The 130485-nt window shown below is 43.0% G+C and overlaps 2 protein-coding genes across 10 annotated transcripts; one reads left to right on the top strand and one right to left on the bottom strand.

Annotated features, from left to right (window-relative positions):
• The first annotated feature begins 51985 nt into the window (after positions 1-51985).
• ECHDC1 (ethylmalonyl-CoA decarboxylase 1) lies at positions 51986-98696 on the top strand. Of its 5 annotated transcripts, XR_012672989.1 has the most exons (8): positions 51986-52126; positions 59663-59884; positions 64944-65086; positions 70839-70891; positions 73359-73439; positions 93699-93978; positions 97070-97194; positions 98371-98696. XR_012672989.1 is itself a non-coding variant. In XM_075145805.1 (7 exons), exons 1-7 carry the CDS (start codon positions 52114-52116, stop codon positions 97109-97111), a joined length of 834 nt encoding a protein of 277 aa, XP_075001906.1. In that variant the 5' UTR covers positions 51986-52113; the 3' UTR covers positions 97112-98696. The 5 variants fall into 5 exon arrangements, 4 of the variants coding, with proteins under 4 accessions (XP_075001906.1, XP_075001902.1, XP_075001905.1 ...); XM_075145805.1 differs by having other exon boundaries at positions 97070-98696; XM_075145803.1 differs by lacking the exons at positions 97070-97194; positions 98371-98696 and adding an exon at positions 54393-54637 and having other exon boundaries at positions 52003-52126; positions 93699-94371.
• Positions 98697-98723: 27 nt separating this feature from the next.
• RNF146 (ring finger protein 146) lies at positions 98724-109539 on the bottom strand. Of its 5 annotated transcripts, XM_075145800.1 has the most exons (3): positions 100937-101025; positions 100316-100454; positions 98724-100228 (listed from the first exon to the last, which is right to left on the bottom strand). In XM_075145800.1, exons 2-3 carry the CDS (start codon positions 100451-100453, stop codon positions 99395-99397), a joined length of 972 nt encoding a protein of 323 aa, XP_075001901.1. In that variant the 5' UTR covers position 100454; positions 100937-101025; the 3' UTR covers positions 98724-99394. The 5 variants fall into 5 exon arrangements, with proteins under 5 accessions (XP_075001901.1, XP_075001900.1, XP_075001898.1 ...); XM_075145799.1 differs by lacking the exon at positions 100937-101025 and adding an exon at positions 109431-109539 and having other exon boundaries at positions 98724-100454; XM_075145797.1 differs by lacking the exon at positions 100937-101025 and adding an exon at positions 104129-104287 and having other exon boundaries at positions 98724-100454.
• Positions 109540-130485: the final 20946 nt, after the last annotated feature.

Below are 130485 nucleotides of genomic sequence, written 5' to 3'. Positions count from 1 at the left end.
GTATCCAAATGTCTTCAACAGCATTTTAGCAAAGATCTACAGCAACCCAGCAGGCAGGCCATTTCCCTTAGAGTTTTGTTGTTTCTGGACCAAGACTAAATTTCCTAGCATGCAAGAACTTATGCAATTCTCACAGTGCTGCTATGCAAAGAACTTCTTTGGCTTTGAGACCTGTACTATACAACTCTAGCCATTATACTGCTGATATTCTCTACTGGACTAATCTGTAACGGTGTCTTTGGTTGTGTACATGCTCTTTAAACTGGAAGGCAGAAAGCATTTGCTCTAAATGCACTAAATCAAAGCCCCTTGTTGCCTCTGGCCTTTCCACCCCTCCTTGATTCCCAGTGGATGTATATTTTTATGTGGTTTATTGCCATTGGTCTATATGTATATGCCATACCATAGGACTTTCTATCTGTACCATAGTCAAAATATTTTTTGGACAGCCTATTCTAAAAAGTGCTGATATTACTATTACCATTCACAAATATATTAGATCTTGATCTATTGTTTTGCATCCCTGAAAATGCACTTTCTTCATCAACTGCTAGTGGCATACATTATATAAAACTTGTGCTCTTGTTTTTTGAAATTATGATTAATCTGCTTTTGAGGTTTGCTTCTACCTCTCTCCCTTGCCCTTGTCTGTTTACAAAGTACTTGCATTAGCAGAGGCGTGTTTCTGATGTGTACGGTTGATCCAGTTGCTGTGTGGCTATGGGAGCTCATACCTAAGGGTGCCTTGCTAACTATGTTACTCTAAAAAGAATTGTATCAGAAATTCCATGGGGTAAGAGAGATAGAACTCTCAATATGATCAAAGTGAAAGTGTGCAAATAAAAATCAGAAAGAAAACAGAAGAATCAAAGAGGAGGGTGCAACACTTGTAGTAAATGTTGTGGCTAGTTCTTTGCTTCTAATGGAAGATCCCTCTGTGCTGCCTACTTCACACCACCTGAAACTTCCAGTAATGTACTGTCTTTTTTCAATCAGCATCTTTGTATGTACGCTTTTCCTGCTCTGTGAGCCCATAATAGCAAGAGGTACTGAAAGGCTGATGTTAGTAATGTCAGATTAACACCACTCCTTCCTCTTCCCATATTTGATGGTATGGTGGTTACTGAAGAATGCTTAAGTTTCAGTTGTTAATCCTTTCTGTGGCAGCAGTCGGTTTTACCAGGAGGTGCATGATGGTGTTCACTGAACATTATGGAATGCACAATATATTTTGTCTTCCACTCACGCTGTATTCCCAGCACTGCACAAGGGCACACTCTGTCACACTGCTGAAATGGGGAGATTCCTGGAAGATAAATGTGAACCAACCTTGTGCTTGAGTACAAGAGCCAGACTGTACCTCAGTTCCCCTGGTCGTGCCAAGCAGCGTGACTAGAGTACAAGCAACTTCAGTCCTCAGTACAAGATGTTTTTTACCACACTGAGACAAAAATACAATCTTATGGTATTTTCGGGAGGGATGGATGTTTTTTACTGCACTGTGACAAAATTACAGTCTTATGCTCTTTTGCAGAGGGATCCCCTTCTATAGGGACAGCTGGGGAACAAAGGAGAATAGAACCTGTCCTAGGATGGGATATCTCCTGAATTTGGATCAGATCCATCTCATGTAGTGTTAAAACCCTTACTACTTTTGAGGGAAAAGAAAAATGAAGAAAAAAAAATAGTGAGTGCAATGTATCGATTAATGTTTATTCTTATAGTTTTCCTAGTACCTATCCAGGGGCTGCTAGTTTATGCCTTTTCTCTAGTAACCACAGTCAACAATGTTTCTGTTTAAGAGTCCAGAGTTTGATTCCTCCTCATGGTGCATGTTTGTGTGTTTATGGCCAAGATTCACTGAAAAATGACACTGCAGGTGAGAGTCCATACATCTTACACTTTTAAATCAGATTATCTAATGTGTGAGCCCAAAATATCATAGAATCATAGAATAGTTTGAAAATATACTGCTCTATTGCATGAGATAATGTTTTGCTTTACTACGGGGTAGTTGTGATTCCAATATGAGTTGGGGCGAAGAGAGCAGGCACTGCTCTCTTATACAGATATGTCTAAGGCATGTAATACAGGTAAGCAAGCTGTACTGGCTGATATTAATAGGTGAGCTAAAATGCCTTGACTAGTCACCCCAGTAAAGCCAGAGGTTCTTTAGTATTTGGTCTCAGTGGATGCATAGACTTCTACTAACTTGCTAACGTGTCACAGGGATCTTAATGCTAAGGAGTCTGGTTTTGATTGTCCTTCCAACTGAAGGTATGCAACTAACTGCCTGTGGCAGATGTGCCTGCATAGTCTTTTGCCAGTGCCCCTCAAATTTCCCTAAAGTAGTTTACTGCAGCTAGAATTTCTGGCATCACCAAATCATATTCACAGTAGAAAAGGACTTTCATTAAAGAAAATTGCACTCATATGTGAACTCTGCAAACATGACACTGCCAGCTGGCATGGTGACACAGAAAATCATACTGAGTTTTGCTTCTACATCACGAGATATCTGCAGCAGGTCAGCTATTCTGGTACAATATGATGTAGAGCTGCTTAAGATATTACTGATGGAAGTGCACCACAGACAGATATATGTGTACATATGGTCTACTTGTTTCTTCACAGGATCTTCCTAGTTTCCACAAAGATATTCTGATTGTTTTGGGAGTTTGGGATTTTTTTTTCCAAATTCACCTGAAGGCAGTTGGGCTACCTAAGCTATTGCTGGTAAGAAGTTACACAGGGAGTTCTTCTGAAACCAAAATGTCTACTCAGAGAAGTAGCTGGCAACCAAAGGAGGTAAGATGTTCACTAGCTGGCTCGTACACTGTCACACCTCCTCTGTGTGTATGTATATATATGACACATCTTAGGAACTTTTCCTCCAGGAAGTCCCACAGTGTCCAATGCAGCTGTTTTTGCTGTAAGACACCATTTACTGCGTATGAGTACCACAGACAGATACATAGTACATACAGAAAAATGATGTCTAATATTGTATGTAAACAGACTCCTCCCAAAGAAAGGTACCGAAACGCTTTACATTAAAAACAGCATGCGACTTAATGGGATCCAGCAGTTTCTGAAAGCCCATTTTCATAGAAGTAAATGCAGTCAAATCTTTTAATGAAAAAAATGCGGTATGCATGTCACCTTTTCCTTCCAAATATTGTAAGCCTACTTTACAGCTCTGATCCTGATTTTGCCTCTTATACCGCAAGAAGAAAAAAAAAGAAAGTGGAAATAGAGATAGTCAGAAAAATCCTCTAGCTTAGGCACTGCAAAATGACTGGTATTGGTCTCCCTGTACATGGATATGAGACTTTGACAGTTTAAGATTAAACAGTACTGTCCATGCAGAGAAACTGACCTTCCATTTCTCCTCTCTGTTCCCTCTCCCTCTATCGGGAGGTGAAGATTCAACCACACAAGGAGAAGAGAAATAGGCCTGGTAAAAATAGCTGCCCGGAAGCTTCTCTTCACTTTCCAGCTTCTCTTCTGCAGGCCTCCAGACCTGCAAAACACATGGCGTTTCCACGGACCAGCTCTGAGAAGCCAGAGAAAGACGCCTTTTGTGGTCTTTCTGCAACAAGCACTAAAGCAGCCAGTTTGGGGCTGAATAGTTTATGGGTTTTTTTGCTATTGTAGTGTGGAGAAAGCTTTTGCCTCTTCTGTGCAGGAGTCTGTCTCCCTCTCACTCACCTCTTGGATAGGTTTCTGCAATTCTAATTCATTTTACAGCAAAATTTCACAGCAGTTTGGACAGAAAGTGAAGAATTCCTCATTCTCCATTGGAAGTTAGCCACGAGCTGAACTAGATGTACAAAGGGCCAAGAAGAATTTAAAACCGTTTAAAAATCTCCAGCCAAAGTGATCTGCAGTCAGCCCACCAAGGTTTTTAGAAGTGATCTGTCTCTTCAAGCTTGGCTCTGGGAAATAAACCAACTTGTTTCTGTTGTAGTGAGTGGAAAGTGGATGATGAAAGTAATTTGCAACATTCAGAAATTAAGATAACAGAGGTCTGGTGATTTAAGTAGCACTATGCTGCTTGTTCAGCCTCCTATGAGTAGTTTTGTGTTAGATATTCTGTTTTTCCTAGGATGCCATTCAGTGCCAGCCCATACGTCTTTTGGTCTAGACTGTTATGTTTCATAGGAGGTATACATTTAATATGTCTGGGAGAACCAGGCTGATGTAACGCTGGAGACACCATCTCTGTGATCTGCAATATTTGAGAAAATCAAAGCTCACTAATTCAGAGTGCCTGCTTTCCTTTTATGTCTATACACATACAAATATGTCCACATCACATGTATATATACACTGATCAATTTTTTTACTGCTTCCTTGCTTTTGCGTTGTCACTCCGCTGTATGGAAACAGTAACAGTGCACAGTTACAATCAGTCTTAGCTAAACTGGAACAAACAGTGGTGTTACACTGGACTTGGGATCCCAACCAAAATTCCAGTGAAAGGAAAATTTTAGGGTCATTTCAGCTAAAGCAGTCCTAATCCTTTCTCATGCTATTCTGTTCAAACATTATAGGTTTGCAGCTGTCTTTACAGGGCCAGTTTGAGTATATTCATATTTTTTCCCTACCTACATTTTCCTGTGATTTGAAGAAAGACAGGCTGTGGAAAAAGGACTTTGAATAAGATTGAAGATTTCCCAAATTCAGTATGATTGGATTCAGTTCATTCACTTGGCACACAGGGGTCAAATGTAAACTGTGTCTGACCGGAATTTATTGAAAGTTGGAGAGGAAATGAGTCTTCAAATTCAGACCTTTGGTTTACTCTAATTGCTGCTTGAACCTCCCTAATATCCAAAAGCAAATCTCAGATTAATCTGCCAGTCCTGGTACCTCCCACAGAGTTTGAATTTTGAATGACTGCAGAGAGAAACTTCAAACATGCATGTAGAAGTATTATCAGCGTGCAGATGCTATAATGAATCTCAAAGCACTTCATGCAGCTCAAAATTTCCTGCTAATATTTCACACTGGTGATCTCCACTCTAGCCTGTAAGACCAACAGTGTAAAAGCCATGAACCCCAACACCCACCGAAGAAAGAACAACAACAACAAAAACACCAAAAAAACCCACAGAAAAAAGTCCAAGCTCCAGCCGCACCTGGGACATCTCTACTAAAACAAGGAATCAGATACCAGCTTTGCTGCACAAGCTTCAGCATTGATGACTTATTGCCACAGATGGATGTGGAAAAGGAGTACAGAGGAGCATTAGAGGGACTTCTCTGTGTTCATAGCTGGATTCCCAGGTTTGCACTGGCTTTCCTGATGGAGAAACAACTGGCAGAGCTGAATTGAAATCAGCTCTTGTGGTATGAGTGGATACTGATGTCATTAGTCATCATCTTTGTTCCAGAACTCCTTGCTGTTACTACTGACCAAGAAAGGCAGAAGGAAAGAAGGGTCTTCTTGCCACCCATAGCAAGTTTAGGATTGCCGAAGGGTAAATCTTATAGCATTTCTTTTCCTAAACACAGTAAAATCCCAACAGCCTCACTTCTACTCTTTCTGAAATGCTATGTGCACACACCTAGTCACTGTTGACTAAAACTGTTTTTCATGACAATGATATTACCCACTGTTTACTGAGTATTACAGAAAAGGCCAGCTGCAGCAGATTGGGAATAAGGAAATGCCATTCTTGAATTTCTTATTTCTTTGGCAGAGACACAGAGAATTTGGTTTTCATTACACACACAGCTTTTAGCTTTCAGTTGGATCAAGAGGAGAGGGCATTCGTCCATCTCCATCGTTTCAGACAGGTCTTGATCTGCAAAATTATTTAATGCTATCACACAAGAAGAACTTTTGATCACTGGACTTTGTTTGGAGGTAGAATAAATCACTGCTAAGTCATAAATTTGGGGTTTGGGAAGACCACTCTTGTCGCCACAGGCAGCTTACAGTATGAAAGCATGCTAGATATGAGATGTTAAATATTAAAGCACTGCACTGTTTATCTTCATGTTTATCTTCTAGCTGTGTTTTCTGCAGCCCTGTGGAGCAAGCATTAACATTCCCATTTCTGAAGTGAAGGAAAATGAAGCAGAAAAAGAAATAGCAGGAAACTCTTGACTTTCTGGGTGGATGTGGGAGGAAGGAAGTGAAGCAGAAGATCAGAGTAGAAATGGCTGTAGCAATGTAAGACGTGCCATGCTCTTTTTTACTGCCCTTTCAAGAGGGAAAGAGTGAAACTGCCACCACCTTACAAGCCAAATGCTCAGATTGATGTCAGCTCACCTAATGCTGGGGAAGGGAAAACCTAGCTGATCTTGCATTGAAGTGGGTGAGGGACTTAGAATAATAGACTCATAGAACAGTTTGGATTGGAAGGGACCTTTAAAGGTCATCTAGTCCAAGCCCCGTGCCATGGGCAGGGACACCTTCAACTAGATCAGGTTGCTCAGAGACCCGTCCAACCTGACCTTGAATGTTTCCAGGGATGGGGCATCTATCACCTCTCTGGGCAACCTGTGCCAGTGTTTCACCACCCTCATTGTAAAACATTTCTTCCTTATATCTAGTCTAAATCTACCCTCTTTTAGTTTAAAACCATTCCCCCTTGTCCTGTCGCAACAGGCCCTGCTAAAAAGTTTGTCCCCATCTTTCTTATAAGCTCCCTGTAAGTACTGAAAGGCTGCAATAAGGCCTCCCCAAAGTCTTCTCTTCTCCAGGCTGAATAACCCCAACTCTCTCAGCCTTTCTTCACAGGAGAAGCATTCCATCCCCCTGAGCATTTCTGTGGCCCTCCTCTGGACCTGCTCCAACAGGTCCATGTCTTTCCTGTGCTGAGGGCTCCAGAGCTGGACGCAGTACTGCAGGTGGAGCAGAGCAGAGGGGCAGAATCACCTCCCTCGTCCTGCTGGCCACGCTTCTTTTGATGCAGCCCAGGATACGGTTGGCCTTCTGGGCTGCCAGCACACATTGTCGGCTCATGTCCAGCTTTTCATCCACCAGTACCCACAACTCCTTCTCGGCAGGGCTGCTCTCAAGCCCTTCATCCCCCAGCCTGTATTGATACTGGGGGTTGCCCCGACCCAGGTGCAGGACCTTGCACTTGGCCTTGTTGAACCTCATGAGGTTCACATGGGCCCACTTCTCGAGCTTGTCCAGGTCCCTCTGGATGGCATCCCGTCCCTCAGGCGTATCAACCGCAATCCTCAGCTTGGTGTCATCTGCAAACTTGCTAAGGGTGCACTAGATCCCACTGCCTGTGTCATTGATGAAGATATTAAACAGTACTGGTCCCAATACGGACCCCTGCGGGACACCACTTGTCACCGATCTCCATCTGGACATTGAGCCATTGACTACTACCCTCTGGATGCGACCATCCAACCTATTCCTCATCCACCGGACAGTCCACCCATCAAATCCATATCTCTCCAGTGTAGAGAGAAGGATGTTGTGGGGGACCGTGTCAAAGGCCTTACAGGGGTCCAGATAGATGACATCTGTAGCTCTTCCCATGTCCACTGATGTAGTCAGTCCATCATAGAAGGCCACTGGGTTGGTCAGGCAGGACTTGCTCTTGCTGAAGCCATGCTGGCTGTCTCAAATCACCTCCCTGTCCTCCATGTGCCTTAGCATAGCTTCCAGGAGGACCTGTTCCATGATCTTCCCAGGCACGGATGTGAGACTGGCCTGTAGTTCCCTGGGTCGTCCTTTTTTCCCTTTTTAAAAATGGGGGTTATGTTTCCCCTCACTGCAGCCTAAGCAGACTTTCCCTGCCCAGAACGGTGCTCCAGTCCAAAGATGTTATTGTGCCATTAACATGCCCTGGTTGCAGTACAGAAGACTTTCTGTCACCACTGCCCTAGCAGAGTTGGTCAAATGTGATAATGCATTAGCCTGGCCTGAAAGAGCATATGAGGTGTTCCTGTACACACCCTGCGATAGGTCTGGCAACATGTTGATGTGTTATAGCCAAAGGCAGAACAGCCAAGTCGAGGTAGAAATCAGTCTCTAATGATCTGTACCAGTCTACCCAAGGGTAAGAGGCAGGTCTCTGCTAGAGTGCTGAAAAGATGGGAAGGCAGACCTATTCTCTGAGCTTTGCATCTTGCTTCTCCACGTGGGACCTCAAACTCTTAGACCTCTCTCTCCCCCCCTGCCCCCAACATGAAATATCAACCTATTAAGTAGTTCAGAGCTATGTTATATTAATGCTAGATCTCATTGAAGGCTGAGGAGGTACCATTTGTTCTGCTTAGACTCAGTTCACAGTGAGTAACTTACTGGTTGGGTAAAGTCTTTAGTTACTTTCATAGATTAGCAAGAAAAGAATTTTTTAGAGATTTGGTCACTATCTCAAGTAATTTGATAACTCTGTCAAGCCTATTCTAGCCAGCAAACTGTGTAGCAATTGGGTAAGTAACTGTGTAAATCTGTATTCACAATCTTAAGAGTCTTCTTTCAAAATGGATGTATGTTCTACAGAGGTTCATCCTTGTATGTACATTTCTGATCTAACAACTGCATGTTTACTATTAGTTTTCTGTTCTTGTTCATCTGTAGGGGCTTAATCAAAAAACCAAGATGAACAAGCAGCAAGATGAATCACGCGACTAGGACTTTGGAGATCTGTGCTCAGTTTTTTTGATCTACCAAGACACGCCTTAGCTGATCTTGCTCAAACCACTGGGTGGGATTCTCGGATAGGGACATAGGGCTTGCTTATTTCTACAGGAGTGAGTGAGGCACTTGCATAGTTCTGCAGGCCTCAGCTTTCGTTCCCCTTGTGCAAAATAATGGTTATAATAATACTTTCTTTGGCTGATGGGTCTGTTTAGATTATGTTAGTCACTCTGCAGACATAGCAAAGAGACAACAGGAACTCCTTTTCTGTGCAGAAGGAATAGTAACAAATCCAAAATCCACTGAAATCATTAGAAGTCTTTTCTATCTTGGATCATGCCCGGTGTGTTTAAGATCAATTTTCAGCTAACATTTCCTATGATTGAATTTGTGAGAATACTAAGAAAAGGAGCCATGAAAGAAGGACCTGAACAGATGCGAAGAGAATTCTTTTCTTCCATTAACAAATATCTCCCAATTACACTTTAGCAAGATTTGCTGAGTGTTAGTCCTAGTTCTGGGAAAATGTGGGTATCTCAAAGGCCAGGTGACACTCTTGCAGACTGTCATCAAAAGAACTTCTTATTATCAAGGCAGTGGAAAAAGTTATTAAAATATTGCTGAATTTACCATATAAGGCATATTGGATTCAAAACCGAACTGGTCTGTGACTGTCAGTATGATTTAACAGATTCCATGCAGCAGGTTCCAAATCCGCAACACTTTATTCTCCTGCCCCCGATTAAGGTCTTGGATCCATACAGCTCTCACATTTAATTGCACTCTTCTCAGTTAAAAACACGTCTTTAATCAAGTGCTGGGCAGCTACAGTTAGCACAATCAGATGTTCTAATGAAAGAAAGAAGTTGTAGGTATTGCCAGCAGAGCTCACAGAAAGCACGCTGAAAAGGCAGGCAAGCTGATGGCTGGAAAAGTTTCTGTCTCTTCTCTTCTCTTTAATCACCCCTCCCTTCTCCTGCTGACATTTTCTAACTCAGTAGAAGCTGCCAAATCACAGATGGTTGTGGGGCCTGCATGAATCAGAATAAAACAAGGAAGCTAGTATTTGTAGGAGAGATTGGAACAGTAACAAATAAGACTGACCTGATTATTCAAGCATGGTCGGACATAATGCCAAACTGCATCTTCTGATATTTGCTGTGTGAATTATATACCAGTATATACTGCAGAATGCAGTCAAAAAGTGCTGCATCCCCTTTTTTCTCCCCTGGTGAGAATCTAGTAGCTTTTTGGTGCGCTGAACCTGCTGACTTCTGAATTTTGCTATACCAAATGCCTCAAACACAGTTTACAGGGTGCAGCAATACCAAACCAGATAATGTTTGCTCACATAGTCATAAGTATAGATATTTTGTTGCCAAGATTTTTAATTGCTAGGCAACCAATAGTCCATTTTGATGAAGATGTGATATTGCATGCTGGGACTTGTCGTTTCAGCACTGTATCAGTGTATAGAAGTAAAGGATCAACACATTGTTGACAACAGTTGGTTCCTAGATTCACTCGGAGGTCACTTTTGCTACCCTTTCTGATGCTTTGTTATTGAAGGTCCACGCTGGAGAAAAAGTATGGGTATAGGTTCAGACGCTGAAGTTTAAAGAACATGGGAAGAGAAGAGGAATGCTGAGTCGCAGGCAAGACTCACCAAGCACTGCTTCTGCCCTCCTGACTCTCTGGCATTAGAATAACGTCCTCCAGGAGTAGGACTGCTGCTGCAGTACAAACCCAGCTAGACCTTGGTAGCAGTCAGCAGCATCGTGTACTTTGGGGGAAGGAGAGAAAAAACCAAAACAACCAAACAAGAAAAAACTTCAGAAGTAGGAACATGAGTTAATTTGTTGTGAAGATAATGTTTCTCCTATTCTTGGTTACAGGAATATGTATCTGTGCACATTGATTGATTGGCCCTTTCATATTTTTTGGATGGAGTGCAATGCCATTGTTCCCACTTTGTAGCTGGAGAGCAGAGGCACAGAGACACACATGTTTTAAAGGCATGGAACTGTGTAATTCCAGAGACTTCTCATGGGAGTTGGGTTTCCAAACCAAGTTTCAGCATCTGGCCAGCTATTGTCTTTCCTCCCTCCCTGGCCAAACTGAGATTACAGGGTAGAGAAGGAAACTGAACCCACACCTCTGACATCCACCATTATAGCTACATCCCCACCAACTAAGATTGGGATTTAGGCCCTGCTTACTTGTACTCTTACAACTCTGGAAACTGCTTTAAGCTGTAAGCATACATAACTTGCATTTCTGCCTTAAGAGGTGCCTGCTTTAACGGCAACATAGGTTAGCTGTGCATATGGTGAAATGTACATTTTTTAACCTGCTTTTCTTTCATTCCTTCCCCTGCTCTTATGAGAGAGAGAATGAATGCAACTTCCTGATTCACACTGTCTGGGTCATGTTATGTGCTTTTAGTCTTGTTTCGTTTTATTCAAACTTTTTAATTCCGTCTAAGAAAATGGTCCCAAACTTTTCAAGCATCCTTTAAGGGGAATTTTGCCTTGATTCTAACTGTGCTTTGGAATTGCCTCCAATGCCATTCTGTCCTCTCAAAATAGGCAGGAGTAAACAAAGTGTTTTGGATAAGAAACTCTCCCTGGATTATCAAATGACACAGAGCATATTTCATACTGTTCTCCACCCCCTTCTTTTTGTATTCTGACATACATCAGCTTTTTTCACCACTGCTGCAAATAGGTTTTTTTTCTGGTTCTCTATGCCAACGCCAAGTTAATTCCTAATGCGGATTACAGGTGCCCTAGGGCACACCCACACAATGAAGCGGAGCTGGGGCACACGCTGACCTGAGAAATGCTAAGTCACCGAATGTCACTTTGTGGTTGTCTCTGAGTCACTTCAACACAGTTTAGTCATGGAATTAGCACCTGGGTCCCAGTTAGTGAGCCCTGCAGGTCCACGTGGTGCCTCTGAAAGAGGATTTTCAAGAAGCTCCAGATGTTCACTTGCAGGCAGTGAAATTACCATGTCTATTTGTTACTCATGTGGTTAGAAAACACATTTACAAAAGAATAATCTTCCCTTTTAGAAACTTGTCATTTTGTTTCATATAGCAGTGGGCAGCAAATGCTAATGAGAGACCAAAAACCATCACACAGACTAAATGACATGTCTCTTTCTGCAGCCAAATTTAACTTGCATTGAAGCCCATGGGAGTTTTGCCAATGACTAGTAGAAATACTAGAAGTTCCTCAGGGTCAGACAAACAGTAAAACTATATAGGGAAAAATCTAGCTGAAAGCTGCACTTGAAATAGATATGTAAAAATTAGTCCTGCTCATAAGAAGTTCACTGGCTGGGCTTGCACAGCTGCTCAGGAGCAGCCCCCGGACTAACCATGTCACCCTGCCGACACCACTTGCCAGTGGGAGCTCCTCCAGACGTGGCTCCAGGGAGAGCCAGATGATGCTCCCCGATGTAAGCCCTGCACTATGGCAGCTTCCCTGGCACACCTACCTGCTGAGCAAAGCATCCCACGGCCCCGTTGCCTCTAGTAGTGGCAGACCACAGGTGGAAAGGAGTCGATCCTGGATCATGGATTCTGCCTAGGAGTAATCTCCTTAGCTCTTCCTAGAAGAGCCACCTGACATGGGGCAAGTGGTGGTTGAAAGGAGCCCGAGTTCAAGCCAAAAGCAGGGATGCAAGTTCAGCCTGCACAGGTGCAAAGTGAGTTAGCCCCTGCTCTGAAACAGGCTGTTACGAAATTTTTGTGGTACAGCCTCATTAAAGTTGCTAGTTTTCTTGTTTGGTAAAATAAGCTCTCTCCCTTTGAAGAAGATGATAATTAAAGCACGCAAATGCAGTATACAGAATCCTTGTGTTGCTTAGACCTTGATCCTGTTTAGTGCTTCTGATCCCTGGCTTCATTGAAGAAGTGTTTAAGTGGACAATTTTGTTTCAGTAAGTGAACCATTCTCTTAGATTACCAAAGTATTTAATGTTCTGCCAAGATAGGGTTCAGAAAAAGATGCCCTTTAAAATAGGATAGACAAAATAAAGTTAGGAGAGTAATCATACGCTGGGTAATTGTTTAAAAACATCAGAATACTAAGAGACATGCATTTTAATGTGAGAAACACAAGTCTAGTTGAGTACTTTTTGGAGGCACCAGGGAAGATTTGGACTGCATTATGCCAGACACATACAAACACGCATTGATCAGAACTTGTGGGCATGAACAGTATACAGCATTAAATGGATGAGATGGAGAGACAAAAAAAATTGTTTATCCTTGTGCTGAAAGTTCCTACTGTAGGCAGAATCAGATAGAAACTACCACTGGAAATGTTATAACCAAAGCAAGTGTAACTACTGCATCTCCAAATACTCTAGTGTAATTTATCACACCAAGAGGCATCCTACGTCCTGCATTTCTTATGACTGTGCAGATAAATATTAAAAGACATTTTACTGCAAAATGAGATAAATCATCTTCCACATGAACTCATAGACTCACCAAGTTCAAGAGATCAGCAATGACTCATTTCTGAATGACTAGGTCATAGCAGAGGTGCTAACTATTGTCTGCTATTGAAAGTATCAGGTGTGACCACCTCCAAACATTGTGTGTTTACATATTTACCCTGGTGATGCTACTTACACAGCTGTGGTTGTTCTGTCCCTGTGGGCCTCAGTACTGCCTGTGAAGCTGGATAGCGTTGCCAGCAATGGAGGAGGAGGAGGATGTCACCAACTGACCATGATAGTTTAGCACACATGATGCTTATGTGGCACATTAGATCCCCAAAGCACTGGGCAAGCAGTGATTTGGTAATGTGAATTCACATTTTATGTCAGAATAACCACTGGACATCCCTAGTAAAAGTGTAACTTGGTACCTGTCCTTGCTTTGGGTACTCGAGTACTACCAAGACTTTACAAAGGGGGGAAAAAAACAACTTTTGGCAAAATGTATATCCCAATAATGCACAGTTTCTCTGGAAATCAGGCTCCAGACATTAGCAACACTCCAGAACACAGTCACAGTCCATAAGCTCAACAGTCAAGCGGTACAGACTAAGAGCAAGCCAACCTCATCTTTCTCAAAGGCAAAGCTATTTTGGGATCCAGCCTGCCAATAACGTACTAATGGATATTTTCAGGTCCTGGCTTCTGACGTCTGTAACTCACTGACAGCAGTGAGTTTCCTCTCACCAAAGGGTAACTGTGTCCAAGAGACAAATGAATCTGTTTGGTTTATCTCTGAGGCTACCTTATATTTTGGTCTTGACTGCTACCTATTTCTCTTGCCGCCTCTCAATCTCTCTGTCCATGTTTCTCTCCTTGCCTAAGAAAGCGCAAGCAGTGTCTTAAAATTTGCCACTTTAGGGAGACAAAAGGGACTTTATACAATTAGTTGCTGTAGGCAACCTCCACATAGATGTGAATGCTCTCCTGGAACACCAAATGCATTCTGCCTCCCTGCTTTCCACCTCCCAACAAGTCATCCTCATCAGCTGTCAGAAAGCGTTAAGTGCTCTGGAGAAACCAGAGATGTAAATGCTGCTATGGAAAATAGAAATATGAAATGATAATAATTACCATTGTACTTACCATATTGCCGTATATAATTGAAGGGGTTTTTTTAAAAGCATTAACCAAGCTTTGAAATCTGTTAGGAAAGAAAGATAAAACATGCACTTTTCTCAGTATTTCGTATCATTTCTGAAGAAGGAGGATGGCTGAAAGTTGAAACTATGTGCTTCTCCCAGGTTCAGTTCTCATTAAGTGTTTGTACACAGTATTTGAATTTTATTTACTCGTGTTCTGAATATTTGAAGTCTGCAGGTTGATCATGTTCTGTGAAGGTTTTCCTCAACTCATAGGGACATATAAGGTCTTTGCCACATGACTAAATTGTTGGTTAGTTGCCACGTGCCACCTAAGACCTGGGTATCACTACTAATCCTCTGTGTACCAGCTGCTAGTCTGCCATAGATACAAGGTAATGCAACATAGCTCAAACCGTTGTGAAAATAAAACATGGTACCCAAGGACTGCAGTCAGACCTAACAACGCAGGGGTCAGTTTTTTTCCTCTCCCTGCCACTCATCTGCTGTGCAACTTTGGGCAAATCACTTTGACCTGTCCTCTTCCTCTCTTCCCTTTTACTTTTCTTCTCTCGTTTACTTAGGTTAAAAGAACTTGAAGGATCATATGCATTTGGGATCTCTAGACTTCCCCATACAAAGAATTCTTATGTTCGTCGGGGTTTTCATCCAGCTAGGATATGAACCTTTTGGTTCATATGACCTTAGAGAGCACTCTTGTGAAGACAGCCATATATGTAAGTAGTGCGAGTTCAGTGCGGGGATTACATATTAACTGCAGCAAGAGCAGTGAATGGTACAGTGCCTGAGTGCAGAAAACAATAGCCATTAGTCTGAAATATTCCTAATTGAATCTGACTCCTAACTAAACCACTGCTGTGAGTCACAGCAGTTCTGCAATGTAAATACTTTTCTCAGAGACAATAAAATATAATTGGAGTCAGCTTGTTCTTATTGATTAGAGCATAATGCATTAGAGAGCATCCTATTCCATACACTCTATTTATAGTGTCTGCATCATGGAACAGTCGTTACAGCTTTTCCATCCTCATTGCACATCATGAACATAGCATTAAACACGCATTCCTGTTAGCACACTAACTCAGGCCTGTCAAAAATGACAGGGACTAAAGTCAGTCAGAGAATTTAGCATTTAGCATTTCTGTAAGAATCTATCCAAGTAGAGTGAAATCCAGGGAAAATGGAGTGTGATTTAGCAAGGGATGTTAGCTTTCTCTATATGGGGCGTGCTACACGTTGAAGGCATGGTATGTATGTTTACACTGCCAAAAACATTTACAGGGCAGATGGCACTACGTGAATCTTTCCTCCCTGCAAAAGTGGCTCTGTGCCCAGCTCCGCAGCTTTCCCTCCACTCCCTCCGTGAACCTGCAGTCCCAGGAGAGCCCTTCTGAAAGAGGCTTGCAGTGGAAAGCAAGGCTTGTGTTCTGGCAGGCCCAATTCACTTTAAACTGTAGTCAGCTGAATGAGGTACGTATTAACAACAGGCACATAAGCAGGAAAGTACCTTTAGGATAATGCAGTGCAACTGCATGCACAACTAGAGATGTGCTAATGCGCTGACAAAATACTCTTCCTACCCCTTGCTTTGAACGCCATGGAGGGTTCGACGTTGAGACTGCTGTATTCAAAGCTGTTGCTGCAGGGTGGTAATAGTGCAGTATCACACGAAGCCTCTGATTCAGGGTCTGCTTCCTGCAGAGGACACAGAAAGTTGCCATCTCAAGAATGAGGCGTACACAGGCCGAGACCGACACTATGACAGCATGATGCGTTCCCAGGGGAAATAGCAATTGTAATGCTCTTGAACAAGTCCATTTGGTCTAATGTTTGGAGTAACCTCACAGAGCCCCAAAGGTGAGGTCAGCAGATGCTTACTGTCATACAGAGCCCTCCTTTGTGATACGAAGCAGGTATTAATAATCAGGCTCCCAACTGCCCAAAGCACATAAGCACATGATTAACTGCTTGAAGTTAAACACGTGCCCAAGTAGTTCACTGAACTGGAGCCAAAGGATGGAAAAGGCGATAGCAAAGAGAACATTCAACTGAAAAAGAAGAAAAGCAGCATGTTACTGGAAATGCTCGTGACAATTCTTTCAAGTTCCTATACTCCAATGTAGTCTTTATTTTGTCCCTGCTTGCACCCTAGTACAACTATGCGGAGCTGAGCTGGAGTGATTCACCCTGGAGGGGCCTCTATTTCAGTGGAAATTACTTTAGGAGTGTAATTTATTCTGATTGTTAGTAGTAATTGTGTACTTTTCTGGCAGGGAAAGTGTAGTATTTAAAAGTGAGTAGCAAACAGCAGTGGAAGAAGACCTACAATAAACTCTGTTGTTTACTAGCCATGAGCAAATACAGCTTGCTCCAGATTGTGCACCCTTCTGCTACCGCAGACCCCAGACCTCAGAGCACCACAGAGCAATGTGCACCTGTTATAAATAGGCACCGAGGGCTGTTTGGGAGTCTTCTGAAGGTACTAAATATTTTTGCAGGACTGGATCTTTCATTTGTCCTTCATGGTATGACACAACACGAAATTCTATTGCTATGATATATTAACATGGATATTTTGGGCCTGGCTGTCATTTAGAGCAGAACAGGCACTAAAAGCACCAACCAAGTTGATACAGAATTTACGTCTATTTCAAGGTCTTTCACAATTTCTTGCATCTTGTAAAATGTGCCAAAGGCAGCTATGTTCCTCAGTGACGTGCTTGTCACACTCTAAGTTCCCCGCAGCCTCAGAGGTGCCTGTGAGCAGGACCATGGAGCAGTGCTCCTGCCTCCTCCCTGAAGAATCTTTCATCCCATGCCTTCAGTGACCATGGTCCATCATGAGCTTCTAGCTGTTAAGGTGTCTCCAGGGTGAAAGCAAAAAATATATCCGGAGGAAAGAATGCATGTCACTCCCAATGGACAGGGCAAAGTGAGGAGGACGTGCAGGAGTGGGTAAAGCCTCCTGGATTATCTCACGTCAGATTCCTGTGAGTCCCAGGAGAACATGTGGGTCCCACTCCTCACTACATGGGGTCCATGAAGTTATGTTGAGCAGTCTGCAGACCCATGTGAAAGATTAGCATCTGTTGCATCTGCAGGGAATGGTTTTATGCTAGCAGTGTCTTGTGGTTTGTGAAAAGGTAGGCACTATCCTTTAGTCCACGTGGTGTGGGATGCGAGTTTGATCTTAAGCACTATATTGTGTCAAGAAGTGGCCTATAGCAGCGTAAGAGTGTGCTAGAGAGCACATCCAAATTGCTGTACAGCAAGGGCAGGATCTGTACAAACACACAAACTTTCACAGGGCCACTAGCCAAAGGGCATATATCATCTCCAAGGGATGACAAGAGCTCTCATTGTTTTCTATGGGCCAGAGCTGGGTTGACTATGGCTGTTAACTCAGACAAGCCAAAGCTGTCAAACCCAGAAGCTCCTGCTGGCCCACTGCTTGACACAGAAGACATTGTCCAACAAAAGCTGAATTGTTCATAAGCTGCTCCTCGTGAACCTCCTCATAGTGCCTGAACTCATGTGGAAAGGGCAAATACATCCTTGGAGGATTTCTGTCCTGCTGCTGCTTCTCTGGCACCTGACAGACTGACAGGCATCAGAGCATGCAGTGGTTGAATGAAAGAGAAGGTCACCACGAAAGGAAGCCAAAAGATCAGGCGCTGTTCCAGGCATGGCTGCTGATATATAAAATATAATCCAATTGGCATGCAAACCCTTGTAGCTGCCAAACATGTCCCATGAAGAGCTCAGGGTGGTCTCCAGGGCTGGACCACTGAAAGGAAAAAATGCACTAATGGCAGTAAGAGGGGGAAGCCTTGCCAAGTCAGGACAAAAATCATGTGCGTACCAGTTTCCATGCCTATGAAGACAGCTCTGTCATGTCTATGAGAAAGGACGTGGTCATGGTCATGGTCACGCATACGTATGCACACGCATGGACATGGTCACGCATACGTATGCACACGCTCAGGTCAGGGACACACGGCCCAAAAGACGGCTCGCGCTAGCGTCGCCCTGCAATGCCATCGGCATCAGGTGGTGCGGCTTACTGGGACTGCGGTGTGCGCTGCTGCCGAAGGGGAGTTCACTCCCAGCCGCACGTTCCCAGCGCTAATGCTTGTGCCCCGGCCTGGCAGGCAGGATCCAGGGAGAGGTCCAGCTGAAAACCAGCCCAGAGGAAAAATAAAGACTCATGTTCAGTCTGAGACGCTCCCTGACTCAGTTTGCCATGGGTCCCCACTTCTGCTGTGACAGTGCAAGGGAGGCTTTGGACATGTGCAGCAGGGCCAGCCTTGTCCCTTTTGATGACAGTGTGAAATCAGATCTGTGTAACTGCACATGAAACCCCAGGCTGGCTCATGCAGGTCAGACCTGGAGGAGCATTCAAGGGTTTGTTTCAAGGAGACTGTTTGTTTATCTGGACTGTCCTTGTAGACTAAAATAGAAATAAGCATTAACCATGAAGAATTTTATCCCCCTAGGTATTTAGATGGATTTAGGCCACTTGAAAGCCCAGTTGCTGGCTGACCTGGCTTCTCTCCCTTTTTCCCTTCACCCGCCCCTTCCCAGCTGTGTTCTGCCCCTTGCTGTAATGGCTCTGGGGTCTGTGGAACCCCATGCTGAGCGGTTCGGCGTGTTAAATTCTCAGCAGATTAACCCATCAAAAGAAAATGAATTCTTCCCTAGCAGGCCAGGGTACTGACAGGCCTTTTGCACAGCCTCTGACAACCACCAGAAAGGGGTGGAAACACGGGGTAAGAGCAGCGACGGTGGCAGTCTGCAGGTAAACCGGTGAAGGCTCCCCCTTTGGGACAACAGCCCCAGAAGACAACAGTCGCCTTTTAGGTCTGAAACAGTGCATTTTCTGACCTGTTTTGTGAATGGCAAAAATAGTGAAAGGCAAGTTAAAGTCTAGCCTTTGATCTTACTAGTGCTTTGCTGTTAGTTTTGAGTGAAACAATCGCAATTTAAAAATGCAGTGGATTTGCTTTCTTGACTTTCTTTCTCTCAGTGGCCAGCAGACAGGAGGTGTTGAAATAAGAGATGTCTTATTTCAAGCTGGAGCAGTCGATTGATATTCAGGATCATTTCCATCGGGTGGAATAATCAATTACATGAATCACGTGTCCTTCAGTGTGAACATATTTAACCTACAAAGCACGAAGCCTTGACCTCCTGAGCACAGTTGGAAGGAGCGGGCATTTCCCATACTCCCTAACCTGCCACGCCAGCGAGCTCTGTGCCCCTGAAGCCCAGTTTCTGCTGCCTCCCGGGAAGACCCATGATGCTTTCTCTTTGGTTTTTGCTGTCAACACACCTTTGTTTTTACCTCATATGCTCATCCCAGGCTTGTGACTCGGCAAACTTCAACACTGCAAGACGCTGTGCAGCCTTCACTGGTTGCTCCTCTTGTTTTCATGAGGTTTTGCTAATGGCAGCTGGTGGCTGCTCCCATTGAGTCAGGAGAAGCGCACCCCACATCTCTGGTTTGCAGTCATGTCTCTCGTGTAGTCTTGTTTTAGGACAGGCAAAACTGTCAGGACTTGTGCACTCTTGAAGACAGATCTTCAAGAGGTTGATTTCCTGATGCTTTTTCTCTGCATAAGTACCCTATAGTGGGAGGGGGAACAGCCCTGTACAGCCCTCTCTCTCTCTCATATATAAGGCAGCAATTCACTCTAATGCAGCAAACTTGCAGGCTTCGTCCTGCAAGTATCTCATGTCTGCACTGGGCAACACTGAGGTTAGTACTTGTATTTGTATTTGTGTATTTTTTTCTGCTCTTCTGCTTTTATGTTCTGGTTCTCTCTCATTTGTTCATGCCTGGTCCAATTATTTTCTCTTTACACTACACTTTGTTTCTTTGCGCTATGTTTTTGTTTACCAGGAAAGTGTCATTTCCAGTTGCTCCTCTCCCTAATTCCATGTGCAGCTCTGTATACCCCTCTCCCCGTACACCCATTCATTTGCTACTGGCTTGACCCAGACTGGTCACCCAGTTTCTGGGAGCTATTTGGAACTGCAGCGAAACACTCTGTACAGACTTGAAATGTCAGTACGTGCACAGACTTGAGACTGCCAGTAATGGGCATTCAGAGGCCACAGAACTTCCCTGAAACTCAAACCAACTTTGAGCCAATAGATTTTGATAATCAATTACATCAAGAAATAAAATAATATTGGAAATTTAGAAGCACGTACATTTACTTTTCCAATATTTTCCATTTACTCTCACTTTTTCCTGCTCTCTTCTAGAAAGACATAAACCTATGAATTAATGACCAGTTCTGGCCCTGCAAAGACTGGGAATTGACATTATGGGGTGTGCTGAGTGCATTATCTAGGAGGAGTACTCTGACTGTGTGTGCACACGTGTCTACACACGTGACAGGCATGTGACAGTGTGGTTTCACCAAAGGTGGCAGATGCAAGCCTTGCATTGTAACAGAGCAGATTTTCTGTAAAGAAAGGTTTGGTTTTTGAACATAGAAATATCCTAAATACAGGCATTTGCATTTTCAGGTTTTCTCAGTGTTCATGCTTCCAAAAAAAACAAAAAAAGGAATCCCCAAATCTCTAAACCAGAAATACTGTTATAAAAAATACGTTTTGATTTTCTGAGTGCTCCAGTGACTGCCCAGTGTCCCACTGTCCTGGATTACCAAGCCTCACACCAACCTGCTAGACTATCTTTCTTGTACCAAAAGGATGTGAGAATGAAGGTGGTGAGCGGCACTGGAAATACATACTATGCCTGATCTGAATCCTTGTGTGTGAGAGAATAATGAAAATATTTATCTGCCCCCAGTGTTCTGATAATTCATTAATTAGCATTTGTATTGCACTCCGAAGTTCTCTGGTGGGAGGCAGGACTCTGTGGCTACCCTTAGCAGTAGTAGCAGGAGTGGTTTTAGCCATGCAAGCAGGACTGGTTCGGTGGCTGAATGCAACACTGTGCCCGCTGCCGTCGTGCCAAAACCTCAAAAGTTCAAAGGTATCTCGTGGGCCGTGTTACTTTGGCCACTTCTCCCCATCTAATATTGAAATCTGATGTGTTTTTTGGAAGAGGCAGCTTCCCCTAATCCAGCAGGACTGTTTTCATTATAAACAAACCTCTTGCAGTAGGGCTGGACCCTGCATTGCTTTGTGCCCGTTGGCTCCGACAGCGGTTCCCCGGAGCGGCATGGAGGTGGAAAGCGAGTGCCAACGCCTCCAGCCAGCGGCGCTTGGTCCGGCACGGCGGCAGCCCCCCGGCAAGCCGTCCAGACCCCACGGCCCCATGCAAATCCCATGCCGCATCCGTGCCAGCCCCACCGGAGCTTGAGCTAATGCAGGGGGAGAGTGATGGAGCACTGCTGGATGGGGCCCCAGCTCTGGCGGCAACCAAAGGAGGCACAAGAGGGGGCTGGGGGTGGTGGATGGAGGCAATGGGAGTGGGAGGGGGAGCCCTGCGAGGAAAGACCCATGGAAGATAAATGGGGATAAAGAGGGATGCCGGAGGGTGGCTGAGCAGAGGGTCACGGGGAGTGGGGGGACTGCGGAAGGACAGGGGGCTAGGAAGGGGAAAAGATGGTGACATGGGAAACCATGGAAAGGAGGACAGAAGAGGGAAAATAAGGAGAGAGGATGATTTCAGACTCCCAGGAGGGAAATCAGATGCTGGGAAATGGAAGGAACTGTATGGGGGGACAGAGGGACACAGGGAGCAGACCAGCATCGGGCACAGCATGAGGACTGATGGGAAAGCTGTGGGCAAAAGAGAGATGGGACAGAGAAAAGGTAATGGGGAGAAAGCGAAGGGAGGCTGGACTTGGGTAAGAAGAATCAGGAGAAGAAAGAGGGGAAGAAAACATGCAAGAGGTTAATGTAATGGAGAGAAATAAAGAATGAAAGTGAAGAAGCAAGGAAGTGCCCAGGACTTTTAGAACTTCAGTTCATTCAGACTTGTTCCAGCCCAGTTTTTGGGGGTGACTCTCGGGATGGGCTCAGGAGCCTGTGTTAAACAAACTCTGCTTTTTGGAAATTTCCTTCCAATAGCAATGAAGCAGGATGCTTGAAAACTGGCGTGTTTCCTATAACGCAGATGAGATGGAAGGAAAGAAAAATAATAGACTTGTCCATAAAGACAGTAATTACAACCACATGCTCTTATAGTAGAACTATTTTTAAAGGATCATTCTAGTATTTTTGTTTATTAACTGTCACTGGGGAGGAAAAGGACTGTAGTGTAGCAAGGAATTAACCAACCTGTGTTTGCAGCACTGCCTGCTGCTGGATGGGCTAGTGCTTGGATGCTGCAGGGCACATGCCTATGCCGTACACCAAGGGGCAGCAGGTGGGGAGCCGAGGTGCAGTTTCCCCAGTGGTTTTAGCCAGCCTGGTATTGCAGTGCTGCTGGATGGGCTGCTCCCGGAGCGGGAGCCGGGGGGGAGGAGGAGACCCTCTCCTGGCAGGGGAGCGATGCCTCCCCCCTCTGCCTGGGGGCACGGCCGGCTGGGAGGGGGCTGGTGTCCAGCCAGTTCCCGCTGGCTTGGCTCCTTCTGCCTCAAAGGCTGAACAAAAGCAAGGGAATTCAGCCCCGAAAAGCAGCCAACTCTCCGTGTCCTCCGATACTGCCAAATTCTCGGAGCAGAGACTTTAATTGCATGCAAGCAGTGCCATGAGAGCAAGGCTGAGACCGGAGGGCAGTCGTTCCATCAGATGTCTTGCTGTCATGAGCTTCACAAGGTGCCTACCTGATAGCGTCATGCTGCTTTTAATCTTTCGTATGCTTCTCAACCCCGAGCATTTGAATTTCGGCTATTCCTTTCACAGCCTATCCTGTTCCTGGCACAGGGCAGGAAAGGCCGCAGACAAAAAAAGAGATGCACGTGGCATTGCCTGTGGATTTCTGGCTCATTTCTGCAGCCGCTGTCCCTGGAGGCTGTCGGCTGAAGCCTGGAGGGCAGAGGGCCGGCGGCAGGAGGGCGCAGCCACGCCGGGCGTGCAGAGGCAGGTTAGCCAGTGCCACGCATGTGCTCCCACCCCGTACCCTGCCACCCGTCCTCTCCGTGCCCCCACCCCATCATCGGGAGTATGTCTACCCTGATAGGTGTACCAAGGACAGAGGGCGAGTATGGCTGATCACAGGGTGGAAAAGCCCTTCCCCATCTATGGAAAGCCACCCTCCCAGCTGCGCCCGTGCCTTTCTCCTAGCGCCCATGGAGATGCACACCCCTAACAAAAGCCGCTGTGTTTTAGCACCCCAGAGCAGAAGCTGCTGATGAACGAGTTCAGCAGATGGCACAGGCTGACACCACGCACTGGAGCTCTCCTCCTAAGGAATTTCTCTGCGCTAAAGTATGTTGAAAGCTTTAAAAAGCATTAGCAAATACAGCAGTTAAGTACTCTCCTGCCTTTTAAAGATCTTGTTTACTGCATGTGACATTAGAGAGCCACATTTTAATGTCACGTTCAAAGAGGTATATATGTCAGCGTGCACCGAGGGAACTGCGGTGCGGTAGCCCTGCAAGCACACTAGAGGGGTGGTGAGAAGCCTGCCTGCGACGCTGCGTGGGGAGGCATTTGCCGATGGCAGTGACTCCATTAAAGACAGCAGTAAAGTAAAATTCTGTAAAAATCAGATGTGCCTGAGCAGCAAGCTCTTTTGAAAATCCAGCTGGAAGGAATGGCATTTGTTCCACGAAAATGTAATGAGAATCACTTAACAACATAAAAACAGAGCATGCATTTGATGAACTCTATTGAAGAAAAAATAGTACGAATACCTGGCACTAAGAGTAAAAATTCTCAGCATATTTGACTCTTCAAAATCTCTGCTTACAGATGTGAAAACAGCTTTGTTTACTTCATAACTGTCAAGGTTATAATGCCTTAAAACAAGCCTCCTGAGATCTTAATCTGGTTTTATAGGTCTTTCCTTACTGATGTTAAGTGTTCTCGGGAAATGGTCTGGGCTCTGGCATCTCCTTAGAAATAGAACTGTATTGACTGAAACAGACTGTAAATAAACCTGTGTACGAGCAGGCTGTTTCTTGCCATGGTCCACATCCTGATATCATGGATACACTTGTTAGGGCGTTGTTTTTCTGAGGTGCTGACATGCAATTCCTGCTCATGTCAGGAATGTTTCTGGATGCAGCAACCTTTTAAAAATTAAAAATCAGGTCAAATGTAGTTTTCTGTTTTGCTGGTTCCACTTCAGCATCTCAAGAACACCGCGTTGTTATGGTGTGGACAACGTGAACCTGCTAGCTGCTTCCCTGCTCTGTGCTCTGCGGTAACAAGTTGCTACTATCATTATATTGATTTTTTTTAATAGGGTAGTGAATTGCCATGGAAACTGCCAGTCCATTTCTTTTCCTTCTGCATCCTGGCATTTCCAATTAGTTCAGAAATGTAGTCTGAACTAGCTGTCTCCCGTAGCAGTATCTGTGGTCAACTGTGTGCGTGGACTGATTCTTGGGTTCATAGAAGGAAAAGCAAGCTAAGGAAAGTGAAAAAAAAAGGTCTCCTCCTCCTCTGGGAAATGCCTGGTGCTCTGAAAACAAAGGACATTGGAAAGCACTGGCTAGCTTAGCTTGTCTTCAGCAAGGGCTGCCTGTGAGTTTACATGCTTGTGGCTTTGCCAGTGTGCCATAGAGCTGCCATTGTTCCTCTTCTTTTTTTTTGCTATGTTAGGTATATGGTCATATATAGGTGACATAGACATTAGCTATATTTTCTGTGGACTTTTGCTTATTGGCTGATGCAGGACTACCTGCTAAGGCAGGAATTCCCAGGGAATTACAGGCATTTTGGCACATAAGCAAATGACACTACAACTATTAGCACATGGAATAGCCTGGGAAACTCCCAGATGCCCTGAGGTTTAATAAAAGAAAAAATGTATTTGTATGATGCCAGGCCTGAAACAGAGGACAACTTCACTGGTCAGGCTAGTTTAATCCCAGGAAAAGGTATTTGCTTTCTGGAATAGCTCATTAAATGATAGGAAATAGGGATGGAAGTAGCTTCAGGGAGAGTCTCAAATATCAAGGCAAGATCAGCCAGACTTGACCTGCCTCAGAGAGCTCCCTTCCCATGCCTTGCTATCCCTGATCTTGCGACAGCTTTCTCCAAAGGCTAAGCAGGACATCTGACATTGCACTTCATTTAAAACCCTTCCTTCTTGTCTTACCCGCTATTGCCATGGAGAATTGGTTTTCCCTTTCTCCTCACAGCATTTGCTTTCATATCCACCCGGCCTTTGCATCTAAGATCCTACTCCAGGGCAGTCCTGTCCATGTTGGTTTGCCCTCTGCAGAAAATGGTTGCCGGAAAGGTCCCTGCTGTAGAAAGCCTGAACATGGTCCTGCACAAGCTGTAGACAAGACCCTTCTTCAGACTTGTTTACTGCATTTAAGCCACCAGTGCTGTCAGAGCACAAGCAGAGCCAGAGGGACACAAAAAAACGCTCAGGATAGTCTGTGTGCAAGCACACCCCACCCACACACACTGCAGTTCCTCTACCAAGGGAACCCACATTTTTGCTGGCTTTTGGCTTCTTTGCATAAAAATTGTAAAGTGACTTTCACAGGTCAGGGAAATGGGGAGAGAGTGCATAGAACCGGGTAAAGTGGTGGCTTATGCTCTCGGGTTATCATGAAATGGTGCTCTTCAGCATTTTCACTGTGATAAACGGATCAGGATATCTGAAACAGATGGGAACAACTTAAAATTTAACTCAGCTCCTGCCAGACCAGCTTGCAACACACATATTGTTTCCTATTGTCAAAATGTGATTGGATGCCTTATTTTATTTGTGGGAAAGGGCTGAGTGTGCATCTTGAATGGATTAATTTCACTTCTTACATAAACCTATAAAACTGCCCACAGAGCTAATCTATAAGAAAATTGTTCTCTTGGTAACAACTCTTTCCCCTAAATTCTATCATTTTTTAATTCTAAAAATCCATCTTTACAATAAATCTGGGCTGTGTGGTGGTGTAATTTTGCTTTTCCTTTTAACTACAAATAGGTTTTCAGAACTTATAAAATGGCAGTGTGTATGAACTCTCCTTTTGCAACATTTGATTAACAATATTAGTCCAAGAGCTATGCTGCCATCAGAGAAGACGAAATGCTTTTTATGTGTGGGAATAATAGGCTTCCCAATGACAGACTTTCCAAAGGGGCAATGGGGGGGAGTTTCTTCACACAGCCCTCGAGGTAGATGTAAGGGCCACGCACGGTGGCCAACGAGGCACGGCAGCTTGGCACAGCACCCGCGGCTCCGGGTGCCTGCCCTCACCGCGAGGACAGTTACACACAGCCCTGCAGCGTAAGAGCAGCCCTCGCACGCACGCAGTGACCTGAGAGCTAACTAGCGAGCGCAGTGCCCCAGGGTGGGCAAGGACTTTCATGCACGCGCTCTCCTCCACGAACCAGTACAGCGCTTGCTTTGACCAGTGATATTGGATTCAATGCACCGATCCTTTTTATTTATTTCTTATTTATAGAGGGAGCCACTGCTAAGTAAAAGTTCAGACGTTACACCATCGGTGAAAGCCTTTTCATTGCCCTCTGCCCTGGGTTGCTTTTCTTCGCCCCCCATTCTCATCCCCGCACCAGCAAAGCCAGGCAGGGATGTGGGAAAGGGCACGGCCCACCAGTGGTGAGGGGCAAGGAGAGGAGATGGAGGAGCTGGTGTGTTTACACGCATAAGGCTGCAGTTTGGTAATACAAGACCTTTAAGACTGAGAAAGTTAGGGTTCCTAGGACTGGATCAAAACCTCTCCAGCCCCCTGAAACCAATCTGACACCAATAAACTCTGCCAGCTCCTACTTGTACAAAGAACATTGGTGGGTTCAGCTTTTATCAGCTGGCTTTATATCACTGTTTTAACTTCACGCCACATCAGGTACTGCCTGCTCTCCCGCAGTTCATGTGAAAACTGCAGGCTGCCAGAAATCGCTGCTATGGGCTTGGGTTAATTTGGCAGGAACATGATTGATTGATCTCATTTGTCCTGTTAGGACAGGTAGCGCTCAGGTCTGGTACTAATTATCATGAAACCTCAGCCTTAAGAGAAGGCACAGGCAGTGATCGGAGAGTAAGAGAACAAGACAATTAAACAACAGAATGAGGGAATAAAATGGGGGAAATGTGAATCTCTAGGGAATAAATAAAAGCAGAGCAATAATAAACTCCAGATAAAATTCTTTGGGGATAAGTAGCCAAAATAGGCATGGTGAGGGGAAAGGATAAGGCCTGATAATTTGATGAACCCTTCATCCAAAGCACTTCCTAGTCATCGCTGACCTAAAAAGAGGCAGCGTATGAGATGGGTAAACACTCCTCCCCCCATTTTACAGGTGGGTAGGTGAAGACGGGCGTATGTAGGTGGTGTGTTTGTCCGGCATCTCACAGGAAACCTTGGCAAACCCCAGGCAGCTCTCTCAAGCCCTAGCAGCAGACGGTCCTCCCTCTCCAGCCGGGCGCTGAGGAGCCGTGGCGAGCGGTCTCCGCTTCCCGCAGGAAGGCGTCCGGCTTGCTGGGGTGGCCGGAGGGGGTACGGCTGAGGGCGAAGAGTTGGAGAAACCAAAGAATCAGCGTTTCCCTCTCCCTCATGAGCACATGACTTCTGGCAAGTCTTCCCAGCAAGCTTTCAGTATCTGCTACAAAGACAATCTCTGTGTCAAAGGGAAAACAGCCTCATGGGTAAACGAGCAGTGTATTTTTCTAGCCATGATAACCTCATCCAAAATGCCGTCTGGCGGTGGGCTTTTGTCTTTCCTCACGTGTTTCTGCTCCTGAGGACCTCCTATGGCAGAATCAGAAACAGCAGTGAAAACAAGCTCTTCAATCCCCGATTTAAGTACACCACGGTGTTCTCTTAAAGGACTTGGCCCCACAGTAAGAGTAGGCTTAAGTGCACATGAAACTACTTTTCATTTTAATGCTTCTCTGTCTCAGTGCTTTCTGTCTGTGAATTTTGTAGGCAGGGCTCGGAAGCTGAGATCCCAGCACGGCGCGGGCCAAGGGGAAAAAGAACAGCTGAGCACACCAATAAAATAAAAATAGAAATGGTAGCCATGCCGAGAGGGGCAAGGCTCTGCAACCACGCAGTCCGGTTCAGCATTGCCCTCGGATCGGAAAACCGGGAGTGGGAGGGAAGGACTCACTCTTCCTATATGGCTTCACCCACATCCTGCTGGGGACAGATCCCATTTCTTTAACAACGTGGATCTGGCTAAGGAGGAGCCAGAACAGTAAATATTGATGTGGGCAGAGTTCATAAAGCCCTGCTCATTTTTGTTTTCTTGAAGTATTATGTAGCAGCAATAGCAAGTGCGTCTCTCTTCTCTTTTAGATGCCTTCAGGGAAATGTGAAGGCTTTCCGATTTTTTTAAATTGCGTGAAGCCAAAAACTGGAAGGTGGATTTAATAATCTGGAACCCAACATGCTTGAAACTATTCCAGAGTATTTCTGGGCTGGGATGTTCTTGGGAGAGCACCACTGGATACCACGAAGTTGTTCATGGCGTTAATCTGGGATTTGCCTTTCCTTCTTTAATCTTGTCCTTGTTGGGGAGATTTTCGCAGAAATGCATCATCAATTCTGATAGAAGTAAAGTCATTTCTTTCTGCTTATTTATGTAACAGGCAGGACATTTAGCCATTTGATTGCTATTGATTTCCTTGGGAATTAGGCACCTAAGTATTTTTGGGATTTGAGCCAAACCTCTGTGAAAAGATCTCCTTTTTGCACTTACAACATTTCTGGTCATATCCACAGCTGAGTGCCATAATCTGCCTTGAATCTTACCGTTCTCAGCCACACGTCCCGTATTCCTTTGCCGAGTTTGCAAGGACAAAATCTACCCTCGGTGTCAGAGCTGTAAGCTGTACAGCTTGGTGAGAAATGGTGCATGGGTAGAAGGGCCTTCCTCTGCTCCCACCCAGGTCGTGGGGCGGAGAGCTGCTCTGTGTACTGGCAGCTGAGGGTGGATGAAATGGGGATATGTGGGGATATTCATCAGAGGATGAAATTTGCTCAGATGTAAGTTAGGTCAAACAGAAGGCTAAAAAAAGTAATCCCCAAAGCAAACAAAATGCAGCTGCATGCAATTACTAGCATGAGCTCTGTCCATTCTCTGGCCACTTTGGGTTCTTACACCACAAGTAGTCACTAATGGAGCTTTCTGGCAACAGAAAAAAACCGGCACTTTAGTGCTACCTTGGCTGACTTTAAAGCATGTTCTCTCTTGCACTGTTTCTGCAGAGTGGATTTTGGAAGACGGTTCAGCTTTGACAGTGTGTCCTTTTTGAAGGGCTCTGCTGACCTTTCCTGAGAGCTAACAAGACAGAAGTGAACTGCCTGCATCTTTTCCCCCTCATTCCTTGACAGCTCCATATAAATAATAATACTTACCATTGGCAGCTGACATTTACATTGTCTAAAGAAAATGACCTCAAAGGAGGGAGGCCCCCTGATGTGTGAAGTCTGTAAAATGATAATGAATTTGTGTGCTCTGCAAAGTAAAATATAAAAATAGGTGGGACCCGGTGAAGGTGGAATAGCCCAAGTGAGGTTTGACAGTTTTACTACGTATCTGTGCTTCATCACAACCCAAATTGCTCCTTTCTGCCTTTAACGGCTACATTAGTTTCCTTGCTAGCATTTCTATTGCAGCCAGCAGCCAGGAAAACCAAGGCATGCAGAAGCAGGCTCTGAATTTGCTCTGTCTCCTGGCTGCTGGGTTTTACTCTCTGCCTCTGAAATCCAACTTCAACCCTGGGCTTTCCCACTCATTCATTTCCCAACCTGCTAAAGTCTCCTTTAAAATGCTGATATCATACCCTGGGTACTCCCATCAAACCAGACCCCTCTAGCATTGCCAAATCTAAAGCAGTGCTAAGGCAGCATTTGAAGAGACTAGCAGGTACCAGAGTACATGATGGCCTGGATTTCTAGATGATGCCAGCTGATGCACTTGCAATCGCGTTGCCTACATGGGGAAAGACTCTGGTCTCTTTCTGCACCTGGGATTTTCCTAGCTCTTACATCTCAGCTTTCTTGGGGCCATCATCTCTGTGTGCCCCACTGAGGGCCTGATCACCTGTCAGCAGCTGTCCTAGCCTTCTACACAAATTGCTGCAAATAGGTATCACCAAGTATTTACCACTTGCAGCTGGGTATGGTGGTTGGAGAAGAGCTCTCCTGAATGCCGGGGAGCTCCCCGATTCCAAAAGGCACAAGCATTTCTGGGTGCTCCTACTCTGCTGTGCCTGGCATTATATATTGTGAAGACAAAAGTCACCAAGCCCTAACCACTCAAGGTGCTCACACTGTCTTAAGCAGTGTGTTTTTACCTAAGGTTTGTAGACTACTTCTAAAAGGTCTGTGAGAAGGAACTAAGGCAGGCAAGCGTATCGTCACTAGGTTTAAATTCAGTGGCAGGCTAGATGCTTAAAAAAAATTATATTAAGAGGCAGCAAGTCAAAAAAGGTTTCAACACCCTGTCCTAGGATATATTATTTTGCATCTGAAACGTGCAAGTTAAAAATCAGTACCATATAAGGTCCATTGTCAGCCCTTAAGTAGGTGTAATAAAGATTTCTATTCTTAAGGGTTACTGTTGCTATTGCAAGTCATGAAGGTAATAGGCATGAAAGACCCCAACAGAAATTTTTAGTACCATACTGAGGATGACATAGTTTATAATCTATCACCTCCTTTGATTTTTGTCTTTTGTCTTGCTCCACATATCTCTGCTCTTTGACCATCTAAATGGGAAACCTGTTTAGATTCTACAAAATGCATTGGGGATCTGCTTTTCACATGTAACTTTCTTTTATTAGATCAACGTGTATGACTAAAATCTATAAGAAACAAATTGTTGTAAAAAACTGAGTGCAGCCTCCTGCCGTGCAGCGGGCAGCCCCTTGGCCCCCTCAGCCCGCACTGCCTCCCCAAGCCACTTCACAAGCCACCGTAAGAACGACACACCGCCAAAAAAAGAGATGGCAGATCCCTGAGTTAATCCCTCGCTGGGCACAGAGGAACCAAATGTCTCTGAACACGTGGCCACAATAGCCCATATCATGGTGTTTCCAGAGCATAATTTTAGGGCATCAATGCAATACGCGTGAAACACGAGCATTTGTGCTGACTGAATATTTTACTTGGGACTGGCTTTTTGAATAAATGTTGCTAATACTCTTGCTAATGGTGCTAGTTTGTGCTTCAGTGATTTAAAGGAATTGTTAGATCAGCAAATCTGGCTTCCTGTAAAACAACAGGCCATTACACTTCATCCAGCTATTCCTGTACTGGGTGGAATAATCCATTTCTGACCCCAAAGTGATGTGTTTAGCTAAGGCTTCTGGAAAGAAGCTAAAGACAACAGCGATGGAGAATCTGTTATAACATTCAGTATGTTCTAGGGTTTATATATGTATACACGCATACACACATACATGCACATACACAAAGGCAGGTTATAGGTATTTCTCACATTAATTAGTTTGGCTTCATTTTCCAGGCAATGTTCTTATAACACCATGTCTATACAGTTAGAGATATTTTAAACCCTACGTATTTCCTCATGAAATGTCACCATGTAACCATGTCATCTCTTCTTTCATGATTGAACTCTTTAGGTAATTTTGTTTGTTTGTTTGTTTGTTTGTTTGTTTCCTAGGATAGTGCCTTTCAGTCTGCTAGCCTGGCTTGCATCTCTTCTTCCTTGACATGAAACTTTGCAGGTTTGTGTTGAAGCCACTTTCACTGAAAAGTTCCAGTTTACCAAGTGATCAAGATCATTATGGTTGACAGTCTTAGCCTGATCTTATCTACTTCTTTCATCTTGTCTCAGCCACCAGTTTTAGCACCAATAATTTCATATTTACTTCTTGGTCCACATGAAAATGGTGACTATTGCTAGACTCTAGCTGAGGTCTGCAGAAGCTCCCTGGATACGTCTTCTTTCAATGATGATTCCTCACTAACAACCAGGTTTGAGATATGGGGTTACATATCTCTTTGTACTGGAGTGCTGGAGAGTACTCATTTTTAAAACAAGAATGTTGTGCGTTTCAAAGCTGATTGCATTACACAATTGGACAAAGTTTTAGGTTAAGGTCACATGTCTTACTAGAATATCCAAAATAATGAAAAGTTACATACGTGCAAACTACTTTTATCAATTAAACTCTTCAATGAGTGAAATCAGGGTTGTCTTACACTAAACATTTTCCATAAACTATGTGTCTTGACACTGTCCACACATACTACATTGAATGTGATATCAGGGTAGATGACCTGTAATTATTTGAGTCTTCTTTTGTCTTCTGTTTGAATACTTCCAGATTTGGGATTTTCTCAAGTATACTAAGATTTATCATTAATAATGACAGAAGGCCATTGATCTTTTTAGCTTGTTTTTCTATGACTCCTTGATGAAAGCCACCAAAACTCAGGCTGTATCGCATATTCAGATTTCAAAAAATCCTATTTAAATCTTTTTAAGAAAAATACATTATTTTCTGGAATATTTTGTGCATATGTTGATTGCAAAATTGTGTGGGCTTTTTTAAGGAGAGCTGATTTAGTTTAAAAAATGTCCTTTTGATCAGCTTGGGTAAATTGAATTCACTTAAAACAACATATTCCAAAGTAGGATTGCTGAATCCAAATCCATGACATCAGAGAAATGTATTTGTGGACAAGTACTGCTTATGACTGCAGCTGGTGGCAAGGATTAGCTTTACAAGAAAGGTGCGGCCTGAGAAAAAAAAAATGCTCCTATTTTTTCATAGCTTTACCATGCAAATCAATGCACTTAACTTACACTTACCATTTAATACAGATAGTGCAGTACCTAAATTCAGCACTGCAGGTGAGACCATGTAATCTTTTGGTTGCACCACCATTAGAAGGTGATAAACTTGTGAAACATTGCATTTTCATTAGTGATGAGCCTGGTGCTCCTGGCAAGTCACGGCTCCAACTTGTAGTTGGGGATCCTTTAAATAAATGCTGGATAGAAGGAAACACCAGCAATATTTCAGGAAATTTCAGGAATATTCCCATTTTCCCTAAGACATTATTCTGTTTTTACATTTCTTAAAAGAATAATGTGAAACCAAGATTTAACTGTAACTTCCCTTGTCTCTTTCCTGTTGACACAGTTATTTACTCAATATGTGTGAATAACTGCTGGCGACCGAACTGCTCTGGGAATTTGAACTTTATTTGCCTGCAGTACAGGTGGGTTTCTTCCACTGAGTTTCTTGGCTAAATTCACCCATGTGCTGGCCTTATTAAAGCTTGCGAACTGGACACAGAAGCCGTTCCCCCTGACACTTCTTCTTGCTGTGCTTGCTCTCAGGAGCGACATGATCGCTTCTGGTGGCTGGCTGGCTGGCTCTAACTCCAGCTTAAAAACCCCACTAGAATTTTGATATTTTTTTTTTCCTGGGAGAGACACTGACATAAACAGGAATGAGGAACTCCAGAAACTATGAAATCATTTCTTTTCCACCCAAACAGGCTGTATGTGGGACATTTTTCCAACAGGAAAGAGGATTCTGTCAGATTTATTGCCAGGGTGCACAGTTTGCATTTAATTTTCCCTCCTCACCATCATGCAGGTTTATTGCCATGTTCATATGGAATAATCAGCAGAACTGGAGATCCAGATCCCTAACATGCCTCCTACCACTGAGGCAACTCCTCCTGTTCAAAGGGGACTTAAAGCATCTTTAATCCCTGCGCAGAGGCAACACACTTAACCAGAAGACTTTCTTGAATGATAAAGAGGAAGCAGATCCGGACTGGAAGATGGAGAAGCCAAAATCCCATATGATCCATCTGTTCTGGTTAGTGAGATACTTCCTTGGTTAGATAAGTCAATGTTTTTCTAGATAGACACCCTAAGGCTAGTCTGGTTTGTGCCAGAAGTTGGTTTCCCTCCTGGATACTACGGCGTAATGGATTGGTAATAGAAAGTGCTCCTTGGCAAGCCAGGAGGCGACTTTCAAAATAGAGGCTGAACCTCTGTTCAGAAGAAGAGGCAAGACTCATTCTGTTGATCTTCTTGTTGTAGAAATTGGGCTAAAATCCTCATCTGGCATGTTAATTTTTTTATTTTAAGAGCACATCAGAGAGCCTCTCTACTGGCTTGGAAAGCTATGTCCCATCCAACTTGACTTTCCACATTGTAACTGAGAGCGAAGTCTGTTTTCTGGAATGCTCCTGTAAGAAGAAATATTTCTTCGTTGAAAATGAACCTTGCAGGACCACAGGAACAGCTGGAGTTCATTGATTTTTAACTTAATGACAAACACCCCTCGTTATGTTTTGCAGTATGAACTCAGCTTTCGTTACTTCCTGAGGAGAGAAAACGTTACGCCTGCCTTCCTGATCGGGCTGCAACAGTTTATTCATTTCCCAGGAATGCTAATTCAGTGCCTCTCTTCTTTCTCTTCTTACAGTCAAACCGCTCAGGCAAAAGTTTGGGAACATCCAAGACTATTTTAAAGCAATTTGCACTCCGTATTTCATTACGCCGTCTCACTGAACTGCTCAGCTATCTAAGAGCATCCAAATGACGATGTCATGCAAGCATGTCTTCATTATGTCAGTCCATGAGCATAACGATGCTTGCATATGTACACATACATTTCTAGCAGTTACGGCTCATAAACTGTAAAGCCGATGCGCTAATCTGAAGCAGCAGGTTGTTTTGGCCTCCGCTTCTTTTCTGTAAAAACCCAGCACCACGTTGTCATACGGATGTGCTCTGGAGCACAGTGTTAGCACAACGTACAGCTCTGCTTGCTAAGCAAGCGCCGCTGCCTTGAAACGAACCTGAAGGGTGTGGCTGGGATTGCCATTTCCACCAAGGTGCTCAGGCGCTGCTGGAGTGATGCGAAAAAAAACTTTTTAAAAGGAGCCTACAGGCACTTTGACTAGCCGTGCTGCCACGAGGTGCCTCTGTCAACCTTATCAGGGCTGGTTTCTGCAATATATTATTAAAAACAGAGGAAGTACTATCAGCTGTAGAGCTGGGCAATCTGTTAAACTGAACTCTTATAATCTTTTGTTGAACACATTAATGAAATCTTAAGGAAAAGCAGTTTGCCTAAGAGCCAAGCTATGTTTGCTTTTGAAAGGGATTGATTTTGCATGGGCCAAAGTATTTTTTTTTCACCAATATGATGCAAACTTCAGTTTGCCCAGTCTGGGTACAAAATCAGAGTTGTTTGAAGAGTTTGGCTGAGCTTTCCTTTGGTCTTAGAGTTTGTTTGACTCTGTCCTTTCTCTTCTATCCCTCCCTCCCTCACCCAACAAAGCCTACGTAGAGCAATCTCGGTTTTAATTTGACTGAACAAAGCAAATGCTTTAAAGGAATGCTGCTCTGTAAATAATACGATTCTTCCCCCTTGTGGCATTTCTTACAAAAATCACCATTTGTGATGTTTAGGGTAAATATTTTGCAAATCCGACAGACTCAAACCGTCGTGTTTCTTTTGTAGCTACAGGCAGGCAGAGGGAGGAGGAGAGCAGAGGTTTGAAGCAGGATTTGAAGGTGACTTCTGTCACTTCTGATACGAGCGCAGGGTACAGCAGTGCCACACCTCGAGGTATGGCAGTGACATCGGCTGCCCTGTGGTGCGTGGTCTGGCAGGACGAGGTTGGGCTCTGCCGAGAGGCTGTTCTGTTTTCAGGGGTCTCGTGCTCTTCCAGAGCTCACCATTTAACTCCAGGCTGCCCCAGCGACCCCGGGAGTCAGTGAAGGTGGCGTGCGTCCCTGCAGCAAAGAGGCACTCCTTGGCAGTATCTGATTAACATCCTGTTCTTCTCTACCCTGATCCCTGCTGTTCGTTTAAATAAATGTTCGGGAGCTCACTGAGGACTTCTGGCATTTGATACGCTGTCAATGCAATGAAGATACGCTTCCTCACAGGAGATCGCTCATTCCTCTGACTCAAAGCAGCAACGGCAGAGGACACATTTTTCGTGTGCCATCGCAGAGCACAGAAGGAAGTTTCAGAGAATCTGCAAGTGAATTTCAGATGTAATATCATGTCAATAATTTGATGAAGTTATCAGAATATAACTTAGGGGAGGGCTTTGCCTGCCACTGCTCTTCCTTTAGTGGCTTGGTGTAATAAATCTGTATAGCAAACAACTCTGCTTCTCCACATTTATCCTCATTGTTTAATGCCAGATCCCTGCATCAATACACACTTGAGCTTTTTTAAGTTCGTGATGAAAAAGAAACCAGACTTCCTGGAGAGGGGAGGTAACGCTCTTGGGTCACGTCACAGAAATTCCTGTTTGAAGCTCTGGTTCTTACTTCAGCCACAGCACATCCTCAAGCCCTGTGAGCAGCATTCAGCCTCTCTCGGCGACCTTCTTGTATCAGTGTGCAGCTGCCAGAGTAACTACCAGGGGTTACAAATGAGGCACAGCAGTAATTTAACAGCAGAAAAGGCAGAGCTGTGCTTCACTGAAAAGCATCTGCACATTTAACTTCTTTCACTCCATACTGCAGCCAAAGTAAGGGGCACACACCTCCACTACAATTTTTCCTGCTTCGAAAATCAGAGCCTAAGTCTGCATTTGACATGAAAAATAAAGACCCATGTGCACTTCTCAGTCTGTTTCAACAGCCTGGCCCAGAGACTCCCTGTAAATTCACTTTGCTGCACCAAACCAGCACTTTTATTTTTCATTCTGAGTCTTGAAATAGTAGCAACCTCCTATTTAATTTCCCTGGTAACTGTATGGAAAAGAATAGAGTATTCCCTGGCATACATATGCAGAACAATAACTGAACTTCATGATGAGCAATTTCAAAATATCATCAGTCTTTCCCACCGCAAGATATTTTTTCCTCAGTTCTCCCACAAAACCCTGCCCACAGTCAACTGGTTTTACACTCTCCCATTTGTTCCCACACAGGTTCCTGAATATTTGATTACTGCCGTTGGCCAGATCCATCGGTCTGCTGCAGCTGTTTTGTAGCACCACAGGTACACAGTGGCCATAAACCTGAAATGTGCTTTGTAGCTTCTGTGTGTTAGTGGAAGTCTCAGGTGATTAACTGAATACAGCTGTAGACACAAAGGGACTGGGATCGGGTCCTAATGTGGCAGCTTGGAAAATCTCAGCTTAAAATGACAGATATGTGTGTTCTGCACAAAATGTTAGAAAATTGGCTCTTTGGTCACCTTCTCTGGTCAAATCACTTAAGCACCACAAGGAGCTGGATCACTAAGGAAAAAGCCAAGGCTGGGCTGAGGCAGTTCAGTCTAGGATGGTGGAACCAGCTGCTCAAACCATGGTCATTTTGCAAATCCCTCATAAAAGCCAGCTTCAGCAGGATTATACAGCACTGGTTTCCCTGTGCTATCGATCAGAGCCGGTCACCTCTTCTATACAGCACCTTGGAAAAGCAGCTCATGGCCAGCAGGCAGCTGATTCCTTCCCACAACAGGACTGGGAAAGAGTCTCCTGCAAGACAGCTGAAAACACATTTCATGGAGCATGTGTTGGATTATATCACAGTGAAATGGGCACATATCTGCCTCTGTCTGATGAGTGTGTTACAGGCCATTTTATAATTACGGTGATGTAGCTTCCGCTGCCTGCCTGTGAGGGCAGGAGTGGAGCCAGGCCAGCTGGGGGGGTGATACTGGATTATTAGATTACAGAGAAACAGCTGGCAGTTCCTGCTCTGGCTGCCACAGCTGTACATAGGCGTTGTAGGACAGTCACATTTTGTATTTTGGGACACCATTGACTGAAGTTTAAATTTTACCATCATACATTCCCTGCCCTCACTGATATTTTTTAAATGCTTGTTTTTATCCCCAGGGAGCATTTGACCTTCTGTAACACTCGGTACTGGACACTGATTTATAAACTCTGAGGCCAGGACAGACTCAGGAACCATCTCATCTGACCGCCTGAACAAAACAGAGCATTGCATTTCACCCATTTATTCCTACATTAAGCATAGTTGTTTGGGAATTTGATTGGAAGACATTTGAGTCAAATGCACACCAAGAGCTAGAACCCCCGCTAGTTCTCCTGGCATTCTTTCCCATGGCTGAGTCCTCACTCCACCCCCACGCTTAAAAAATGGGTGTCTATTTTCTCACTTGAAAACATGAAAGATTTCTCACGTGGCATTAGCTGGTTCACATTGGTTCACATCAGGACTTTTTCTCTGCTGGCATGAAGGTACCTCGTCCTGGTGCAGGCACCTGGTCAACGAAACCGAGCCAAGGCGTACGTGATGCACAAGCCTCCTCCTGCGAGCCTCCCCTGGTGCAGTCGAGTGCTGCAAGCGTGGGCTGCCTGCCTCGCCTCCTCACCCTCACCTGTACCTGAGGGCCTCCCTCTTAGCTTAATTACTCTGGCATCTCCACTGCGAAGAGCGTGTCCATCCCTCACAGCTAGGTGGAGACAGCAGTAAATGAGGAGCTGAGGTGTTTTCCTATCAAGAAGCCGCAACTCCTGAAGTCTCCACTCTGAGGTAAGCCTCAAATGCAAGGCTTCATTATTTCCTTCTTGAAGTCAAGCCGGTCTTGCGAATACCAGGCCAAACTAAAATGCATATTGGTTGCTGTGTTGCCTTCCCTGGAGTCGTATCATTAACATCATTGAAGAGCCAGCTATGATGTCTTGTGTTCCTCTGTAGACGTTGGGTTTCCCCATTTGTCTAACCCTACAGGGAAGCTGAATTGGTTTATTATTGTAGGAAAACTGTATTTCCATTTGTTTTTTTTATGGTATCACTCAACTACTACTGGAATGCATATAACCATTATTACTGATTAATAACAATTGTTATTGTTTAATCTGGAGGAAATGCTAAGAAACCAGCAACTCCTCCGTTATTTGTTTTAGAGCAAACCACTGTCAGTGGTTGTCCCAGGCCTGAAGGAGGCAGCAGGAGCACCAGGGCTTGCAGCCTCTGCCCCTGGCCTCGGGGAGCTGCAGGCAGCCGCGCTGAAAGCTCTCCCTCAGTCTGCCACGAGTGCAGCCACTCTCGCCGGGAAAGGGCAATTGCATCCCCGTGCTGGAGCAAATGTAGGCTGAGTCTGAGACCGGGCTGCATGGTGCATGTTGCTGTGAATCACACTGCTTCTATGACCTTCCAGTCCGTGGGACTAAATGGAGCGCCTCATAGCATTTTCCTCTAGAAACTCAGTGCAGCCCCTGAACTTGAGGCTGAAGGACGTGCTTGGACAACAATTCTGTGTCTGCTCTCAGTGTCCACCCTTAACTCAAAAGAGAGGTCTCAGACTAGGGAGAGAGACCTAGGCCTGCTGTTAAAACTATCATCATTCTTATTTTATGCCGAGGCAAGGCTATGTAGAATAGGTACCTCAAGATTATCAAAATACGCCACTCTTCCAAAGAGCATGGTGAGGTCAAACTGGACCAATATCATTTGCATATATACACACACCTGTGCTGGTTTTGGCTGGGATAGAGTTAATTTTCTTCACAGTAGCTAGTATGGGGCTGTGTTTTGGATTTGTGCTGGAAACAGTGTTGATAACACAGGGTTGTTTTATATGGAGTCAAGGCATTTTCTGCCTCTCACCCCACCCCGCCAGCGAGTAGGCTGGGGGTGCACAAGAAGTTGGGAGGGGACACAGCTGGGACAGCTGACCCCAACTGACCAAAGGGATATTCCATACCATATGATGTCATGCTCAGCATATAAAGCTGGGGGAAGAAGGAGGAAGGCGGGGACGTTCGGAGTGATGGCGTCTGTCTTCCCAAGTCACCATTAGGCGTGATGGAGCCCTGCTTTCCTGGAGATGGCTGAACACCTGCCTGCCGATGGGAAGTAGCAAATGGATTCCTTGGTTTGCTTTGCTTGCATGCGCGGCATTTGCTTTACCTATTAAACCGTCTTTATCTCAGCCCACGAGTTTTCTCACTTTCAGTCTTCCGATTCTCTCCCCCATCCCACCGGGGGGAGTGAGTGAGTGGCTGTGTGGTGCTTAGTTGCTGGCTGGGGTTAAACCACAACAACACCTCGATCTATCTGTCTGTTTGTCTATCTATCTATCTATCTACCTACCTACCTACCTACCTACCTATCTATAACACAGATTGCTTCTGGGTTTCTTCTCCAGGCGGGTCACCATGAAGTGTTACATGCTAAAGACATTCATCTTGGTTTTCTCACCCAAGCCTCAGTAAATGGATTATGACCTGTGTCATACAGCCATCCCAGAAAGGATGACACATGGGCGTTGATATATAACACAGACAATATTTACCTATCAGTGCAGGCCCTGTGGCTGCAAAGCTCAAAAAGCATAGCCACAACAAGGGATCCTTCTGCTTCATGTCAAAAGCGTTGACCTGGCAATACCATCTTTGCATATAGATTCGATGTCTCCTGTCTTGATGAGGCCAAGTAAGCTCTCCGTGCACACCACCTCACACATCTTCTTCCCCTCCTCCTCTTTTTTGTTACTCTCCTGACACTTCTCTTCTGTCTTCACTGTATAAACTTGCCATTGTTATTAATGCCTTGCTCCTTGTTCCTTCCTGCCTTGACTTTATAAGGCAAGAACAGAGGAGCAGCCCCCTTGGAAAGAATAAATGTTATTACTATGAGGCGATGAAAACTCCACTGCTCCCAGGTTGCAGGCTCCCACATTGCCATTGTGATTCTGGGAGGGACAGAAAAGGCAGCTGAAGTCCTTAAGCTACCCATATCACATGAGCTATAAAATCTGGGGAAGTGTGTCAGGGAGCCCTGAATATCTTGGGCAGATGACCACGTTACAACGATAAATTTCTTCTCTGAGCTCATTCTGCTTGCAGGTGACAGGTATGCGTGCAGTCCTGTAATTTAGCACAGGCCTGATGTGTGGAAGTCTGGTGTCAGAGGAAAGCTGTGTTTACTAGAAACGGTGCTAGTACCTGGCATATCTGATTGCTTGTAGGAAAAAGCAGAGGTTCCCTGATGTGAACTACTGTAAGGTACCTGCGGCTCCACGTATCAGACTGACTGGATCTAGAAAGAGATCGCAGAGCACAGGGCAATGCAGATGAAATGTCAAAAAGATATTAACATATTGGGGAACAGAGAAAGCAGGAAGTGTTATATTTATTATGTTGAAAAAGCTGTTACGATGGCTCAGATATATGCCTTGGCTATGTTGTGTCATTGTAATAGACATATTACATTATTGTTGAAATTTATTTTATTTTTAAAAAGATAGAAAAGCTGCCAAGAAGGGCTAGTGTCTCTATGCCTTCTTGAAGCAGGACATAATACTCGGTGCAGGAATGCTCAGAAATACTGGTTTCTGCTAAAGCAGCCTGGGTTATGGCTCTGTGGACCTTCATTCTGCAGCAATGCTTGCTGAAGTGCCCCCTTCTTCCTTCTCACCTTGGTGTCTTGTTCCTACGCTGCACTTCCCTCCATCGTCGTGCCTGGCACAACTGCTTGTATAGTCATGGAATGAACTAGATCAGAGAACTTATCTGTCTGAAAGTCAACTTTCATTTCCTTGGCTGTGTTACTTTTCAGCCAAACCAAAACATCGATTCAGTTCATGATCTGGACACACAACCCCCTGTGCCAACATGATGGAGGAGGTATTGGGTTAGAAGTGAGCTCTTAGAGGAAGGTAGGGTGCTATATAAACTGCTGCAGCACTGCTACCAAACGTGGGGGAACTATTAATGCGATGTCTCTAGTCCCTGCAGCCATGGTTAGTGGTCTCTTCAGCCCAGCACATCATGAACACAAGCCTGTAGTCCAATCCGACGCTTACTGAGAGGTGTTAATGGGCCCTAGTCCTCGGCCTTGCTTCTCTTGCTGCATCATAATTAGCTCTGAAGTTATTATGTTGTAAATAAGTAATGTATTCAAATGCATGTATGTTCAGAGGGTGATGTAATCAGGTAACCTGACAATTTGTGTTCACTTGCTGAAGCACTAAGACTAGCAGCAGCCATCTGGCCTTACAAAAGCATCTTTATGCTTCAAAATGGAAGCAAAGATAGACAAACCTCCTTTACTGCAGGAGCCAGGAGAAAAACTAATGCCAAAATTAAATCAGTTATCAAGAAGAGAAGGGGTAGCGGTGGGGCAAAAAGACATAAAGTAAATTTCTACTCCAGGCGATCTGGCTCACTCCAAGGCTTCCCCTTCTTTAGGGGCTGCCAGGTCCACCCTTGCTGCTGACCTACTCTCGCAGCGCCAAACACTGCGAGCAGGAAGCCCTGGAGGCTGTGAGCATTCGTCCCCCTACCAGACTGCAAGACAGCAGCCGCAGGGGCTGCCAGCGAGGATGTCAGCCCAAAAGAAAACTCTCCCAGTGAAAATCCTTACCTGTAAAATGGGGAAGAAGGTGCTTGGCCACCAGGATCTCCCTGAACCTAGAGCATCTGCTAGAAGTAGGCAAACTCTGATGTGCACTTACCCTTACCTACTCAATGACTTTTGCCAGTTTAAATTTCCAAACATAAATCAAATAATTATGTGAGAATATCCATTTTTAATTTTTTTAAAGTTCTAGTCCTTCTTTAGCAGTCTCAAAAATGTGATCCAAATTATTGCAATGACTCCAAAGAATCCAGATAAGAAACACAATGTATGTGTGAACATCACATTTATTACCATGATTTTTAGCCTGAAAATTAGTTTTATAGGATTATGCTGTCTGCACATCAGTCACACCCCTTACAGTTTCTGAATCCTTTGCTTTGTCAGCCAAGTCTGACAGAGGTCTCCAGGTCTCAAAGGTATTCAGATTCCTGAAAGTTTCATGTGTATCACCTTAGTGGACTCAAATGAATTCCCCTTCAAGATAAAGTTAAGCAAAACAACCACTACTGCCTCATTCTGGCAGCGGTCACCCAGTGCACTGGCAGCCACCCAGCACACCTGCTGGGGTGTGCTGCCTCCGCCTTGGGGTGCCTTATGGGGAACACCGGGTTGTTGCAAAGGAGGTAGATGAGCCACCAGGCAAGCACAAATCCGCAGGAAAGCACATCTCCTTGGTTTTCTCCCTCATAGAAAGAACTGGACAGTCAGTCCCAATGCTGAGTCTCCCAGGCTTGGAGTGCAGGGGGTAATGAATGCTGGTCTTGCTGTGGTCCGTCGTTTTCTCTCACCTTACAGCCTTAAATATACATTACAATTTAGTAAATTAAGGTGGAATTTCAGTGCTGTTTGAAATGGTATTGATTCCACTTCAAAAGCAACGTGGCACAGCAGAGGCACGTATGTAAGGGACCTGCAAAGTCCCAGGTTGTGACGTGGTAGCTGGGCACAGTAGGAAGAGGAAATGAGCTCACACGACAGCTAATGCAGAGAAAATTTTGGAGAATAATTTCTAGTGTTTTCTACTTCTTCTTTGTGATGTTTGACAAAAAGAATCCTGAAAAAAAGGTCTCTTAAAATAAATGGTGGCTTCTGTTCCTAGGCCAATAAACCCGCCTTCCATTTTCTAGTACGGAAGAGCTTATTCACATTAATAATTTGTATTGACAAAGCCTTTACAAGTCATAGCAGGTCGGATTTTTAATAATAGCATGGAAAAAAACTTTCTCTCTTCTGAGAAACCTTTGTGAGAAGCAATGGCTCAGCTCCTGGTTCTGAATGAGTCCAGGCCATTGCAGGAGCCAGGCACCGTTGCAAGGACCCATCAGTCAGCTGCACTGAGAGCGAGCTGGGAGACGGGGTCTGCCAGCTACCACCGCATTTTGGGTGGAACGCTCTTTCCAACTTCCTCTCAAAGACCTGCGTCACACGCATTTAAGGTAGCACTTTGGCCTCTCCCTCTGCTTTGTAGGGATGTGTTGTTGTAGCTGTTTGACAAACAGCTGGGGTGCACCATAGAGCAATAGAGGAAGGGACTGAAGTGCTGTGGGAGCGGCATAAATACATGTGAGTGCCCATGCTGCTTACGGGGGTCTCTGCCCTTGCTGTGTGACCTAGCATGTGACAGACAGAGCACTTTTTTCCTGGGTGTCCCATCCTCCCTCAAATGACATTTAGAGCACAGCAGCTGCTCTGAGGTTCCCAAACTTGCAGGCAGGTTGGGCGCCAGGTCCCAGGCAGGTTTTCAACCGTCTAGGGCTTGAGATGACGCTAATTCCCCACACAGCATCTTTGTGCACCATCAGCATAAAGATTAATTTCTGTTCTTTTCTTTTGCAGGGTTTTTTTTTAAGATGTGATTATGCTCCCTACCCGTCTCTTCCTGCTTGGATGAGGAAACAGCAGACAGAATACTGCACGGCATGCCAGATTAGAAGCTGCTAAAACACATATGGCCACAGATGTCTGATCACATTTGATTAATAATAATACCAATACCTCGTGTTAGAAAACCCTCTATAAAGGATGTCTGCCTAGCCATCCATCTACCATTCTGCAGAAGAGGAAGGGGAGGTAAATGGAAAGGCAGGAGGTTCCCCTTGCCAGTGCCTGTTGTCTTCATCAATGGGGAATGTTTGCTCGCTCTCAGCCGAGATGTTAGCTCAACCCCATGGGCAGAGCATCCCCCGCTGCCAGCTCACATAGCTCCCCTGCCTTCCTGTGAAACTGCACCCCGGTCTGTGCTCAGCGCTACGCCAGCGTGCACACACATCCGCCAGCTACCCTCCAAGCTGACCGACCCAGCCTCCCAGTAACGCCTGGCTAACAAGTGTGGAGGGAAAAACAACACAAATCCTGAACATCTTTGGAAATGATGACATGGTACCTCATCATCAGCTTTATAGGAATAGAAAAAGAAGTTTGTCTGCATTAAATAAATTATTAATTGTGATTTATTCACTTGACTCAGCAGTTCAAAGCTTGTAAAATTTGTTTTCTTGGTATATTACTGGGAAGTACATGTTGTTTAAGCACCAGAAAGACAGAAAAGCATTCTGTGAAGATTCATGCTTTTTGTTAACATTTTAAATCCTATTTTATTCCCATGTATCTAAAAGGCAATAAAGAGAGAGGATAAAATCGATGAAGTGATCTTTTCATTTCTTTATGCCATTTCTTGTCAGGGTAGGCTGGTTATATTTTCAGATGCACTCCTCAGCAGCATCCTGAAATAAAGCTGTCCGAATGTACAACCAGATTATGCACAACCAACGCAAGCAGGAGCAGCCTTGCCTCAGGGACACAGATCATATAAATTTACGCTCAGGCTGACTCCAGCCCGCCGTCCTCTGGTTACTTTTGATAGTAACCAGATAGGGATTGATAGATAGGAATTTTGCACCCCTGTTACTTTAGGCCAGCTGGCCACACGCACCTATCTAGATCAACTTAAGTAAAATACGGTTTGAATGGGCTGCTAGCGAAAACATAGCAAGAATGATAAGCTAACTCACAGATGTTAATATTCCAGTGTTATTCATGTTAAGTGTTATTTTAGGCTGAAATTATTTACTTAAAAAGAAGTAAACAGTTAATTGAGATTTTGTATGTTGTTTGTCCAGTTGTCATCTGTTGACAGGGGGAAATGGGTCAGCACAGGAAGCACCAGTAACACAACAGGAATCTCGAGAGGTTTATTTTGCTTCCAAATCTCTCTGCATTTGGTTTTAGCTTCGAATTAAACCACAAAAGCAGTAAATTTTGACACTGCAAAAACAGTGATGGTTCAGAACATTAGACCTGTATGGGATTATGCTTTCAACGAAGGAAAAGTGCCAGGCCTGGTAATCTTTATAGGCTTTAAGAACAGTAGACATTCAAGATTTTTTTCCGTGAAAAACAAAAAAATATATACAAACCCAGAATTTTAAAATATTAAAAAAATACTAACATGTAGGTATAAATGACTTTATTCCTAAGTTAACTACTTCAGAGACATGATCGCAGCCATTAACAGTCCTTTAATACTATTAAAATATCTAGATTTAATACCGTGAAATCCCTGGTGATAGTCAGAAGTTTCTTTTTATTAATTACCTCTTTTACCGTTACAGTATTTTTACATGCTTTGTGTTTCTATTTAATGCGGTCTATTACAAGATAAGCTCTAAGCTGGTCAGCTTTCCTGTGAAAGTGGGGTCATAGGATTCAGCAGGCTGCTCTGCCTCGACCCAGCTGAGAACCTCATTATCCATCTTTTGAAATAATTCAGCTGTGGAAGCGACACACTTACATAACGTGTACTTCAGAAAAATAAAACCGTCTCTGCTTTTAAAGAGAAATGCTCTGCAGCTCCTGCCGCCACTCAATTCTCACAATTTCCTCTTTCTCTGTAAAGTGTGAACTAGAAAAACATTATGAGCAAAAAATAGTGATGACCAGAACAGAAGGAAGAGAAACGATGAAAAGGCAGATGAAAGCAGGGAATAATGCTACCTTAAAATAGGCACCTAAAAATATTCCGGTTCTTCTCATTCAGCAACAATCCTCACATGGCATCACAGCATTCTCCATTTCGCCCGGAACCGCTTACTCTCTAGGGGAACTAGAACCACGTATTAAACAGAACCAGCGTCCATTTAGTGTTTCAGCGACCAGCGACCGTAGGAGCTGGGGCCGGGGAGCTGGCGGGCAGCGTGTCGGCATCCCCACGGTGCCCGCCCCGCCCGCAGGACTCGCTCCCCCGCCACCTCCCGGCCCCCACGGGAACTGCGCGCACCCACGCGCGACGGGTGCCTCGGGTCCAGGGGCGTCTCCTCAATGGGCGGATTTCAAGAGCTCAGTCCCCAGTCGAGAGCTTGTCTCCGCTTTAGCCAGATCTCTGCATAGTTTCTCGTAGATGGACCTCCCGCATAGGTATCTAGGCATAAAAGTGCCAACATCTACCATGATTTCACGCTACAGCCACTGATAACAACTGGAACTGCTCTTCCAAAATCTTTAATACACTGTGAGGCAAGAAGGAATGTGGTTTGCCAGGCAGGGTGGACCTGATTGAGCAAAGTGCTTATGTGGCACTGAAATCAATGGGATTATTTAGGGGCTTAATTGCTTTGCTGAATCCAGGCCAAAGAGACAAAAAGCAAGATGGTTAAGCTGCAAGGCTTGGATATATATGTCTTTAGTCTGGAACTCTTAGATCCTTTATCAATATTATGATTCTCCCTAATAATTCACGGTGGTTTGGAAAAGTTTCAAAGGAAGCACATGCCTTTTACTTTCTGGCCCTGATTTAGCAAACATTTTGGTGTCTGTGTGACATTATTCATGCAGATAGTGTCATTTTCTTAAGAACATAAAGACACGAGTCAAGTGCCACAACAGGCTGTTTTCGCAGGTCAGAGCTGCATTTTAATATCTACAGCATTTAAGCATTCCTACCAAGGTTATACAACAGCTAGAGACATCTGGACCTAATACTGAAATGTTCCCTATTGCAATCTGTGTGCGTGTGAATATTCTTGTGCCAGAATATTTATTTTAAACTCTCTTTAAAAGAAAGAACAGTAAGTTCAGGGAGTTATAATTTTTTTCAGTTGTTTTTCTTTAAATAGTAAACACACCTCAGACAAACAAAAATTAACAATTCCAATACCAATGTTGAAATAATGCTTTTATTCACTCTTAGTCGGAACCCATGCAGAATGGCTGCATTTGCTCTAATTAATGGCCCATTTTCAGGAAGGGGCTTTAATTAACAGCTGACATTTAAGCAGCTCTACAATGTGCTGTGCAATTATCACCTGGCCTACTTCTGTGTGATTCAAATGCTCTTGGAGAAAAAGGCAGGATGCCTTTTCCCTGAAAGTTTTGCAGAACAGAGTGGTGAGACAGAACTGAGGAAGAGGGAGGAAAGACCTCTGGATCTTCCAAGGGATTTAGGGTGGAGTTTTCCAGTACCATTAGCCTGACCCAGTGACTGGCTGCCCCCTCAAAAGAGGGGCACCCGTTCATGCATCTCTCAGCTTTGCCCTTGGTTCGTATTTCTAACCCACTCTCTCTCCTCAAACTGGCGATGCCCTGAGTGTCATGGGGAGAGTCAGGAATAATAATACAACTGAGCCCGACTGATAGCTCAAGTGCTGCGAAAACGGCACGGCCTTCTTCCTACAGTTTCCTCCATCTTCTTTCCCCTGTTTTGTGTCCCTGAGGCTCACCGGGTAGCAAGCCCAGGCTGTCCAGTTCCTTAGCCCTGGAATGAAAACAAAACCTAGCCGTTGCGCTAAAGCACTTTTCTGCCAGTTCAGTGAGCTCAGCCGGCTCGCTGTGCAGTCGCCCTCGGTCCTCGCTCCCGGGAAGGAGGAGAAAGAAGCGTGGGACAACCACCTCTCAGCAGAGATAAGCTGGTATTTTAAGCTGTACTGTAAATTGAGCAGTCTTGTGAAATCAGATCTTACCTTGTGTAAGAAGGTAAACTACACACGAGCTTATTTTTGTACATTTTGTACATTTCCTGCCAGAAAATTAATGCCTAATCAAATGACAGTGCTGGTAAAGTGAAAGGTGGGACCGCGTGGCAGGGGCCTGCTGGCCCTTTTGGCTGTACTGAGCCCACTCTTCCAGTGGCGAGCTGTAACCAGACAGAGGACTTTGCAGAGCACGAACATCCTTTACCCAACCTGTTCAAACTGCTCTATATTGCATGCAATAACTTAAGTAGCTATTAATATTTAAATACATCAATATTTGCTGGGTCACTGAGAGAGAGAGCAAACACCAAGCTGCGGCCATGCTGAACCTCTCTCCTGCTCTCCGGCTTGATGAATATTTCATTACGCTACACCACGTGAAACAGCTTTCGACATGGCGGCCTGGGCGCCTTTCCCTCAGCTGGTTTCTCCCTGCTGGTTCTCACAGGGCCCGCCGGAGGAGACCCTTAAACGATGTGGACAGAGAACATAAAATCAATACATCGCGGTAGGAGTGGCTATGGAGCTACCTGGGAAGAGCTGAGCCCTTTGCGGACATTCCAGTGACCGAATCTTGTGTGGGAAATAACCCCAGTCTTGTGTGCTGGCAGCTTTGATTCGTCATGAGACGGACAGGCTGACATATGAGTTCCCGATAAGGTTGCACTCCTGAGGTACGCGCGGTGACTGCCCTGTCCCCAGCCAGCCCCTGCCTCACGAAATCAAACCAAATTTAACTTGGCATGTGGGGCTGTGTTTAGCAAGCTGCGGCAGCTCAGGGGTATTCCAGATGACGGCGCTGGGGAGAGGAGACAGCTGGGGTGGTAGTCTTGTTAGCTCTGATACAAATTGTTTATTCCCGTGAATCACAGCTGCCAGGCACCAACGGGATTTGGGAGCCTCCAGGGTTTGGCAATGAGGAGAAACTGAATATCAGGATTTTGGATCCAGAAATCTAGATTTTAGAAAGATTTTAGAAATTTAGAAATAGAATGCCGGTATCCATGTCATTTTTGTGGATCTAGTCTTTGGAGTATGCATTAGGCCATTCTTTAGCCTTCCACACAGAGTTGCTGATATTTGCCTCCTAAAAATTACAGTCAAGGGAGCCTTTATGAACTGACTGTGGGGCTATGTGTCAGTTAGTATCCAATAATTCCTAAGATCTAAGCCCGGATCTGTCATCGGTTTGTTCCATAGCTCTGAAAGGAGTTTGTAAAAATAGCACCAGGGAGCTCTGTATCTATTGGAATTCAATATTTCAGTCTGGCAGCCTTGGATCCGAGAGTGAGGTATTGCTCTTTTAGCCAGTACACCGTCGCCAACTTCTGGGTCAGTGATGGGGAATGGGAGCATACTAAATAATTCAGGTGGTGACCTGACTCTTCTAGGGCAGTACTGCTTTAGCAATGCCAGGAGAAAATGTTATTGAAATCAGTGGGATTATTTGCATGAATAAGAATGAGAAACTTTGCAGGACTGTGCATTTTTTTTCTTTTTTTTTTAACTTCTTGTTGTACAGTCAAACATGCAGTGACTAGCGTCACCATCCTGCTGGAAGTTACAACCCGTAAGGGGTCTTTAGTGTCTGTTTTCAAAGAGGATCCCATTCTGTTCGTTTTCCTACAGTCCTCATTCTGCACTCTTAGCATATCCTGTTCGAATTGTCACGTTGTATATGATACAACGCAAAAATCTGAAAGTGAGGCAAACGTTGTTTATGGAGCTGGAGGTCAGGTTTGTGCTACTTTCGCTAAGTGCTGCTAGGTGGCAATATGTTACCTAGAAAACCACGAGCTTCCAACCACAATCACTCTCCTCTGCTTCGGCCGTAGCGGGGACGTGTCAGGGCATTGCTCCTCTCCAAAGGGGACAAGGCCTTGGAGCAGGACCTGGTGAAAGCCGCTTCACTCACACAGATTTCTAACTTGGTACTAGCTTCCAGAAACAAATGCGGGACCTAATCCTACTGGAAAAATCTCTCCTCTGTGAACCCATGATGAAAAATAAGATGCAAGCCTGCCTGTTGCAATATTTCTGTTTATACTGGGACTGTTGTAATAAGGGAATGAATCCTTCTGTTGTGTAAAGATATTGCCACCTGGGTCTAGAATATTTCGTATTCTCACAGGATTCTCTTAACAATACAAAATTAAAAATTTCTGTTCAGAGCGCGAAGATTTTGTTTTTCCAAATGTATGATTAATTGAAATTCTCTACATGTTCAATCATAATATTTAATCAACTAGACCAACTTCAGGACATTTGTAGTGACAGCTCGGTTGAAAAACAGCTTTAATAAAGGTGGAGAAGATGTATTTCCAGATACATCTTTCAGTGATGCTACAAATACTTAAAACTGAGTCATCTTACGTATGTGTGTTAACAAGAACATAGTAATAAGGACTGGCTTGTAGTTGCATATTGCTTTGAATACACAAAACGATCTGCATTGAAACAAGCATTTATTTCCCTTGATCTGGCTCCTGGCGTGGCAGCACATGTTCTTCCAAGGGGGGAAACCAATGGCCAGGGGAGGGGCAGAGAGGGCAGGGCAGTGTGTGACGGTGCTATTTTATGCCAGCTATAAATTTACACAAAATTACAGCTTAAGGATTACTCCCTTTTGATGCTGGGGTAGTTTGCAGCTGGCTTGGCACTTCGGGCCAGCTGCCAGAGCGTGGGTGCAGGTGAGCGGCACCTGAAGCTGGGGAGGCAGCGGCCAGCAGCACATCTGCTGGAGAGAGCTCACATTTGTGCTGACAGGTAAAATAGATATATGTGAACATGGGGAGCCCGAGTCTGATCTTGTGGCGGCACGGATGAGGCGTTGATGCCTCTCCTCCCGACAGTGCCACACCGGGGAAAGCAAGTGGGGCGGGAGGTGGGTGAGCACCCGCTTCGCTCCCGCCGAATCCTTGTGGCTGAGTGCGTATCCTAACCCCAGCGACCTGAGGCAAGACGTTGTTCTGGGATGGCGGAGAAATTAGTGTCTTTAATTACACTGGCTCGTATAGAAATACTGGGTTTGCTTTTTAGCAACGCAGGCTATTGGTGCAGGAAACAAAAATAATAATGACCTGCTTATGTGGTACTAAGCAACCTTGGAGCTTCTGTGGCAAAACTGCTTAAATTCAGACTGAGTTTTCGGTGCCTGGGGGCACCGGTAAGTGGATGTGGCATCGAGCAAAGGACACCGCTTCCCCACTGCGGCTCAGGCCGCCCGGCTGCCGGCCCCAAGTCTGCCTCGGGCTCGCCGGGGCTCAGTATGCTCTTTAATCACCTTTGCTTTGCCCCGGGGGTTGCCTCGGCACCCGCTGCTCCCCATGGCAGGGCGGCTGCCTCGGCACCCGCTGCTCCCCATGGCAGGGCGGCTGCAGGCCCGGCCTTCCCCCGGCGCGGAGCCGGGCCCCGTCGGCCCGGCCCCTCCCGGCCCGGTGCGGCGCGGCGGCGGTTCCCGGCGGGGCCGCTTTCCCCGAAGCACCGCCCGCCCCCCGCCGCCCGATCGGCGACGGGAAGGGGAATGGCGGGGCCAGGTCAGTGCCCGGCCGCGGGCCTCCGCTTGCTTTCGGCCAGCCCGGGGCCTGCGGAGCTCGGGGGCTGCCCCTGCTGGCTCGCCGGCACTGCAGGAGGGTGAAGAGGGCCTCTGCGTGAGGGTCCGGGAGCCGCTGAGGCGGCTGGGGGCCTCTGCGGGGCCCTGGGGCTTGCGGTGGCGAAGGGGAGAGCCGGGTCGGGCCGGGACTTCGGGCTGAGGAGAGGCCGCGGCGGCGGCCCGGTCCCCGCGGAGCCGCTGGGTGTCCGGGGCAAAAGCGAGGCGACCTCGCCGGTGTTGGTGCGGCCGGTGGTGTTTCTGCCTGAAAATGTTATGCTTTTGCTTGGCTTCAGCCCAGAGACCTTATTTTGGGTCTTATTTTGGGAACAGCCGGTTACTGCCCCCTTTGATACCGCTCGGCATGGATCCCTCCCTTGGCTTTAGATTTAAAATTACATAAATAAATAAAAAGTGGTATGTGCCAGGAATGCTTGCCTAGGTCAGACCAAGTGCTATAATGCACTTGCTGGGATTTTGGCATTGCACAAGGTCAGCAGCAAGAAACCTCAGCTGGGGAAGGCATTTCCCCTCTGTCCCCCTCCAGTCTTTTTTTCTTCCCGGGGTGATACCATGCAGGATTCCTTTGCTTCCCGAAACTTAGTGTGTAGAGCCAAGGAGCCACACGCTGTCCTGGTATGCTGCTGCTAGTTCCCAGTGCCGTTACAGGGGAGCAGGAGATACGCCCCTGAGAATCGTGCTGCGTGGCCAGTTCTGACACCAGGATGCAGTTTTGCTGTTGCTGTCAGCAAGAGCACTTACTGGTGGTGGTGGTGGTAAGGAGAGCAATAGGAAAGAACAGTGTACTAAGTGGAATCCAGACCGCTGCTCGACTAACAAAACTTTTTACAGTTTTCAAGGCAAATTAATCCTTGGGAAAGCAGCAGTATTTGCGGTTGCAGCTAGAATGAATTCACCCTTACGCTTTTTATGGTTTAGGATTTGGTGACTAAAAAGCGAATGGTGAGTTCGTTGTGGTCGTTTCTGTTCCTGTGAAGTAGCGCATCTGTTCGTTTTAAAGGTGTCTAAAATACACCTAGAGGGCAGTGAGCTTTATGTGAACTTAAAAGTGTTTTCTGTCACTGTTATAGAGGGTCCTTTGCTGACAGAGGCAAAGAGAACCTCTTTAGATCAAAGCTTTGAAAAATAAAGGACCTGCATGCTTTTTGCAGAAGGTAACAGATTCTTGCTGTCACCCCCTGCTGTGAAACTCAAGATCTTGTACTCACCATGTGACCAAAACCTAATGTTTTCATGTATTTATGGAAAGACTTCTTTTGTTAGCTGTTTTGCATCCTTGAATGCCATTATTTTTCACTGGACTTGGGTATGTTTCTGTGTGATTCGTTTACTAGGTCTTCAAAATAAGTAAAATGTGATTAAAAGAGAATATATTTGCTTAGGAACAGGGAGACAATTCACATCTAAACCTTAGCGTGCAGGGACCATTAAAAAATACAAAACTAAACGAAGAACAAATAATTTGGAAAACACATAGCTTGCTATCCCCAGAGCTGCTCAGAAACAATGGAAAAACAAGGGAAAAAAGAGAGATAGAAGCAGAAAAGAGGTGTAAAGGGTAAGCCAGCTTAAAATCGAAACCACAAAAGGGTTTTTTACTTACAATGGTAAAAGGTTTTTTTTCCACAATTTATTTTTATTTCACATGTGCATGATTTGAAGCCATTTCAATTCTCACTTCTTGTTCTCTCAGCTTCTGGATAGGTAAACATTGTTTCTAATGCTGACATCTAGAAACTAGGAGGCCCAAACTTTTTGTTCTCTTCTCAACAGTAACATAGAGGCTAAAAAACCTGTCCTTTATAATACCAGCTACTTCTAAAGCCTTTTTTTAGAGAAGTCACAAAGCTCTTTAAGTATCTTCACACTGAACTGGAGGGACTATTGATCCCACCTAATTTGTCTACCGTGCGGGTACCAGAGACAATGTACTAAAAATTTGAACAGGGTTCAGCAAGTTTGAGAGCCACAGCGTCTTGAGAAAGGCATGAGCTTGGGGCGGCTCCTGTTGAACTTGATAGGAGTTCCTGCTTTGTGTAGAGATGCCATAGAGGAGGTGCATTTTCCTTCTTGGGGAGGCAGAATTTCCCAAGCTTTGTTTAATTTCTGTATTTGTAAGTTACGTTTTGCCAATAGGTTTTCTGCTGCCGATCCCTTAGCATGCTTAAGATCTGCTCGCTGCTTTCTTCCAGCTGAAGGAAAGCCAGCTGGAGAGGTGACTGCCCTCAGCTTGCCTCAGCTGGTAATTATTAGAGTGGGAAGAACCTGTCAGGTAAGGTGTTGTAAGTTAACCTAACCCACGCATCACTGAAGGAAAGAAGAGAGATGCGTAAGCGGATGAGGTAGATGGAGGGCTCTGTAACCTTCAGGTGAGGAGTGGTGACAAGCAGCTGGCAACAGTGGCTTTTTGAGCCAGTGCTGGGGAGGAACTGTGCAGGTGAGAGCTCCCTCCTACACCTTTCTTGTATCTGAAGGCAGGGTCCAGTGACTCCTCTTCACTATGAGACCCATGCTCTAGTCTTCATTTGCATCCAGGCTGGCCCCCTTTGATCTTGCTATTTCTGAGTTCCTTCTCTCTGTCCAGCACTGGAATTTATTTTCTTTCTTTTTTTTTTCCCCACAATCACCTACCAGCCCACTGTCCCAGGTTCCGGTCAGTTTGGTATCAATGATTTTCACTCATTTTCAGCCTACTTTTTTTGGTACAGATGGACTGTTTTCATGCTTTGGTTATATTTCTTTTTCACTCTCTGCTCTTTCATCTGTTTTCGCGTTGTAGGGTCAGTTGTGCCAGTCCTCAGCATTGGGTCACCACTTGCTTTCCATTCATTAGTCAGCCACTGCAGGAACCCAGTGAAGCATCTAACAGTCATGCACACTGCTCTCTAGTACAAATGAGTACCTTCTATGGTGACTGGTGAGACACCCACACAGGGTTGAACTGTGAATCATGTCATCATCATCTTCAGTTCACATCTATCCCTTTCTCCATGCCCTGTCTTCGCACTTCTGTGCTTGTCACTGAAACTGCAGCTGCTGAAGGTCTTAATCAAGTCAAGTTCTCCTGTGCTTCCTGACCTGTCACCTGCCTTTGATGCCTTTGGCATTGTCACAGAAGTGCCTTTCAAATTGTTTTTTTCTTATGTCATTTGAATATTTTCTTCTCCCTAAGATTTCTTTCATGGATTTTGTATGTTAGATCCCTTTATTTCTGCTATACTTTATCTCAGGATACTTCATCCAAAACCAGAAATTCAGCTGATGTTTTTTGGCAGGTGACTCACCAGTCTGTATCTGCACATCACACCTGTCCCACATGAAAGGGCACGCTTATTTCCCTGATGTATTGAAAACACATCCCTGCATCTTTTCTCCCCATTTGCTTTTTCCCTGACTTGTGTCAGTAATTCAGGCGCTATCTTTGAGTTGGAATTTTCCCTGCTCATGCATTTTAACTTGCTGATTATTTCAGAATAGCTGCTCTGTAGTGTTTCTTGTTTGTGCATGCAGCTCAAATGCTCGTTTGGGCTCCTAATGTCCAGTTCTCTGGTTTGCCTTCGTTCTTCTACCCATCCAGGAAGTTGCTACCTACATCCCTTACCCAGTGCTCTGGCCGGTTATCTTTACGCTCGCTGGCAGTTGCAACTGGCAACATTGCTGAAGGTTGCTGTTTGATACAGCGTGTTTTAAGAGAAAAACTGGGGTTCCAACAGAGTAGTGGTGAATGGCAAGGGCAAATGTGCTTGTTCAAGAGTTGGGGTTTATTAGTTTCCCAAAGAATCTGCTCAGTCCGGGAATATTGGTGCTGGTGTTATTCCTATTACTATTTTTTTTATTAACATTGTGAGAGCTGAATTTTAACTAGGCAGTTACAGAGGCTTTCAGAAGGCCTCTGATACCTAAGCATACACAAAAATACATATATTGTATGTGAGTGTCTGCATGTAGATACATATATTGCTCTTGCATAATGAACTTCGATACTGAAGTGTTGACATTTGATGTGTTCATATTAACCCACAGTCTGCTAGCCCACATGCAAGGGTGTTATAAAATCACTTGAGTGCCAAATGGGATTTAAACTGTTGGTTTATGTAAGAGGTACAATAACTGTGGAATGAAAGACTATTGATATCCATACTATCAGCTTACCTCTGAGTTGTCGCCAGTGATACGTAAAGCTGTAGCACTTCTTAAAGTGCTAATTGAAAGATGCTAATTGCCCACAGTGTTCGTTATTCCTGTACTGTCAGAATTTTTTTCACTATAAAAACTGTGCATAAACTGTGTGTGCTACAGATGTTAATGGGTGTAGCATATCTGACTTTTTAAAATTATATTAAGACTTCATTTCTATAAGTGTATCTAAATGGACGTAATTATGTTAAACTGAAAATCTCAAAATTTTAGTGTAATAAATACCTCTTGGCTTGTCCTACAACATTGTGCGGGTTACTGCAACATCTGTCTCTTGCAGTGCTTTCACTTACAGTACAGAAAATCAATCTCAGTCATGCGGTGGATTGTGAGTACTCCATACTGATTGAAATTTTCGGTGTTGATACCAGCAGAAATCCCTTTAGTTTGAAAGAGCTGTAGCTTAAATGTCACGCTTTTCCCGAGTGGTTAGCTTTCCTAGACTGCGCTGTTAAAATAATCTTGTTTTTATTAAAAAAGTACTGGGTACTGACCGGTACTGTGAGAGATGGTTTTAAAGAAAATAATTCAATGATAATACCTTGCATGAGTCATTAATCATGAGTCACGATCAGCAGGCAGTGATGTCCAATTTGTTTTCTAATCCCACACTTGCTGATGCTCTTTATTACCATAGTGATAATATTAAAGAGCTCTTAATGCATATAACCACGCAGTTGAAAATGACAGACTCTTTTTTTGTGGAATAAAATTTCCATATCTTAAGTCTGTTTTGCTCTGTATGTTTTTTGACATGTGAAATCTAGGTAGTGTAAAAGTGATCAAACAAGTATAATTTAGCAGGGAGTTAGGGTAACAGAACAGACTTTTTTTTTCTTTGCTTTCAAGCCAATCATCATGACTTCCTAGAGAATTAAATCTAGTCTGTCTTCTTACAAGGATTGGGGAGGCTTTGTATTCATTAAAAATTGGGAACTAATTGTTCAAGCTACACTTTGCAACGAGAGCCTGCACTATCCATGTTTTTAATGTTTGTTCTCTCCTGAGCAAAAACTAGTAGCTGGATGGATGAATGTATGTTGGGGAATGACTGCTGAAGTTTTAGAGAAAATGGAAGGCTGTTTCTCTTCTGAGAGTCTGAATATAAAAGGAATCATTTAGCTCAGAAATAAGCCTTGGAAACCTGTTTTCACTCTTAAATAAAATTTTACCAAGAGAAGCCATTTTAAAGCTCTGAAAGGTGATGGCTGAAATGTTGCAGATAATATTAGAATGTGCATAGATGAAGAGTGTTAGGTGCAGCAGCAGCTGGGTGATATTATTTATGAAGTAATGAATCTGGTATTCAATCACATTTTTAACTTGATTAAATTTTAATTAGTTTTATTAGGTTACACTTGAGTGTAGAAAAGTTGATTGTGACAGATTAAAACCTTGAATTTAGTAAGGAACTCAGAAGACCCTTCAAAGTGTCTCACCAGGTGTTAAAAAATTATCCCTTTACCTATTCCAGTGTATATGACCTTACAATGCATAGATTTTTATAGGCCTTACTAGTTTCTTTGTGTTGAACTTGTGAGATAGTGCTGTACTGGTGGATGCAATGTGGCAGGACAGGTATGAATCTACTGGCATAGGCGGCTCTCTTTGAAATTGCCTGGTTCAATGCATACCCCTCCGCATGCTGTAATGTGGTAGCTGTGCAAACTCCTCCTCCGTTTCAATGAGGATTTTACCTGCCCAAACAGAAACATTTTCCTCTTTAGTGTGGGATGGTGCAGCTAGAGACAAGATAAGTGTACACCTGACAGGACTGTTCACTTCTTTCATTATATACTAATTGTGTGTGCTTTCTTAATGAGTGTTTTCTTGTTCATGTGTATATAATAAATGTTTTAAAAATTTCAGTCTGTAAACTGTAAAATGCCCCGAACATAGTATTAAATATAGCTGTCACCAAATTCTGCCTCAGTGAATACATTTGTGTTCTGGGTTCACCTTAGAAAAACTGTCCAGGAGCTTCTTGTGAGTTCTGGAAGACTCTTGTTTCTGCCAAATATGATTAAGAAACAAAGATGGTCTTTTCCCAGTTCTCCAAAAAATGAGCATCTACCATGTCTTCTGAACAGCTGTATCCATTAAAAAGGGGGTTGGGGCAAAGCTAGGACTAGTCCAGCAAATTGCAAGATTTAGATATAGCAAACCTTTTTCTGTGTCCTGTGGTGGTTCTTTTACTTCCCACTCTGAGTGCCTTCTAAGATGACTTCTTTTCAGATCAGCAGTCTCCAGTTCAGGCTGTAGCCTATTTCTTTCAAATCACTTGTCAGCCACTTTCTCCAGTAGACCCTTTTCCAAAGTAAATAAAATAAAGTAGAGCCGCAGCTCAAGAATAATATTTGATAATGACTTCCTTGTTATTTCCTGGTATACACGCATACGTTCCAGAGTGGAAGTAGTGGACGAATAAGACATGGCTGTAATGGTGCATAGAAATAGACTAACAGTATTACGTAGCTGTATAAAAGGCAAGTGAGATGCTTTCTATATAATACAGTTGTACACTTTTCTTCCTTTGGGGTACTGCACGGGTTCTGGTGCTCTGTGTCCAAGTGAGATCAATTCAAAGTGGAACTGGAATGACTGGGAAAAGCATTTAGCTACCAGAGCCTAGGAAATCTAACCAGTGTTAAGATGGAGTGTGATAAATGTGTTAATGGAATTAGATGATAGGGAATAGACCTCAATATAGGAATGGTCTTAGGTTTTTACTTTTTGTGTTCCTCAAATATTTCTTTCAGAATAGTCTTGCGGTATAATAGTCATTTACAGAAAAACAGGACATCCTGAAAACATCCAGATCCTGAAAAATACGGGTTTTGATAGGATTCCTCCTCCAACACAGGTGTGGGCTTTTTCTGGTGTTTTTTTTTGGTGGAGGGGAGAGGCTTTAGAAGATTAGTACAGAGTAGGTTGGTCTAATGGAATATGTAAACGTCTTACTACAGTTCTTGAGCCTCTTTGATATTCTGCACCCAAGTACTTTAGGAAGAAAATATTTTAAAAGATGCTAATTTCTGGCTTAACTACTAAAATCACTTCATAAAACACCTTCTATTAACTTTGTGGGAATAGATTCAAACTAAGAATTTTGCAAATACTGTCTGCAGTGATTTCTGTAGACTTCTGTGATTGCATCATCTTTGTATTAGTTTCTGCTGTTCTGCTTCCCACTGTCAGAGGACTGAGGTGGATCTCAAAGGAAATTTACTAATTTTTTTTTTTCCCCCTCTCTGTTTCTTTCCAGAAATGGCAGCTGCTCTGTGGAAGAACTTACTTCAGACTACAAAGGAGACAATACTACAACAGAGGATGACATCACTGTATACTGCTGCTCACGGTTATGAGGAAGAACGGATAAAGGAGAAACTTCAGCAGTTTGCTGGTGGATCCATCAACCTCTCCAAAGAAGACAATGGCATTGCAGTACTTACTTTGAACAACCCAAAGCTAATGAATGCCATTACAGGTATTAATTAGTTGATGGGGTTGCTGGGTTGTTTTTTTTCTCCTTCAGTTACTCCTTTTAGCATTTTGCCTAAAGAAAATTAAAACCTGTGCCTTACCATTCCTTAGTTAAAAGAAAAATGTTTAAGTTTTATTGAGATGTGCATCGAATGCCCACTGTTCTGCATAGTAGCTTTGCCATAAATGTCATGAGAATATAAGAAATTCTCAGTGACACAAGGACTGTCTGGCAGAACATGCCTCTCCCCCCCTCCCTTTTTTTTTTTTTCAGTCAGCACAGTTCTGCTACTGTGCTCTTTCTTGTATCTCCTTTTATTTTGTCTGTACTGTTCTGGAAATGTATAGGGTATTTTTATGGGGGTGGGAAGATGCCATCTTTGTTTTGTAGGTGGAGTAGAAAGGGTGCGTTTACTTCTTTGTTATTTACCTAAAGCCTTCTCTGTAACTTAAGATTCTATAATTTGGTCTTTTCATCACCCAAACTGGCTTCCATTTCTTCTTCGTTTGCCTCATATCTTAAATACCAGTGACTGGTTAATGAAAGATCAGATGAGCTGTGTATTCTCAGCTGTTGCAGATCAGGAATCTTCTTAATATGCTTTTACACTGGACAGCTATCAAAACCAAGTGTTTGATTAATTTTGTATTATGAGAGGCTTTTGATCTCCAAAATAGGTATATTTGCTGTCTCTCCCTAACTGTCTAGAATATTACAATTTGTGCTGTTCTCTTCAGACATAAGTGGCACAGGTTCAGGGTCTGCATCTGCCTGAGCTTGAGCTGTGCATAAGTCTTTACTGTAAGAATGCCTTTATCTGTTAATATTTTGAAATGGGTACATTTGTGTCATCTTGTTAATTTCTTTTTTGCTGTTCTATTTTCCTGCCCGGTTCTCCCTGTTCCTTTGCTATCAGCAAATTTGTTTGCAACCCACTAGCAAAGCGTAGAGCTGTTTACATGGAGAATGTCAATCCACTCCTTCCACTAATGATTGTTAGTTGAAAGGAAGAGAACCTAACAGAACAACAGAATTAGTGGTAAGGCACCTAGATGTCTCTGCAGTTTCTCTTTTGTTTCCATTTAAAAGCTCAGGTATAAAATCATTACCTAACTTGAGAAGTTGTAGCTAAAAGATGTTAGTATGGAGATTGTCCTTCTGAATACCTCCCTGTCAGCATACATGTTATTATACAATCATAATTACATTGTTGTTTCCTCTTTTTCTACAGATTGGTTTTTTATTTTTGACTCAAAATAGAGCTGTGCAAGGTACAGCTTGTAGACTGTGTGCTTTTAGCCTATTTGTTGTGGAAGTTGAAAGGGGCGTGAGAAATGAGATGTACTAGCAAAAGGAGAAAGGACAGAAAAAGCCTAGTCTGCTATGGAGATCAGATGTAACACAAGTCAAACTGCTTAAACTAAACTTTCATAGAAACTTACAACTATGTTCTCTGTTTTCTAGGTGCTTGGCAGAAGGGTCTCAGAACTGATTTGCTGAAGTGCTGAGCAGTTGCAGCTGCTATTTAGGCCACTGGTAGCTGTGCTGTGACTATATGAAGTGCTATATAATGTTAATGTACTGAAATCATATCACACATCTCAAGTTGAGCACCCAAAATTAGCAGATATTTTCTCTGTGGCTCAGTTAGTGGTCTCTAAAATAATCTCTTCTTTCCTTATAGAACTGCTGTGAAAATAAATTATTAGTGTATGTGATTTAGATGCTCTAGTAGCAAAGAGGAGCTACAAAAACCTGTGAGCAAATTAATAGTTCTGTCTTTGTTGCAGACCCTGATTAGCATATAGCAAATGAGCCATGGGATCAGGCAGTTCTGTTTTATGGTAGTGTGTAGAGCCCTGTACAGAGCAGTACTCCATTTTGCGAGGTAATAGCCACAAAAATTTGCTCTGGAAAAATCTTACTATGGCAGTTGAAGAGATTATTGCTTCTTTCTACTGTGCACCTCTGCCAGAGACTTTTGTTGTTACAGGAGGGAGAGTAGAAGCAAAATCATGCTGGCCCCTTGGGCGCTGGGGTGGATGGTATGGCATATTAATTTATACTGCTTTTCATTTTATTTTAACATTACTGTCTGTAAACTGTAGTTGCTGAGGAACTAGCAAACACTTGATCCTTTTCCTTTTGTTGTGTATCAAGTAATACCCTTCAGGAGAAGTATGAAAAGGGATGGGATGCACAACCCTTAAATTGCCCCAGCAGGACCTCGTTGACTTCATCAGCCAGAGCCTGTAGATACCCCCCCAAATAAATTCTGTTGATTCTGTGTCTCAGAGCTTCTGGATAGTGGCAGATGTGAATTTATATATACATATAAATATATATATATATATATTAAAAAAAGGTATATATCTTCCTTTAGAAAGCTGCAAAACATCATTAAACTGTTGAGAGAAATCCTATTTGCCAGGCATTTACTTTACACAGCAGCTTTTTATCTCAAAGGAATTAGGTTTATTCTAAGCTTGAGCAACCATGGAACCAAAAGCAGAGCAAAATTGTTAGCAAATTGCTAATGGCCAATGTGGAGGTTGTTATGCCTTTTTTCTCTTCTTAATTGGAATCTGATTACCACCTGTTTGAAATGGTCTCTTTGGAAACAAAAGCTAATAATGTCAGTTTAAGAGTGGTGGAACCAATTTCAGCAGCACAACCTCTTGCTGAACTAAAGTTGAACTTAATTTAAAAGAGAAGGAAGCCAGCCTGCAGGAATTAGATAATAATGGTGATAATTTTATTTTCTAGAATTGACTTTAAAGCATTTATTCTCAGATTATAATTAAGATGCAAACAAATTATTATTCCAAGTAGATTTAGTTCTGTGAAGAGCACGAATTTACTGGTATCAAATACTGAAGGGCCAAGACTGGCAGAACGAGGATTTGCTTTAGTATTGTGTCCTCATCATTGTATCAAACATCATGGACTATATCTGTTGGTAAAATAATAGTTCAGTGTTGTTAGTGATGGAAGGGATCCTCTCCCAGGAGTACCGGATAGGCTCTGGCCAGTGTCTCATGTCCCCTGCTGTTGCATGTGACTGGCTCACACGGTTCCTTTTTGTAAACTTAATTTTTCAGTTAACTAGATTTTTGGCTCGTAATACTCTGTGGAAAGACTCTTCATTACCTCACTGCTTTGATTATTAAAAGGACTGCAAACAGTGGTTGTGCTGTATCTTAACTGGCAAAGTTGGATGCCAGCCAAAATACTTTTCATGCAAGAAAACTTGGCAAATATGCAAAAAGTGAAATCCACAGGGTTGATGCACACCTATTTAAACAGCAGCGTTTGCAGAAAAGTCGTTGTTGAGTGTACTGTCAGGCTGGGAAACTATTTCAAGTGAAGACCCACAAAAATCTCATCTAGGCCTAGTTCTGCTCAGTATTTTCCTTTATGGCTGGGATGAGGGAATAGAAGGTGAACTGCTGAAATTGTCAGATGATCCCAGATTGGGAGAGCTTGCAAGATTATTATTTGGAGCAGAGGAGTGGAATTCAAAGTGGTCTTGATTAATTGCTACAAAGAGCTCAAGATCAACAAGGTGAAATTCAATGAAAGCAAATGTAATGTGCAACACACAAAAAGCATGACCAAGTTATAAATACAGAAGGGAAATGAACGGTAAAAGTGCTGGGATTTGTTAGAGGATCATAGTCTGGACCTGACAGTGGAAGAAACCAACCCAGTGTCTTTCCAGTATATAATATGTAATGTCCACTTAATTATTGCCCTCCTCAGGAACATTGTCAAAATGTGCTATTTTAGTGGCTGAGACCAAGCCTGAGGTGGAACTGCTTGCCTGAGAATTCACTCTTGACCTGGTGCTGGGAAGCTTACTTCAAAAGGAACTGCAAGGAAAAGAAGCAGGAAGGAAAAAAAAAATAATCTCCCATGTGAGGATGGCTGCTAAAAGGCAATTTCAGAACAGGATGCGTTCTGTGCATGCAGGCATAAGGTCAAAAAACCAACACTCTTGGCGGGAAAAGAGTCCTTGAGGGTATTAATCTAAAGCACATTTCTATCTGAAGAAGGTAGGCCTGCTATCTAAATTCTTGTCAAAGGAGGATAAAGCTGAGAGTATCATCAGCCTGTATGTAGGCTGCTTTCTGAAATTAGTTTCTGTAAATGTTTTCTCTTAAGAATATAACTGAATGAGAGTCATAGGCATTCAGAGAGGAAGCGCTTTAAGTTAATGCTGGGTAAGCTCAGTTGATGTGGAAGATGCTGCAGTCTAGGACGAGCTCTAGAAACAGGAGTTTGTAGAGTTCCATATCAGGAAGGGTACTTACGTGAACATATGAGAATACTATGTTTAAGCTAGAAGTAGAAAGCTACACCTGTATAATCCATACATTTGGAGCCTAGGGTATACTTTGTAAAGAGAGCCTTTCTAGGAAGGTACCAGGGAGAGAATCAAAGATGTTTTAGAATGATCTTTTTTTTTCTTGTCCTTTTAAAAGATAAAAGGTACTTTGCTCCTATTTTCAAATGTATCTATTTTCTTTTGGATGAACACTTCTAAATGTCTTTGGCCTCCAACATAGTTTGCTCTTCAGCCTTTTTTTGGGAATCTTTATTAACATTGACTAGTCGCACCTTGAAACCAGCTTGCACATGATTCTTTTCTGTATTCTGTCAGCTCTTTGGGCAGGGTGAAATGACAGTAACGTAATGACTAGATGGACAGATCTGGATAGATACATGTATAAGTTCATGTGTTCTGAATGTATGCAAACAAGAATAAACCAGGTAGAGTTTATGCTTGCCTCCTTGCCTTTTTTTTTTTTTTTTTTTTTTTTTTTTTGTTGTGAGTTGAACACAAATTGCAGAATATGCTTCAGAATTTCAGGAAGTGCATCTTTGAGGGGAAAAAACATATGTCAGTGCTTGTGTGTGGGATTTAAGGTGATGCTTTCCCTTGTGTTTTTAAGCCCATTTATTAATGATAACTTGGTTTAGGCGGTGAAAAATGTAATGTAAAACATAGTGGTGATAATAAATTCCTGTTAAAAATGTTTCTTCTCCCCTCTTGTGACAGGCACTATGATGCTAGAACTCCAGGAGAGGGTAACCGAACTGGAAAGCTGGAAGGATGGCAAAGGCCTTATCATCTGTGGTGCAGGAAACACCTTTTGCTCGGGATCTGATTTGAACACTGTCAAAGCAATATCCAACTCCCAGGCAAGTTGTGATACAAATTAAGTTTTTGAAGAAAAATCAGCTTTTTGATATTCTGAGATCCCTTTCAGACAGAGGTGTTACACTATGTGCTGCAATTTTACATGCCAGTCACAGAATAGAGCTTTCAATAGTTCAAAAAAATGCTGGCAGACCCTTTAAGCCATGGCTTAAGTGTTACTGTAATTCATTCATAACACTGAATTCTCACATATTCTTTTTAGCCTTTTTTTTTTAAAATGTCATTTCAGTTTCTCAGAGCAGTATATGGTGAATTTACACATCAAATAACCTGTGCTTCAGTAGTTTGACCTTTAAAGCAGATACAAGTAATCATTTCTCATATATTATAAAGTCAAAACCAAATTTAAGCAGCATGGCTGCTATTACAGAAAGATTTCAATTTTGTCAAAACTGTGCTTGGACTGCATAAAATGGAAGGACAGATGCAATTCTTGTGCTGTAAGGCTTTGGCATTGATCTTGTAGTCCAGTCAGGGAGTCATGTGTGTAACTATGGGGCTGAAGAGGTCAAGGTTTGATGGCAGTTTTTCACTCATGCCAGCCTGTCTTGACAACTTTCACATGTGCTGTCATTCTTTTTATGGGTTAATATGTGGTTCTTGGCAATGTGTGAAATAGGACTTTGTCAACTGCAGGGGAAGGGGGCCTTCCTGTGTAGCTCTTATGTCCTGGTTTGCAGTTGTGGTGACTGGCCTCCTGGTGCTTTTTTGTGTCCATTTCAAGTTTCAGGATTTGCCCACACAAATTAATTTTAATTGAACATTCTAGTAACACCACCAACTCAAAACCTGATTAATCTGGTATTTGTCTTTAGTGATGATTTGTTTCTGTTGATGAAACTAAGTATCATAAAAATCACTGTGTCTTAAGTATTTCTGGCCTGATAAAATAAATAGGATGGTCCATTTTTCGAAAGGTACAGGAGGCTTTGTTTCATTTGTGGAACACCCTGAGAGATACACTTTTCTTAATATGGAGACACCATGCTTTTTAGATACAGAAGTTCTTTGGGAAGTTTTTATTTGGATGCTTTATAAGCACTGGCCATTTTTAAAATATAGATGTATCTTTGATTTGAGTTTCTTTTTTAATTGTTTGGAGGTTTTTTTAATCTGAAATTTTCAGCTTATTTTAGCATTATAGCAACAGAAAAGGAGCTGAAACCAAGCACGGGCCAATTTTCTTATCTGCAGTCTAGGCTTTCCCTCAGAGTTCTGCATTCAGTAATTCTCAGTGATTCTGCTTCCATACTCTCTTGGACATTTAGTATTCTGTGTATATGTTTATAGAAATTACTTGGAGCCATTGCAGTGGCATAGAGGGCTCTTGTAAGGATTAGGGTCCATAATAGATATACTGGGCAGAATGAAATGCGTAGGTATTAATTATAACTTTGTTGAAAATTCTCTGGAAGGAATCTAGATCTCATGCTAGTGCTGAAATACAAGTCTTAAGAGTTACCAGAAATGATCCAAGACTAGTTAAACATCATTGCTTTCTATGTCCTTGGGAGAGTGCAAACTATTTATCCAGAACTGAGGTTTCTTTACAATAGCCAACTCCTAAACCATCTGTTTGATGTGATTTATTAGTCTTTATTTAATAAAAACTTGAATAGAATAAGGAATAGCATTTGCTGTTCTCTAGTCATGCAGAACTCTGCTCTCTAACTCACTGCAGATGAGAGAGTTTTGTCTGGTTTCAGGTTAAAAGAGCATTAGGTTAAGTTTTCTGTCCACAAGCATCCCTAAGGAAAAAAAAAAAGGGAGTAGCTTCATGCTTGAACTGGAGTGTTTTTCCTTTAATTTTTTTCAAGGCTGCTTTAGCCCATAGCTTTTAGTAATTATAGAAAACACTTTTATTTTATTCAACCTGTTGGTTGAGGGGAGATTGTATTTTTCGTAATCTACAATATAGTTTGCCTTTCCCTGTGGTGCAGGAAAGGCAGAATAATGGCCAAGAATGCTGAAGCATTTTCGTGCCCCCTAGTGGCTCCTCCTTTTCTTCCTCTTCCTCCTCCTCTTCCTCTTTGTCCTCCTTCTCCCATGTTCAGTTTTTCCTAACCCTAAAACAAACCCAGGTCCCCTGCCTGTTCTTCTTTGGCGAGTGCTAGCATTATGTGACCAAATCACAGAAGGCAAATTAATAGTGGCATTTAAAAAAAAAAAAAAAATTTTTTTTTCGGTCCTTGTAAGCCTGATTCCCAAGAGCAATAACCTCATTCTGGAGTGAGACTTGAAAAGCTGGCTAGCTGAAAAGCAGGAGAAGCTCTTGAAAGGACACCTGAGAGGCAGGAGGAACGAAGGAGAATTTCACTTTCTTTAGTCCTTGTCTAAAAGCCCGAGGACAGAGGTTCCTGAGTGGTAAGCCGCGGAGGGAGGACTTCCGAGCAGTTAGAGATGGTCTGGAAATATTGTTCTATCTGTAGTGAAAGTGGACTCTAAGCTTTTGCAGCAAAAAGAGCCATGGGTACAGTTTTCTACTTTATGAAGGTGACTTTCTTCTTCCCTGCCTCCCCTAGCTCCACCGCAAACTAGTGATCCTGTTCTTCCATGTGTAGTGCATACTGTATTTTACCTCACTTTCTGCTTGTTAGTTTTCTTCTTACTCCAAAGACAGTATTAGAGCTGAAAATGTGATTATTCCACTAGACTCCAGTGAACACCTCTCTTATTCAGATAAAATACTCTGAGCTAGTAGCGTTATTTTTCTTATCAGGAAGCTTTGAAGGGTATGTTGGCCAGGACTCAAGTAATTGTGATTTTTTTCAGCGTGTTTTCTGTGCAGGTATTTTTTCCATGTGATACCCAGTAATCTCTCTACCACCTGAGAATATGAAGACCTTTCTTTTTGTCTGCTCAGTTATAACTGCGTTTATCAAGCTGGTCTGTTCTGGCATTAATCTTTAATTACCATTTTGGTATGAATTCAGATGGCCAATTTGAATGCAAGGACTCCGCAGTGATGAAATGAAAAATTACTTTCTCTGAAGAGCTTTTTTGCAGCTTCATCCTGATGGTTGTAGTATGGGAATTGTGCAAGTCCATGTCCGAGAACTGGTATCTTGTTATGTGGGTTTTGAACTTTTCTTCCTGATTAAAAGTGCTAAGACAGCTATCATGGAGAATTGGATTGTTCTTTAATTTGGAAAGGAAATGTTGCTACTGGTCATAATGGATGTAGGAGGTTGCTACAGTAGTAAATAAAAGCCTCTTTGTAAATCAACTTGTGCTGCAATTTTCAAGCAGGCCTTTAATGTAATGAAACTGAATTCACTGGTTCCTCTGTAGTGATTGTCGTGGCAGCTTACATCTGCCAGAGGTCTGTCCCTAAACACCATAATGCTTGTTGGCGTTGGGCAGAGTAGGTCTTGGGAACTCATGAATAAATGGACAATAAATCAACTGAAGTTGAAGGTCCTATTCCAAGATGTGCTGAAGACTTACTGCATATCTTTTCTTCCCCTGAGGTATGAGTCAGAAGCTTTTAATTAAGGCAGATTCTTTAACTTGCCAGTCCCTGTAAAACTGTGTTTTAGAAATTTGTAAACGCCAATAGATATAGAATCATAGAATCATAGAATCATACAGGTTGGAAAAGACCTCTAAGATCATCGTGTCCAACCGTCAACCCAACTGTCGTGGTTTAACCTGGCAGGTAGCCAAATACCACGCAGCCGCTCGCTCACTCCCCCCGCCCCCCCAGTGGGACGGGGAGAGAATCGGAAGGGTAAGAGTGAGAAAAACTCGTGGGTTGAGATAAAGACAGTTTAATAGAACAGAAAAGGGAGAATAATGATAATAAACAATGATAGAATATACAAAATGAGTGATGCACAATGCAATTGCTCACCACCCGCGCTGACCGATAACCAAGTAGCGATCGGCCCTTCCTGGATCACGCCTACCGTTCATATACTGAGCATGACGTCACATGGTATGGAATACCCCATTGGCCAGCTGGGCTGGCTGTCCTGATTATGTTCCCTCCCACCTTGTGTACCTAGCTCAGTCAGTAGGCACGGGAGCTGTCCTTGGACTAGGAGGGCACTTAGCAACAACTGAAAACATCAGTGTGTTATCAACATTCTCCTCATACTAAATCCAAAACACAGCACTAGGAAGAAATTTAACCCTATCCCTGCCGAAACTAGGACACCAACACACCATGCCCACTACACCATGTCCCTAAGGGCCTCATCTACACGTCTTTTAAATACCTCCAGGGATGGTGACTCCACCACTTCCCTGGGCAGCCTGTTCCAAGGCCTGACCACTCTTTCAGTAAAGAAATTTCTCCTAATGTTCAATCTAAACCTCCCTTGGTGCAACTTGAGGCCATTTCCTCTTGTCCTATCGCTAGTTACTTGGCAGAAGAGACCAACACCCACCTCGCTACAACCTCCTTTCAGGTAGTTGTAGAGCGCGATGAGGTCTCCCCTCAGCCTCCTCTTCTCCAGGCTAAACAACCCCAGTTCCCTCAGCCGCTCCTCATAAGACTTGTGCTCCAGGCCCTTCACCAGCTTCGTTGCCCTCCTCTGGACACGCTCCAGCACCTCCATGTCCTTCTTGTAGTGAGGGGCAATATTTGTTTGTTCTTTTTCTTCCTACGGTTTGTTTTTTTAGTTTTTTGTTTGGTTGGGTTTTTTTGAAAGACATGCTTAAATCGTAACCTGCTGGTTTTTTACTTCTATGGTGTCCAAACATACCTTTTTTTTTCTTAAATCTGGATTAAATGGCAAGTGTGTAGTTCAGTGTATGCTGTTCAGTATGTATATGAACATGGTCATACTGGGTCATTTAGCCCAGTCATTTGTTGAGTTCGTGGTCAGCACTGGATGCCTGAGAAAGAATATAAGGACAGGGAAGGCAGATAGATGATGATTTTGCTTCAAAATACTCTCTTAGTCCCCAGCAACTTGTGACTAAGACTTTTAGAGCTTGAGGTGTTACCTTGTATTTAATAACCTTTTGTCGATTTTTCTGTCGTGAGTTTATCTAGTTGTTCTTGAATTCATGTAGTCTTTTAGAGGTTGCAATGCCCTGCTGCAAAGTGTTCCACAGTTTAACTACATGTTGTAGGAAGAAATATTTGTTTTGAACCTAGCAGCAACTAGGTTTATTTGGAGCCCCTTATTCCTGTACTGGAAGAGAAGGGAACAATTGTTCCCTATTCACTATTGTTTGCAAGCTGATGTAAAACATGAAGAAGGAGAGAAATAAGAAGAATCTTCTTTCTGTTTTTTTTTTTTTTGGCTGAAATGCTTCTGGCCCAAGCAATAAAAAAATTTACTTGGTAAATTGTATCTTGTCTAAAACTTTATGGATTTGGAACAGTAAAAAGTATGCAGTGCTCTATGGTCCTATACAGACTTTTAAAACTTAGCTTTATGGGTGTTTAACTGGGAGCGAGAAGAGGAAATTAAGAGAAAAGGATGTAAAATTTCACATCATACAAATTCAGTATTGCAATTACTTTAACAGTGGCTTAATTATAACTGAAATTCATATAAATTGATTGAGTTCTGATTTTTTTTTTTTTTTTTAAATCTGATTTATACTAGGTTTTCTATTTGTGCATATTGGGATTGGGCTGGAATTCAGGCAAGATTAACCAGAGAGAAAAAACTCAGCTAGAGTAAATATAATGAACACTCCTGTCTACTCCATCTGTGTGTTTAATTGCTTCACATTAGGATCACTTAACATTTCTTAATTTCCTATTCTTTATAGGATGGGATGAATATGTGCATGTTTATGCAAAACACCTTAACCAGACTTATGAGGTAATATATTTTATTTACCCTTCTTTGAAGTAATTATAAGGATTGGAATATGTTTTGGCTAACTCTTTAACAAGATGTTTAAAGTTAAATACATAGTTTTAAGTATGTAATTTTGAATCCCAGACCTTGTATTCGCACATGTTAATCAGGTAGGTATTTATGGATTTAAATTAGGCCTTGACATTTTGCAACTATTAGGCTTTCCAAGGATTGGAACAGAAAAAAATCCTATAGGCTTATATGTGGAGGGCCAGGAGATGCCTAGAGTTAAGGAAATCTAGGCCTTCAAAGTTTCTGAAGCTGACTTCTGTAACTCAGTGGGAATTGGTAGCTCTTAAAAAAACAAGCAGGGCCAGCTTATGCAGCCTACGCAGGTAACATTTATTTAATATATTTATTTAATCTTCCCACTTCATAAGAGGAATGTATTCAGTTCTACCATCTGGTCCTTCTGAAAAGCATTTTTTCCTTTCCTTTAGATTTAGCTTCCCTTAAGAAATCACATTCTATTAAATCCATGTGTGGTAGAGTCTGTCTTTTTTCTGCGCAGAGCTCTTTGAAGATAAATATTTTTTGTTTTCAAATAATCTATATGAGAAAGTGTTATGAGTTAACATTATTCTGTAAAACTGCCCAGGAGATTGGAGACTTAGTAGTAGTAGTACTGTAAGGAATCCTCAGGATCGGAATTAGAATCGATTTGTATAAGATGGTCTCCATATAAACAAAATTGATGGGACAAAGCAAAGAGGAGGAAGATGTATGAAGATTAAGCCCTCACCTCAGGTGTCTTGACTTAGAGTATGTTGAAGCTATGGTTCAGGGGGAGCACTGAACTCCTATCTGGGGACATCTATTGTACATGGGATCAGTCTCCCTCAAAGGGAGCTGAGGCTGACTGTGGTCCTGAAGGAGGTGCCTCAAATGGATCAAAGTGTGGATGTAGGGGGCTTGGACCCATATCTTCTGGTTTCCCATAGACCATAGGAAAAATGAGGTTACCTTCTTCCAATGGGTTCACTTGTGCCATGTGTTGTATGAAGTGTGCTGCAGCTGGTAAGTGAACTTGGACCATAAGAAATTGTTGGTGCTTCTGTTATCTCAACCCTTCAAGCCCCACGTTGGGGTTTAACCTGGCAGGCAGCCCAATACCACGCAGCCACTCACTCACCCCTCTCCCCCCACCTGCAGTGGGACGGGGAGAGAATTGGAAGGGTGAGAGTGAGAAAAACTCATGGATTGAGATAAAGACAGTTTAATAGAACAGAAAAGGGAAAATAATAATTATAGAGTATACAAAATGAGTGATGCACAATGCAATTGCTCACCACCTGCGCTGACCGATAACCAAGTAGTGATCGCTACTTCCTGAATCACGCCTACCATTCATTTACTGAGCATGACATCACATGGTATGGAATACCCCGTTGGCCAGCTGGGCTGGCTGTCCTGGCTGTGTTCCCTCCTCCCAGTCTAGCTTGGTAGCAGAGGGTAGTTGTCCTTGACAAGATACTTGCAACAACTGAAAACATCAGTGTGTTATCAACATTCTTCTCATACTGAATCCAAAACACAGCACTAGGAAGAAATTTAACTCTATCCCAGCCGAAACCAGGACAAAAAGCAAACATGTCGTCATGATTGGGAAGCTGACTTCTGAATGTGGTTTCAAAACTGCTCAATGAGTTAAATGTCTCTTTGTAGTAAAAGATGAAACAGCTGTATCAGCATGCAAAGTCTGGGACTAACCAGTTGTCTTCATTTCTTAGGGAACGTGGCTTATCCCAAGTCAGTCACTGTTCATTAGTATTCGTTTCACAATGACAGTGGGGAAAGAGGTTCTCTCTACATACTCTTCCTTCTCTCTGTCCTTTGAATTACCTTGAACATGATTAAATACCTTGAGCATGATTAACTACACCACCATCAAAGGTAACAGATTGTTGCTATCCTCAAAGGATGGTTTTGTCCTCCAGAAAAAAAGTTGTGTTGATGACTGAGATGGTAGCACTCTGAAGAGGCTGCTGAAGGTATTATGCTGAATCTCATCATTTTTAGATAACCCAGCCATACAGTTCTTCATGTCCCTTTCTACTGCTTTCTGTAGTGTACTGGCTTAGGGTAGGGTCTTGTGTCGCTGTCTGTCACTCCTTCTTGCAGATAGTCTTTTTAGGTATAATCTGTGGTATGTATTCTTCATAATATAGTACATGATCTTCTTTACTTTGATTCCATTTGATATATCTATCTTGTTGTTTCATTTTGGGATTCCATATTAATTACGGAATAATCATTTTAGCATAAGTGGAATTGGTATTGTGCTACTAACCCACAAAGATGTAGTTATTTGAATGAGTTGGAACAGTATATTTTTCTGATCTTTTACTGTAGAGATGGTTTGCTTGAATCCTTTTGTAATTTCTAGAAGACTAAAAGCATGAATTTTGATTACAAAACTCTTGTGTAGATTGCCTTTGATCAGTGTTGCACTAGTCCAAGGAAAAGCTCTTGGAGGAGGAGCAGAACTTACCACGGCATGTGATTTCAGGTAAGATCAACAATTTCAGTAGCTGTCATGTTGGGTCAGTGATTTAATGACTGTACCTACGAAATGTGGGAAGCTTGAGGTACCACTTTTACCAGGAGTCAGGTCCCTGAATTCCAAGGCGTTAGGAACTGGGCTTTGTCAGCAGACTTCACGGGAAAAAATTCTGGGTTTCCTGATAGTACAGAGGAAATGTTACTTACTGTCAGGTTATACAGTTTGAATCACTGTGTAAAACAAGAGCAGTGAGGAGCTTTAGCTTTAGCTGTGTCATAGACCAAGTGGGTCCAACTTCTCACCCCTGAGTGAGAGGTAGGGCTGCAAAACTGTATATCCCCTTATGTCTCTTTATGTGGCTGTCATAAATGAAAATAAATAGATAAAACTCTCCATTAGTCTGGTATTTTGTATTCTGGGTTTATTTGTAACATAACTTTGTGCTGTACAGTTTTTGAAACGAGTTTGAGATGCAGAGAAAAGCAAATGAGGTTCTGTTCCTGTTTTTTTTCCGTGCAGGTGGAGGGATTTGCCAGCACGAAACAAGTAGCGAAAAACAGAGGGCTTTAATTAAAGAGGCTGAATGCAGAACAGGAACTGGAAGAAACTAAAATTATAAAATGTCACTTTGTTTAAACAGTTGCCTATGTGCAAACAGCCTACAGATGTAACAGGATAAGCGCTGTGTGCAGCCTCTCTGAAAATGAGGAGCTTTTAGTGAAGTTTTTATCTAAGAGAAGGAAATGTGCTCTTTAAGAGGGTCTTAGCACCTGAAGTGGGAACGGAATTGTCCAGAACAAGCTGAAAGTACTTTCAATATACTTGAAAGTATATTCAAAAGTAATACTAAACAAAGTAAACAGTGCTGGTCCAGGTATTGGGAGCAGGCTTTGGATAGCGGAGATGGTATCTGCATTGTCTGAGCCACTTGGAAGCAATCTTCCTTTGCTTTAGAAACTAGATGCGGCCGGAACTTTCTTCATATCTACACAGCCCCTGGTGAACTGGAACCCCAGCTCTGACTATGGCCTCTGAGTACAGGCTGTGTTATAAATGACTAGTGAACATGCAGAGAGGTACCGCGTTTGACAGCTGCAGTGTTGACAGGAGAATGCACCTAGGAGACTTGGTAGACCTTTCTGTATCTGTGAGTCCATTGACAGAAGGTGAATCCTGTTATCCCTAAATAGGAGTTTAGGGAATGTGAACGTAATGAAATTGAAATCTTTTGGCTTTCTAAAATATGTAGTCTCTACTTCTACTCCAGCTATGTTGTTTGACATACTGTGTAATTATAGTCATTGTTAAGTAGCTCTTATTTGCATGAATTGAGCAGCTGCAATTTCTCTGATGTGCTGCCATAATTTTCATAATAACTACAGCTGTTGATCCATCTTCCATTACTTTCTAACACACCCATCCAGTGCAACTAAATAATAGCAATTCAGGAGCAGCAAATGGTACTTAATTAATAACAACAAGATAGGGAAACATATTCTGTGCTGCTATTGCTCCTGAATTTGAGAATTTTAATACTGGGGGACAAAATCTTGGTGTTTTTTTGAGGGCTATGAGCAGATATTAGTGGAACAGGTATTCTGTCTTGAGTCGTTAGATGCCAAAAGAGGAATTTGAGAACAGAAATCAGAGAGGTTTGTTCTCTTCCTTGAATAAACTGTTTGAACTTTTTTTTAAGAACAGAATGAGTGAGTTGTGGCTGCTTTTAATTCTAAATTTTCAAATTCACTTCTATTTTTCACTGTTACCGTGTAAACTACCAAAGTGCTTGGTATTGGCCTGAAATATTTTCTAATTTCTATCTCTGCCAGTTTGTACTACATTAACTATACTGATATTGTTGAAGTGATTCACTTGAACCAAAATGGCTTATCTACCTTCTCTGAAATGTGCTCTGGCAGCATGATGCATATCTCTACTGAAGTAGAGGTGTGGACAAATCCAATTTTAAAGTAGCTGAGGTAGTTTAAGATATTACTGATGTATTCTTCCAGTGGCAGTTCTTGTGGTTAATTGTCTCTTACTCTGTTTTAAGGCAGCTCATTTAAAATTGGATTAGGGAGGGCTTGCATGAACTCTGGCACATTTATTGCTGGCATAAGGGCAGTGATGAAAAGTGAAAGCATCTTAGGTCACTCCACCTTTGACATGGATGAAGAGGTCTTCTCAAAACATCTTCAATCTTAGCTGCTTTATGGATTGTTGCAGCGTGACTCTCCATAAGAAGCGACATCCTTATAAAGATCATAAACATGTGATTGGGGAAAAAAAAAATCATTGTCCAGACAAGTGCAAGGTAATTAAAATCCTTTCAGACTTTTTCTGATATGAAAAAATGGGGAAGATAAGACTTCTGACACTGTAATTATTTATCTCAATTATTTCTGTAAAACTGAGTAATATAAAACCGTGCAGGTGTGAAACTTGCTTGGGCAGCTGAGCTTTTTAGTACAGTTTCAAGAAACCTAGACTTTTTTTGGTGTGCCACAGTTGAATATTCTCTCTGAGCCTGTAAAGATGGTTCATGGGTTCTGCTGCCAAATGTCAGTGTACGTTGCAGTTATGCATGACACCGCAGCCATTTCAGTGAAGTGCACAGATGACTGTGATGTGGGATTCATTGATGCAATTTTACAAATAATTGAAATGAAGTATCTGTTCTGAGTTCCCTGTATGCAGAAACTTGAAGCGTATCTTGTACTTGCACAATGCATGAAGTTAAGGAGAACTGATTTGGCAGGGTTGGTTAAGGAATTTGGACAAGAATTGTGGTGGATTGTTGGCCAATAAGCTAACAGTTAGATATGGGGCAGAGGCAGTTTGATAATGAATCTATCTGTGCAATTATCATGAACACAGTAATCTCTGAGCACAGTAGCTACGCTACCAGCCAACAGCCAGAATAACTAACTTTGAATTCTGAGCTGTCATCTTCTATTTCACGTTGGTGCCTTTGAGAAATCTCAGTGGGGCGATGTCTGTGTAGGTCCTTTGGACACATCTAGAACTTTGAAAATTTGGTCCTACATCACTTGGCAAATGGACTTCCATTGTACCTGAGTGCTTCTGAAAAACAGAGTCTCTTCCCCTCCCCGCCTTCTTCCTCTCTAATGCTACTGCAGTCAAAATAGAGGTGTGCCGGTGCCATGTAAATCCCATTTAAAAGGTGGTGTCTCGGGGCAGAGGATGGGAGTGCAAAGACTGAAAGCTACCCACTTCCCTTACCATTGAACTCAAAGTGGACTCATGGGTAGAGGCAGCAGTATTCTCCTTTTCTTTTTTAGCAAATAAATTAATCAACTATAATTTCTTCAGCTGTAGTTGATGTTGCACAGTTAAATCGCAAAGGGCCAGTTTCATTACTGTTGTTAGTGCTGAGCAGTATCCCACTTCGTAAAAAGCACCATTGATTCAAAAGAGGTATTTGCTTTCTGAGCAGACTTCTGCCCTATATCTGTCGGAATGGCAGAATCAAGCTTTTAACAAGGGAAGAAGCTTATGCTAGTAATGCTGCATTGATATCAAATTGGCCTTGCTGCATTTTAATTGGATGTTTTTTATATTTTTGTGAAATACGCAGGCATGCTTAGTATTACATTTTAAGGTATTAGGCATGTCCATAAAATGCCTAATAAGAGATACAACGAAATGCACTGTTACTGAATAGCTTTTGTTGTGTGTGTTCTTGTGATGACTTGTGTTTATTTACTTTTACAAGCATGCATTTAGTACATTAGATGTAATTTATACGAAATGAAGGGAGCAGAAGATAATATAACCACTACATAGATGTAGGCCCACTATGACTGACTTTTCAGTTGTTGCTCCTTTAAAAAAGGGGGGAGGGAGGGAAGCTGTAAAGACATTAGCATTCTATGGCAAGCTTTTCCGAGAATAGGTTTCAGAATGTCAGAGCACAACACACTAGCTAGCTTCTTTGGAAATATTTTGCTGTATGCAAGGATTTTGGCTTTTAGTTTTATCAGGAGGAGCTTTTAGGTACACAAGATGCTGCTGTTTGAAATAAGGGTGCCTCAGTACATAGTAGCTCTTTTCACTGGGCAGAGCATGATATAAATGTAACGGGATGGGGTTCACATATTCATGAATTCTTGCAAAGTCCAGGCTGACAAAGCACTTTTCATTAGATGTGACTCCGTAACGTTGCTGCACATCATGAGGAGAAGAATCAGTAGCCAAATCTGAGAGTGGGTTCTCACAGCTTCAGTTGCTTGCTATATGCCATAGATCACTTTTTTTTTAACTATATAAAATTTTCCTCTTTAATATATGTGTGTGTGTGTGTGTATATATATATGTAAAACCTCCTTCAAATCAGTTGGCAATTTTAGAATTCCATTGCAGTCATGCATCGCTTCACATTTTTAGAGCCCTGGGAGGTTTGTTAGTACAATTTTCTGACGAATTTTCAGGGAGATGGATTATGGTTTTAAAAGTTTCATGTTTAACTTTTAGAGTTTTTAAGAAGGCAGTTCTTATTTTTGACCTGGCACACTTGACATCTGGTTAAGTAATCGCAGCACTGCTAGAAATGGACTTGAGAGCTTGTATTTTTGGGCTTGTATTTATGGACTGGTATTGTTTTTTTCTTTATTACCAGTTTTCATTTGGGTTTGAATTTTATGTTTTTACGATCATCCAGGCAGAGGATGTTTCACGTAGTCTATGGTTCAAATTTACCACTGTTGGATTTTACTGGAAATTTAAGTAACAGCAACAAAGCAGGAATTTGAGCTGAAGCTTTCTTTCTGAGGTTGTCTTTTTGTAGGGATTTACTTCATTCCAAGTTTTTTTTTCCTTCGGGAGGCCAAACCATCTTATCCTGGGTGAATGAGATTTTTGTTATCAGCACGTGTCTACATTTTAGACCACTTGTACCATGCAATCTTATGTCCTTTCTGTTGAACAACCCTGTATGCAGCTGATTCACTGCTGCACAGTAATATTAAACAGAGGTAGCGCAGATAATGGAATACTTAGATAAAACAGATTTTAGGGAATGCAGAGCTGGATCCATGCCGATTCTTTCTGGGACACCGGGCTGTCTGTACGCTGTAGGGAAGCATTCGAGGTTCAAGGAGAATTAGTTTTTAGGAAGAGTACAAATGCACTGAAATTGTCCGTTATGCTTGCATCTGTGAAGCGACTAGTCCCCAGTTTAGATAAACTGCCTGCAGGTATTTGAGTTTGACACTCCACTGCTGATCTTCACTACCAAAATATTCTTTTTATATTTGTATAGTCAGATAGCTCTGCAAGTTGGTTAATATGAAGTGTAAGAAGCACTTACGTATTCCAGACTGCTGATTCTGAGGTGGGATTATGTTGAGTCTGTGACTTCATGAGAAGGACAGACTGCCTGAACAGCTCACCTTAATGTGGGAGAAGGATGTCCCTGCTGCCCATTCCCAGCTCACTGCTTACCTCTGGTTTGCCAAGCACCAGTGAAGATGCCTGTTTGAGTCAATTATCTCGTGAAAAAGCAACAGAAAGGCACTGTTCTTACAGTGAGTTAAAGTGGTTTGTAAAAGGATATAGTAATGGCTAGAGCCAATGTAAAGGGGAACTCAGCCTCTAGGAGAGGATGACAAAGAACAGGAGGGAATGGGAATACAAACTTCTCCTTTTGGCTCTAGGGAGCTGTTAGCCTCAGTTTCCCCTGAAGCCACAGCTTTAAACTGCCTAACTGCATTGGATCAGCTTCCAGAGAATGTTTTCCAAAGTCCCTGTTACTTATCTCATTTTTCAGTCCTACTGAAGGACTAAGAAAAGATGAACTCTTCCTCTCTTTATCACTCTGGGTAGCAATATAAATGATCACAGTGGCTGTGACCTAAGTTTCAAGTTTTCCAGATATGAAATATTATTTCAGAGCTCATCTCTTTTTTTTTTTTTTTTTGGGGGGAGGGATGGGAGACGCACAATGACATATCTCAAAAAAGGCTTAAATGGGAGGGAGAATTTAACATTAAAATTCTACATTACAAACAGTAACTTAACTTCTTCAGCTCTCTTCTTTTTAATATAGCACATTAGCTATATTGATGGGGTGATGTCAAGAAGTGCTGTTCCTTTCCAGTCGGCTGAGTTCACGTGAGTGAGGTGATCTTTGCCTTTTTGACATTTTAGATGCCAGGCTCTGAGCCAGAGTGTTGGCAAGCTCCCCCTCTCCTTTCTGTATCAGCAGCAGAGATGAGCAAAGAATATGACTGAAATGTTCCTACTTTAAGAGACACTTGAATTTGGTCCAGGAGAATTTCATTCTGTTTTCTTTGGTCTTGATAAATATATATTATGGAAGTAAAGATGTGGGAAACTGAGGTTATGAACATGGGTATATACGCTGTACAAAAGTGTGCACATAATTTAAAAAAATACAGTATTTTCAATTTGAAAACAAGCTGCAGTGTACTTTTTTGATTTCTAGATGAATACTGGCATTCAGATTTGACTAAAAATTTCAATTATCAAACACCTTTACCTCAAAGTGGTCTTCTTTCATCGAAGAATCTGGTAAAATATCACTGGATCTCTTCTAATGGAAATTTTTGCTTTAGTCTAAAAGGCGTATCTGTTGTTGAAAATGTTTGCTTGAATGAAATCCAAATAGCTGTAGTTCCTTTTTTGGAAGGAAAGACTCATGTAACATTTTAGATTTCCAGCATGAGTAATTTTTATGTGAGCATTATTTTGGCATTCACTCACTTGTATATTGAGACTTTGGCAGCCTGTAAAGAATAGCTAAAACCTGCTTCGTGGGTAAGACCCGCATGCTATGTCAAGATGAGAACTGCTCTGAAAATAATTGTACGGTAACGGAGGTAGCAGTGTGCCTGTGACTGGGACCCATTGACATCAGGGTAATATAAATAAAGTCATAGCTGGGAATTAGAAGAGGAGGAGAGTGTTACTAAGACATCGGTCGTTTGCAGGGGAGGAGAAATGGGGTAGTAGCCTGTGGATTGCTGTTGTACAACTGCAGGGAGAAAGGAGGATCCAGGCACTACATTTTGAACGATGGGGCTTTACTCCCACTTTATGGCTCTGGTGATTCATGACGTTTTCAGAGTTTATACTGCACACTTCAGGGGAATTACAGCTCCCCGGGGTAACTATCTGTTTTATTCTCTTGATTCTGTGTGCTCTTAAATTGTGGTATGAGCCTTGCGTGCATTCATAAGCCTTTGTAAAGCCATGCTGCTCGTTCCCCATGGGCACGCAGGGAGTGTTGTCAAACAGATCCAAGGCAGCACCCGTGGACTGGAGACTCTTTATTGCTAGCTGCATAATTGTAAAAAGTCTATGTCTCTCCCACTTGGAGAGTCTATGTCTCTCCCACTTGGAAAAGACCTTTTAATTTACTTTTTCTGCTGTTTTGTGGGTCTTCTCAGCTGACTTGAATGCTCAGGCACGAGAGTGGGGATGAGGGAACAGTGTGTGGCTCACACAGCTTTTATGTTGCATCGCAGCTTGCAAAGGGGCCGCACGATGCGTGCGTGCAGCACGCACCGCTTTGTGTGACAGTGGTGGGGGGGCTGCACGAGCCCCCTGCCCAGCCCTCTCCCCCTCGCCACAGCCCCCCTGCATGGTGCTGCCCACCTCCCAGCGCCCACAGCCCGCTGCGGTGGGATAGTACCCCAGGCTGTGGGAAACCCCTGTGAGCTTCGCATGTGGATCTCAAGAAGTATCAGCCTGGGAAATGGGGAAGATTCACTTTGCGGTTTGGCCAAATAGTTTTCTTTCCTGCCAGTATGTTGAAAAATGACCAGGGAAAAAAAAAAAAAAGGCTCATCTTACTTCCTTTAATACCGCTTGTGGAGTTTTAATCAGTCATGCTTTTTTGGATCCCTATTTCTTGCCCTGTGATCTGTCATTTAATTCAATTTTTCATTCCTGCTACAGAAAAAGTCTTTTTGTAACTTCCAATATTCAGCTTCATTTATCCCTTTTAGAAGAAATGTAGCTTTTTATAGCATGCTTTTCTCTCTCTGGCTTCTGTCAAGCCTGAGGTAAAAAATTAAATTTAAACCCCCTACTCCAGGTCTGCTGGGTGAGCCTTCATCCGTAGCTGACTTCTGGGAGATTCTGGTCCAGCAAGAGACTGGAAGAGCTGTCTGTGTGGGTGGCAGCCGGTATGGCAGCGAGCATCACCTGCAGGAGACTTTTGGAGGGCCCTACCTACCTTGTCTTGTTTGAGGCTGCCCTGCTCCCCTTGCAGGATATTAGCAACAGCTTCTTTCCCGGTGTTTCTTTCCTTCCATAATCCCTCTTTCAAACTAACAGTTTTTCTTGGCCTTCTTTTAACCACTGTCCTTTGATCAGGGAAGTGCTTAAGAAATAAACCTTTTTTCACTTCTCTGGTTGTTCCTACACAATCATGTCTGGACCAGTTTTCGTCTGGGTCTTGCTGGATCACAGAGTGCTCTGCTGCTTTACCATACTCTTTTTGCTGCTGATAGGCCTTTTCTTAATTTTTCTCAGTGCAGGCTTTGCTATTGATGAGATGCTGGTTTTGGGGGCATGCAGATTTCTATATCTGCCTATTATAATTTAACTCCTGTTATCCACGGGATCTTTTTCTAGTAACAATATTATTTTTGTGCTTCTTCCCTGAAGTGGCTTCCTTTGAAATTGGTTATCTTGCAGCCTCTTTGAGTTGACTCTGTTCCTCTTGGAGGCTCATCTTCCATTGAATGTCTGAATGTTTGGGCAATAAATGGTGGCATTATCCACACCTTAAGCTCCTGTTTATTCTCAGAGACCATATTCCTCCTAAAATGGCTCACGTCTATTAAGCAGTTTCTGCTCTGATGTCCCTGTGTTCCATCTCTGCCTCCAACTCTTCTCTTGTTACTCCATCTTCCCTTTTTTTGATCTAGGACGCTACTGTTCAGAGTTTGAGCCTCAACCAAATGTTTTGTATCTTTAGATGAAAATATGACTTTGTCATTCTTTCTTCTGCATCACTCTGGGTGATGTGAAAAAGCATGATAGAGTCATGTTATAAACGTTTTTTTTAAGGTTTCCTTTGAAGAGTGCATCTCTCATTGTTTAGGTCCATCTGCTCCCCTCTGGGAAGTGGCCTGGGGTTTCCCAGCCAACCCAGAAGAACATTAATTCTTGCTGAAGAAAATACATCTATAATTAGGGTCTATTTTTGGATCGGATTTTGACCCTGATTCTTAGGGCTCCATAAAATGCATTGGAAAATCTGACTGGAGGGCAGAAAGTAAAGTGGTAAAAGCAACGTGCTAGGGAGACTTGAGATATTTTCTCCTAGGCTACTTTATGTAAATCTTGATTCTTAGCTGTTGTTGCTAGTGGGGGGAGAATGGATGCACTAAGAGTGTTACAAAATAATTCAGTAACTATAAATAAAATTCCATATAATCTGTAAGGCAATTTGAAAAGAGCTGTGAGAAAAGAGAACTCTTGTGTTGGTGGCATTTCTTAGGCTGGCATCAAGCCTACTTCTTTGACACCGAGTTTTAGAGCATGCCTAGAACACTCTGTACTTGGGAGGCTTGGTACGATTTTTTTATTTTGGTTCTTGGGTATCATTTTAATTTATTTAAACCTCAAATAAAGAAGGTGTATTGTTTTGTTTTGTTTTAATCATTGAAAGGATTTGAGAGGGCTACTTTTGGGTGGGATTATTAAAATAATAGCTGGACCTACTTCTTTCCATTGCATTCCTGTAGTAAAGGTTACAGATTAAAGATCATAAACAGGAGAGATCATTAATGTGCACAGTCTTCTCATACCTATTGAAATTTGGGATTGCAGAGCGCTTTGTGCAATTGTATCTAAGATGTGTACAAGGGACATAGTTTCCCCAAATTCTCTTAAACCATTTTGTCTTCATTTTTACATTCTTTAGTGGTTACCATTTAGGCATCTGTCAAGTGACTATTTGTGACTATTTGCAGAAAGAGCAAAGATTTAGGGGCTTGTTTTTATGATGCCAGTCTGCACGGACTATCACCAAAAGCATGTAGGACAAATCCTTAGTTTTATTTGTTTTACAGTATTTTCACTTTGAAAGTCTCACTTCGTGTTGCCAGCGCTCTGAAGCAGCAATTACTGTAATGTGTAATGGTCTTATTCTTTCTCTGCATAGGGCAGAGACGCGAGAAGCTCTCCATGAGAGAGCAGGTATGGGAGGGGAGCAGGGGGAATTAACACTAGCAACCAGAGCAGTCATGGCTGGCTGATATTCACTGCATTGTTATAGTTTGAAAATCTGCTAAATATAATTAGCGAGGAGTTATTAAATGTATAATCGAGGCTTTTTGATCCTTTAAAGCCTGTCCAATTAATCAAGTGAGATTGAAAGATAAGTGAAATTATGACTAACTCTTCTCAGGATGAATACACTGGTTAATATTTTCAGAAAATTAGGGTGTTTTTTTGGTGATAGAGGGTGTAGTTAGATAGCTGAATTTCAGAAAAATCTTTAGCTGTTTTGTCTAGATAATCCCTTTACAGAGTACCTAGGTAATTATTTGATGGTGTAGTGATAAAGAGACTGATGAGACACTGCACTGGATAGGTAGAGACAGATTAATTAGTCCCAACTTGCTTTTTGGAGGAGACTGTCTTATTCTTGAGGGTCTAATTCTAACAGCATCTGTCATGAAAATTGAAATAAGGACTGGAAACCACTCATCAGCAACATTGCTGACTAGCTAAATTATTTTAGTGTAGTACTGCATATTTCTTCTGCAGAATATTCTTCCTACAGTACCTTGCTGCTTCAGAATTCATTTTTTATTGAAAAAATGACTGGTTAATGCAGTTGTTGTTTTAAGGTGAGTTTTTGTAATAACTATGGAAGACTTTTTTGTGTTGGAATATTGAACAAGGCTAGAACTAGGTTTTTTCATTAAAAATAAAACCCTGTACACTCTGCAGTTAAATACTGATGAAAGTATTCCTAGCCTTTCCAGTAAGATTTATGGGCCTACAAATATTTTGAGAGACTAAATACTTATACAAGACAAGTTGTCACTATTAGAACACAATGTGGTCATGTAATTAACTGTCATGTAATTAAGTATTTAGGTTTCCAGGTTAGGTCTCTGCAGGCACGAACTGCAGCCGTAACTTTAGTCAGTAGTCTTAATTTCAGCCTTTCTGTGGCTTTGTGAAGATGTCAAGGCAGTGGTTTGTATTCAGGTCTTGTCTTCAGGGCTATACTCAGAAATTACTTTTGTTGTTAAAAGATTCTGGAGAAGGTAGGGATGAGTTTTGCAGCAAATTGCCAAGGAGCATTCATACACGAGACCTCAAGAATTTGTATCAATGCTAAGGAAGCTCTGTGGTTTCTTACACATGCATTAATATCTGTTGGGGGGGGGGCGGCGGGGGGAGGGGCGGGGGTTAGGTTTTAGATATATTAAATGGGAAGGTACATGATCTCTGGTGTATCTTTCTAAGATCTGGAACGCAGATATCAGAAGTGGATTGAACACTAGGTACATGGTAAAGCTTGCAGGGCCACCTGCCATGCTACAGCAAACGGGGAGAAGGCAGCTAGCCTGGAGGTTTCCAAACTGCAGTGCTACATGAACCATTCAAGATAGTGTGCAGTTGCAGCAGTGCTTGACTACTTGTGCGATGGTCCTTGCCCAAGCTTCAGGCTAACAGCACCTGGAGTCTCAATTAATTGCTCCTTACAGTCCAGCTTGCAGGGCTGCACTTGCCGGGGCAAGACCCCTTGGCACCCCTCCCTGAGCCAAGGAACTGAAGCTCCAGAATTGGCTGTTTGCATTTGCAGCAGAGGGGCTGGAGGCATCAGAGGAGACCACCAGGACTTGGATTTCTGGGCAGGGCAGGTACTCCCAGCATGTGCTGCAGCCACTGATCATAGGTTTCCTCAGCCCTTTTGTGGCTGAAGGAAGAGCTTTATCCTGCTGTTGGCTGAAGACCCTTTCACACAAGCACCGATGGACCTTGTTTTCATGTGCTATGATGGACAGTACAGGAGATCCCAGCTATTCAGATCCTATAGTTGTACTGAACTCTAGATACCTAGGGCAATGCTTTTCCTCCAATGAAAGATTCAAGGTGACTTCTCTCTTTTATGGAAATGCTCTCGCATCCAACTACCCACTTCTGCCTCATCTGAACAGTTATTGTGTTTCAGCTGTCCACTTTAAAGCTTGCTTTTTTTTTTTTTTTGTTTTGGCAAAGCCAGAGATGCAGTATGCTGCCTATAAGATATTACTTGATTTATGTGGTGCACTGGACTAACCTGGAATAAAGGGCTTCTGTTTAATTACAAATCAGGGCTTTTGTTGTACAGATAAAGGAACAGGTGGTTTAGTTCTTACTCTGATGCTATAAATTCAACAATCGGAACTCTCCATTGTTTTGTTTTAACTTATTCTAACACCCTAGTTGACTAAAAACATCCCATCTACTGCATGTGTTCAGCAGCACTTTGTGTGTAACAGCAGCACTTTTTTTTTTTGGTGGGTTTTGCATGCATCAGCAAGAGGAGAAGGGAGGTTAGATTACAGATGCTACCTGTGTAACACTCTGTCTGCTGCCTGAGTCACAGTCACTTGCTGCAAGAACCCACCACCAATGCTGGGATCTCCTGTGCCCCTTGGGATGTTGAAGAAGTGTAAGGAAGATGGAGTGAGGTGCAACGTGCAGGTGAAGTGATGGGACAGGGACTGTAATTAGAGTGTTGAGAAGGTGCAGTAGGAGAACAGGGAAGAAGTGGACAACGGACTCCGGCTTTCTTGCTCACTTAAGGTCCAGCATGCATTTGAGAGCTGCTGCTGTGGTAGATGGTCCTGGTCACACTTGCCAAGCAAAGTTACAAAATCCTAAACTAGTTACACCTGAGCTTTTGTCACTTGCAAGCAAGGTCATCAAATTTTCATGCCCACCCGGCAAAACAAGTTCCATTTGCATGATAAACACCATCCACAGATAATGTCATACCTGACCTCTAACAAATTCCTGAACTTGCACTCCCCAGCAGTGTGTATTTTAAAAAGCTGTTTTGGCCACATGTCGGCATAGCACGGCTGTTACTTAATTTAACAAGAGTCAATTAAGCTGATACCCTATTGATGAGTGTATTAGAAAAACATACATGTTGGGGAAAGTGTACGACTGGATTGTACACCAACTTTGGTTTTGCTAGTTGTTTGCTAGTTAAAACAAATGTTTGGCCCTTGATAGCCTTCTTTCGGTTACCATTTTCCTGGTGGTTTTCTTTTTTCTTCAATGCCCCTCTTTTCCTGTGCTTAAAATAGTTGCGTGTGTGGTTTGGATGGTTGGTTGAAAGCCTTTGATATCAGTACTGTATTCTTGCTGTCTTCACTGAGTAGTGACAGTTGGCCAAAATGCTTGTGTGGCTGACCATGACCATTGCTTTTCATGTGTCTGGATGTCTTGCATCTATGTTTTGCAAAAATGTCTAGTTGTATTTGAAATTTTCTTATTATTTCTATAACCCTTCCTCTACAGCATGTTAAAATTATGGATGTCTTTTAATTGTATCTCAAGGCCTTTGACTCTGTTTTTTGGAGAATTTTCCACTTTGTGTTGGTTTAATCCCCTCATAGATAGTGTAACCAAACTGTATAGAAATTAGCAGATTTGGTGAGGGAACTTCCTATGACCCAAGGCATAAGCTTTGCTTATTATTTATGTTGATTGGTGTTAGAGAGCAGGAGGCCCAAGTATTTGTGGGGGAGATAAAAGTAATCTCCTGCAGTTCTGGCTGCCCTCTCTCAGTGTAACCATAGCTGAGAACTAGGTGCTGCAGCACTGCGTGATGCCGGCTGCCTCCCTCCATGGTGTGCCAGTCTCACGCCAGCTGAAAGGAGAAGACTGGAAGTCAGGGGCTGTGTCCTTACGTGACACTGGGAGTCAAACAGGGATGGGAACAAAATCCAGGTTGCTGACAACACGTTTAATGTTTTAGGCATCCTTTTTTCCCATCATGGGTTTCAGAAGCATAGTGGTAGGAGCTTTTAAAATGCATAAAATAGAGGATGGTATTTGTCCCTCCCTAGTAAACTTCATTAGTGCCTTTGCCTTGTCAGAATGCTGAATATAATTCAAACCCCGAAGTCCAAGAAATGATGAGGAAAGGGCCAGCACGAACCTTAATATAATCTTAATTCTGCCCAAGGAACTCATTATACCTGTTGGAACAGTTCAGTAACAGAAGTACTATAAAAAGCAGGTATGAAAAACTGAGAAAATACATTTTTGTTTGCATTTTCAGCTTTCCTGAAGCTCCAGCTTCAAGTAGCTGTGTCGTGGTTTAACCTGGCAGCAGCCAAATACCACGCAGCCGCTCGCTCACCCCCCCCCCCCGCGGGGTGGGATGGGGGAGAGAATCAGAAGGGTAAAAGTGAGAAAAACTCGTGGGTTGAGATAAAGACAGTTTAATAGGGAAAACAAAAGCCACGCACGCAAGCAAAGCAAAACAAGGAATTCATTCACCACTTCCCATCGGCAGGCAGGTGTTCAGCCATCGCCAGGACAGCAGGGCTCCATCACGCGTAACGGTTACTTGGGAAGACAAACGCCATCACTCTGAACGCCCCCCCTCCTCCTTCTTCCCCCAGCCTTATATGCTGAGCATGACGTCATATGGTATGGAATAGCCCATTGGCCAGCTGGGCCAGCCGTCCTGGCCACGCTCCCTCCCAGCCCCCTGCACATCTGGCAGGGCATGGGAAGATGAAAAGTCCTTGACTAGTGTAAACAATACCTAGCAACAACCAAAACATCAGTGTGTCATCAACATTATTCTCACACTACATCCAAAACACAGCATTATACCAATTAATAGGAAGAAAATCAACTCCATGCCAGCCAAAACCAGGACAGTATCCACCCCTTATTCCATACCATTTACATCATGCTCAGGTCCCACGCTATCCAATACATTCTCATTACCCACCATCCCCCTTCCCATCCTTTGATATAATACACAGATATCATTCCCTTAGTCTATGGACCACCCCTGTAAAATGTCCATAAAATATCCATAAATGTACACAAAATGTCCACTGCGTTCATTTAGTCCATGATTTTGGGCTCCATCTGTTATGGTGGTCACTCAGGTCAGCAGAGGTGGTGTGTTGCGTGGAGTTACTGGGCACCAAAGCCGGCTCAGGTCGGGTCACTGCTGCGCTTGCGCTGCTTCTTGTAAAGTTTGTCCTCTGTTGGTTCAGGTGGTTCCTGCCATAGTAATTCCTATAACATGCAACTCAATCATGGGTTACAACAATTTAAAGGTATATCCATTACAATCTCCACCCCTGGTCCCTTTGGGCCAGACCATAGGGTTTAACATTGCAATGAACTCCTCCCCTTGCCCCTGCTCCGGCTTGGACTTATCCACAGACTGCAGTCCCTTAGCGTCTACCTGCTCCAAGTGTAGCCTCACCTATGAGCCACAGTCTCTCCAGAGGTATACCTGCTGCGGCACAGGCTTATCCACTGCCGCAGTCGCTTCAAGGTGCACCGGTTCCAGCGTGGCCTTACCCACAGCCACTGTCCCTTCAGAAGTAAACCTGCTCCAACACGGCCTTACCCATGGCTGCAATCTCTCCAGGGGTGTACCTCCCCTGTCATGGGCTTATCCACGGCCACAGGCTTTGAGGTGCTCCAGCATGGCCTCACGCACAGCCACTGACGCTTCAAGGTGTACCTGCTGTAGCATGGACTTATCCACAGCCACAGATGCTTCGAGGTGTACCTTCTCCAGCGTGGACTTATCCTTAGGCCACAATCCCTTCAGAGGTATACCTGCTGCGGCACGGACATAATCACGGCCACAGATGCTTCAAGATGTACCTGCTTGGGCATGGGCTTATCCACAGTCACAGATGCCTCGGGGTGTCCTGTCCCGCATGGACTCAGCCACAGGTCACAGTCCCTTCAATTCGAGTTCACGCTGCAGTTCCAGCCTGTCCAGCACAGCAGCACAGAAGCAGCAGCGATGCCCTGGCCACCTGCCAGCCCAGGCACATCCCCATTGCTGTTATCAGAACGTTCCCAGGCACAGCACAGTAAGACGATCAGCAGTGCAGCAGCACAGCAAGCAGCGAGAGCAAAAAGCAGCCACTAACGAGCACAAGACTCTAATGCACATTAAGGCAAGCAAGCCCCATGGCAAGCACAAGAGCCTGCGAATTAATAGCTAAACAGCAGTAACAGCTATAAATTCAATCTAGCACATTCCAATCAAACCTGTCGTTATCTCGAACCCTTTGAGCCCCACGTTGGGCGCCAAAAAGGACTGTCGTGGTTTAACCTGGCAGCAGCCAAATACCACGCAGCCGCTCGCTCACCCCCCCCGCGGGGTGGGATGGGGGAGAGAATCAGAAGGGTAAAAGTGAGAAAAACTCGTGGGTTGAGATTAAAGACAGTTTAATGGGGAAAACAAAAGCCGCGCACGCAAGCAAAGCAAAACAAGGAATTCATTCACCACTTCCCATCGGCAGGCAGGTGTTCAGCCATCGCAAGGAAAGCAGGGCTCCATCACGCCTAACGGTTACTTGGGAAGACAGGCGCCATCACTCCGAATGTCCCCCCCTTCCTCCTTCTTCCCCCAGCCTTATATGCTGAGCATGACGTCATATGGTATGGAATAGCCCATTGGCCAGCTGGGCCAGCCGTCCTGGCCGCGCTCCCTCCCAGCCCCCTGCACATCTGGCGGGGCACGGGAAGATGAAAAGTCCTTGACTAGCGTAAACAATACCTAGCAACAACCAAAACATCAGCGTGTCATCAACATTATTCTCACACGACATCCAAAACACAGCACTATACCAGTTAATAGGAAGAAAATCAACTCCATCCCAGCCAAAACCAGGACAGGGAAATACTTCAGCAAAGGCAAGCATAGCTGTTAGCTCACAGCAAGTGCCGCCTTTGAGGAAGCAACTGTACCTGCTTAAGGATGGGATTTGTTAGGTTGCATTGTTAATGGCAAACAAGGTTTTCTTCTCACGTGCGTTGCTGGTGATGTGACGTGACAGTCAGTAGTCTGTGGGCGCAATGAGATGTCACGGAGTGAAGGAATCCTTTGATCAAAGGTGGACAGTTTGTAATATTTAGCATGTCTTGAGAACATTTTAAAATGTATAGCAGGAACATTTGCTGTAGCTCTTGTTTGCTTTAGATGACTAACCCCAAAATGGATGTGGCTCACGGTGGCTGTGCTTTCTTCCTAGGGGTGTTGTAGTGCTTGTAACATGGAAATATAATGTGCTTAAAAAAGGTTTCAGCTGCACTTTGGTGCTTATATTATCTTAACCTCTTATTTCCAATTTAAATTGTGAGGATTTTGCTACCCTTTGCATTTCTGAAGGATGTTTCTCTGCTTGTAAGGTCTTCAGTTACTTTGTTACATTAATTACCTTTAATAAATATTTTTTCAGTATTGTCATACAACAGACTTACTTCTTTTTTTTAGGGCAGGGAAGGCATGTGTCTGGGAACCTAGTGGTTTGACCTTCCCCTGGGATACAGGAGACTCAGATTTTAATTCTCTTGACCTGGAAGACAAGAACAGGCATACTGAGTCAAATCAGGGTTCATTTTGTATTCATCTGCTATTCTGTGTCAGGCAGGGCCAGTACTTGGTGAATAAGGTGTAAACAGCTCAGGAATAGAATGGTACTGCTGTCTTTTCAGCTTTTTGGTGTCTGCCTCTTTGTGTATAGTAATGCTAAATGTACTTTCTTTACATAAATTCATCTAATGGGAGATCAGATCTGTTATGTCTCAGAAGGTAGGCTCAATTCCTTTCATAAAATAAGAAGGGAAATATTTATGCGAGGCTGCAGCTGGTGATGTTCAAAGGCTGATCCCAGGCTAGCTTGGCCGCGGCATATGCCTCCTCTTCAGATCTGAGCTCAGGTCTCCATTACTTCCTTGGGCATGGGGACTCGAAGGGAGTGGTGTACCTAACAGAGAGTGTGATGGGTGTTTTCTGTAAGAAATGGTGTGACTTCAGGACAGGATTGTTAGTTGAAAAGGCTGAAAAACCATAAATACCTTTCTTAAGCCTGAAGGCAGTCCAAGACTACCTTTACACCTTCTACTGACCACCACTTACCTCAGTATTTTCTGTGGAGCTTGTTCAAAGGAGCATTGTAGGGAGAGGTGAATCCCAATGAGATCCTGGAAGTTGCAGCCTCATCGTCTCCTTATGGATTTAGCTGTCAATCGTTTATTTTCCTTTCGTTATGCTTGGTTCCATTTTCTCAGAGGGAGGTGAAGACTGTGCAGGGTAACAGAGCCTCTCCCACATCCTAAACGTTTTCAACTTTTTTCTTGTTGGCACTGATGGATCGGCTGTGCTTCCAATGTAAAATTTGACTTCGCGTGCAAACTTCAGAGTGCATTGACCCAACTTCCCAGATGAGTCCATGTGCTGCCCACAGAAACGCCTGTCCTTGAGGCCTGAACCCGGGTGCCTGGGACAGTCTCGGATTCAACAAACACAACATCGTCTTACTGACCTGCAGTGGCTGTCTTAGGAGACTGCCTGCAGATTGCCTAGCATCAGATGCCTAGCTGCATATGACCGCTTCTTTTTTAATGCTTCACATCCCTCAGCACTGCTAGAATTAAACCCTTAATAATGTTTTCATTATTGCTTTCCCAGTGGGACACTGGGTGTCAGCAAATTGCAAAGTAGCCAAGCCAATGAAGGAGCTTTTGAATACTTGCAGAATCTTCCTTGTGGAGAGGAGAGACCTGAGCTCCCTGGGATTTGCTGGGTTTGGGAAGCACTTGTTAATGTTAGCTAAAAGCCTTTCCTCCCCTGCAATACTCTGCTCTCTTCCTTTTGTCACACAACCTTCCTCCACTATCTCTACAAAAAGGCTTTCATGCAATCTGGCATGTCAGCTGTTGCCTTTGTGCATTGTGTTGGGTCTGGGATAATGTGTAAGCTCTTCAGCCCTGCTGCTTTGTAGTACGGCACGAACACTGATGGTGCCCTGGTTAAGAAAAAAGCAACCAAGCAAATTTACAATTAAAAGTAACTGAGCAGATTTGGGAACTCTGAGTTCCTAGAAGTAGTTGCACTTTTAAAGGTTTTCTTTTTTTCTTTCCCCTTTTACAGCTGATCACCTTGGTATTTTCATTACAGAAGACTGCATTGTTAGGAAACAGACTTGTGTGTAGATCTTAGTATTACACGATTTATCTTCAGAAAGCCCATTAGTGGTTGAAGTAGAAGCTAATCTACTTCACAAGTATAATTTACATCCCTTGTCTTATAAGCAGCAGCAAGCAACCACACTGCAGAACATCATCTTAAGAAAGAGCGAGTACTGATTTGCTTCTATACATCTTTTCTAGATATTTCTGTTTCTAGAGGCTTTTTCCACTAACCTAACCTGTGTCACTCTGAACACTGCAGAGACAGTACAATCCGCTGCAGCAAAGCTCCTCCAGGGAGATAGCTTAATCAGCCCTAGGGTGAGTTCTTAAATAAGGGAGGTGACAGACTGTAGAAAAGAAGCAAAGATGTGAAATCTTTGAAAAGAGGAATGTGACTCTACCTTCTGGAGGGGAGCAATTTATTACACGCTGTAAGGCATAAATAGAAAGCAATTCTATTATACGTTGTGAGCCATAAGAAGAGCATCCATCCTGACTTCCCTTGCTGTAGTGAGCAGTTAGAAATCAAACTCACATGGACACTCTACGGAAAAAAAAAAAAGCCAACTATGCTATAATGAAGCACCAGGGTGCTGACAGAACCTCCCCAGCACAGATCAGTACTAAGACCACGATCCACCCTCTTGAGAAATATGTTTTGTGCGCTAGTTTGCTTGGGTTTTACCCCAACCCCTGTTGTTTCAGGCATGAATTAGCAAGGCAGTGTTGGCACTGTGAGTAAGTGTAACGTGCCCTCCGTCTTTGCAATTCTGTTTTCCAACACTCTTTAGAATTGACTACAGGTATCAGCGTGGGCACTAAGCATCTTTACTTGTGGCAGCCTATGTATCTCATTTTGAGAAGGGCCAAAAGCTGCAGCTAAGGCACTGGGTGATGTAAAAATTACGATACTCCAGCTCTGGCTGCAGTCAGCATGCTGTTAAGTTGTATCAGCCTTTGGAAGCAGAGGGGAGGGGAGGAGAAAATAGGAAATTGAGTGGGGATGAGCTGAACACGGAAGTCGATGCACGGATTGACCTCTGCGTGTTTGTTCTTCATCGACAGGTTGATGACACCTGGGAGTGAAATTCGATTTGTCCATAAGCACATGGGTCTGGTGCCAGGCTGGGGAGGAGGTGCCCGGCTGGTGCGGATCGTCGGCAGCAGGGCTGCCCTCCAGCTGCTGAGCGGGGCTGCCAGGCTGGACCCCAAGAGAGCTTTGCACCTTGGGCTCTCAGAGGAGACGTTGTCGTCTTCAGACGAAACCGGAGCATTAGAAGAAGCCCGAGCCTGGCTGAATCAGTACACAGAGGGTCCAGCCAGCGTGATTTGGGCTATGAAAAAGGTAGTGACAGCGGGAAGAGAGCTACCAATGGAAGCTGCCCTAAGGACAGAGAAGGACGTTTTTGGAACTTTATGGGGTGGGCCTGCCAATTTGCAGGCATTGATTAGAAGACCAAAACATAAATAATGGTCAATGCATAAGAAATGTTCTTGACCTTTTTGCAAACAAAGTTTTCACTAAAGCAGGCATTAAACTGAATCATTTAAGGACTTGTTCATTTAAACTGGCATTAACATTCCTGTTGTTCACGTCAGGCAGACATATTTGGTGTGCAACCACAGTGAAATCCCTGGCAGATTCTTTATGTCCTAATCACCTACTGAATGGAAATTAGTGAAATTAGTATGTAAAGGTAAATACTGTGCTGAGAATAAAACTATAATTCTTCTGGAATGAGGCTGAAGATTATTTTCTTAATTTTGTTTTTCTAACTGGTATGGAAATCTTTTAAGCAAAGATATGAGGTTTATTTATTTGCAAAACAGGTGCACCTAAAGCTGCAAAATTAGTTGGCAATGTGAAACCAATGTCTTTAAGCAGCTTTGGAGGGATGATAACTGGCGAGATGATAGTTTTTATTTTTTCATCGTCAGTCAGTTCTTTGTATAATTGCTGAGGAAGTATTCAAGGATACTTCAGTTTTAATGGTGATTTTTACAGGAGAAGCTCTAACTTACTGAGGAGCTTATAGCCCTCATTTGCTGACACTGATTCAGGTCTTTAAATGCATTTGTCTTCTCACTGCTCGCGTAACCAACTACCTACATATGCATCTGGACATTCGCATAGCCTGGACCTGTGCTGCTGAGCACGTGCAAAGCTGCTGACCTGATTCTTTACACAGAATGTAGTTGATATCTTGGAAAGCCATGATGTATCGTTCCCCCAGGTGGGATGTCCTTGGCTGACTGGGTGGTCTGAAAACTTCAGCATTCTGGAAAGACTTGTGTGTGGATCTGTCTACGTCTTACTTCAGAGTATTTTTACTGGTAGGGCATATGCTGGTGACTGTGCAAGTAATAACTCAGTGGGGCAGGTTTTCCCTTTAGAAATTAGAAACTGACACCGAGTCCCTGCTTTGGCAGATGATTCTTAAAATGAAACATCTGTGAGAGCAAAAACATGCAGACATATCCATGACTGAGAGTTTCCTGTACTGTTGGTTAGGGTGCACCTGTTTCTAAATCCAGCAGGGGCTGAGATCTGAGCCCAGGACCCAAGTACTCCAGGGGAGCATGTTAAGGAGGAAACTTTGGGCTATGTGCTGCTGACATGCATTCTTGCTCTGACCAGGTATAACCAATTCTGGATACGTGGAACAAGCTCCCTTAGGAAAAGGAGGCAATTCCTTGGATGGAAATCCATGTTACGATTTCTATAGTGTGGCAGGATTCCTGAGTCGTAGACAGCGAGGTAACTGTACACAGGTTTGAGGATCTTGGGACAGATCAATGATGGGAATTAGGCCTGGACTGCCTGTTAAGTTTCTGCAGCTTTTGAGCAGATGCTGTGCTCTGCTGGGGATGTTTTACTATATGGCTTTCGCAGCAGGGAGTGTGTATAGCCTGAAGCAACCAAAAGAAATGCTGAAGAAAGGGGTGTGTGTTGAGCTGGCACCTCAGGGAGGGTAAGGAACTTACTCTGCCCTCTTGATCCTGCCCGTTTGCCTTCACACCTGAAGCTGCTGCTGGAGGAAGATTTCAAATCTCTCTTCCCCAAAAATAAAGTTCAATTTTTACTTCCAGGTTAGAGAAGAGACAGGAATGGGAACATGGGGAGAGAGTAGTGATCTGATTTGTCCCTCTTTCTGCCCCCCTCCTCGCCCTTTTATCCAATAGCTCAGTTGTTAGTCCCCGGTGCAGCTGGATTCTTTCCCTTGTTCTAAAGGACTTCAAACCCATGACTTCTGAAGTACAGATGTTTTAATATAGTCAGGCAGTTGAACGAGACCTGTGCTGCCAGTAAGTGAAAGTCAGTATGTACACCTGTTGGGGAGCTCTTTCCATTTTGATTTGTAGACAATGAGCTTACTTCTCCTTTCAGCAAATGCATTTCGCCAGCCATCCCCTCTGATTTGTATCAAAGGCCAATGTTTGCTTTTAAGAACAGGACAAATAATTAACTAGTTCTGAGTAAGACATTTTCAGAAAAGGTTACAGAAACTCATTTTGTCCTCTGGTCTGTTGGAATCACAAATATACCAAACATAGCTACGGGAGATTCTGAAGATAATTACAGTTGTTTGTTTTGATCAAGGATTTTGTGAGCAGCCTAATACCATATTCTCTGGTTTCTTTTCTGTTTTAAAAGCAAGTACAGCCCTTCGTATGAAAACCAGCCTAACTAAATTACCATGAGTGCTAGCACAAGAGCTCCAGGCTGAGTGAGATGAAATAGAATCCCATTTTACCAATTTCAAACCTAAATGCTTTATTTCATAGAATACTTGCTTATCATCTTAAAGTGACAAGTACCTGTAAGCAGCAGATGATAAGCAGTTATATTTTCTTTACAATTATTAAACACTACAAGCTTCATCTGGTTTTGTTCCCCTTCAGAAATGGCCTAAAAACAAACAAGCACTAAATGCACAAAATAAATTAGAAACCTCAAAATCGGTACTCCCAATCCCCTAATTAAATGGCGTGCTAGCTTTTTTATTTCCTAGGGGCTAGTTTGCCAGCTCCCTCCTAAGCAAACTAGATTTCCTATTACATTGTGAAATGCCTGTCTTGTTCCCTTGCCTCTGTGTACTGGGACAGCCCGCGTGCTTAATGGGGGGGTGGATTCTGTGCCAGGCGTTTAAAGGTTGGATGCTGGGGATCGCTTTTAGCAACATAGATACTTTATCATGTTTGCTGCTGACAGAAATACCCTTGCCAAATGGGCAATCTAGTTAAGCTAGGTGTTCTTGCTGAATGCTTGGTTCGCTATGTGATTTTTTTACCATGACATAGATTCCTGTGTCTGTGGTTATCTGTTCTCCTGAAAATGAAGAGATGTGGTAGATTTTATAGTATTTTAATATAAACAAAAACTATCATCTCATCAGTATTTTAATTTCCTTTTTCCTCTCCATTCTGCTCCACAGTGCATTTCTCTAGCTATGCTGTGCAAGTTGAAAATCACTTAATGTATGGAGTTACAGAAAAACCACATAATGCAGTGTGGCCGTGGCTTAGCTAAAATTGACAGAGAACACGTCTCCTACTGAAGGTAATGGTTTAAATGTAAAAGATGGGAATTACCGGTTACTACTTTTTCCTAGCTTGATCTGGGGAGTGCATTTGCCACTCTGATGATGATTGGCTATTAAGCTCTCAGCAGCCTTACTTTAACTAATTTTAGTACTTCACAGCTGCAATCAGCCAGCAGGAGCCAAAAGCAGCATCACGGGTGTTCAGCTGAACAGAGGTCTGCCTCTCCACTTCGGTCAAGAATCCCCAAGGATAATCACTGATAAAATTATTTGTAGACTGGCTGAAAATCCTGAAATTCAGTATATAGCAAGTCAAGTTCTTGTATTTTGCTTCTTACTTTCTTCAACAGTACTACTCTCACATGAAGTAAAATGTGTGCACATGGCAGAAGCGTTCTTACTGAATGTTTTTGCAGCACAAAGTCAGACTTTGATTAGAGCCACTGTGTCCTAACTCAAAACAGAGAAATAAGACAGCTAGCAACTAACAAATAGAAGAAAAAACATTCCATCCTCTTTCCTTCTGAAGTCCATGTTAGTGGCTTATTTCCTTATGAAACTGGAAGGTGATTGTAAAAATCTGTGATCAGTTAGCTAGGAAAGAAGGAAATCTTCCTTATTCCATCCTAGCCTCCTCTGCGCTTTCCTTTGTTCACTGACCCTCTGATCTCACCTGTGGGCAGAGGAAACAAACCGGAGGGCTGGCACAGCCTTGCCCAAGATTAGACACGTCAGCCACCATTACAGTAAGGAGAACATTTTAGAAGTTCAAATATACCATTTTTAAAAATCAGCCCTTGTAATTCCCTTCAAATGGTTGTTTGCCTACAGCAACTTTTGTCTGAAGATGTGTAGTACCTATGTATCAGCTACTGTCCCTTTCTATTCAGGAATATGGGTACTAAGAATTGGAGTTTAATTAGCTTTATTTTAAAGATTGAGTCCAGAATCAACTAATGCTGTTTCTCAATTTGAAAAAATGTAAACCAACTGCCATAGACAGAAAAGACAAGCTGTGCTTTTCAAGATCTGGCTTCTAACCTTCTCCAATACACAGAAGTCAGTTTGTAGCAATCTACGGGGAGATGCATTTCTAATACAAGCACAAAACTACCTTTTCTGTGCTGCCATTAGTTTTGCGATGAACAGATAAACAGCAATATAGTCCTTAACATCCATGTTCTTTGTTATAGGGTCAAGTTTGATAACTTACGCGCTTTTATTTCAACATTTCTGCTGTTAAAATAAGGCTGCGTGTGATACTTCTGCCTGCCATAACAGTGAAGCGAGTTGATTGGCTCTTCAGATGAGAAGCGAGTGTTAAGCCCATGTGAGCATTAAACCTGCAACTCACGATTTTTCAGTCGAAAGACGTACTCCTACGGTGTTGTGTTTGAGAGACAGCCAGTCAGGGATGCAAGAGCTTCAAGATACCACTCGGAGCGAGTCCTCCCTTTTGGCAAACACAGAAAGCTGTGATCGTTTTCTTTAAAGTGAGGTTCAATTAAACTGGAGACATATCTAAGATTGTTACTGATAAAATGTAGTTTTATTAAATTATAAATTCCGTAACAAAAACGAGACAGATCAAGAAAGACCTCAAAAACAAAACTACAAAGACTAGATGGCAAAGCCAGTGAAAATGCCATGAAGAGTGTATAGGTAAGAATTTGCAACAAAAGTTAACAGCATATTTACATTTCCACTGAAGGAAGGTAAATGATTGCTCATCTAGTAAAAACACATTTTAACTCCAAACTCACATCTATTTTCTCACATTAAATTAAGCATCCTGTTCACACCCAACATCTTGCCTGCTCCCACATTGCTTTAGTGTTCTTTTCATACATCAATCCATGCAGAAAGTAGTAAGACACTTAATGCAACACTCAGATAATGAAGACAATTCAAGTTGTACAGTAGATATACATTGGCCAAAAAGGGATCGAGTATCTCCAAGGGGAAAATGCTATGAAATAAACACAAGACATTTTCAAGAAAACTGGGTATTGCTAAGCAGCTTTCAAACCATTAACAAGACAACCCAGTTTCCTACAGTTAGAGTCTTCCAGCTGAGACATGTTAAGAGACTTAAGTTAAACAGGCCAAATCTGTTTCTCCCCTTCACCCCACCCTCCCATCAAACACGCTGCTAGGTTTGAGTGGACAGAAAATTTACAGATACAGGACTGAGTTTTTAATCGCATGGCTCTAGATTTAAACTTCAGTGACTGTGCACTGTCCATCTGGCCTTCTAGATCTTACACTTGTGTTTACCACCCCGCCCCCTGCCACTGGTCTATCCGCTCCTGACTGGCTTGCATTTGCGTTCAAGTGTCTCTGCTGGACAGAGGACGGGCGTTGCTGAAGGTGGGCAGACACATCCTCGCTATCACTGCTAGCATCCGATTCGGTCTCCTCAACAGAGGTGTCAGGGGCTGGCACCCTACCAGAAGATGATGATTCATGGTCTTCTTCTCCCTCTCCCCTATGACTCCTTTCAGCCATACTGTCTCCGTTTATTTGCAAGTGGGCAAAAGAGTTCTCTAGAGAATTGCTTGCATCAGGTGATGGCGTTGAAGGACTCATCAGCTGACCATCTAGTGATGGCACAGGCCTAGCAGAAATGGATGCTAGAGGCTGCACAGCTGCAGCCCCCAGAGTCGGCGTGCTGTCTGCACCATCAGCAGAGCTCTCTCTTGCCAGGTTGACAGTGTTAGCATCACAGTCCAACCTCAGCCCAGCCACTCCCTTCTTTGGTATATCTATGATGTCCCGTTTTATTTTTCTGCGGCGTCCATGCTCATTTCTCCTATACTGAACCATATTTTCAAGATCTGCTACGTATAAAAACCCAGCGATTAGCATTTCAGTGCTCTTTTTACCCTTGGAAAAGGCATCTTCCAGCTCTCTGCTGGTACGTTCATCATACTGCCACCAACCATTTCTACCTTCGTAGTACCAAGCATATTCTCCATTGCCTCTGCTTGCTGCTTTGAGTTCTTCTGGTGACAATAAGGTTGGCTTGTCAAGAAAATCCTCTGGAATCTCCTGCCGGCAAAGTGCACATCGTTTCCCAAGCCAAGAAGCTCCCTTCACACACAGATAGCAGAAAACGTGTTTACAAGGCAGACTTACTGGATGGACACATGTTTGCAGACAGATAGCACATTCGGGGACTGTCAGGGAAGGTGCTGCGTTAGCACACGACTCATTTGTCTTCCTATTTGTGGGAAGCATGTTGATCGAATGATCTATTTCGCCACAGCCAGCCATCCTGCAGAGGATCAAAGACAGATTTAAATCAGTTTATTGTGTCAACCTAAACTGGCACCTTACATCACCTTTGACCTCAACATCCACAGAATGAGATGCTTACCTTAAATTAAGGTAAGTTATCATTTATGAAGCTCAACTCAAAGAAACTGACAAGTTAACATTCTGTTTCCTGAGCTGACAGACTAAATCAAGTACTGGGAGAATTTCTTTTGCTAATCACCAATCTTTATCTGTTTAATTTTCAGCACGTTATCATGCCAAGTTAGGAAAAAAAATTTGGAATTTCCTCTGTTCTTTCTCTGAAGTAGCGTTGATTAATGAACCGCCAGTCAGCCAGTTACTTTGGAGTCTCCTCAGGAAATTTAAAGAAGCTACGATTCTTTCCTCAAGAGGTAATCTATAGCTGCAAACACTGAACTTAAAACAATCTTCACAGTACTGGTGATCATCCATTTGATTAAGGGATTGCCTGAACAGTACCTCAGACTAGCTTTCCACAGTAGAAAATATGCCTGGCAGCAGCACCCGGCTGAAGTATTCCCCCACTCCGTTTCTCAGTCCCCATGCACCACGGTATACCATCCCTCAGACTGGGCTCAGAACAACCACAGGGCTGCAGAAAGAACCAGATTTGAAAACTGAGGTGGCTTTCTCAAAAGACGCCCTGGACTCCTCTTTCCTAAACATCAAGTGAACTCCCTGATATAGCTAACTGCATCTCAGAAGGAATCGTTGCAGCCCAGCAGAAGGAGCAGTATATCACAGAAGACACACGACCATGATTTGATTGGTTTGTGAAGTCATTGCCTCTACCTTCTCTGGCCACATCTAATTTCTGTCCTTAAAGATGATTTTGTAACCAACTGTAAGAGAGCAAGGAATGCAAAACTGTGTCACTTTGGCACAGTGTAGGATTTCAGTAGTTGAAAAATTCTAGCCTAAATATGCAAATGCCTTCTCAACTACATTTATGCCACGGCAATCTTTCACAGTCTGTTTCATGGTAATTTTCCTTTTATGTTCTTATTTATTAGCAATCAAAACCAAACACCAGATATCAAATGAGGGAGAAGAACGGGCTTTGGGGGATGGGGCCTAGAAAGGTGCCTTTTTTAATTTAAATCCCCAAGGATCTTTGAGGCTGATATTCAGCAAAACAGCCTTTCAGTGAAACTAGTCTTCATTGTACAAGCAACTGGGAATAGTTCATGCAAAACTATCACAGGCATGTGGGCCAAAAGGGACCTTTAGAGGTCATATAGTCCACTTTCCTGCTTCACATGGCACTACCACCAATACTAGATCAGATCAGCCGTGGCTTTGTCTAGCTGAGGTTTTTTGAAACCTGCAAGGACAGAGATACCACAACCTCCCTGGACGGCCTGTTCTAGTGTTATACACATTTCTAGCAGAATGTGTTACTTCAAGAGAAAATGCCTAGTGTTACTGTAAAAGCCTCCACTGCTTTAAACATCTTATGAATGCAAATACATGCTGGGATTAAAAAAAAAAAAAATTATGCTTCGGTATCTGTATTTATCTTTACAATAATGTATTAAGTGCTATTTACTTAAAAATGTATTTCTGTATGCTGTCTGTCCCCTTCTATCACTATAATTTCTCTCGAAAGACCAATGCCTCTTTAATTCATTTTTTATCAAATCATTCTTTTAAAAGCTCTACAGCTCAAATATTTTTTCCTGAAGTAGCACATAATTGTATCCACCTATGTTTCAGTTTCATATCTGAATTTCTTTCTCTTAGATTAAAGACCAATCTGCATACTAGTTCTTAAATCGGCATGCTAGATAGAGACACAGCATTACCTACCATCTGGAAACTGTCTTTTTATTGTACAGTACACATCCATTTGCGAGATCCATGCTAACAATGTTGTGAACAAGTTGCTTTCTGGGAGCCTCACACTTTTGAGGTTATATTTTGCAACAGAATTTTACACCAAAACTAGGGTTTTATAACGAGAAACTTATTATTAAAGAAAAGCTATTGAGATTTCAGAATACCCACGAATACAACCCAAACAGTATCTCACAACAGAAGAGCTGAAAAGAGAAATCCATGTATTGGTTAATTTGCGCTATCCATGGCTGAGGTAAAGGATCTGAATTTTCAAGTGCTCCCATAATGAGATACTACTGTGCAAAAGGGCAGAGCAGCAGAGATTTTTACTTCCACGCTACAGTTTTACAAAAGGCTGCTTCTCCCTGAATACACTTTATAAGGTTATCCTTTTCAGAGTCAAAGAAAAGATTAAAACAACCTGTATATAAGTAACTTCTATACAAGTCGCGTTATCATAATTAAGATTTTGGAGGGGATTAAAATGCAGTGCTGGGATTAAAAATGCAATGCATTTTGACAAATCAAATTTCGATACCATGAGCCAACTTATAGTAAACTAAAAGCAGAGTGAAAGTTCTCACCTGTTCACTGAAAGCACAAAAATGCTAACATTTGAACTTTGCTCAATAGGTCACCCATTAATTTGAGGGTTCTTTGATTCCTTACTAGATCAAGACAATAATGCAGGATACGAAAACAAAGGAGTAAATGCCTTATCTTGAAATTCCTATGTGATTTTTAAGGACTCAGAGGAAAATGTTATGTGTAAAATGAATACAGCTGGAGGAGTAAACCCTTATCTCTAAGTAAGTGCTACCCAGCAACATAAAACTCTTAAAAGATAAGCACAACTGCAGTTGCATGTGCTCAGAATGCAGGACAATTACGCACTTGAAGATTCATATCAACTAAACTGATGCTGTCTCACTTTTTGTTTTTAAAGGAAGATCCTAGTTAATCCTTTTTTGTTTACCTTTTTAAGTATCAAATCTAGGTTGTAGAGCTTGTTTATAAGCTGGTATAAGGATGTACATGTAGATTTTTATTGAAGAGGTAATCCTTCAGAAAGGAGGAAAAACATCTAGGATGCTGTTCTTCCATGTTATGGCTGTGGAAGCATTTTCATTGCAACTTCATGGTATTAACAACTAAACAAAACTGACCACAGAATATTTTTCCTGCAATGAAGAGTAATATTTTATAACAAGGTTTAACTAAAACAGGCTTCATATTAGAACTGCTATCAAACAGCAAAGCTCTGTTTTTTGGAGGGTTGGGTTTCCTTAAGTCACTTCTGGCTACAGGGAAAATTACATTATTGAATAGTGCGGCTAAAAATTAATCAAACTCAAGGACAAGTTCTAAACATAATTTTATCTGAAGTATTTAGATCCTCAATTCAGGTATAAATAAAGGAACAATAAGCATCTGAACATTGCATTTTAACATAAATACAGCCTAAAGCCAACTAAGAAGGAGCTAGTCCACAATCTTGCCAGATCCCACCTCTCTATTATCCTTTTGTGGGTTTTTTTATTTTTAATATTAAAACATGTATTTAATTTGTAAGCTTAGGGTGCACAGCCTAGAGCGCCTTCATCAACACACAAAGTATGGAAGAGGTGATATATAAAAACTATATGAAAAGAGCCCAGGGCCTTCTAGGACTCTACTGGAAGAAAAAGTAAATTCCCACAAAACCTCCTCAAAACTGAGAATTTTTCAAACTCCAGGTCAAATTCTAACTGCAACTAAGCAGTCTGTCAAGGAGCTAACACGTGTAAGTCCGTTAACAAAACAACAGCTTACTTTTTCTGAATAATTTCTACTGAAGCATGCCACAAGTCTAAAATGTCCTCTCTTCAGATGTCTCCAGCTAGGGTGGCTAGGATGGCCGGTCCTCTTTCCCAAGGCTGGCTCATTCCTTACTTGTCCTGCCCAACGGTACACTACAGTGTTTCAGCTTCTCTGCAAACTAATGGAAAGCAAATAATATCACCATTACAATGTTGTACAGAGGTATGAGCAAGCAAAATACAATGCCATGGTCCTGTTACAGAAAAGAAATTACTGTGCTTTCATTTACCTGATGTAGGCTATTTTCAATAAAAATATTTTCAATAAAACAGACTTCTGTTTTATTTTTTGCAATAACCAATTTTGGTGCACAGTTTTGATGTCAATTATTTTGATGTCTGACTTAAGCAAATTATCTTCTTCTGAAGTATTATAAAGGCAATTATCTGTAACTATAGTAAGTTAATGGCTCATTTCCATAAAGTGACCATGTACACAAAAGGAGAAAGAAGACCAAAGTTAGGAGCATGTTATGTTTATGCAGATTTAACCTCTAGTAAATGACTCCTTATATTCAGAGAATTTAAAAAGTCACAATGCCTTCCTAAACCTGTTTATAAAACTATCCGTATCATATCATTCCAAAGGACCATTCAGGCTTGTATCTTGTCTCTTAACAGGGGCTAGTATCAGATGCTTGAGGAGAAAACAGTGCATGCAAACAGCTGATTTCCCCTAGGTCCTCGCCGTATTTCAAGCAGTCTATATCTGAGAGCCTTGCATCCTTGTCCTCTTTTTCAGAGATCACATGCATTCATTGCATGAATGAATCTCGGAACTGTTCAGCGCTTTTTTTCTTTATAAATTTACATATGTATGTCCTCATGCTAGCTTATAAACAAACTCTTTGACCTAGATTTGATACTTAACAAGGTAAAGAAAAAAAGGATTCATTAGGATCTTCCTTTATTTCTTTCTAACGTGCTGAAGGGCTCCGAGGTTCATTCATGGAATGAATGCATGCAATCTCTGAAAAAGAGGACAAGGATGCAACTCAGCCTCCACATCTCTGAGGTAACATACCTGTCCCCAGGCTAGCAGGTAATGTCAGTCACGATACATTTTGCCTATGTCACAACCAGTATCTGAGCTAAGTCATTTCACAAACACATAACAATCACTGGAAACCAAATACCTAAATAACTCTACAGTGTGGAAGTAGGAATCTGCAAACTCAGAGAGGGGGGGACCATCAAGATTTCACTGTCGCATTCTCACACCCTAAACAGGAAGGTCTTAACCTAAAAGAGCCACCCTTAGTTACAGAAAGTATTTGGGAATCCTCTGTAAAAAGACTGATGAGCCATAGAGTTGTATCTTCCTTCTGGGCTGTAGCTTTCAAGACAATTCTTAAGCATTTTGAACTACAATTTCCAGTTGCTGCAAAATGTTACATATAGGAACGATATGAAGCAGATCCGAGAATGTCACGTCTTATATTTCAATTTGCTGAAGGAAAGAATCACTTCAGTATAAATACAGTGCAGATCAGATATGTACAGAGTCGAGTAAAGTCAAGGAGTGATAAGTCCCTGAAGGAAGATGAAGCATTTAGTATTATAGTATTCTGTGCTACAGTCCTTCATCAAATGATCGAACATTTATCATTAATAACATCAGAGTGAAATGTTCAGATGACTTCAGTATAAGACACATTACTCAACTATGTTATTTTCTTTATAGCTGAGCTCCATGTAACATTCCGAGCAGCTATTTTTAGAAAGAGTTCCTAAGGAAAAATGCAAAAATTAACAAGCCTTTCTCCCCTCATCATTCTAGCAGCTTCCCCTTTCTTCACACATCAATCTGAAACCAAGAGCTGCAATCGCGTAAAAATTTTGGCTCTGCTAATCCACTCAGACAAGATACTATGTTTGCTATGATCAAAGAGACAGTTGCAACAAGCTTGATGCTGTGGCTGTGGTGTTCAGTCCATCTTGGGAGCTGGCTTTCTGTTACTTCTGCAGGTATCACTTGAAGCCTTTTATCTACTACCTCTTGCAATCCACTATTAGAGGTAGCACATCATAAAACCAAACGTTACGTGGGGATGGGAAAAAAAGCTTGGGTCAGTTCTGGCAGATTTCTTAGGAAATAAAAATGCATGTACGTATTCAAGGCATGTAATTATACCTAGAAGAATCCACTTAGGGCATAATTACAGGATTATGGTAAGGCAACTTTCTAATTGCTGCATAGCTCTTAAAGAGAACTAGTTCACAAACTGACTTCAGGTAACCTCTACATTTCATGACATTGTTATTTATTTAATAAGCCAGTCTTGAAAATTTTACTAAACGGGATAAAAGACACTTGTGGTTACACACCCCCCCTTTCCTGGACGATGATTCCTCCTTTAAAGTCAAGTGGGTAAGAACTGCATTCTATACTTGGCAATTAATTTTCTATGCTAGAGAAGCATGTAGTATGAGGAGTTACGCTATCTGCGGCAACCCGTAAGTATCCCTTCCTTCTGCACACTCACTAAACCCATGCATCCTATCACACACTGATTTTGAAGCTTTCATTCAAGATGCAACACATGAAGGAGAGAATCCCACTGATCAGGAGCAAAAATTTAAATTGGGCAACATCCCCTCCCAAACTGAGGCTCAGCATTTAACTGCTCTCTTTGTCTCCTTTAAAGTCTCTCAGGATGCTTGCTGGGAGAAGTCACCTCTGCTTCTTCCACGCAACTTTAAGATGTTGAAGTGGTAGACTTCCTACCAGGCCGACCTCCCAATTCAACTTCCTACCAGACCGACCTACCCTCTGTAACTCAATTATTGGGGGGGCAGGAGGGGAAAAAGAAACCCGGAATTCTGCCCTTCCCTACAAATCATCACAAGTCAAACGCTGTGGGAAGAAAGAAGGAAGGTGGCTAGTTTTTTAAATAGGAAAAATCACTCTCCTGTCTGAAGGTCTGCTACTGTCAATATAATATCAGCTCAAGGTACTGAGCCTGTCAGGTATTTTTTGTCCCTGGGCACTGGATAGCACAACAGACAAATAACCCCGCTGTTCCCTGTTCCTGCCTACTTTTCTGTATCTGTTTCTTAAACTTAGAATATCTTCAGGAACTGCTCACTGTGATGAGGCTTCAAGTTGCCTGTCGTTCCTTCCCTTTGCTATTACACGTGAATATAAAAAACAACCCTTATATGTACATTTGGAACTGAATCACAGAAGAATAGTCAAGTGCAGAACAGTCAACCATTTTGGTATTGAACTGCTACATAATTATTCAAAATTATGTTCTTCTATACTACAACTGGAGCATTGGATTTGAATTTTGAGCATATATCCTATTTCAATTTATTTAACAGAGCAAAATGTTAGTTTCTCTCTCAAATAAAATGATATTGTGTGGAAAACAAAGCAGAAACAGCTTCATCTGAAGTTATCAATGCTTCAGAAACAGAAGGTAAGTACAGGAACATCTCTTCATCTATATAGCCTTGATTAACATGCACAGAAGGGGGGGGGGAATCAATTTTAACAAAAAGACTTTTCCCCCACCGATTCCAGGAGTCCACTGTTCAATAGTCTTTAAGAATACTGCAGTTCCAGCTCTCTAAATAAACAACAATTCAATTACATCTAAATTGATGCAATATATTTTGAAGGAAGCAAGAACAACAGAACTTTTTCTTTCACTCAGTACTGATTCTGCATTATAACAATTTAAACAATCGGTACTTTGATTCACTTGGAAAGAAACCACAGCATTAACCACACAAGACTATAAAGCAAGTTCTTGCAAACATTCAATATTTAAGATTTACTCAATATGACCAAATCAATATTCAGATTTCACTGCGTCTTCAATACTATTACTAACTATAATTTCTGTTAGTGCATTTTTAGAGAGGCTCTAAGAGCTATTTTTAAGTAGCCCACTGTCCAGAGGCAGCAGCTAACAAAGTAGCAGGTCTGTATTTTTAGTATTACAAATCTGACAAAAGCAAAACGTTTTAAAGCTCTGCTCCCTACTCTTCCTTGTAATTATCCAATGTATACTTGCATACTACACTACCAGTAACAAAACCTACAATATTTCTAGTTCATATCACAGAAAAGTTATGCTAAGATTTAAAAACCCACACTTTTATTTGGTTTTAACTATTTCACCATTCTGATTATCTTGTTTGTATGAAGAACTCGTATATACTAAATATTTTGTAATAATTTTTCAGTGGTGGCAATACATACTGCGCCAAAAGCCGGACCTGTTTTCATGTCCCATTTTAACATTCTGAAGGGATGCAATCCAAACCCTTGAGCTGAGACCATCAAGCACAAAGAAACAAAAGCACTTCCATTAAAAACACCAGTTACTTCTTTTCGCATCCTTCGTAATGTGCTCCTATGACTGTTTGTGCGCCTTCCCCTCCAGGTTCACACAGCTGGTTACGGCAATCCAAGCAAGCCAGCTACAGCAGTGACATTTTGAAAGGCGAGTGACAACGCGCAGCACAGAACAATTTAAAGCGCTGCACATCGGTCTAAGAATTAAAGCGCGGCGCTTGTTTGCTCAGGGGATTCTGCCACGCGTGACGACGCTACAGCTAATGCTCCTGACCTATTTTACTACCGAACAAAACGAAAGCTGGAAATCGGGGCCCCGTCCCGGCAGACAGCGCGCCCGTAGCGCTACACAGGCGGAGGGATGCCGCCTCCCTCACAGGCAAACCCCGGCACCGAAGCGCCGGCGGGAGGAGGGCCCCGGCCCGGAGAGGGGCCCTGGCGGGGGCCTACCGCAAGGACCGGCAGGCTCGCCGGGCCGGCCTCAGCGGCGCCCGGTCCCGGCTCCCCCAGCCGCCCGGCGCCGCGGGCGGGGGCAGGCCTCCCCGCCGGGGCGGCCGGCGGCGCCCTGCGCCGCCGCGGCCCCAACGCCCGTCACGTGACGCCGCGGGCGGGGCAGGGGTGGGTGATTCCCCCCCTCGCCAAAACAATACCGGGCACGGCTCGCCGCCCCTCAGCGCGGCCGGGGCGCCGCGGCAGGCCCGCATCGCGCTGCTCCGCGCTGCTCGCCGGCCTTTTGTTCAGGGCCTGTGCCCACCGGCGCGGCGAGGCCTCGGCACCCGCCCCAGCCCGCCCGCTCCCCGCCGCGGGCAGCGGCGCCGGCGGAGGAGGGGGCAGCGCCGCGGAGGAGGGGGGCTGCTGGAGCGGCCGTTGGCGGCGGCCTCCCTCGCGGCGGCGCCAGGGCCTCAGTCAGTCAGTCGGTCGGTCGGTCGGTCAGTCAGGCACTCACCCGCCGGGCCGGCCGGCTCGCGCCGCTCAGCCCGCCGCCGCCGTCACCTGCCGCCTCCTCCGGCCCCGCCGCCGGGACAGCGGGACGCGCCGACGTCACGCGCGGGACGGGGGGGCCGAACGCGCCACTGTGACGCCGCGGAGGGGGAGGGGCAGAGGGAGGGGGCGGGGTGAGCTCACCGCCGAGGGGGCGGGCCGCGCGGTGCGCGGTGACGCCTCTGCGTGACACCGCCTCGCCTCGTCCCCGCGGCGGCGCCGTGGCGGCGGGGTCGGCGCCGCGCGCAGTTCGGCTGCTCCCGGGCTAACGGGGAGGGGGCGGCGCCCTGCGGTGAGGCCAGCGAGGTGCGTGGGGGCGCCGGGAGGGCCTCGCCGCACGGCTGAGCGCGTCGGGAGGTGGGGGCGCCCGGCCTTCCCTGACCTGGCCTTCCCTTCCCCTGCCCAGGTAGAAGCCCCCTCCCTCAGAGAGCAAAGGTCTGGAAGTGGTGGGAGCCTCCGTGTGTTTATTTCCATGAGCTTTGCCCCGAAGGCAGACGGGCGTGCTTCTTTGGGGTGCGTCGTTGAAGTGTCGCGGCATCGGTGACCCAGGCTGGTGACAGCAGAGGGGGGAAACAAACCAGCGCAGCTCATGCTTGACTGACCCGAAGGCAGACTGCGGTGGCGCCTGTCCCCACTGATGAGGGCAGGGGGAAGATGCGGCAGGAGGCGTGAAGGGTTGCCGGCCTTCCCAGGAGCACATCCTGCAGCTCATTTGCCTGGAAATGGCAGCGGCTTGGCAATCTGGTGAAGTTGCAGCTCCAACTTAACCAGGCCAGTGACTTGTGCCGCTGTGCACTGACCAGCCATGCTTGGTTGGCTGCAGGGGACGGTACTGTCCCGAGGCTTGAGCTATTCCCCTTGAGACAGGGTACAGGGGACTTGTCTGCTGTTGTCAGAAGCAATTGAAAGGTCTGCCATATTCTTGAATAAGCCAGGGTGTGAAACAGTAATCCACACATCATTTAAGCAGGAATGATACTGATTTAGATGGGGGAAGAGGGACTGTGTGTCCAGGTACTCGTTGCACATAAATGGAAAGCTGAGTGTTTCAACCTGACTAAAGGTGCAAACTGACTAGCCAAGGGCTTGATAGACCTAGAGATACTGTTGGCCGCTCTTTTTGGTATTTTAACACCCAGGAATCACAAGCATCAGAGAACATAAAAGATGAAAAATCTAAAAGAATACTAAATTCTAAATGTAATCGGGAATACTAAAACAAATGCATTTGGTTAAACCACTGAGTTTTTCTGAAAGTCTAGAAGAGCCTACCCATAATTAGCACTGGGTTTAACAAATGTGATTTGTTATTGTGATTTGTTATTGTTATTATATAAATGTGATTGCACCCAAGGACAAACATTTATGTGGCAACCTACACTGCTATTTAAAGAGGTCTGTGTGAGGCTGAGTCAAAGAATAGAGATTAGAGAAAAGGAAAGGTCCTTTATTGGCAGTGCGTGTTCAGCAACAATAGGCTTAATCCTTTACTGAACCAGACCTTGATCCTGTGGAAGCTATTGAGGCCAAATTCCTGTCGGTTTCGGTTAGAATCTGACCTAAAAAAGGAAAGCAGGCCTGGGCTCTTAAGGGATCTAAAGAGTTCAAGCAAAGCTACTCTCAACACATGCAGCTTCATAAGAGAAGCAGCACCTTGGAAAAATGTACTTAGTGAAAAAAATGGTCCATGGCTGTGTTTGGATAGGTTTCTGACTGTTCACTGCAGCTGCAGGTTGACTGAGAAAATGCAGTAGTGAATGCAAGATTTTATTTTATGCTCCATGAGTTTCAGAGCAAGCATGGCAGTTAAAGGGAGTATCAGATAGTGCCAAAGCTAGTAACCAAAGAATTAAATGTATTGCACCTTACTGGACTAAAGAAATAAGGAGCACAAAGCTATCTTTAATAGATTGGAATAAGCGGATCAGAAATGATCTGCTTAAGTTCTAGTAAGATTATACCTTCTAAAATGTTACCTACACTATTATCAATCCTTATTACCAGCTCTTATTTGAGTCAGAATGGGTATTATTTACATATCTTTTTTGTGTTTCTGGTTTTGGCATGAACACATCCTATCTATTCCAATGATGGCTTCCTTTATGCGTATTAGTTTATACTTGTCTGTTATAATTGAAACCACCTCATTTATATCTTTTCTACCTCTGCTTGCTTCACAGTTCTGTTCTCTCCTATGTTTCTACTTGTTTGTTTTTACTATTGTCTACAATGTCATCAATCTGGAATTTATGTCTGATGCTTGCCACTAAATTATTAATGAATATAGTGGATTGAAAAGTAAAGATTCACCAGACTAATCCTTAAAAGACACCACTTCCCCTGTTAAGTGTCTGCAGTCCTGCCATTAATATTTTGCTGATGCTTTGACAATGGAGGACTATTAATCCATATTTCAGTGTTTCTATTTATAAAGCATTTTTTCTGCTGCTTCAAATGTATGTGATACTATATAAACCTTTGCAGATCGGCCAATGTCTTAAATTCAGCAAGAGCTCAATCCTTGCTGCACTTGGCACAGTTAAGGAGAGAGGGGAGAAAACCAGTTTCCTTCTGCTGTGGTTTTGAGTCAGTTTATATCAAAGCAGTTTGGGGAGTTGGTGTGGAGACCCTCAGAATTGCTGCAAGTTACACTAGCAGTAAAGGAGTGGATGACGTGTGGTATCATGCCCTTCCCACACTCCTGCACCTTCAACAAACCCCCTGTTCCGAACAGAGAAGGTGTAACGTTGGCAATGTGCCGCTCAAGTGGAAGTGTACCCTTGGCTCTTTTGTGCTGACAGCCAGAGGGGCTGAGGGTTGAGTTCCAAAGTGTAAATATATTAAACAAATAATGAGTTTGTTTCAGTGACACATTTGTTCCGTGAACCCCTGTTACTTATCACTCACTGCATTCCCTTCGTCTAAGCTGTTGTAGAACATGGGATCCCCATCTTACACTACCATTTTCATTACAGTGATAAATTTTTTACCGTCATTGAAGACTGATGAAGAAACACAAATTTGCCAGAGTTACTTCTTTTTTAAAAAGAAGTATATAAATTTTACAGTCCATGACACAAGCTTGTCCCTTGTGCTACAAGTGTTTTAAGCATGCTAACAGTGCAGGGCGGCCTGGCTTCCAGGTGGGCTAGCTAGGGACTCCTCTGGCAGTGTGCAGCCAACATCATGCTGCCTCCCTCATTCTCTGGCCCTGGCAGCTGGCAGTCCTGCCTCTCTACAGCCAGGCAAATAGTGTAAGAGCAGTGTCCAGAATGGTGTCAGTGAGACAAAATGACATTTGCTTCGACTCCCTTGAAATGCAGTTGCAGTTGTTCCAGTGATGTACAAAAGGTAAGTTGATCGACGGGAGTCCAAAGCCTAGTCTTGGATTTGCAAGTGGTTTTTCGTTTTGACTAGCTGGAAACAGTTGAGGTTCATGTCTATCCCAGCAATCTACACTTACAGTCCTGCTGCACCGTAGCTAAACTGATTTCTAGTCACTATTTGTAGATGCAGAACAAAGTGTTAAGGCCTGAACTGGCATCTGAAAATCCAACTACTATACCTCGTATAATTTCTGTATTTTGCTTACATAATCTAGATACGAAGCAACCTCTGCCAAATAAACTGTTACTTAACAGTTTTGGAAGGATTGTGTTGGTTAGTCATAAGAACAATCCCATTTTACTTTAAAAACAGAAAGTTGAACGATGCTGAGGAGGAGAAGTGGGAGAAGAGGAGCTGAGTGCGAGTTCTCTTTCTCAGTTCTCTCAATCTGTGCCTTCCGCTGGATCTGTACCCATTCTGTCTGTGAACTCCCAGGGAGAGATCCTGATTGTTTTGCTTTCATTTAGTGGCAGTAAAAAATTCCACACAGCATACAAAACAAATTTATTTTATTGCCCCAGTTGGCAGGCAAGGTAAAATTTTCTTCCGCCCATAAGTAAACATTGACTTTTTCCATTATCCCAGCTGTCAGAATCATATCACAGTGTATGTTGCTGTTGAATTGAAGTCATCCATATGGTGATGCAGACAAGCAGGAAAAAACCACCACAAAATAGTTACTGCCTTACAATACAGTGTGTTTAAATCTTTTAGTTTTCCAGGCAGAGAGTTTCCAGGATTAAAGCAGACTTTGCCCAATAGCAAATCTTGTGCCTCAGTCTGAAGACCACTAGGATCTCTTTCTCTTTGACTTCCTCCCCATCAACAGGGAATATTAGCCTCATATTTAAAAAAAAAGATTTGGGTTCTTCGAAATAATGAAGTTTACAAAAATTACAAGGTTAGATTTTGGGTTTCTTTTAAATTTGGTCCCCGAGTTTTACATCTGTAGGACTTATAATGACTTATAACTACATGTAAAATGCAGTTCTGTAGCTATAAGGCAGACTTTGTTTTAACTTTTTGAAGCTGAGATTCTTGTATAATCATACATCTTCAGAAAAACTAACCGAAGTCACAAGATTCTTGATAGATCGAAAAACTGTTATTGCAGAGAGGAGACAGCACACTCAGAACTATGTTTTATTTAGTGGAAGGAAAGCGAAATATCAAAAATACATTGTTGCCATCTCCATCTTTCATTTAAAGAATAATGAATTAGAAATTGCAATTTCCTTTTGTATCACTAGATGGTATATGGTAACTGTAGGGAAGCTGAGCTCTTAAAAAAAATTTTGATAGAGTATAGGTGCTGCTGTCTCTCCTGATCCAGCTATTGCACTGACCAGACTCCCGGCTTGCAGAGGAAATGCATGCAAAGCTATTCCTGACAACTAGAACTGCTGCTTCTTGTACCAAAACCTGGGTCTATTGCAGTCAGTGGCACAACTTGCTGAGTGGCTCTGTGCTCGTGTTTTCTGAGAAACTGCACACTAGTTAGGCCTCTAACTTGGGGTTATATTTAAAAAGAGGAACTCTGTATTGAAACACTTGAGAACACCCACACTTTATTGGAAAGTTAGCAGAGTCTTGAAACTGCAGACCCTCTGAGCTACCTGCTGGTGAGCTCTCGATAGGCGTAAAAGTCCTTACTGAGACACAACAAATGGAAACTTAGGCTTGTAATTTTAGTTACGCCTGTGTGAAGTATCATACAGTTGCCATGCAAGCAGCTACTTTTACACACATTATTATTTTGCAGGTAATATTTTTGAATGCTACAATTGCACAATCAAAACAGCATCTCCTATAGCAATTAGAAAAGAAAACAAAAGGAATAAATATAGGTAGAATGAGAAAATAAATAAATAAAATAATAGGACAAACGAGCAAAGGACAGCCAAAACAAACTCCATTAAAATATTTTTCCCCAAAATTATAAGAAGATCAATGTGAATTTTAGCATCTGAGAAAAATTGTCCTGCTGAATCCATTAAAAGGCTGACACGATCCAAGAAAGTTTCCTTGCCTGAGCTCTTGTTAGGACCTGGTAATGCTGCAACCTTAGGATGTAAAAGTCTTCTAACAGATAAGATACCAGCTAACAAGCACACCAGTATTTTGGTTAACAAGTGAGATGGTTTTGTTATTATTTTATAAAAGAACCAAGAGCATTTTATGCTGTTCCATTTGGGTGAACAGTTCAACAACTTAAATAGAGCTATTTCCACTTTCCAATTATGATAAAGGCATTTTAGTTTGAAAGTTTTCAATTCAAAATTAAAATGTCTTGGCATGACTCTGTCCTCTAGGCTTTACTTGTGTGAGCAAGATTTATGGACACAATTCCACAGTTAAATCTTATTTATCCTCTTCCATGTAAGAGCCAAAATTTTCTTAGTGCTTTTTAGCAAAAAAAAAAAAAAGCACCCAGTTTTCAGAGGCTACTTTGCTGTTTTGTGGTTTCTGTTTTTTGCATTCCCTTGGTCTCTCCTTTGTGCTTTGACTCTGTGGCTGTCTGGGTGAGAGACCCTTTCGTTATGGTGGGCAATATCATCTGAAGCTTTCATAACAGTTTCTCACAGTGTGACCAGTTTCCACAGCAGCATGAAACGTTCTGGGGAAGGACTCAGTGTGCAGGGCTCCGCTCTGCACTGCCTAGCCCTGCTGTGCCTTTGCTCCCCCCAGTCTTCTCCCCAGAGTTTGGCAGGGTAGTGCTCTCGGGTGGTGTGTCCTTTCTACCCCAGTAGTGGAGAGAAAGAGTGGGACGAAATGGATCTCAGGAGGGAAGGGAGTGAGGAATGGGGCCATGCTGCGTGGCGTGTAGTCCCCCAGCATTGCACCAAGGCGGTGAATGAGAAAAGTCTCAGACGTGCATCCTCCATTACAATCTCCATGGCAGAACAGGAGTTTCCCAAAAAGTAAGTTTCAGTTTCTGGACACAGGGAACAGATCAATTTCTGTTGTCCTTTAGACCAGCAAGAGAAAATGTTTTCTGAAGATGTATAGAGCTATGGTACAGAAAAGTGAGAGTAAGTAGCTATGCCACCCAAAAGAAGCATTCATCTTGGCTACCACAGGTAGCCGTGTAGTCTGACCGCATCTCTTTGTTTCTTGAGTAAGAAATAAAAACAAGATGTTAAGAAAATAACTGGGGTAAATGTTCCCGTTTGAAGCCTGGTCTCTCTTTCTTTGTACATTCACATCTCCCAGAGAGATGCCTATGATAGCTGATACTACAAAGAATGCAGGATTAGGTCAGACTTGTAATGCACTTTTCAGCTTTGCAACTGAAGTAGTACTGCTGTGGAGAAACGCTTCCTAACATTATTTGAATCTTTAAATGCCAATAATGTAGACTAAATAAATGCCTGTGAGAAGGAGTTTTTTTCTATGGCTTCATCAGCCTTTTCTCCATAGAGAATGAAAGGAAGATGGAGTTGTTATGACAAATTCTTACAAGGAAATTCATGTCAATTAATGCTTCAAATAATCACACCACCTTCAATATTGTAATTGCAATTTTAATGACTATCACCTCTAAGAGCCATACAGGATGGGAAAGTTAATGCAAAGGTGATGTTGCGGATGGAAATAACGCAGTATTGCTTGCTTTCACATCTATTTCATAAAGTGTTCTCAGACAGTATGACATCATAGCACAGAAAAGTGCATTTCTTAGTGGCATGAACTCTGAGATGACAGGAGTTCGTTGGGGATTTGAGGCATGCATTAATCAGTAATGCTGCACTGCGTGTAATATCTTAGAGTTTAATTAACAAATTCAGTGAAGGGAAATAGCAGTGATAAAGGGATGTTCAGAATAGCTTGCAAAATAACCACTTGAATGTTAAAAAGAATAAAGTCAAAAGTTAATAATTCTGATTACCCACACAGGCCCCAAGCCAGTACTTACTTACACACAACCTTACATTTACGCTTGCAAGTAGTTTCGTTAGATCCAGCAGGATAGACTGCCCAAGTGAATATCTGTGTGTGTTTAACTGCCTGCTGCCTTGCAATCTGCTTGGATTGGCCCAGAGCATGTATGAAGGGTTTTGTGCCTTCTCCTATAGAAGGGAACAGGAAAGGGTTTGAAAACATGAGAGTGCAATTAAACCCTGTATAGAGCTTCCCCGAAGGGAAGAGAGGGACAAATCTACATCTTGGTTGAGTTCTGTGGCAAACTAGTTTAAAAATGGCATGAGCAGGCTGCCCTGCTAGCACCATTTACCAGGAAGAGGTACTCCAGTAGAAGATAGATGGCTTGTAATCTCGAGCGAAGGGAAGCATTTTCTGCAGCCTAGAGTGCAACACCCTTTCCTTCTGGACGCTTGATGCCTTAACTTTGGCTGTTTCCTGCTCATGGTGTATGCTCTAGCAGTCCTAATTGTTCTGATTGAGTGCATATCAGTTCCGTGGATTTCACTGAATGACAAAAATTAGCTATATTCCCTCTCTGGACCCAAAGGAAGAGGGCAGGCAAAAGAAAGCGGGAGATGGGGAAGGAAGGTTCGCGGAAGGATTACAGTACCTTTCAGGAAATACAGCTTTCAATCTCTGCTCTGGCATAAGCTTTACCAAATCAGTACTCAACTTGTCTACCTGTGAGATGGATTATAATACTTACCTGTCTCACAGGGGCCTTGTGAGGATTCATTAGTTACAATCCTTTCAAGATGGAGAGTGCTGGCACCATAATCCTCTCCTGGTTCCTAAGTATCATCAGGGGACCCTCTGAGGAAAGCAGTTGTTTCTAAGCTGTGGTTACTTACCATTTATTGTGTGTTATGTATGCTTGAGTTTATATCTGCTTGGATTTTTTTTACTGCATTTTTTTTCTCTTCGGGTGGGTTGATAGGATCCCAAGATGAAATTCATTTGTTCAGTTTGTGGTGATGCTACCTGGGGATTGCTACATCTGAGCCTTAGCCTTTGTACGCATCAGTTCATAATTACTGGTCTCGCTGGAATATAAGTGAGATAGAGAGTGCTCTTCCAGGGCTTCTTGTTGCGTGAATTAGGTCTGTTGGTGCATCTGTAATGTTAGCTTGGAGTTTTTTGTGGTTTTAGGTCCGTTTTAATAATTCTGAAAAGCTGCTGATTTATTAATGCATCATTAATATGCAAGAATGTGTATTCTTTTGAAGGACTAAGGTAAATAGATTAGGCATTTTGTTATTTTATTCTAAGTTCTTACACAAGCTGCATTTTAGAAGTGTTCGAATTACATGGAGCATTGAAAACTGAGGGAAAGCTCAAGGTGTTCTTGTTTCTTGACTTCCAGCAGTGCTGATAAAAGCCATGAGGGGTTCATATTAGAAACAGAGGAGTCTCAGTTCACCATCCTTTCTGGTTTTGAATAGGGTGTTACTTTGGGCTCAGTTCTGGCTCTCGTTCTGGGATGATAGTAGACTGAGACAAGACGACTCGCATTTTAAACTCATTTGAAATTGTTAACTTGGTTTAGATTGGTTAGACACACAATCCAGTTATGACAGCTTAATAGGTGATGTTTTCAGTTGAGTGCCCAGAACTGTCTTTGTATAAACTTTTAAACCAGAAGGGAGTACGTTAAAGCTAAGTCACACAGATTCAATATGAGTCTTAAACACGCTTCAGCCTTTAGGTGTAGGTGTCTATAGATACGCCACATGTCTAGCCACCCATTTAAGTTTATGGAGATGTAGGTAGGGTTCAGGTGCCCATGTACAGATGTCTTGTGCCTTTTGAGATGCTGTAGGGTTTCTGAGACACCCTCTTGGGGCTGGCAGATATGGCACAGGGCCTTTGGGCCCGTGTCCTTCTGCAGTGGTAGCTGGACTCTAGGCAGGCTGTCCCAGGGCATCTCAGATGGCACTCCATGTGGGATTCAGGCAGCTGCACTGAGCTCCTGGGCAGTACAGTCAGAAGAGTCTCTGAATCAATTCAGCTTACCCTAAAGTAGACACCAAAGGTGGAAAACAGTTGCTGTGACATCTAATGATGTTACAGAGAGTATGTGAGAACCATGCGTCGGAGGATACGGCACAGGAGATCCGAGCCCTTTCTGGACTGCTGTCTGGAAGTCAGATGGGGTATGATAGGGAACGTAAAATGGCCTTGGGCACCTGCCTTTGGACAACTGAATCACCCTTCAGGCACCACTCGCTATATTCATCAATTCTCCCTTGATAGTTACAGGACTTTAGACACTTAACCTGTGCAGATGCCTCCACGGAGACAGTGAAAATTAGGCATGTTCATCTCAGACTGAACCTCTTCCTTTCCCTCAGCACTGAAACAGGCAGGTCGCGCACAGAGGCTGACTCGACCAACGGGTTGTGCCCTGGTAAGTCACCAATTCCTGCTCCCGGGACTGTCATTTCTTGCTGGCAGTTACGCTTGCCCGTACCCGAGCATTTGCATGCCTGGTAGAAGCCTAAGGTCTTCAGGGCAGCGGTGAGCAAAAGAGAGGCTTTTGCTAACAGGGCTGATTGATAGCTGCTGCACTGGTCGAGGCTGCCAAGGCTTTTTTGCCCTGACGGCAGATGCTGAAGAATTGCATCACATGAGCTTACACTTGTGATCTTTTTTCATACATAATGAGCTATGCATAAAAATTTCGGCTGTATGATGGCAGTGAGGGGACTGTACAACATACACAAGGGACACCAGCGTTTTCATTTTTCCACTGTGCATCTGTGTGTAGTAAGGTGGAATAACACCATAATAGAATAATTACCGTAATATTCTTTAACAATGGAAGTCTTGCTGATAGTTGAGCATATTTAAATTAGGAGATGCTGATTCTCATGATGCAGTGAAAGACAGTATTGTTAACTGCCAGTACCCATAACTTTACAGGTAATTGCAGCTATGTATGAGCCATGCTCTTGTTTGATTAAATTGGTTTACCCAATAATTGAAGGCTTATTGTAATGTAATTGTAATTGTAATATACTATGTTATTTCTGAACAATAGAGAAGTAAAGGCTAAAGAGTATCCAGTGGAACAAACTACCTCCTGCATGCAAATAAATTGTCCAGTTGCTGTTATAAGCAAGAAGCATTGTGCTCTGCCAGACTTGCAACAAAGAAATCATCATCTGTCTGGCCTGTGCATTGAAGAACAATAATCTGTATTTCCAAAATTAAAACCATAATTAAGCTATTATTATGAGTCCACAAGACAAGAATGAAGGCCCCTCTGAGTCTCAGATCCCCAATTAGCAACCCCTGAATCAGTGGTTGAAATTTTTCCCACATAAGGATTGCTTCGCCTGGCTCTCTGTCGGTTATGGAGGCATCACCCCATGGGGCAGCTGAGTCACTGTAACGCTTCTCTCATTACCTACCTGCCAAGCAGGACATTGCCGGGAAAGACAAAGTCTCATTGGGGTGTACTTCAAATACCCTGGGAGGTGACTTAGGCTCTGTTAGTTACTGGAAACCAGAAAACTATACAGGAGCCCTCTGACTGGTAAACAGTGTGGTCACAGATTTTTTTTGAGCTAATAAAAATAGGCTGAAATCACTTCTCTCGCCCTTCTTCAGGGTTGCATTTCACTTTCCTTTGGGTGCAGCTGGGAGTCTTAGTCTTGGTCATTGTGTCTGAAAAGAATAATGGAAAATAGAGTAAAAAATGACAAAGGTGATCTTTCAAGGTTTCTACCACAAAGCAGTCCCTTTAAATTACAGTTGAGAATATACGTGTGTGTGTGTGTGTGTATGGATTTGTCTACATCCTTATTATCGTCAGCTGTTAAGGCCAAGATCTCCATAAATCTTATGTTTCATGTATGTTATTAATGCGTCAACGAATTTAAAAAGAAGACATTGTTCAGATCATCTGAACACAGTGACAAACAGTAAAAGTTAGTAAGAAGTCCCTCAGTAGGTCTCAGTATTGCCTAAGCTTCTACAGCGAGAACACTGTAGCTAAGTGTCCTGGTTTCGGCTGGGATAGGGTTAAATTTCTTCCTAGTGCTGTGTTTGGATTTAGTATGAGGAGAATGTTGATAACACACTGATGTTTTCAGTTGTTGCTAGGTACCCTGCTAGTCAAGGACAGCTCCCATGCTCCACCAGGTGCCAAAGAGGCTGGGAGGGAGCATAGCCGGGACAGCTGGCCCAGCTGGCCAATGGGGTATTCCACACTGTGTGACATCATGCTCAGTATATGAACGGTAGGCGTGTTCCAGGAAGTAGCGATCGCTACTTGGTTATCGGTCAGCGCGGGTGGTGAGCAATTGCATTGTGCATCTCTCATTTTGTATATTCTATCATTATCATCATCATCATCATCATCATCATCATCATTATTATTATTTTCCCTTTTCTGTTCTATTAAACTACCTTTATCTCAACGCACGAGTTTTTCTCACTCTCACCCTTCTGATTCTCTCCCCGTCCCACTGCAGGTGGGGGGGGGAGTGAGTGAGCGACTGCCTGGTATTTGGCTGCCTGCCAGGTTAAACCATAACACCAAGGAATTTGCTACATTATCTAAGATGGCTGACAGTGCAAAAACAACTTCAAATTTTAAAATACGGAACTGCAGTGAGTCAGAAAATCTAGAGAACAATGTTAACATGACTCACTCACATCCTATCTCCAGGTTTAAGGCTGAAACTGATTGAGCAAAGACTCTGGAATACCCTGCGTGGGTAGGATCAAAACAAAAGCAAGATGACTAGGTTTTTTTGGCTTTGTAATAGAGACTTTGAGGGAAAAACATGATCCAGAGCAAGTAGTAAAGAAGTTCCAGGTGAAATATGTTTTACAGGCATATTATCATCACCAAATTTTCTATCCCATCTGTTATTCATGTAGCTTCATTCTTCCTCAATACTTCCTCCAGCCAAAGAGCTGATACGTATTGATCTGGGACATTGGCTCTCTTCCGTGATTCATATCCTTCAGTTATGATGTAAGGAAATGTCTTTTAGCAGAGGGTGCGTTACCGGGAAGTTTGTTGTGCTAGAGAAGTTGTAATCTTTTCAAGAGTGCTGTGAAAAGTCAGTGATTGCTCAAGTGCATAAACACGTCCATCCCTCAGCTCCACTGCCTCAGATTAGCACTGTACATTGCCAACACCTACAAGCCCTTGCAGAGAGTTGTGAACAACACAGCCTTGAAACCAGTAACTAGGCTCTTTTTTGCCTCCTGTGGTGCCTTTAAAGTGATTCCTTTAACCACTGCCTTCCTCAAAACTGATGCTTACTTGTGCCCGGAGCAGTTCTCCAGCCACATCACTTTCTGCCCTGCACACCCGTGTTTTGCCAGTGAGCATATGTAACGCTGCTCAGGCGCTGAGGCCACCCACGTGTCCAAAAGATCTTGAAACGGGTTTTTTTTTAAGTAGATGTTCCTTTACTTCCTGGCCATGTGTTCCTAATTGCTTTAGCGTGCATGGCCTAAATGGGGACAGTCGCACGGTAGGAATGCTGCTCTGCTCCCACCTCTGCTCCAAACTGGGACACTCAGCTGTGAGCCCAGCTGTCTACTACTCCAGTGAAATGTCACTGTCCTGGATCTTGGTATTTGGAGTAGAGGTCTCTCCCTCTCCCTTTGCATGTGTTTGACTTCCAGACCACAACATATGCATGAAATGACACACCTGCTTGAGTGGGCATGGGCATTGATGCACCCAGCTGGGGATTCAGTCCCAAAATTTGCTTTTTAATTCTGACTGTTAGGCAGCTCTTTGCTCTGCTTTCTGAGGATCCCTGTAGGGACCTTGCTTTCAGGATACACTGCAGGGTGCAGAAACCATCTCGGTACTGGGAAGTGCTATGTGTGACAGGGAAGGAAGGAGTTGGATTTCTAATCTAGCTCCAAGGCTTTCAAGAAATCCAGGACAGTCCTTCATTTTCATTAATTTTAGATATAATGTATGTATGTATATCTCAAGATAGCAGAATCAACAGTTCTCAAAATCTCATCTGTCTACCTAAAGGGGGACTACTGGGGTGGCTTCGCATTGCCGTACCCCATCAGCTCCTCCACCGAGCGGCACCGGGGGGATTGCACGTGGAGGTGGGTGCCCAGGGGAGCCAGTGGAGCAGTGATGTGAGTGTGGTCCCTCTCTCGTCTCTTCCCTCACAGTCACGCTAGCTGGAGCAACCTGCAGCACTCAGCTGCCTTCTTGGCACAACTCCATGCTGGAAAAGCTTTCCCTGAGCTAGACAAGGTGGCAGCGTGTGTGGCACAAGGTATGTACGGTTCAGCTGCTTTGGCCGTTAACGGGGTCCTCCAGAGATTGCTTTCCTGTTGCTGAACGTAGGGGTAGGCTCGTGTGTAATGTTAGAGGGGGCTCTGCTCTTCCAAGCATCGTCTTTCAGGTGCGGTGTAAAGCTGCAATCCTGGCTGCTAACAGGTACCGCTGATCCGGTGGCACATCTTCTGTATGGAAATAGTACTGTCCTACCGAGGATTTAAGAAATCCTAAGTTGTTTATCTGTGCTCTTCCTCTTCCCAAAATCATAAAGATGAATTAAAAATTTTAAGTTTAGAAAGTAAAACAAGTCACTCAATGAACAGCAAAAATAAGGAATCTGGTTTTCCTTTGGATTTGTGTCTTCTAGCCCCAGCCCTTCCCTTTTTTCCCCAGTGACCCTGCCCCTGCTGCATGCTCCCCACAGCACCCTCGCAGACAGGTCTGGAAGTCTGTACCTGCTGACTGGCAGCCTAGGATCTGTCTGTCAAATGCCTACCTTGTACAAACTCAATTTTCTTGGATTTTTTTTTTCCAAATCAGAGTGAGACTGACCAGCAAGCTGAAAAGTTGCTGGGACAGCTAGCTGACAGGTGGCTAGCGTGACAGCACAAGTTTTGTTCCTCTAAGAAAGGAAATGATAAAGTTTATGTTTTGTATTTGTCTTCTGAATTTGGAGGCTTTAGTGTTTAGTTTGAGTGGGAAACGAGGGTAAATTTTGTTTGGAAAAGAATAGGTAAGGTGTTATTCTTGTCTAAATATATGAGTATGGGAGCTAAGAATGCAAGCACTGCGTATCCTGAGAAAGGGTAAAATTATGAACTGGCTACAGATGGGATAGAAGTGATATTTTAGTTTTACCTACCTAGATTTCTCAGTGTGTTTGCGATGTGGTGCTTTTTTTGTTTTTGCTACCTGCCCTCAGTGTTATTGTTTATTATATCCAGAAAGGGGGAACTTTACACATATAAAGAATTCCTTAGTTCTGTTTCCTTCAGCTGATTCCCATATGATGGCCATATCCCTCTCATCCTTGGCAGTGTTGCTGTATGTCTATTATCTGCTTCATAGATACAAGTAGGTGTGGGAACTTTTTTCTGGAGTTCATTTTTCTGGAGCTTTGACCATTCCCAGTGCTTTTGCCTGGACTATTTCTAGTGAGACCACCTCTTTCTTGAACTGTGGTACCTTAAGGGGACACTGTACTTCAGCTGAGACTTCTAGCAGTCCTGAGTAGAACAGAAGAATTGCTTCATATATATTACAGGCTGTATTCCCGCGTGTGTGTCCCAGCGTGATGTTTGCTTTCTTTGTGATATCATGACACTGTTTGCATTCAGCTGTGAATTACCACTGCTGCCTAAGGGGCTTTTTCTTATTACTCTGTGAATTTGTATATTCCTGCCTTCGTGTAGTGCTCTGCATTCTCCCCTTTGAATTTCATCTTGCTGCTTCACAGAAGCCCATGGGAACCTTCTCAGCCTTTGGCTGCAGCCTTCTGAGACTCGTTCTTGTGCTTAGCTGAGCAAAGAGACTGTGTGAGCTTCAGACCGGCTTCAGCAGAGCTCGTGCAAGGGAACACGTGTTTGTGCTGACAGCTTTATATGGAATTGTAAGTCACTGTTACTGCTTACACAAAAAATGATATGCAAAGACACCTTGGCTACAGATCTGTGTCACTGTGTTAAAAAATCAAGTTAAAAGCTGTTTAAGAAAATAAGCAGTGGTGTCAATGCATCCTCTAAATAAGCCACTTTATCTAGACGCTTTGCATTGCCTCTTGCCTTATAGCAAGCCAAGAACATCCACTTTTCAAATTAATATTGAAATTCCTCATGATACTGTCAACTATTTTCCAAAACATGGCAGTTATTGCTCTCCCCCAGGGGGAGATAGCTGAAGGAGGATGAGGATGCTTCTGCAGTTCCCACTCGTAGTAATAAATAATACAATGCATGGTGCTGCTGCTGTGATTTTTTATGAAGTAACATTTCAGTAAAAGCTGGTTACAAAACACACTAAGTATGATTTATAGGCCTGAAATTATGACTATCCAGCATTCCTGAGCGATGACTTATTTATTCTTGTAGTCAGAAGACAAAGCTTTCTATATTGAAAAATAGTTGATACCTCTTTAATTACAGCTTAGGTACAATGTGGATATTGTGCTTTTTAACCACCCACTGACAGTCACTAAAGTGCAGTGGACCTGCCTTTCCTAATGTATGAAATTGCTCCTAGGATTCTGTAGGACCCATGAGAAAATTGCAAAGAATTCTTACTTATCCCTGAGCAAGTATTTCTCGGCTGAATAAAACTTCTAAGTCTTTCTAAAAGCTTCATTCTTAAGATCTTATATTGAGATGGCCCCCTAATGGTGTACCAGAATCTCAGCTTAAGGTGCCCAGCTGATTTTCAAATACTTACTTTTAATTATCGTTCTTCTCTTTCTCCTGGGATTAATTTTGAAAATGTAAGTCTCAGGGTGCATGTGCTTAAGAAATTGTCTTATGTTGACATTTCTCCCTTGTATAAAAAAAAGCAAAACAAACCAAAACAAGAAATTGATCTCTCAAGCAAGATTTCCACTACCATGAGAATCCTTGGTTCTCTTCTCTCCTTCCCTCTAAGCAGCAAGCACAATGTGCCCAGACTTCAGTAATGCATTAGACACAGCACATGTAAGGTCGTAGGAAATAGGATGTGAAAAGAAACCACAAATGAGAGATGCTAATTACATCATTTGATGCGGAGCTCAGATAACACTGGTAAGGTAAAAGGACTCATATAGAGTAGAATATGTACTTATACTTAAGATAATTTAGAGAGATATCGCCAAAAGATACTCCAAAGAGGATTTATCAGGATGGAGAGCAGCGAGTGGCTCAGCTCTCACTATTCATTAACAATAATGTAAACAACTTAATTAACATTTGGGAAGACTGTTCATTTCTTACAATTCCTATTAGGAGGTGAGCTGAGCGTCTGTGGTGAGGAGAATGATACAGAAATAACACCTTATATTGCAAACATGTAGAAATGGGCCAAACCTGTAGCCCAAAAGGTCAGGCTGTGCTCTTGGGATTCATTTCAGGGATGACTACAAGAGACTAAGATGTGTGAATGCTCCCTCCCAGGTTTTCAAGGTGTTTAAAACTATAATGGTTGCTCATCTAATGTCCTCCCTCTTTTAGAGGGGTTTGATCCAAAAATCCAGTCTCCACCAGTCCTTCCATCCCTGACCCCAAAGCACGTACACGTGCACATGGGACATCTGAATCACACGATCTTGTTCTCAGCAGAATTGGGTTAGTTATCCTACATATGGCCCATCTACTGAACAGAAGGCAGGGGCTGGTGGGTAGAAATGTGTTTCAGAAAGAAGTAACTAGAATCTGGAAAAAATAGAAGCTCATCACACTCTGGGAATAGTCAAAGTCACTCTTCAGTCGAAGGGAGACACTGGAAGAGCAGTAATATCTCAGATATTGTTAGTGAATAGCATGACCGCAAGACATAAGAATCTGGCATGGAGGCATCATCACCAAAAGTGACAGAATTGTGCACTTTGGCCACTGTTGAAGAAATCTCCTGGTTTAAAACAGAGTAAGTGACAGCTCCTTGCCCAGGTATTCGGTCTCTGGCTTGCAAAACCAGATGCTCTTCTATCAGGTAGCTGAGGATTAACAGTGGGGAGAAAAGAGTGGTAAAAGGATGACCTTGGATTTATTTATTATTTTGGACATTACTTTTCCAATAACTATCACGGGTACACTGATATCTGTCAGTGTCACATGGAGATAATTTACCTGTTTTTAGTCTCCTCCTGCTGTCTGAAACTGTAAGTGCTGTTTCTAGAGAGCAGAATTATTAGAGTAGCTATATGACAGATTTCGTTGTCATTTACTCACTGGAGGTTTCTTTTATGAACAAAGCATCACTGAGAAAAATAAATTCCTTTACCATTTTGAATTATGCTTTTGCTGTAAGATGTTTTTCGAAGTTTCTATCATTGTTCAACTTTGACAGCAGAATAAAACAATATGTCATTTCTTATAAAAAAGGAACATACCCTCGAGCAGGTTATGTTGATTTCCCTAAGAAATTTTATCCACGTTTTCCTTTTTCATAGAAGCCTATTTTATGGGCTGATGCATATTTATACAGTGCATTGATAATATAGTGAGGATCAAACCATTTGTGAAACCAGGTATTTTGTGCTATAACATAAAGTAGAAAGGGGAACTGCTCTCCTGTTTTTCAGTCACAAAAAAAAACCCAAAATCACAAAAGCAGTTCCTTAATCTCATGCTCTGGGAAAATACCTCTTCCACTACTGCAAGGTATTGGTTGCTGTACCGGCTCCCCCTGGATAATGGCTGTACGAACAGCTGTAGAACTTTATTAACCTGTGCACTGGCGTAGACAACGAATGAGTAGAGATTATTTCATGCATAGATTAAATAATAGCGACAGTATGTTTTTCAGCTTCTTGCTTATCTGCAGCCAGCCATTCCTCTGTTTCCATCTCTGCATTAATTTGTCTCATCTCTGGTTTCCTCCTGTAGGCACATCAAGAACTAAATAAATTGAAACCTGTTGGTTTCATTCTGGGATCATTTATCCTAGTGCTTTATTCCCTTTATACAAGAAAAAGCGGTTGCTGTTGCTAATTTAATTTTGTTCACATCACCCTTTTAAAGGTGGCAGACCAGCTGACAACTCTTTTCCCTCCTGTCTCTGTTATATTGCATCCTATTTTTGTGGTACCTGCAGATTTTCTTCTGCCTCCACAGCACTGATTACAGAAAAAGTTATGCTGGCAGTTTTATCCAAGAGAGGCTGCTCACCCCACCCTCCTTTCCCCAGGCTGAGGCTCCGTGATTAAAGCATGTCTGGCAGTGGGACGGGTTGGTTTCACTTTACTTCGTAGCCTTCATAAGAAGAAACAACTGAAGTGAGAGAAGCAAGGGAGAGGTGTGAAGAGAAGGAAAAAGAGGAGACTCGGAAGTCAAATGCACTCAGTTTGCCACTCAGGCAGCAGTTAGATTTGTCAGTGAGAATACCTGAGGTGGATTAGAAGAAGGAGAGGAACGGAGGTAGCGGAGAAGAAAGGGGGAGGAAAGGACACTTGGATAGAAGTGGAGAGGACAGGAGGAAGAAGCAAGAATAGGGGTGAATGTGAGACCACGCTTTCCTTCTGTGTGTGACCACAATGACCAGAGCTTCAAAAGGTCAGCTGGAGACAGGAAATTCAGAAGATATGTGTACCTAAAAAGCCAGTCAGAAAGAAGAATGGTTAATGACTCAAAACCAAATCCATCTACAGTGTCTATGTGAGCTAAGCAGGACAGGGTAATTTAGGTGTATGCGCAGTGTAAGTGCAGACCTTCGTGTGCATTGAGAGAGGAAGGTGGAGAGTACTGTCCCTGTTATTCACCTTTCCAGCCCAGATTGGATGAGGTAAGGTTGAGATGGAAACAGAGCCACAAGGTGCTGAAATACGTCTTAAGATTACTCCTAGGAATACTTAGTAAATTCTAACAAGCAGCACCACATGGCCAGTTGCAAAGATCCTTAAAGGCCCATTTTCTTGCTGACATATGCATCATCATTCTCAGACAGCTTTATATCTAAAAAGATGTTCTTCAGGCAAGATGCACTTCCAGCCAGCCTTCTGCAGGAGTGCAGAGAGTTGATTTTTAAGAAATTGAATGACTGTCTTGTGTATGAGGGATTGATATGGACGCTATTAGTACTCTGAAATACTCTAGAGAACAGTATCAACAAACATTTCATCCACCCATGAAAACCCAGAAATTTCTGTGCCAAACCAATCAATGGGTACTCCTTGTTTCTCAAAGGCAAATGCAATTAGCATTCTGTTTTTTCAGACATTTAGGTCTGAAAGAGCAAGCCTAAATCCACTAGGAATATCAGTGCTAAGTTAGGAGAGGAAGATGTAAGGGACAGACGGGTTATTATAACGGTGAATAAACATGCTGACTTAACTTCTCTTTAAATTATGCCAATTTGTTACAAAATAGTAGGAAAAATCTAATCCCCCGTTAACAAGAGGCCATATGGGAGAATTATTTGAGGATGTGTAACTGCCGAGTACGCTTGCCACATGAGAGTGCAAGGTCTTTACCGTGTAAGCTTTGTGCTAAAAAACGGCAGTAAAGTAGCAGATCTGAGCCTGAAAATGTGACAGTACTGCCCAAGCCTTCCCTGTTGGACTTAGGCAAGCCTGAAACTGCAGCTTCAGCTGACACTTGCAGAATGTCACTGTGAAGAGTGGCTGCCATGATCAGTTGTTACGTCTTGCTATGCAGATTTTTTTGTTTGAATCTTGCAACTTCATGTGAACCATGTGAACGAAACCCAGTGCTATCTCTGAAAGTAACAATGCATAGCAATTAAGTACAAGAGTCATGGTACATTCATGCTGCATCATAAAGTTAAGCCTTCAATAAATTTCAGAGCCTAAAACCACAGAAACAAAAAATAAATGTGACTCAGGAGGGCTATAGAGGAATACTTCTGAATTAGTAACAATATTCTTGTGCTGCTTTCCCATCAGCATATCAACCACAAGTATCCAGAGGCAGTTGGTAGAGGGTATGACACAAGACCTTCATTGTGGGGGATGACTGATGATGGTGATGGTCCCATTCTGCTGATCCTTCTGGTCACTGGTGCCACTTTGCTACAGGGTACAGCAAAACCTGTCATTTATTTAGTGCATTGATCAGCCTAACAACTCTGCTCTGGTGGCTCAGAATAAACCTGCTGGGACAATTTCAATGAAGGGTTCAGCAGTTCAGAGCTTATACTGTTTATGATACCTTAATACTGGATTCCCTTCTTCAGGTCTTCATTAATACGGAACCAGCTGAGAGAACAAGCTACAGCTTGGTCAGACAGATCTGAAGCCTGGGCCATAACAGTTGCTTTTTTGCATTTTTCTGCCTCTTTGTTTCGATTATAATTCCCTGAGCAGCTTAACTGTTAGAAATAGCACCTCATTTGTGTTTATCTACTGACCATAACTGATATTTAGTATTTTATTCCAGACCTGTTCTTTAATAATTAACACACTATGAATTTGGTTGACGATTAACACCCACTCAATTTAGCTCCCATTTTAAGAAAAGTTGTTCATAATCTTACTCTGTTCATAATCCTACTCTGTTCATAATCCTCTAGAAATTGCTTAAAATTGACTCTTAAGGTTTTGAGGTATTTTGTAACTGGGAAGCAATTGTCAGGAAAGAAGTTTCACACAAATTTAGTCACAGCTACTTGCAGTACTTAATCAGATCTTCTGCAACAAGGTCGTATGAGTCCCCATTAGCTCTTACTTAGTTAACATGTAAGATCATTGACTCCCAGTTTTACATATTTATTACTGGGTGGGCAAAAACTGTCCCTG

This window comes from Calonectris borealis, chromosome 3 (genome assembly GCF_964195595.1).
Source record: "Calonectris borealis chromosome 3, bCalBor7.hap1.2, whole genome shotgun sequence".
NCBI classification, from domain to species: domain Eukaryota; kingdom Metazoa; phylum Chordata; class Aves; order Procellariiformes; family Procellariidae; genus Calonectris; species Calonectris borealis.
The sequence above is the reverse complement of the archived record's forward strand: the minus strand, read 5'-3'. Positions and strand labels throughout refer to the sequence as shown.

What these genes read in the sequence shown, in the direction of transcription:
- RNF146 (XM_075145799.1), bottom strand. Translation starts at nt 100,453, where the DNA reads ATGGCTGGCTGTGGCGAAATAGATCATTCGATCAACATGCTTCCCACA.
- ECHDC1 (XM_075145801.1), top strand. An exon ending in AAGCAATATCCAACTCCCAG is followed by an intron (nt 65,087 to 70,838) that starts GCAAGTTGTGAT and finishes TATTCTTTATAG; the next exon opens with GATGGGATGAATATGTGCAT. An exon ending in ACCACGGCATGTGATTTCAG is followed by an intron (nt 73,440 to 93,698) that starts GTAAGATCAACA and finishes CTTCATCGACAG; the next exon opens with GTTGATGACACCTGGGAGTG.